This window comes from Musa acuminata, chromosome BXJ1-9, assembly GCF_036884655.1.
Source record: "Musa acuminata AAA Group cultivar baxijiao chromosome BXJ1-9, Cavendish_Baxijiao_AAA, whole genome shotgun sequence".
Classification (NCBI taxonomy): Eukaryota; Viridiplantae; Streptophyta; class Magnoliopsida; order Zingiberales; family Musaceae; genus Musa; species Musa acuminata.
The window spans coordinates 8,332,757-8,442,500 of record NC_088335.1 but is presented as its reverse complement, the minus strand read 5'-3'; the positions used below and the strand labels follow the sequence as shown (position 1 = coordinate 8,442,500).

Here is a 109,744-nt window from a genome sequence, read left to right as displayed (position 1 = left end):
AGGAGCAAAAGGAGAGGATGATGGCTAAAATCCGGGAGACAACTCTTGCTGCAGATGATGAGATTTCAAAGAACATTGTCGGGCTTGCACGAACTCGTCCTGATATTTTTGGCACCACAGAAGAAGAAGTCTCCAATGCTGTGAAAGCAGAAATTGAGAAGAAGAAAGATGAACAACCAAAGCAGGTCATATGGGATGGGCACTCTGGAAGTATTGGACGTACCGCGACTCAAGCATTATCACAGAGTGCTTCTGGTGAGGAACAAACTGAAGCTAATAATAATGATTCGTGGATTCTTCCAGGTCCTGCGCCACAACCAAGGCCTGGGGTGCCATTAGTCCGCTCCCTCCCTCCACCTCCTGGATTGGCATTGAATATTCCTCGATTCCCACCAAACACAGTTCCGTATTCTGTTCCTGCTGCTGGTGGGGGTCTTTTTCCACATCCAAGGCCTGGAATGATTTCAATGATTCCATCTGTGAGGCCTGCTCCTTCACCTATTCCTATGCCTTCGTCACAGCAGCCTGTTATGATGAACCAGCAGCCATTGCCTCAAGCAATTTTGGTAAACCCACCTCCACCTCCTGGATCCCAGTTCACACCATTGGTACTTTCCCGAACTTTTGTTCCACTGCCTATGCCACCACCTAACATGCCAATGGTTCCCCCACCACCTCCCCCACAAGGAATGCCACCGCCTCCTCCCCCTGAGGAAGCTCCACCACTGCCAGATGAACCTGAACCAAAACGGCAAAGAGTCGATGATGTCTCACTCATTCCAGAGGATCAGTTCCTTGCTCGGCATCCGGTAAAGTGAACTTTTGGCTTCATCTCTCCTTTTAATCATATTCTATTGGTTCATCACTGTCTGAACAACTATTTATTATATATCACATCACTAGTCCTACCTATATTCTTCTCAGGGGTCTTGTCGGATTTCTGTATCTGTTCCAAGTGTGGATGAAGGAAACTTGAAAGGACAGCTTCTGGAGATTGCAGTCCAATCTTTATCTGAGACTGTTGGCAGTCTTAAGGAGAAGATTGCAGCGGAGGTTCAGCTTCCTGCTAATAAACAGAAACTGAGTGGTCGGGCCGGTTTTCTTAAGGACAATCTTACGCTTGCTTATTACAACATTGGCCCTGGAGAAACACTAACCCTTGCGCTGAGGGAGCGTGGTGGGAGAAAGAGATGATCATTACGTCAAACAGAAAGGTTGCTGCAGAAATTTTCTGCATCTAGTTATTCATATATGCTAGTTTGAGATGATAAAAACTGTTGGATTGTATTTGATAATCTTTTAGACATGTTTTTGCTAGTTTGACACTTGAAACTTATCTCCGCTGATGAACTTGATGGTTTGTAATGCAGATTCACAATTCGGATGATATTGTTTCCTTAAGTCACTGAAATGAACGTGTTCCTCCAAGGGAGCAAGCTTACCAACATATCATGGCTTATTATATTGCTTTTTTAAAACCTTGTTTCATGTACAATCTCAATTTACCACTTCTTTTGCTTAAATCTTACTTTCTCATCTGCTAGGTACCTGATGCAGGTTTCCTATTCCAGTGAATTTGATTCTTCACATCTCTTGGTACCATCATCTGCCCTTCTTCTGTCAGCAAGGAACCTTTGGTTTCTTTTTCATGCCTTTGCGGAGTTTTTCAACACTGTTGATCGAGTATGATCTGAAGGAAGATGAATCTCCATAGAGGCTAATTCAATTAGGTTAATGCAATTAGACATTATTTACCATGCTAATGATGTTATATATTCATTGATTGTTAAGTTCACTGAAATCTCTGGAAGTTATATTACTTGTGAACCAATTGATGATGACTCAATTTCTTATTCTTGCATATGCTATATGGCGATTGTCCAAAGTCTCAACTTTCTTTAGATTGTTGCCAGCTTAAGTGTGCGGAACAGAGTTGAAATGCTATCATAGGCTAAGGTACAGTTTTTTCTGGCTTGCTGTCTTGGAATTTCAGGTACTTGTGTGTTCCTTTTTCCTCTCTCCTGTAGGTGAGATATATTTACCATCCTTTAATTGTGAACCCTTTTTTCATCTTAGACTTATTTGAAAGGTCTAACTATGTGACATTGTTTGACATAATAGTTTATGATATACACGAAGGGTTAGTTCTCAGCGTAATCATGCCTCCATTTTATACAGCGGGGAAAGGGAAGCAACTGCAAGGTAAACTGTTTTACCTGTTTCTGGTAATCGTAATTCTCTGAGTTATGTTCGATTTGGTTCTTGGCTATTTTATTGTATGGATCCAAACTATCTGTAGCTATTTTTGCATTATGGATATTGTTGCTCTGATCTTTAGCTGCAATGACCTGCTCCTTGGATTCCATTGCTAGGTAGGATTCATGCTCTGTGGTAGATGTGCGAAAGAAAACCTGTCTTTCTGTGACTCGAGCATACCCCTGGATGTCAACCCACTTTTCTTCTTCCAGGAGACCTCAGTGTCAAGTTTCTGCTGTAGTTTGAACTTTGAATGCATTTTAGAGTCCAAGAATTGTGAGGATCATAGTTCTTTCTTCTTGTTGCTTTGTTGGTGTAATGCTTTTTTGTTTTCTTCTGCGATGTTTCGACAACAGTTAATTCCTGGATTTTTGTAGCATAAATCCTTGGTGGTTGTCAAATTCTCGGGTCAGCTTCGCGGGCGTGCAGCAGAAGAACAGACGCATATTGACCTTCTGAGGGTGGGACTTGGGTAAGATTCTATCATGTATATCGAATCTATTTTAACTGTGTAGATGTTTGACTATTGTATTTAGTTAGTGATAAGCATATAAACCATCTTTTCATTCTGACATTATTTCCACACATTCTCTTTATGAGACAGGGTTTAATTTTCAGTTGAGTTTAGTAATTAACCTGAAATCTCAGAGTCAACGGCTTGAAATAGTCATTCAACAACTATAAATTTATGATGAGAAATTAGAATACAATTTAAAATTGTTGTTAGGTTCTGAGTTTGAGGGATACATATGCTGCTGATGGCGGGAGAAATTTTAAAACAAAATCAAATGAGAAAGAAATCCCGAAGATTCAAAAGTAAATTAAAATTTTACATTGGACAGCTACCATACAAAGAAACCCTTTGACTGTAGAGAGAGAGAGAGAGAGAGAGATGCTATTTCTGGTGATAGAACTCGACATGGTACAAAAAGTAGAGCAACTTGTTCTTCTTCGAAGGATCCATTACTGTTACATTAGTATTAGGAATTAAAGTCCTACTTTAAACTCAAAACAAAAGAAAAGTAGATGAATAATTCAAAGATCTGACCAGCATACCTGAACGAAGTAGAGAAAGATGCAATCGGATATCTGGGCTTACCCATGTTTTCCCACAACTTTCTTGAGCTTAGTTTATGCTTCTGTTCCTATCTCAAGTTCAAGAAAGCTGTGGAAAAAAATGAGGCAACCCATCTTCTACCATATCTCCTCACAAACCTCATGACTGTGATCGTGTTGCAGTAAAGCTTCTGGAGCCACTGCAGCCTTGCTTACAAGAAACCCTAAGCTAAATATTAACTCATCTCCATGAGATCAACACGTCCACCATGGGCGGATCTATAACAAGTTACTTCTTGACGATCTGCACCCAACACTTGTTAAACCCTAACCCTGGACATGCATGGGAATGGTGGTGTCCACAAGCCTCCAGAATCTCTGTGAAACCCTAAGACTCTTCCACATGTATGGGTCTTCAGACTCGGAAGACCAACCATGAATCCACATATGTAGCCATATTTACCTCGAAACCCCTGGAGTCTTTTGAAGACACCATCAACGAACTGATCAGTGGTCTGGGAAGGATGCAGAATGAAACCCTAGAAATAGATGAGAGTTATGGAAGGGAAGGAGAGCAGTAGCAGCAGTACTACTCCACGCACCGAGAACAGTGAGTTGGAGGGGATATAACAACACAAAAGGCTGACACGCACCATGTCGTTGGATCAACCATGGTATGGGTCTCCATGTGGCACGGAGGCCACTGCTATCTGTGTCTTCCGCTCTAATCCTCCTATGTGAGAGAGGAGACATGGAGATCCCTTTGGGGCCTTCAGACGGGATTGGTTTCATTGTTTGCAAAAAATTTCTTTCAACATATTTTTCCCTTCAAATATTACTAATTCAGATTTTGCAAGGGGAGGAAAAATAACAATATCAGGAAAAATGCAGTCTGTCTCATGACAATGCGATATGTGTTATACAAAATATACAGATTATATATATCTATATGGGTAATTAAATTTATACCCAAAAAATGAGAAAAAGGAAATAAATAGGAAGTATATTATATTTGAGTTCGAAAAAAGAAGATGGCACATCAATTTCAGGGCCTAATATTTATTTTGGGCCCTATGGCCCATTGGGCCTTCATATTACTATGAATCGAACCCAAGACGAACATGAGACATCTCCACCTCCTCCGGTGGGTTTGTTGGTGTTTGGGAGCACATAGGTGGTCGCGATAGGTGCGACGCGAGCCGGCGGCGGAGCTGGGCGATCCGGACCTCGACCCTGAGGACGTGCAGCCCTCTGTGCCCCTCAAGAAGCCGGCGCCTGCTGACCTTGCTGCCACTACGCCGCTCTCGACCTCCCGCCTCCGCTCGCAAGCCGATGCTGGCGGGCGCGCCGACCGCAGGTCGGTTGCAATTTTCTCTTCCCAAGCTCGATCCTTTTTACCCATCTGGTTTCATCGATGAATTTGAAGACGTAATTGTTCTTCTTTAATCTTGTCAGGAGCCTAGAAATATGGGAAACATGGCAGACAAATAAGCTTAGGGTTAACCCTTTCCTGGGGAGAAACGAGTGTTGGCCAAGGTGATTGGTCCTTCAAAGTTTAAGCTTGAAGAAGTAGGTGAATGAGTCTCGAGCAAATTTGGAATCTGATTCATGAGTAAGTTTTTAGTGCTTCAGTGTCTCTAAGCCTATCTCAGATATCGAGAGTTCATCACGAAAATTCCGTTCCTTATGGTGGATTCTGTCTATTAGAACTCGTACTACAAGTGGCAAACTTAGATTGACAGAGCCACATCCTTTGCCATAACTTTGATTCAAACTCGAATACATGATAATACACCCACTGCCCCCTGCAGATTAAGATGGGACTAAATTGAGAATGTTACAATCTCCTCTTTTCTGAAACTGATCACTGATGATGAACTTGTCGCCTCAAAAAGCATCAGACTTTTCTCTATGGAACTGATCTTATATTCAGCTAATCGGTTGCCATTCCCTACGGATGTCGAAGGAGTAGTTCATCTCCAGGTAGCACTTTCCATCATCATCGATGAACTGATACAAGAAAACAATCGCATCAGCAAATAAATGGAGGATATAGCCACATCAATGTGCTGAGTTCGTTCTTGCAGAACACAACAGAGAACATGAACTTGATTCCAATAGTTTTGGGAGCCTCTTGGCATTGAAAATTTACCTTGGTCCTTGCAGCATATGATCCTCTTGCAAATATACCCGAGGGAGTGGTCTCCTCTGGTGTCTCGTATGTGTATGATTCAAGCCGAGGACCGAAGGTGCCCAGCATCTCTTTTGTTCGGTCCACTAAAATGGAAATCGACTTTGTCGGCATCATGCAGCAGAGGAATGGATTTCCAGAACTCGAAGCTGGCGGACTTGGGAGTAGAAAGCTAACCTTTGACGCCGGTCTTCCATACCGTGTTAGTGTATCTGAGACCAGAGACGATGTTGTTGCTGACGGAGAAGGTAAACTTCAACCTGTAATGGCTACCTTCCTTCAAGGTAAACCACACGCCCTTGGAGTTCGGAGCCACAGGAAGTGGGAGGACAACGTCAGGCCTTCCGGGAGAGATGATCGAAAGGCTCAGAATGTTAACCTCGGGCTCCAAGGTTTCTACGAGAAGGAGAAGTGAACGATGAGATGGAGAGTGCTACTTTGAGGAACAAAATTAGGCTTTTATGTATGTACCTCCGACACAGTTCACATCGACGCTTCCCAGAAGCTGTTCCTTCCACCTTCTCAGGCTCTCATCATCCTGCACCAAACGCCATGAAACTGAAAGGAAAACATGGGATTTGGAAGTTCTAAGAGGAGGCGGTTTAAGTCAGACCTTGTCTTTCTCCATCTGGTCTTTGAGGCTGACTTGAGGTCCCAGATCAATCCCTGTGCCATCCTTCCCATCATCATCTTCCTCTTCCTCCTCGGTAGCATAAAGGGAGGTCTCGCTCATCTGCCTGTTGATCTCCTCCTCCTTACCAGCATGCTTACGCTCGCTGTTCCCCTCCGTTTCACCTTCCCTAGCCATCAAGATCCCATTTTTCTCAGCATTCCCCATCTTGTGCTCCAAACCCATGTTCTTCGAGCAGGAGAGAGCTCCGGTGGCAAAAGACATGTCAGCCAGGAAGCCGAAAGCAGGGGAAAAGAACCCCAGCCACCTACTAACGGTCAGAAGCACAGCAGTCTCATCAGAAACCAAAAGGAAATAGGACCAGAGAAAGAGAGAGGATAACGGCAATAAACACGAAAAGGTGGCAACTTGGAAGGTACCTTGCGATGATGTGCAGACTAAGATACCAAGGTTAGCAGGTGAATCCGGCTAAACAGAGAGATGATGCCGCCAAAGGAAATGATGGAATCTAAGAACAAATAGCCGTGATGAAGAAATGCAGGGGATTCAGCTTCCTGCTTCCGTTGTGATAGCTCGGAACCCAAGAAGAGACAAGAGGAACATGATGAAACAACATGGATTTATCGAGAGCAGTATCGGAGAGAACGTGAGAGTCACTTCCCAGAAGAAGACTAAAGATTAAAGAGAGAATACCAGCTCTCTGACCCATTCTTTGGACTGGCATTTGGGTCGGGGGATGGAAGCATGGCTCTGCTTCTATTATTCTTTTTCTCTTTTCAGTGATTGCCAATAGAAATTGGACATCATTATGGGATCGGATTGTGGAGCACCAAAGATGTTGTCAGACAGGCGCTGATACTGATTGCTATCTTTTTGTCATAAATCCACCATGCTGCTGCTTGCCTCCCAACCTCCTGCTTCTGTATTCATCCTTTTCATGTTATGTAGGACATCAAGTTTCTCGAACCTAACAACACTGTTCGTCGATGGGGTTGGCAGATAAGGTGGTGTGTTGGGGCCTCCAGATTCCCAGATGCTGCAAGCCTTGCATGCATATTCTTAAGGTGGATGAATGATTCCGCTGTAGCAGAGCTCACATCTTCACTTGGAAAGCTCGAAATGGGCTGTAACGACGCCTTTGTTGGGCTGGGCTATCAATGGGCTCGAGGCCTTCTAGTCGTCCCCGCCTCAACTGGAAGGTCAACGAAGTCAACACGGGGGTAGTGAACAACGCATGGTTTCTGACCGTTTGACGTCGTAGTGCTTTGACTGCAGCGGCGACGGTCGAAAACAACACGCTTGCGGCCCACAGTAACCATGGAGTCACAGTTCGATCGTGTGGAGAGTCTCCGCCTCTGCTCGTGTATATAACCCACAGCAGCTCCCACTCATTCTCCAAAGCATTCCGAGTTCTTCCTCTCGTACTCTCGAGTGCTTCTTCGACCGCTAAGTGCGTGTTTGCTTAGGTAAAGCGAAGATGAGCGTGGAAATGTTGGACGGGTCGACCATTCGCGAGTTCGTGGAGGACGAAGGCGCCTTCAACGGGTCGGTGGAGGAACGGTTCGCGAGCCTCGACATGGACCACGACGGCCGGCTCACGTACGCAGAGATGGCGAAGGAGCTGATGAGCCTGCGGGTGCGGGAGACCCATTTCGGCGTGGACGAAACGGGGCCGAGCCGCGACGAGCTCCTGCAACTCCACCTCGGCCTCTTCGGTCGGTTCGATCGCGACGGCAATGGGACGGTGGAGTTGGAGGAGTTCCGGGCTGAGATGAGGGAGGTGCTGATGGCGGTGGCGAGCGGGCTGGGGTTCCTGCCGGTGCAGATGGTGGTGGAGGAAGGCAGCTTCCTCAAGCGGGCGGTGGAGAGGGAGACGGCAAAGCTTGTGGCATGAATCAATCCCCTACCAACCTCCTCATACTCGAGAGTTCGAAACCAAGTCTTGCAGTGTCGGTGTCCTTTTTTTGTTTCTATCATCCGGAATCATGTCTTCGGATGATCCAATAAATCGTTGATTCATGCAGGTAACAGTGACAGTCGCTTAAAAGGGAACAAATACAACTGAGTTCTTGTTGTTTCCGTAAGGAAATTGGCCTTCATTTTTTAGTGATAATTATAAGAAAGTTGGCTTTACATCCACCAAAATGCCATATACTTTGACAGAGCTTTGCCTTGGAACAGTTCGCCTCCCCTGCACCTGCATGCATGCATGTTTGCAACACTCTTCTTCGACCTTTTGCTTCCGTAGATTACTTTTCCTGATCAGCACCAACATCTTGGTTTGAATCTGATGAGGCTCTCAAGTGCTCCAGTAAAAGATAAGCTAACCTCGATCTGGATGTCTCAGAGAGCCCGAGACGTCCGTAAACACCGATACAATACTTTGAGGAGAAGCAGCAGCGGCTTCTAACATGATTCGAGAGAGGACACCACGCACAACATGGACTGTGACAGATGACCAGTGATGGCACGATCACTATTTCTTGTTCCTGTTTCACAGGACACCCTGTTTTCTATGATCTCTCTTGCTTCTGCTGCGTAGCGGCCATAGTTTCTAAATATTCATTGCAATAGAATGGAGTATCCCGAATCACAAATTGGATATCATCGCCGGCCATGGTTTAATAGATTCGAGCAGTCGGCGTATCAGTGGACTCTGTCGCAGCAAAAGCCATTATTGCTTATTTCTCAAGCATAGAGACGTTCCACCACTGCCGCCGCGATTGACCACCAAGCTTCCATCTACCCACAGAAAACAAACAGATGGAGAAAGAAATATATTACGAAAACGACTTGATTCTATAGTCCGGAAGCTAACGCATAACAGCTTGCAAAGTTTTGACTGCATTTTGAATCAATACGACAGCTGAGCTCGATGTAGATATTGTCCCGCCTCAATACCATTCGATCTCCTCTTCGTCTTGGGTGCCCTCGTCGATGATTCTGGCAGCCGCGTCATCTCCATCCCCATCTTCATCGTCATGCTCTGCCTTTGCATCGTCATGGAGTGCTTTCTGATAAAAGAACAGATGGATCAACGAGGACTACATCGCCATTGTAATCGTAAGCCCCAATCACCCGAACTAACTATCAAGTTCAATATGCAAAATAAAGTTGAAACTCAAATTTCCAGTTGTGGAAAGACTTCTTTACTCTCGTCGATGAAGTGTTGCAGAAAGATGAAGAAGTGAGATTGGCCATTTGCATGTATCTGTCTGGTGTTGATGAGTGAGATTTGGGTGTAGGTTTAGGTATGTATGACACATGGCAATTACGTGCTGTCGTGACTATTAAAATTATGAGAGAAAAAAAAAGGCACGAAATTATATTAAATTATAATTTAAATTTAAATTTTATTATATATAATTCGATAAATAATATTTGTTATTTGTGATATGATTACATTTACATTTATTTTATGTTAGATTATTATCAAAATTGTCTGTGAGATCTCTTTGCGAATAAATAAATATTTTAAAGAATGAAACAAAAAATCTATTCAACTTACTTTTTACTCCATTAAATCAAGAATTGTAACCATAAGGATTTTCAATTTTTATTTTATAAATATTACAAATCTATTTGTTTTTTTAGGTTTCATCCTAAATTCCATGTAGACTTAAGAAATTTAATGAGATTAAGCTTGTCAAGTGGCTTGAACAATTAACTATAGGCCTGATTTGGAAATTACTCCTCCTTCTAAATCCATGAAATGCATAAATTTTTAACAATCTAATAAATTTATGAAAATTATAGTAAATATGAAATTGCTAAGAAAATTTGATAAACTTGAGAAGATACATCTTTTAGATATTCCAAATGTATCCATTGCTTCATTGTTTTTTTTTATTTTAACAACTTCAAAATAATGGATCATTTAGCCTTCATACATTTCAAAAGTTGATCCATCAAATATTTATAGAATTAGAACTATCTTTTCTAAATTATATTAGATCTCTTGTCTATTTAGATAAACTTCCTTCTTTTTGGTCCAAATTTGATCAAGAGATTATGAGATCTCAAACTACTTAAGCTCCTAAATCTATTATTTAAGGTATTAAAATATTATATCAATATCGACCAAAAAAAAGTTTTAAGAAAATCAAATATGAGCTAAGTCAATGGCTGATTCCCAAAACCATTTTCAAAATCATAGAAACTCAAACCAGAATCAATATCATAACTTTAATCTTAAAGGTAAAAACTTCAAACCTAAAGGTAAAGGGTTTAAACCAAGGTCTATTATATCGAATCATACCGTACGGGCGGTACGTACCGGTCCGACAGGCCAGCGGTACGCGGACCGTCCTGTATCAGTACGCACTGTAACACTGTAGCAATGCTACAATGCTCGGTATACCTGGGCGTATCAAGCGGTATACCGTACCGTATCGGTACCGAGCCCGGGTCGAAACATCGATACGGTACGATACGACTGACCTTGGTTTAAACTAAGGTATTCAAATCTTAATCTAAATTATATCCCTAACCCTAAATCCAACTAAGGTATTCCTTCAAACTCAAAGGGAATAAGAAGCCAAGAAAACATAACTTCTTCTACATTTACAATTGAGACGATCTTCTTACTCCATCCTACTTCTACTGAAAGAAGAAAAAGATGATTTACACAAATAATGACTCTCTTTAAGCCTAAAACTTAAGTAAATGTGACTGACGCTAAACCATCAAATTCCTCTTTCAGATATATTTCCTTTATCCTAATTGTGAATCTAACTATGATGATTCTGAATAGTGACTAGATTCATGTGTAAATATTTATATTTGTACTAATCAAGAATGATTTTTCTCTTACTAGATCTTAAATGGAGGATATGTAACCATGGGGAATGGTGGTGCATCTGCGAATGTATTGGGAACTGGATGTATTACCCTCAAGCTTACTTTAAGGAAAGACACTTATACTTCAAAATGTATTAGATATTAGACAAAATCTAATCAGTAGATCTCTCTTTATATAGTTAGGATATAGAATAGTTTTGAAAGCAAAAAAATTGTAATCTCGAAAGGAGATATGTTTGTAGAAAAATATTTTATATCCCAAGGACTTTTTAATCACTCCTTTAATCAACAAATATGAATTATCATCCTCTATTGTCTTAAATTTTGAATCTCGTGATATTTGTCATAGGAGACTTATCGTCTCAACTTTAGATCAATTCAAATAATGTCTTATCTTGATTTGATTCTAAAATTTAACTCTAAATTTGAATCTAAACGTGAGATTTGTGTTTAATCTAAATAACTTAGAAAACCCTTTAAACATATTTAATTTAGAGACACTCAAAAACTTGAATTAATCTATAGTGATATTTATGATTCTAATAGGGTATAAGCTAGAGGTAGAAGTTATTACTTTGTGACATGAAGATTTCTCCAAATTCTACTATACTTATCTTTTAAGAACTAAAGATGAAGTTTTTAACCGATTTAAGATCTGAATGAAGTTGAAAATCATCAATACTTAAGGAGTATGTAAGTTCGTCGAATCTTTCTTATCCGTAAAAGATATATTTTAGAGTATACATTTATTACTCCTTTTTATATTTATGACATGTAGATGGTGCCTTGTGAGAAGGTATTTATTCTCGATACAGAGCACCCTCTTTGATGTGCATCCATATTATCTTTTATCGGGATGTTTCAATGTCATGTTGCCATTTCTCTTCTCCCATTTTGTTTCTTTCTGTGGCATGCAAGGTGTTCGACAGAACGCTTGTGTATACCATGACACGCAGACACATGGTGTGAAACAGCTCGAAGAATGGTTGCCCGAAACCTCGCCACCATTTCGTCGAGCGCCAGCGTCTTCTTCCCACGCCAACCCGCATCGCGAGGACAGGAGGCCAGCTAAGCCTTCCGGGTTGGGACCCACACGGAGCTGCCCACTTGGACGACAGAGGGAGGCTGCTCCATGTGACGCCAGCCACCCAACCCACCGTCTTCTTCCTTTCTCACACCCCCTCGGTGCACCGGTAGGTGCAACTTTGGATATGGTGAACATTATTATTATTATGCAGTGGGGACCACTCCTTCTTCCTAATGGGATACGGAAGACTGTGGCGTTGTTCACGCACTTGAATCATGTCAGACCCCAAAAGGTTATGGGTTTGAGCGACATGGAAACTCCACGGTCTCCTTTCATCCTCCTGGAATCTATCTAATGCCTCGTCATGTTCCAGTGCTGCACAGCTGGGCGCAAGCGGACTGATGTTGATCTCTAAGACACCATCGGACTCTCACGCGGATGAGCAACTTCACGAAGGGTTCTTCCTCCTGCACTGCTTGCTCGTTCAGAGGAATTAAAAGAAAAGGGAAGATAACACGTACAAGAAAGAGAGGTCTCAGTGCCATATAGCTGGTACAGCTGAAGAAGGTTCCCGATGGCCCGTCCATCATGCCGATGCTTGGATGTATCTGTTGACACGCCATGTGCATCCACCAAGGATTAAACTGAGGAAATTAATGTCACCACTGGGCAACCAGTTTCCGTGGGTCCCATCTGTCCGGAGAACAACCCATGCGATCCATGTACACAACACCGTGCTATTATTGTGAGTTCCCATTCGAAGAGTGCCATTGTCGAGAGAGAAGAAAGCGAGAGAGAGTGTTGCGCTCGCGTACGCACACCAGTGAGCGGCGCATGGTGGCATGTGATGCGCCGCGAGAAAGAGAGAGCGTCGCGTCAGAGATGTCTGTGGGGCATTTAGTGCGCCGTCGCCGTCAGTGTTTCGTCTGAGGCTCCCTCCCTCCACTCGCGTCCCGACACGTGTACCGTTCAGCCCAACGGTGACGGAAGGGGTATATAAGACATTTCAGTACGCGTCCCCTCGCTCGTGACTGGCGCAGAGGTTACGGTCCCACGCCGATCCCGCAACACGGCTCGGCTCGCCGAGTATTCGTTAGCGTCACCGATCCGTGGCCTTACCTTCGACCCGCTTTTGTATACTTACCCACTTGCCGAGCGGGACACCCGAGCCCATGATGGGACCGGTACCGCGTGGGCCCCACTGTCCATGAGAGAGCGAAGGCGATGGATGACGCGGTGAACGGTGGGGAAGGCTTTTTCGTGATCCTGAGATGGCTTTCCATGGGACCGACCCATGTGGGGGACCTCTTTGCCATCGTATCGAGCGCATGGCGATCCATACGATCACCGCGTAACCTTGGATGCGTTACAGCCTTGCTTGCGCTGCCCCGCTATTCATAATTAGGAAAATAGAATAATTCTTTAATCTCAAAATCGACTCACTCGTATTTGATATTTATTTATTTATTTTTATTTATTATTATTATTATCCACCTGAGAGTCGTTGGTTGACATTTATTATATAATTGGGGGTGTTTAATTAACTTAAGAAGACAGATCAGTATCTTCTTTTCCTGAGTCAACGGCCATAAAAAGCAGTGACAATCCACCCCGTAGCTAAAAAAAGTGGTTGATAGTTACTGTTCTTTTGAGGGCGAGACACCTCCTTTTTTGCAATCCTTAATTATGGGATGCACGAGTTCTACTGCTCGTGACAAATCTAGAGAAACAAGTTCTGGTCAAGGAAGATGCATGGATCCAATCAACAACACTCTCCAGACAGGAATAGATCAACTACATGAAGTTTCTGTAGAAATCAGTGCTGCAAACAACTGGCTGGCTCAAATAAAGGTGAATCTCCAAAGCAACGGAGTTTAGATATACTCCATAGATTGTGCAGGTTGATTGCTGCCTCTTTTATCGAACAGTGGTTGACCTCGAATTAGTCTAATTCAACCAAGAACAGTAGCTGATCGTACAGCAATTATACATTGAAGTAAATTTATGAGACAAGTAGCTGAATGCAGTGCCAAATACACACTTGCACTGTTTCAAATCTTGCTCGGAAGCTACAGGCTGCCCACAGAAAATGAACAGGCGGGCATAAAACCTGCATCTCTCTCCTTTCATCAGAGGACTTCATTAGACTTGGCCGTGTTTGCGGAAGCATCATCAACAATATAAATCTTGTGCTGCACAACACACTACAGTGTCGATGGTTACCACAACCCTATACCAACAATGAGATGGTTTCAGCCGCCGCAGAAGCCGCTCAAGAGCTCAACAAGGAGCCGTAAACTCACCATCAAAACATTTATGGGTCGATATATATAATAAGGGAAGAAAAAGGTTTCGACTGTGGTCAAGAAATGGAGATTAGCTAATATATACAAGTTAGAAAATAGGGAAAAGGTTGAAACTTTCTTCGAGAACCGAGATTCTCTTAGCCTACAATGATATACATTACAAAACTCGCTCTGCGGGCATAGGCTGCCGCTGCTCGGTCTCTGGTTCCTCCTTCCACCTTGCGCGTTGTTCCAGTTCTTGGTTCTTGTGTTGCGGAGCAGAGGACAGCTTGAGCTCGATCTCTTCAGGCTCCGTCGAGGGCGCGTGGGTGCGATCTGGAGTTATATTTTTTCTTGCTGAGGGCAATGGGGAGGAGCAGCTCTGGAGGGGGCATCTCCTCCTTCTTCGTGGCCTGCCTCTTGTTGCAGTTGGGCCTCACCACCGCTCAAAAATGGCTGACCTTGAGTGGTACTCTATCTTCCTCTTTCTTTCTCCTTGGTTCTTGGTAAATAAAGGAGGGTTTTTTGTGATGAGGTTCTCTCGAGTGGTGATCTTTACTCCTCTTTCTTTCTTGGTTCTTCTATGCTAAAAAGGTGGGGTTTTTGTGATCTGGTTTCTTGAGTTCCTCGGTGTACTTGATTCCAGTGGGCAGATTTCAGGGAGGATTTTTGTTGCCATCCATGTCAAATATCCTTTCCTAGAAAAAGAAAATTAAAGCTCTGTTTTTGCTTCAATGTCTTTCTTGAAACGTATTCATCTTTTTCTTTTTTAATTGAAACAAGGCGGATCCTCTCGCTTTTCTTCTTGTAGGCAGCTACTGGTAGCTTGGATTTACATCTTTTGTCGTTGTTGAGTTCCGTTCACGATGTCTACTTGGTTTTGCTCTCAGAAGTATCGATTTCATGTGAATCTTGTGATCTGTTTTTATATATATATGTAGCGAGTTCAATCCGAGGTTTCTTTTAGAAATTTAAGGGAGATCTAAAAATTTGGATTCCTTCGGAGATCTAAAAACTTGTGGACAGCCTGATGCTGTTTTTGGACTTGAAAACATTGTTTAATAATGTGCAATTATTCTGGGTTATTTTCATTTTTCAAGTTGTTAATCAAGATTTTAGAAGGTTATGTTATTAGCTTAAGATCTATGGACATATTTATGACTTCTTGAGGTAAATTATTGTGGCATTTCAATTGATAACCACCTGACTGCTGGTAAGTGTGCTGCTTTATGGCATCTTGGCTGCTAATAGTTCTTTCATTGTTGTATTATGGACAAGCATGATCTCCATATTAAAGTAAAGAAAGATGTATGCTCATGTGCTTTGATGAGAAATCGGTCCATATGTTGTGTGTTTGGGAGGTTGGATCTGAAGAGATTTTCACTCAGCATGAAATTATTTTGAAGAAACAGCATTATGCAGCTACCAAATTTCTTGATACCTTTTTTTACATAAGCTGGTTAAACAGTTGGCTGTGAGCCTAAGATTTTTTGTAGTGTGATGGAGATGTGTGCCTGGATTGTTTGGAGAAGTTATCAGTTTTAAATGTGAATACATTCAAGCCCATTACACTTACCATAAAGCATAATGACGAGGTCTGCATTTGAAATTTATTCCCTTATGCAAAAGATTTACTTCAGAAAGATTTAGAAAACTCAGCACAATCTTTACTAGGACTCTGCAGGGTCTGAACCAACAAAAAGACATTTTATAGATAAATCGTTTCATTCGCATGCTTTGGCAATTTGAAGACATTGTACATATAATATGCACCATTATCAACAACCTCCTGATCTCCGTGATTCCGCAAGTTTAATATGGGAATCTAATAAATTTCTGCTGATTTGTCTAATTTGTAACATTTGGTTGCATATGGTTGGCATGATTATTTAATCGTATTGAAAAGTGTATGAGATAATGCATGGATACTAAGGAATTAAGTTTGGAAGACCAAAATAATGAGGATGTTGCCTTCAGTCTGGAGTCAATGGTTAAAAAAGAAGAGGGTCGAGTACATTATGAAATAGGAAATGCACCTGCCGAAAGTTGAAACCCAAGACACTATTTTGGAGAAAATGACTTTGGCTAGGAATTCGAGGAGGGTCCATAGGGCTGAACATGGGTGCATAAGTATGATGTCTTTCTTGGACTGTTCTGCATCATTCCCTTTGAAATTAACTTTTGGAAGTTAATTGTTTTTATATGACAAGGTGCATTCCGAAAAAACTGCTTATGGTATCAGGTTTAGTTTTAGATTTTTTGTTTACTCAGCTTTCTTGCTTTCATGGCTGATGATGGAATTATGTTATCTGTGATTTGTTTACCTTGCTTATTTTCTCCAAGTATACAACCTACAGTTCTTTTATTAGAAGACATTGACTTACAATTTTATCTATCATGCTCTACACGTTTAAATTCTCTGCATTGTGCTGAAAGCTACAATTCTTTTTGATATTACAGGCAATGCCCCTGCAATAATAGCTAAAGGAGGCTTTTCAGGATTGTTTGCTGATTCCAGTTACAATGCCTATAGATCTGTATCATTATTCAGTTCAAGTGATACAACTTTATGGTGTGATGTGCGATTGACAAAAGATCTTGTTGGGATTTGTCTTCCAGACATAGATTTAAACAACTGCACTAATATCCAATATTACTATCCTCAAGGGAAGAAATCCTACATGGTTAATGGTGTTCCTACATCTGGCTGGTTCTCCGTGGACTACGACAAAAATGAATTAGCACAGGTTATCGGTAAGTAAAAAATATGCTGCTTTTAGCACTTGATATCCTGACAATTGTGCAGTGCAATGAAAAGCTTGCAAAATTGCTATCTTGCCTTATCTTAACAATAATTACATTCTGTTTTCCTGGTTGGCTCCATTCCAGTACCAGTAATTAATACTTGTAATAGTATAAATAGGGTTCTGGGTTCTGACAACAGGACATGCTGCAGAGCTTCATTAAATATTGCCAAACAGGTAAATTTTAATGTCAATAAAAACAAACAATCTAAAACTTGTGTAACAGATTATATAAGAACTAAGAGGGAGATAGGAGTTTAAGAGTAGATAGTAAAGTATAAAAGGAAGCATCATATTAGAGGAGATGGAAAGAATAACATTATAAATAGGAAACTAAACTCTGCCTTTTCTTTTTCTTTCAATCTTGAAATATAGACTTTTAACAAGACTATTTGGGCGACCCTTCATTCTGTTGGGAATCTTATATACTGCCATGGGAAGAGAAATGGATCCTTGCACCAAGAGGAATTTAATGGAAAAACAACATAAGCAAAGATGAAAATCATGTTCGCATGTAATTTCTTGTTAATATTTTTTCGCAATGTTCAATCTACATTGTGATATGATGAAAAAATCAACTGCTTACAGTAACTAGTTTTGCCAATCACCAAATTCTCATATGCAACTTAATCAGTGTGCCCTTTAATGTTCATCACTATATCATCTTGGTCTGATCAACAAGGAATCTATCTTCAAACTCATATAAGTTGTATTAATAGTGTGCTGCCTGTGTTGTGGTTTTCCATTGATACCTTGTTCATCTTTCTTGTGCTATAAATCTTTTTTAGTCTCCCTGTATGTTTTTAGTGATTTTTTTTCCCTTCTTGTATTTGAATTTACATTTCTCTTATGAATTGTTAACCAACCAACTTTTCTTTAGGTTTATAGGAGCAAGAGAAGTGCAGCACTTGAAAAGTGATGGGGAATATGTAACTTTGTCTGTAATATTAAACTAAAATTTAACCAACTTATTTATTAATATTACAGTGATCTCCATCTAAATATACCTAGTGGATCAATTACTCCATTTCCCTATTACGCAATAGATTGTAGCATCTAATGTGATCCAGCAAGAGTATATGCTGCAGAATTGAGTAAGTGTTGTCAACAGATCTGATTTAATGTACAAAGAACCTTGGATTAAGAGCACATAATATAAAAGTGAAGGAGAGATTGGCAAATAAGAGAATACAGGGAAGAAACCCAAGGAGAAAAGCACCATACTGCAATCTCTTATTCTCTTAAACTCCATTCACACACAAAACCATCTGGCCATCATTTTATAAGACCATTCCACTTCGACTACAACTCTGGAACACAAATTGAACCCAATATATACCTACAGTGTATACATCCTGAACAGGTTTGAGTGGTTATTAGTTGCTTCATTCATCTTTGACGTGCCAAATGATGTGTCTTCTCAACTTTTGGCCTTTGTATTTTGTCCCGATGAAATCTTGTGCACTTCAATCGCCATCCAGGACCGCCTTACAGCCCATGAGCTTTAGATTCTGTGTTTGTGAGGCATTGGGTGCACATGTAAATTTGCTACTGTAGTAATTTAGAGAACAATAAAAAGATATGAGATAGCTAGATCATGCATTTAAACTTGGACTTTTTAACCACCCTAAGGAGCTGAGTCACATATAAAATTGATGATGAATTTTTTGTTTAGCCAGTGCCACCAAATGTATCACTCACTTGAGCATAGGGAACCATGTCGAGGAGCTCATGGGAGAAGTTCAAAAAATTCTGATTGTCCCCCTGAATTCCATGGAGACATCTTCAAAGAATCAAAGCCTGGGTTAATTTAAAATGTGTGATTCTCATTCCATAAAGAACAGTATTAAATATCCATGTGCCCTTAACTCTTTTGCATTTCAATAAAATTTATGGAAAGTTTGGAATCTGGGTATAAATTATCTACTTCTGAATTTTTGTGTAAACACCCTTCAGGTTTTGTAAACAATATTCAGAAGAAAAAGTTTATTTTATTAAACTGTTATACTCTGTTTTCCCAAAAATCTGTACGTGTCGATAAACATGCACACATGCTTATTAGATAATACAGGTACTTGCAGATGTATACCTTTATATAAATGTGCTTTTGTATATACATAATATATAATATATATATTTTTTCTTTCCATCTTGAGCAGTAACACAAGCAATTTATTCTCGAACAAGCGCATTTGACTCCAGTGAATCTCCCATACTCTCTGTTGATGATGTGAAGACACAAATTAAGCCTGGTGCTCTTTGGTTGAATATACAGGTAAACCTACTTAAACGTGGGTTGCATATGTTTGCCCTTTCAATACTTATTGATCTCAAAATTTCCTATTAGTTATCTCCATCTAACTTCTTTGATCATTACTCTTCCTTTTGCAGCATGATATTTTCTATAGGCAGCATAATTTGAGCATGAGAAACTATGTACTTTCTGTATCAAAGCGTGTCATTGTGAACTATCTGTCCTCCCCAGAGTTGGCTTTCCTTAGTGGCATAGCACCAAGATTTAGGAACACGAAGACAAAGCTCATTTTTCGGTTTCTCGGCAAGGACACTACAGATCCATCTACGAACCAAACATATGGTTTGCTGTTGAATAATCTCACATTTATTAAGACGTTTGCTTCAGGAATTCTTGTTCCAAAGAATTACATTTGGCCAACTAAATCTGACAATTATCTGCTGCCCTACACATCTATTGTCACCGATGCTCAAAAAGCTGGGCTGGAGGTTTATGCAGCGGATTTTGCAAATGATTACCCTTTTAGCTACAACTATAGCTATGATCCACTGGCTGAGTGTCTCTCTTTTATTGATAATGGTTTCTTCTCAGTTGATGGGGTAGTGACGGACTTTCCTGTAACTCCATCGGTGGCAATAGGTAAATTTTCTCTTGCCTTTCACCTGAGGATATAATCAATTTGGCATTGCCTTACAGATAATCAGCTGCTTTCTCCCCACTGGAATAGATACACAAACTACTTACGGATGAGAATTTCTTGTATCTATTTATTGGCATGGTTATTTCTTGTTGCAGGTTGTTTTTCTCAGTTAAACAAAAGCAGCATTGATCATGGTATGCTGACTTACCTCTGGGCTATATTTGCCTTAGATACAGTTGGCAATTAAAATGGGTCTTCTTGATCTTCTTATTTTCCGTTTGTGCTTCAGGAAAACCATTAATCATCTCACACAATGGAGCCAGTGGAGATTATGCGGACTGTACTGATCTGGCTTATCAGAAAGCAGTTGATGATGGTGCAGATGTTATTGATTGTCCTGTTCAAGTTACACGAGATGGATTTCTCATATGCATGAGTTCTATCGACCTTATAGAAGACACTACAGTCACAAACTCACCCTTTAGATCCCAAATTTCTGTTGTACCTCAAATTAAGAAAACTGCTGGCATATTCACCTTCAATCTCACATTGGATGAAATTCAGAAAAATCTGAAGCGTAAGTTGATATCTCTTCCTGCTTTATCTGTATATTAACTGTAACTTTAAATTTTAAGAGTTCAAATAATATGATAACTTAAATTTTTTAGGAAAACCAGCATTACAGGTGACCTTGATGCGAATCAAATATTTGGAAAAGAAAATGTCTCTCTTACATTTATGGACTGCATAATATCCCAAAGGATAAAGGGGAAGAAACAAGGAAAAAGAACATGCAGTTACTAGTAATTCGTTCTGTATATGTTAATTTTATAAGGAGAGTGATTAAGTGAGAGTGGAAGTTTATATCCAGACAATAAAGGCAGTGCAAGATTAGAAGTCAACTTTAAGTGGAATAGCAGCTAAAAAATTTCCATGATACTGACCTGTCAGTTTCAAAGCCTTAATAACACCATCAAGTTCACTTAACATTAGCTTGAACAAATTGTTATGAATTTCATGCACCTGATATTTTGGTTGTTCATCTTTCATGATATGCAAGTGTTGTATCTAAAGTTCATTGTTACTTCAATTTAAGAATCAAGCAAACCTGATGACACAAATGCTGTTCTAAGTTGCAAGTTGCAACTGTTTTCCGGCTTAGCCTTTGTGTTCTTTGAATGCATTATCGAAAACAAAATCCAAAATTGTTTTTGTTTTTTGACCATGTCTGCAGTTGCTGCTCAGCATTCAAAAAATATGCTCAATTATCAAAAAGAATATATCAAAAGATTTTGCTTCATAATTGGTGCAATAGTTTACAGCAATTATGTTCAAATTTTTATTATATGAATTATCGAAACATGCCTACTTTGTTATTTTTATAGTTTAGGGTTGCACCAATCCCCAAGAAGTCAAAAATATTACCTAGAAGAACTTAAATTCAATGGAATGAGCATCCAGAAATAAATCTTATTTTATGGTATATTTTCCATGGACCAAATTAAGAATATATATTTTTTAAAAAAATTAAATTCTTGAGCTTCGGTGTGCATGAAGCTGAAATTAAGAATCTATTTTCCATTGTTCTGATAATTCTCTTCGTATTCAAATTTTCATCTTGAAGCAAGAGTGCAAATTCAATAATTATGAATTCATGTACGTAAAACATGCTTTCATGTTTCCCATCTTTACTAATGTGTAATTTTATCAAGAGCAACATGATTCACAACCCTTAACTTGAATTTTGTTTCTTCCCCCAATTGAGCGCAAGTTCCGGATTGAACTAGAATTATGCAAGACCTATTTTCTTTTAGGGTTAAGATGACTTTTTACACCAAACAACTAATTCATATATCCATAATTATGTGCAGTGTAGTTTTTTTTAGTATTGTATACACATCCATGATAAGGGTGTGTCACCTGTAGAGCCATCTTTTATAGAGTGGATATTAAAATGCCTTGAATCAGGGGTGGACAACCCTTTTATCAAACCTATGTCTCTCTATGAAATGGAAACCAAAGCTCATATTTAAAACTTTGTAACAGAGAATTATAGCTATATAGTTTATTAATGGTTTGCTAGATGCAATAATATAATACTCATTAATTGCAGAAAACAGCAAAATCAGGATTGATTTTCATTTAAATGCTCAACCTTCATTTTGATATCCTGTAAAAGATCCTTGTAGTAGTTTGGGTTTGTTGTTCTGATCCATATGTTCATTAGTTTCTCAAGTTATGCCAGTTTTGTCATTTCAATTGTGGTCAAGCTTTCCATAAACATTTCTTAGGTGATATTTGAATAGGGGAACAAGAGACTTTTAAAGCAAGAAACGTTGGTAAATCCATCTTCTCTGATCTGTTCAGTCAACAAAAAATATTGTGATGGACTATATTTTCATTATTTGTTGTATCTTATCTGCTTCTTCTGAATTATAAAATGCCATGAACATCTGCTTGGCTGCTCATTGCTTTGAGATCTACACCAGTTTTTCAATAAAAAGAATACAAAGAGGTGCTAGCTGTCAATTTCCAATATTTAGCTTGTCCAAGATATTTTTATGGACTTGTATGTGGCAATAAAGTTGAATATATGATTAATCTATATATTGTCTTCTTGGAAAAATAATGAAGAAAAAAAAAATGAATGTATGAGCTTGTACCATCCAAACACTTAGTATAAGGCTAAACTTTCTACTGTTCATCAAGTAGCCTGATTAATCTATATATTGTCTTGTAAAAATAATGAAGAAAAAAAAAATTAATGTATGAGCTTGTACCATCCAAACACTTAGTATAAGGCTAAACTTTCTACTGTCTTGATCCAAGTAGCCTCATTGGTAAGAGATGTGCTCTTTTATGTCGTCAAAGATGTATTCTAGTGGAGCTAGGACTTTGAACCTTATTTCTGAAAGCCATTATAGTTTATCTAAGGTGAGAAGCATAGTTTTTCGTGAGAAGTATGTTCAAGTTTTTTCAGCCTTTTGAATTTCTCCTTTCTTTTTCCTTGTGCTTTTACCTCTGGCTGTAGCATGGTTCATATGGCTGCCTGTATCTTTCCATTTGAGGCTCCTGTTTCCTTCTTTTAATTATTACTATAATTTCTTTTTGTAAGATGAAGCACAACATTGTTCCTTTGTTTCTTCCAGAACTGTAACATGAAATAACTTGCCTTTTGCATGTTGCAGCAACAATTTCACAGCCAGAGTCACTGTATGGTTTGGTGCGGAACCCACTATATAAAAATAGTGGAAGCTTTATGCGATTATCTGATTTTTTATTGTTTGCAAAAGGCAAGCCTCTGTCCGGAGTCTTGATTAGTGTAGAGGTGAGTATTACAGTAGTCATAGATAAATACTGTCAAGGTTTCAGCTAATATCTGAATATATAAGACATCACTGCAAGGTACGTAACATCTTAATTGCCCACAAAGAATGCTATTAGCTTTTATTTGTCAGTGCTTGATTAAGGCAGATCTCAGGGTTGATAACTACAATTCCCCACAAAGAATGCTATTAGCTTTTATTTGTCAGTGCTTGATAACAATAGTACTTTAGATGGAATTAGTGTCTATGTCAACCACAGACTGACTATGCACTTATCAAGCATTTGTTGCTTTCTTTGGGTACAGAATGCAGCATTTATGGCGGAGCAATTAGGATTTAGTGTAGTGGATTCTGTCATTTCTGCCGTAAATGATGCAGGTTACAACAAGACTGCTTTAGAAGTTATGATTCAATCCACAGACAGCTCTGTTCTGGTGAAGTTCAAGCAGCTAACGAAATACAAGCTTGTCTACAAAATTGAACAGCACATCCGTGACGCTGTTGCTTCATCAGTAGAGGATATCAAAACGTTTGCTAATGCTGTGGCCCTTGACAAAGAATCCATTTATCCTGCAACTCGTCTGTTCACTACAGGCGAAACGGATCTGGTCTCCAAGTTTCATGATGCTGGTATTGATGTGTATGTCTATGTGTTTCAGAATGAGTTTGTATCCCAACCATGGGACTTCTTCTCAGATGCAACTGTCGAGATCAATGCACATGTTCTTGGAGCTGGAGTGGATGGGATCATTACAGACTTCCCAGAGACAGCTCGTCGTTACAAAAGTATGGATCCAGTATCCCTTTTGCTCATGTTCATCCCTTGTTCTTTATCATGACGTGATGATCATATATACACTAACCTAACCTTGATGATTTCACTCTCAGCTGGCCTGTTATGCCTTAAGTGTCATTTAGTATTGAATCTTGATGGTGCTCTGTATGGTGCAGGGAACTCATGTAGAAATTTGGGAAACAGCATGCCAAACTATATGCAAGCTGTTCCAGCCGGTGGGCTGATATCGCTAATGACCTCAGACTCATTGCCACCCGCCCTAGCTCCGATACCACCCCTGGATGTCTCCGATGTAGTAGAGCCTCCCTTGCCACCTGCTACGCCGAAGGCTGTGGCCCCTGCTTCCGGGGGAACTGCATCACCTTCTGCGAAGCCTTCAAGCGGGCAGCGATCCCCTGCTTCAATTTTAGTTCCACTGATGATGATATGTGGATTTCTCCTGCTTGTCTGAGTCAACTTCAGGTGATTGAAATGGAAATCTATGTTGGAGGATAAGCCATCGCCGAGCGAGCATGCTGCTACTAATATGATTATTCCGGTTCCTTTGCTATTATTCTTTTTGACTTGATTCTGTTCATTCTACTCTATTTTTCTGTGCAGCATCAGATCCGTGTAATCATTTCAAGTGTGGTAGTGTTGTACACAGTCGATTATAAACTCTTTTGTTGCAGTTGCTGCTGCTGTTCTTTTTTATCTCATGTTACTTGTCATTTGTGCGATGAGATATGTTTTGTTTGGGATTTTGTGTGGTGATTTGAGGCAAAGGTTAGGAAGAGTCCAGATACTTGACAAACCTCCACACAAGACTGCAGGGAGAGAGCTCCCTATTTGTCGTCGAAACCATCAAGCACACAGCAACCAGCGATCTCATTCGTCGAAGTCCAATCGGAAGCCCAGCGCCATTGGTGCATCGATCAAGCTAAAGCAAAGCTTGCAAAGATTCAGAACTGGCATTACAAGTTTCTCCTACCATATATGAATCAGAACCAGCGCACCTGCTCATTCTGCACCCTCCTCTTTTTGTTTCCATTCCCACTCTTGCTCAAATGAAAGAAAAGGGTTATGAAGAAGGATTCCATCTTGCAGAAGCTTGAAGGCCCAGGGGTCTCATGTAGTGTGGCACCTTGTGACGAGAGTTCAAGCATTGCATGGACATGGAGGACTCCTTAAGGAAATAACTTCTAAGTTATTGCAGGTACATGGAGTCTTTGATACGAGTATCCACAAGCAGTTTCCAGTTCCAGCATCATCTTGGTGCCAAGAACAAGCCATTTGGCAAAGAAAAGCACTTTGAACTGTGATTGAAGCAAGCAGTCGCAAGGCGACATCCACTGAGATCCAGTCCCGTGTCTCAAGGATTGATTCCCCCTCCCCCAAAACAACCAAATCCAGCTACATCACGCCGCCGTGGTTACACTTGGCTTCACGACGATACACCCCAGTCGTATAGCTCCCTCATGATCAATGAAAGAACTCCATGGTGGACTTTGTCCATCCAAGAATAAGCCGGATACGTCAAGCCCATCCCTGGGTGTGCTCCTGCAGTAATGTCAGATGAAGCTTTCTCGGGTTCTTCATGGTCGTTGACACAGACGTTTTAAGGAATAAATGACTGTAAGCAACAGTGAGTTGTGAATAGTCATCGGTATTTAGTAACTCCTAAACATGCTACGTGTTAGGGTGACAATGATCCATTAATATGACATGTCAGCACTCTCGCTCTATGGTCTGACACCTCATCTCCACAGTCACCTAGCTGTAATAGGAGAGCCATTTAAGTGACCTCAACATCAGCAAAGGACTGTTATAATCGGTTCTTAGGCTTCTGTTACTGTACAAGTTGTGTAACAACCTCCTAGGCGGTTCTAACTAGATTACTTCGGAGAAATATTATTGTAAATACTCTTGACGTAATTTTTGTAGGATTCATATATCAAGCTCGGAGAGTTTCACTTTGAAGTTGGCTCAAAAAAGAACCAAGTTATTTCTCAGTTAATTTCCAACTTGAATAATCAAAATTTATTATAATAGATTAACGTTAGAAAGAGAATAAGAAAATCTCGTAAGTCCATCTCGAATAAATCTTGAGGATCACAATCCTTCAAACCCAAACGAACTGAGTCTGACAATCTCGAATGATCCCTTGCCAAATCTCTCAATTTTAATAATCCTAAACCAAGGGCAATTAGAGTTGTCGATCGGTCCGAATCCTCTCCCCATATCCGACCCTAAGATTTTTTGATGGTATTTCCAAAACTTGACCTTTACCTAGTTGTCTCTCATAGCTCTTGCAATCATGATTATTCATGCAGAGACATTTTATACCCTAGTCCAACAAATGTATGTTTTAACTATAATAGCCTAAATTGTTGCTCTCTACCTTCCTCAACTTACCGAACAAGCACCACTAGCAACATCTGCTTCGTCAATCCTAGCCTCCATTTGACCACCAATTCTCGTTTTTAGCCTAGCAATTGATTCTTGCTCGGCTCAGGCTCAAGTATTACCGAATGTGCACTCCGGTATATTGGCCCAAAACCCAATTCCTTCATTGAAACTATAATTTTTGTATGGGTCGATCGTTTATTTAATCGACCACCCAACCAAGGTCGGAGACTACTTTAATAAAATGGATCATTGGAGGATATTCATAAAGAAATAAAGTAAGAAAAGTAGCCAATGGTAAATTCATAATTACGATCACTAAAAATATAAGCAAAGAATCGATTCTTTAGGCTTCATACTTTGTATGTTAGATGTCTATAATAGAACCATAATAAAAAAGGGTTCATCCCAATAAAGATCATCCTATCATATTAAGAAAAGAGGGGGCTAAGCATCTAAACCATAAACATGATGATATACTTGTAAAGAGGATCTTGATTGATACGAGAAGCTCCATAAACATACTCTACTATATTATTTTTAAAAAAATTGACCTATCAGCTAAGGATCTGCAACTCATTTCCTCCACCCTCACTAAGTTTACTGAGGACTCAAACACCCTAATAGGGATCACAAATTTGTATATGACCTTAGGATCTAACTGTTGTTCAAAGATGGTGAATACTAAATTTTTTATGATTGATATTTAATCAGCTTACAATGCCATCATCAAGCGACCTATCCTCAACTGTATATGGTCCATTGTGTCAACCTATTATATGATCCTGAAGTTATTGACTAACTTAAGAGTGGGGGAGATAAAGAACGACTCTAAGAAATCAAGATAGTGTTATTTGACATCAGTTATTTTGCCAAAGAAAGTAGCAAGGGGCCATTACTGGTGAACTCACACCCAGTGGCCGAAGAACCTTTTGAAGAAATCCCATTGAATCCTAAATAATTAGATCATATAATTAAAGTATGATCTACATGAACTTGAGAGAAGAAATAACTAATCAACTTCTTGCACTTGAATTTAGAAGTATTTGCATTGTCTTCTAGTGATATGCCCGGGATCGATATAGATGTAACACAACATCAACTCAACATTAGCATGGAACATAAGGCAATCTATCATAAGCCCCGTAGATTTGCTTTAAATCAATAGATTGTAGTTGAGGAGAAAGTTAATAAACTCTTGTACATCAACTTTATCCATGAGATTCACTATCGAAAATGGCTTGCTAATATGGTTATTATCAAGAAAAATAATAAAAAATGAAGAATGTGCGATAATTACTGATCTCAACAATGTATGTTTGAAAGATAGTTTCCCTCTTCTTCCTTGAATCAACCAATTAGTTAATTGGTTGATTTGATCTTCGATCATGAATTGCTAACCTTCATGGATGTTTTCTTCATATATAGTCAAATAAAAATTATAGAAAAATCTAGGGGCAACATCACATACGTAGTGAAAAAACATAAAATAAAATCTTAAATTTTTTAAGAAGGTGTTCGTTGTCGTGCAAAGACCCACGAAACTGAAAATCAGGTGTGAGATAGTTGTATTACCTAGGGATATCATATATCCCTGAAATCCTGTAGATCTATAGGAGAGGATGAAGGAGGTCAAATGTCCTCATCTTCAACAAGGATCCACATAGCAGGAGCTACGAAGATGCTCCTCAAATCGCTACCCAAATCTCCACACCTACTATCTAAGGAGAATAGGAGGTGGCAACCAAGAAGCCTAGCCTATGACCCTTTGATTCTCTCATATTTATAGAGGCTCATTGTCAACTTAACATATATAGATACTATCATATTAGGTATTAGATCTCCATCCAACTACCCAAACCTCTTAGATTAGTGGATCTCTATCCAATAATATCTTGTTGGCTCTTATTGAATATCATGCATATGATCCAATAATTTATGGGCTTATTTGGATATCCAATAAAATAGGAGCTCTAGCGGATATCTCATATCCGAACCTTCACTTGTTGCAACATCTACCATATGTGTGTGACTCTCTAGACTCAATATCAAGCTGGTCGTGAGTTATTCCCATCATCTTTCTGGCTAAGTGAATTATTGTTGGGAAATCATAGGGGGGGCGACATCATATGCGCATCGGAAGAACAAGAAAACAAAAATCCCCGATTCCCAAAAAGATGTTCATCGTCGTGCGAAGATTGGTGCGCAAAAATCCGCAAAACACAAAACTGCGTATAGAGATTGTGTTACCTAGGGAGATCGTATATCCCTGTTTCCTTGCAGATCCTTAGGAGAGGGTGAAGGAGGTCAAGCGTCCTCCTCTCTAGCGGTGATCCACACAGCAGGGTTGCGACGATGCTCCTCAAAACTCCAGGCCTACTCTGAGATGGAGAGGGAGAGGAGAATAGGAAAGGCAAGCAAAGACTCTAGCCTATGAGGCTGTGAATCCCTCCTATTTATAGAGATCCCGTGTCAAAACCCTAATGGGTCCTTTCCCTAGTGGGTATTGGATCTGCATCCAATAAGACAAGGGCTCCGTCGGATATCTCATATCCGAACCTCTACTCATCGCAATGCCTACCATATGTGTGTGACCCTCTAGGCCCAATATCGAGCTGGCCGTGAGTCATACCTGTCAGAACTCCTTCTAACTAAGTGAATTATTATCTCTGTAATAATTCACTCGACTCATCGACTACGGAAGTACTAGGCCACTACGCCGTAGTCCCCAGACGATACAGGGGAATCCAATCCATTGGACCTATCTGTCCTCAGTTACCATGTACCTATAGTCCCTCATCCATCTAATATCCCAGAGACCGTATATCGAGCATGGTGCTGTCAGACCCATACGGTTTCTACTCGAGTCTCGCTCTAATCGGATTCTCCCGGAGAACTCTTTCTCTCTCAACCCGAATGACCCTGGCCAGGGATTTGTCTGAGCAAGAACACATGGGATATTCCTCTCATGATACCGAGAGTGGATGATCCTCTATCGACACTCAATAGCCCTCGTAAGGTCGACTACCACTCCCAATGACCAGCTGTACTAGATCTGGGAACAGCCAAACCTATAAGTCTGGTATCAAAGAGTGGAGCACTCATACAGGACATCCTTGGTGTCTCAAGTCTAAGAACCAGATACACCACTAGGACTACGGAATTGTTGTCTGACAATAAGGCATCATCAACCATCCAGCATTCCGTAAGCGGATCAATCAGTGAACTCATTCTCCAATGAGCACCTGTACTGTATCCCTAGTGTCCCTACACGAGCAGCTATGAGACCAGCTGCATCCATCATATGGACGGGTATACAGCACACCAGTCTATCCGGTTATCACGATGTCCCTCTCGAGTAACCTATGACCGGGATTATTTAGGATATGTGTTTAAAGGTGAATCGATCTCATTATCGTGATCTCATCACGATCCGATTCCCATTGCACAAATCCAAGGACATCACAATATATATGCATTTATGCAATAGTTATAAAGTGATATACGCCAAAATATAATAAGCAAAAAGATTCTGTATCAAGTCACATGTGTCATCACTCACGTGATTGGCTTGCTGGGCACTTATGACTAGCAATCTCCCACTTGTCCTAAAGCCAATCACCTATGTGTCTGATCCCCATCAGACCCCTGTGACGCTCAAAGACAATCTGAGACAATGGCTTTGTTAGTGGATCTGCAATGTTATCTTCGGATGGAACTCTTTCCACTGCTACATCTCCTCGGGTCACGATCTCTCTAATAAGGTGGAACCTCCTCAGAACATGCTTAGATTTCTGATGAGACCTAGGTTCCTTCGCTTGAGCAATTGCCCCGTTGTTGTCGCAATATAGGGAAATCGGCTCCTCACTATCCGGCACGACTCCCAAATCTGTGATGAACTTCTTCAACCAGACTCCCTCCTTTGCTGCATCTGATGCAGCAATGTACTCCGCCTCTGTGGTCGAGTCAGCAGTGGTATCTTGCTTGGAACTCTTCCAGCACACTGCTCCTCCATTCAAGGTGTACACATACCCTGAATTCGACTTGCTATCATCGACATCAGACTGAAAACTTGAGTCAGTGTAGCCTTCAACCTTAAGGCTATTACCTCCATATACTAGTAAAAGATCCTTAGTCCTTCTCAAGTACTTAAGGATACACTTTACTGCTTTCCAGTGCTCCAAGCCTGGATCCGCCTGATACCTGCTCGTGACACTCAGAGCATGCGCTATATCAGGCCTAGTACATAGCATTGCATACATGATAGACCCTATTGCTGAGGCATAAGGTATCATATCCATGTTCGCCCTTTCTTCTGGAGTCTTTGGGGACATACTCGTAGAAAGCGATATCCCATGTCTCATCGGTATGAGACCTCTTTTGGAATTTTCCATGCCAAACCTTTTGACAATAGTTTCTATGTACCTGGACTGGGACAAGCCAAGCATCCTTTTGGATCTATCTCTATAGATTCTAATCCCCAAGATATAAGATGCTTCTCCTAAGTCCTTCATGGAGAAGTGTCTAGATAACCAAGCCTTTATTGTGGATAGCATTCCTATGTCATTCCCAATGATGAGGATGTCATCCACATATAATACCAAAAAGCTAATAGCGCTCCCACTTACCTTTCTGTATACACAAGGCTCATCTTCGTTCTTAACGAAGTCATAAGATCTGATTGCCTCATCAAATCTTATGTTCCAACTTCGGGAAGCTTGCTTTAGTCCATAAATGGATCTAAGCAACCTACACACCTTATCTGGGCAGTTCTTGGACACGAATCCCTCAGGTTGCATCATATACACCTCCTCCTCCAGGTTCCCGTTGAGGAATGCGGTTTTCACATCCATCTGCCAGATCTCATAATCATAGTGTGCTGCAATAGCCAATAGAATTCTGATGGATTTTAGCATTGCTACGGGTGAGAAAGTTTCGTCGTAGTCAACACCTTGCCTTTGACGATACCCCTTAGCCACTAGCCTTGCTTTATAGGTCTCTACCTTTCCATCTACTCCGATCTTTTTCTTAAAGATCCACTTGCAACCGATGGGTACAATACCTTCGGGTGCATCAACTAGGTTCCAAACCTTATTGGAGTACATAGAATCCATCTCAGAATTCATGGCTTCTTTCCACTTCCCGGAGTCTATACTCATAATAGCCTCCTCGTAGGTCTGAGGATCAATATCCTCTACATCCTCTGCTCTAATATGTCCCACATATCTCTCAGGAGGATGGGATACTCTATCAGACCTGCGTAAAGTTGAAACTTGTGTATTAGATACCTAAACAGACTCGGGCTGTAGAGTGGTGCTTGAGCTTGGTTCTCCAACCTCGCTCAATTCTATCATTCTCCCACTGTCTCCGTCAAGAATGTGTTCCTTCTCAAGGAACACTGCTCTCTTAGCTACAAAGACCTTTTGGTCCTCGAGATGATAGAAGTAATACCCACAAGTTTCCTTGGGGTATCCCACAAATTTACATCGCCCTGTCCTTGATTCTAACTTATCGGGGTTGTGTCTTTTAACATGGGCAGAGCAGCCCCAAATCTTAACTACTTTAAGATCAGGCTTCTTTCCTTTCCATATCTCATATGGTGTAGACACCACCGACTTAGTTGGAACTCTGTTCAGAAGGTAAGCTGCGGTTTCTAGGGCATATCCCCAGAATGAGATGGGTAGGTCAGCGAAACTCATCATGGACCGTACCATATCTAATAATGTACGATTTCTCCTTTCAGAGACACCATTGAGCTGAGGTGTATAAGGAGGTGTCCATTGGGATAATATCCCATGGTCCTTGAGGAAGTGAGTAAACTCTGTACTTAAGTACTCACCTCCTCGATCTGATCGAAGAGTTTTGATACTCTTTCCAGTCTGGTTCTCCACCTCATTCTTATACTCTCTGAATTTCTCAAAGGCCTCGGACTTGTACTTCATTAAGTACACATATCCATACCTTGAGAAATCATCAGTAAATGTAATGAAGTAGGAGTAACCTCCAATGGCATGAGTTGACATGGGTCCACATACATCACTATGTATGAGTTCCATCAACTCAGTGGCTCTCTCTCCAGTTCCACTAAATGGAGAGTTGGTCAGTTTTCCACGAATGCAAGGCTCACAAGTTGCATATGACACATAGTCGAATGGATCTAGATATCCATCATTTAGCAACTTTTGAATCCTTCTTTCATGGATGTGACCTAGCCTACAATGCCACAGGTATGCACTGTTCAACTCATCTCGTTTCCTTTTGGACACATTTATATTCATGATATGTGGAGTGGTGTCTAACATAAATAAACCATTATGCAATGTTCCTTTCGTGATGATCTTATCATCTAATAATATCGAACAACCATTGTTCTCAAAAACAAATTTATATCCACTAACTGTTAAACATGAAATGGAGATAATGTTTTTGATAATAGAAGGAACAAAATAACATGCATCTAATGCAATAAAAGCTCCACTAGGCAGATGTAGGGCGACCTCGCCAACAGCTAATACAGCAACTTTTGCTCCATTACCCATCTTGAGGTCCATCTCGCCTCTCTCTAGTCTCCTAGGCCTTGCCAGAACCTGCAACGAATTACATATATGATAAGCACTACCGGTATCTAATACCCATGTGTTATCATAAGAGTCTGACAAATGGAGACTGATCATGAATGTACCTGAAGCTTCATCAAGCTTTTGTTTCGCCCTTTCTGCAAGGTACTCTTTGCAGTTTCTCTTCCAGTGCCCATCTTTACCACAGTGGAAGCACTGGCCTTTGTCCTTTATTGGGTCTTTCTTAGCAACCTTTGCTTTACCTTGTTTGCCCTTGCCCTTTCCCTTCTTAAGGGACCTTTCTGCTTTCCTTTTCTTTCTGGTCTCACCAGTGTAGAGAACTGGCTTCTCTTTCGTAATAGTACTCTCTGCCTCCCTCAACATATTGAGGAGCTCTGGGAGAGTCACCTCAAGCTTGTTCATATTAAAATTCATTATGAACTGTGAAAAGAAATCTGGTAGGGACTGAAGCACAATGTCCACACACAAGTTATCCTCTAGGACTATTCCTAGACCTGTGAGTTTCTCTATCCACTCAATCATCTTTAGGACATGGTTCTGAACCGGTGTCCCCTCAGTCATCCTAGCGCGGAAAAGGCTCTTGGATATCTCATATCGTTGAGTCCTTCCCTGTTCCTCAAACAATTTACGGACATGTAGGAGAATGGATCTGGCATCCATCTTTTCATGTTGTCTCTGTAACTCTGGAGTCATAGAGCCCAACATATAGCACTGAGCAAGAGTGGAGTCATCAATGTACTTCACGTAGCGAGCGATCTCATCCTCGCTTGCCCCTTCTTCGGGCGTAGGCATCACTGTATCAAGGACGTACACGATTTTCTCCGCTGTGAGAACAATTCTCAAGTTACGGAGCCAATCCGTATAATTTGGACCAGTGAGGCGGTTGACATCAAGTATGCCACGTAAGGGATTTGAAAGCGACATTTTCTGAAAATAAAGATGTAGCAAAAATGAATAACATGCAGATTTTGCAAGAAATAAACTATCAAGATATGGACTTCTATCTTAATATGCTCCCACTATTTTACTAACGAGTCACGCGACACCCTCAGCACGTGAAACGGAAGTCTCCGGCAGACTTCTAGTGGGGATCAGGATCCAATCAGCGTCTTAGTGTAACCTCGAGGGACTCGACCAATCACACTAAGCCTAAAAGGTAGACAACTCTTGCCGATCACAACTCCTTGTGATTCCCGTCCTGTTCGGCCTCCGAATCACCATGGCCTCGAGGGACTCGACCAACCATGATGCTCGGTTAAGTCAACACCTTCGTTACAAGATGAGTCTGATTTGATGATATACCCTCGAGGGACTCGACCAAGCATATCATGCCCTCAGGTCACCGGTGACATCTCTATGTCGTAAGCAAGATAGCGAATCGCGATATAGGTGAGTCTCGAGGGACTCGACCAACTCAACCTACACCGGGATTCGGTTCCTACTCATAACGATGGAAGGCCACGTGGGTCAATCTAATTGCCTCACGTTTACCGACTTAATATTATCGAGAGATGTTTCTATGATTTGGTCTCCTAATATGACATGTCACACATATACATATTTAATATATATCTACATCGCATGCAAATATATATATACATATCTAGTATGTGTATAAGCAATCACACCAGATGATCATGGACCACAACCTAATATGATTAGGCCCGAGCCAGTAGGCCTAATCACTCACATCAAGATCTATGTGTGCAACGGTGCATCTCCATGCCTTGTGATCGTCCATCTCGTCCTCGTCGGTTCCGTCGACATCTTGATGCATCTCCATGCATCACGATCGTCCGTCTCGTGGGTCCCGCTATGGCTTCCACGCTCCCGCTGCGCCTCCTCATGTGATTACAACTTAATCATAGGCACGCAGGCCCGACAATAAACGAGAAATATAATGGAGGTTCGCAGACCTCAATAATAATAATCACAAGTACACACATCACACGGTCCATGATCATCCGTCCACTCATCATACATCACATGTATAAATAATCATCATCATGTAGGACTACTAGATAATAATAAAAATAATAATCAACTAAACCTTTTAATTAATTAATATTTTCTGAAATCAGGGATATATAGGGAATTTCTCAATTCCTAAGGGTATTTTCGTAATTTGGACAAAAGACAGAAACTGGAATTTCTCAAATTCCGAGGGGCAAAACTGTCTTTTGCGCAGAAAACCCTAATACCCTTTCCCCTTTTCGCTGCTGCGCCGCCGCCGCCACCCTGCCGGCGGCGGCCTGTGCGGCGGGGTGAGGGCACTGCCCTCGCCTGCAGGCGGCACGCTCGCTGGCGGCGATGCCGCTGCGGGTGGGCGCCCTCTTCGGGCGCCGCCGCCTCCGCGGGCGGTTTTGCCCGCGAGTCAGCGCCCGCAGGTGGTGCTGCCTCGCTGGCGGCCGCCCCTGCGGGGTTTTTGCCCGTGGGAGCAGCGGCCACAGGCGCCGCTGCCCTGCGGTGCCTCAGCCCGCGCTGCTCAATGGCCGCAGGCGCTTCTACCGAGCGGGCTCCCAGCCCCGCCGGCCGCAAGTCTGCTGCAAGCAGACCGCCGGCCGGCTGCTGCAGGCACAGCGCTTGCGCATGCGCCGGCGCTGTGCTGCCTGGCTGCGGTTGCGGCTGGCTGCAGGCATGCAGATCGAGGGCAGCAACTGTTGCTGCCCTTCCTTGCTTTTGCGTCAACAATTTTGACGTCAATATTCTTCCTAAACACAACACACGCAGTTCAAAAACCAATCATTCGCACGAACAACCTGGCTCTGATACCACTGTTGGGAAATCATAAGGGGGGGCGACATCATATGCGCAGCGGAAGAACAAGAAAACAAAAATCCCCGATTCCCAAAAAGATGTTCATCGTCGTGCGAAGATTGGTGCGCAAAATCCGCAAAAACACAAAACTGCGTATAGAGATTGTGTTACCTAGGGAGATCGTATATCCCTGTTTCCTTGCAGATCCTTAGGAGAGGGTGAAGGAGGTCAAGCGTCCTCCTCTCTAGCGGTGATCCACACAGTAGGGTTGCGACGACGCTCCTCAAAACTCCAGGCCTACTCTGAGGTGGAGAGGGAGAGGAGAATAGGAAGGGCTAGCAAAGACTCTAGCCTATGAGGCTGTGAATCCCTCCTATTTATAGAGATCCCGTGTCAAAACCCTAATGGGTCCTTTCCCTAGTGGGTATTGGATCTGCATCCAATAAGACAAGGGCTCCATCGGATATCTCATATCCGAACCTCTACTCATCGCAATGCCCACCATATGTGTGTGACCCTCTAGGCCCAATATCGAGCTGGCCGTGAGTCATACCTGTCAGAACTCCTTCTAACTAAGTGAATTATTATCTCTGTAATAATTCACTCGACTCATCGACTACGGAAGTACTAGGCCACTACGCCGTAGTCCCCAGACAATACAGGGGAATCCAATCCATTGGACCTGTCTGTCCTCAGTTACCATGTACCTATAGTCCCTCATCCATCTAATATCCCAGAGACCGTATATCGAGCATGGTGCTGTCAGACCCATACGGTTTCTACTCGAGTCTCGCTCTAATCGGATTCTCCCGGAGAACTCTTTCTCTCTCAACCCGAATGACCCTGGCCAGGGATTTGTCTGAGCAAGAACACATGGGATATTCCTCTCATGATACCGAGAGTGGATGATCCTCTATCGACACTCAATAGCCCTCGTAAGGTCGACTACCACTCCCAATGACCAGCTGTACTAGATCTGGGAACAGCCAAACCTATAAGTCTGGTATCAAAGAGTGGAGCACTCATACAGGACATCCTTGGTGTCTCAAGTCTAAGAACCAGATACACCACTAGGACTACGGAATCGTTGTCTGACAATAAGGCATCATCAACCATCCAGCATTCCGTAAGCGGATCAATCAGTGAACTCATTCTCCAATGAGCACCTGTACTGTATCCCTAGTGTCCCTACACGAGCAGCTATGAGACCAGCTGCATCCATCATATGGACGGGTATACAGCACACCAGTCTATCCGGTTATCACGATGTCCCTCTCGAGTAACCTATGACCGGGATTATTTAGGATATGTGTTTAAAGGTGAATCGATCTCATTATCGTGATCTCATCACGATCCGATTTCCATTGCACAAATCCAAGGACATCACAATATATATGCATTTATGCAATAGTTATAAAGTGATATACCCCAAAATATAATAAGCAAAAAGATTCTGTATCAAGTCACACGTGCCATCACTCACGTGATTGGCTTGCTGGGCACTTATGACTAGCACCTGTGTCAATCACCCACTCAAGATCCAGACACACATAAGAAAAAATATCATCAGAAGGAGACAAAATCAAATAATCACCACCCTGCACTATAGTTGTAGTATTATCCTTTCACTCTGTAGACTCCACTTCTTTTCCCTTTTTCTTGTTTTTCTTAGGTTGCTTACATTGGTTTTTATAATGTCCTTTCTCACCACAGTTATAGCAAACAATATATTTTCTTGATCTTGACTTACTCCTTACCCATACGTGAACTGCTTCTAGACTTTGACCTTCCTCTGTTCTCTGAGATAAGTGCCTGTGAATCATTCTGAGATGTTGCCGAACTCTTTCTTCTCAACTCCTCATTCAACAAACTGCTTGTTACTTGACTCATAGTGACAATATCATCTGGCGCAGAATTACTAAGGGAAACCACCAGTGTCTCCCAACTTTCTGGTAATGAACTAAGAAGTAACAATGCCTGCAACTCATCATCAAGAGACATTCTCATAGAGGATAACTGGTTAGTAATACTCTGCATTTCATTCAAATGCTCAGCAATAGAAGCACCCTCTCCATATTTTAGGTTCACAAGTTTTCTGATAAAAAAAGCTTTGTTGCCAGCTATTTTTCTTTCATAGAGACTTTCCAATTTTTTTCAAAGAGAATATGCAGAAATTTCAGTAGAAACATGGTGAAAGATACTATCATCAAACCATTGTCTAATAAACCCAATTGTTTTTCGATCTAACCTCTTCCACTCATCATCTGTCATAGTTGTAGGTTTTGTACTATCCCGTTGCAAAGATCCATACAAATCTTTGCAATACAAGAGATCTTCCATTCTCGGTTTCCATATCATCCAATTATTTCCATTCAAACTAATCATGCGAGAAATATTACTGGCCTCCATGTTCAAAAACAAAAATTAAATCACCAAAACCCTGCTCTGATACCAGTTGATGGGGATATAAACAGGAATAACCTTTGTATATGAACAAATACTAGAAGACCATAATACGCAGTGGAATAAAATGGAAACACAATCAAACATAATACCAAGGTATACATGGAAAACCCCTTCAATGTGAAGGATAAAAACCACGGGGCAAACTAGAGATAATCCACTATGAGAATAATGAATATACAAATCTCAATCTCTTGCCCAAAACCCTAGCAACAACCACAAGAGAATAATTGGGATACAAGGATCACGTCACTGCCCACAATATCTAAAACCTCCCCAAGTAATCACAGTAAGAGTCTACTGTAGATTTGATCTAACCTAAGATGAGAACACTGCTAGATGATTGTGAATAGTCTCTCTGCGTTGTCCTTGTCTTCTTCCCTTTCTTTCTCTTCCTTTTCTGCCTTGTTCTCCTTCTTCTCTTTGGAATCTCGTCGCTCTAAAGATCTGCCTCGTTGTTGCCTTTTTATAGCTTTAATCTGCCTCTAAAACACAGTCACCACACCCCCCTAATCTTAATTAGGGTTAGGTTAAGAGGGGGTGTGGGCTGTGGGCTGATAAAGCCCACATGGGCTGAATATGGGTCATCAGCCCAACAAAAGGTTGTGCTCCTAATTGAATTACAATACTATCTAGCTTACGAGACAAAGGTTACGCTTCTAATTGAACTGATATTGTTGATTGCTTGAACTTTACACTTTTCCAAAAAGAAGTCGAAGGTTGAACTGAGAGCAAATATGGACTTAGTTGATGAAATCAAAGCTCCAACATATCTCAAACACTTGACTTACAAAAGGACAACTATAAAGACCTTTAATACTAAAGTTCACCCTCGTCGGTTGAAAAAAGAAGGTTTAGTTTTGACCAAAGCTATAGTTAGTGACCCGACTCACACTAGGAGTAAGTTGGCACCAACTTGCGAGGAACTATATTAAATAATAGAATATGTCTGACTTAGAACTTACCAACTCCAAACTCTCAATGGGTCGGACATCCCCAAAACTTAGCACATTTTGCACCTCAAGAAATGCTATCCTTAATTTTGTAACTTTTTTTATAGTTGCAACAAAAGCTTGTAGAAACATTTTTGACTTAAAAAATATTATTAAGAAAAAAGTATTTACATTATCTACGGGAGTCCTTACATTCCAAAAAAAAATCTTTGACCATAAAAAAAAAGATAAAAAGGACAAGCTAACCCGATTATCCTTCCAAAATTTTAATAATGTCCTCCTCAAGAACCAAGTCTGGAGTCAAAGTGTTCGCTAGCTAGATGGGCTCATTAGCAATTGATGTCTTGATGGCTTCTTGGGTTGGCTCTTGGACATCTGGCAAAGCCCCCTTTGTTGACTGTCCAACTGCTGGTGCCCCCTCAACTTTGTCGTTGGTGCCTCTTTCCTCAATGTAGATAGTTGTCTCCCTTTAGTCATTGATGTCATCAAACCCAACCATGATGAATTTGTTATCAATAGGATGCCCAACAATATAATCTTCTAAAACAGTCAGGGTGGGGTGTTTATACCTAGCTCAAGCGATTGCTAGTTCATAACTAAAGGCAAAATAATTATTTCCTAGCTTGGTTAATTGCTTTTTGAACCACCGAGAGATTTTATACTTGGCCACCGCACACACCTCTACCTCGGCCTCATGCTCCTCAGCATACTTTTGCTATAAGAGCAACACCTCATTTTCGCATCGGAGTTTGCTAGCCTCTGTCCTTAGAGCCAACCTTTCAGTCCTAAAGCGATTAGCATCGACTTCAACTTCTGGGGCTCTATAATATTCCCTATCCCTTTCCACCTTTACTACCTCGACCAATCCCCTCAATGACTTAGTCTGTCATCAGAGCACCATAGTCATTTCCTTTATTGTTGAAGCTGCTCCCTCTAGCTTGTCAACCCAGGTTTAGAGCCAAGCTGACTTGTCCTCTTAGTGAGATCTCTCGACTACTACATTATCTTATTCCTTTGTAAGAGCTTCAACATCTCGAAGGAAATGACCGACGATAGTCAAGGAATCTTAGGCTCGATCAAAGACTGACATCATAAGCTGTTGGTGCTGCAAAACAAAGCTGCAAGTTAGAAAATAGTTGAAACTTAAAAATTATTAAAAGCAACAAAGTTCAACACTAACCATAACCAAATCATCTATGGGTCTTAAATAGAGGTCCTTGGTTAGTGTAGGGTGTAGGAGACACTAGTTCCAAGATGTGGCCCCCCTTGGAACCTCCCATGATCGACTAGAACCTATTAAGTTCTAGTTGGGGACATATATGTCCCCTTCTCCCAATGATCATTATGTCGTTGATTCACAACGATAAGAATTCCATCAGATTAGCAAGATCCCCATCACTAATGCAGGCAGTGGGTTATGATGTATGTTTGATGGTCTTACCCTTTAAGTTTTTGAAGAAAAAAAATGGGGAGTGGAATGTTGTTGTTGTTGCTGCTCGATCTAGTCCACCTCCACCCATTGATCCCCTGAATGAGAGGAATTAGATCTCCTAAAGGGATTAGTCGGTGGGGTCACTTCCTCCTAACGTCTCTACTAGTTGGGTGGGGGTGGCAGTGGAGGGAGCCCTAACTAGTGCTTCTACCTGCCACAAGGGTCTAACGACGCCCTCTCCTTAGTGATAGGTCGATAGTGCTCTCTATTGACCTCCTCCTCTTTACAAGTCCAAACTGACCTTGTTCGAGAGATAACTCTTTTTGTTCACCTATTTTGACATCATACATTGTATTCCAAAATACTCCCATGAAAATCCATGTGTGCAAAGAAAAAGTTAATAATTAGTCAATTTGAATGAGTTCCTTAAAAACAAAACTGTAATTTCTTACCATCAAGGAGCTAAGCTTAGACTCACATTAATTAGCCACTAGTCACTCATCTGAAAGAGAATGATGGAGGCTAAAGATAGTTGGCATAATTACTCTTTATTTTATTCGCGCAGACTTGGGGCAGCATTGGAAAACTTTTGATTAGACTAATCCAAATAAGCCGACAACATATTCCTCAAAAAAATAAAAAAAAATCTCATATTTCAACCCTTATAGGAGATGAAAGAACTCCTAACCAAATAGTCAGGTTGGATAGAGAGGAAATATATCAACCCCTTGAAGCATAAATTATAGTAAGCTAACATGAGGGTTAGCATAAGGGAGATACAAGTCCTTGGGCACTACTTGATGAATGCTGCATGAAAGTGCTAAAAATTTGGCACCATCCAGGTGGATAAGAACTTTCAAATTTTAAAAGTCTTATACAGAACATATGACATGATATATAAGGCCAATTATTTGGCCGAGCAACCACTAACTCGAACTCAACTAATATATGATATGCCTCCCAGAGCATCTCTAGTTGGAGACTGACACCACTACGTCATAGTTGAATGACTCTACCATAGTGGCTAAGCCACACCGTAGGATGTATTCACCTATATAAGAGAGGGTGGGGGGGTAAGCCTCCATTAGTGCAACTGACTTGGCCCCTTCAGAGGTTGAAATTTTCGTTGTCAATATCAAGAGTGGTGACAGGATCAGTGACCTATCTAAGTCCAAAGTATTAGAAGAGGAGGTTGAAGACGACATCATAGACCTTTTGTTATGTGAGTGGTTCCGAGAGTATTATATGAAAATATTCAAGTTGCAAACTAAGGTGAAGAGCAACTATGGTAGCTAACCACTATTTATAGGGGCTGAGAGTGGCACCTTCTCTACCTTGCCGCCCGTTCAGCTCATGAACACCTTGAAAAATGTGAGACATGATATTATTTAGTGCTCCCTAGGACACATGGTGCAATCCTAATGATACAATGATCATTTAGATCATTAAGGAGATCATGCTGAATTTGTCATGATCCATGTAATGGTTATGCGATAAGTGATAATTATGCCACATCCCCCTTCATCGCACCCGACGATACATTGCCCTCTGCGCCATTGCATTTGGCCTACCAATGCTTGGTGCACCACCACTTCTAGCCTCATTGGCCCTTTGTACAACCACACCTGACCTATTGCCCCTTTGTGAATGATCATGCTCGACCCCACTAACCCTCTATACCATTGCACTTAACTTACCAAACCTTTGTGTACTATCACACTTGGCTTTGCTAGCCCACTATGCCATCGTACTTGACTACATAATCCTATCGTGCTATCGCACCATGTCGTTGTATCCATTTATATCATCCCACCATGCTATAACGTCTAATCAAAGTACTGGCCTATAATATACTGAGTTAGTATACTGAGTCAGGCATCCTATTATCTGTAACGTCGATAATAAATACCAATTGAATAGTACTTCTCGATTAGTTTCCAAGACATGTGTTATGGTAAAAATGATATAGTTGATCCATCAATACTATATATCAATACTACCACTTTGTGTTTGACACCTCATCTCTATATCGACAAGCCACCTAGTTGGTACATGGGAGCCATTTAAGCGAATTCCTATCACCACCTCAATCTTATATAAATGTACCATATAATTGTCGGATGAAAATTGAGTATGAACAATCTTCACACATCCATTATTGCACGAACAACATTGTGAACGAGCGTAATGGTCTAGCATTGGTTGATGACAATTTTTATTAGCGTAATAGATGGATATAATAATTCAACATTAGCAAAGGGTAATTATAATTACTTATTATGCTTCTGTTATCATACGAAATACGTAATGGTGAAATATGTAATGACCTCCCTGGCACTCATTATAAAATGAGTCATACAGATACATCCAAGACACAATAATCTTAGTTCGACTAGTTCGATTAAATTACTAACTTAAGTATCAAAGGAATATTATCGGGAACACCCTCGACATAGTTTTTGTAAGGTCCGAACATTTGACTTAGAAAATTACAAGGTTGTCTAAAAGAAGAATTAGGTTAGATTCAAGATAGCTTCTCAACAACAAAAATATACTCTAACATAAATATATATATATGTATATATACATATATATATACATATATATATATACATATATACATATATATATATATATACATATACATATATATATACATATATATTAGAGTATCATTTAGTTTGTACTATTGGATCCCAGCTCGGTAGACAGAGTACTTTATGCAAACAAGCAAGTCATAAAACCTTCACACAATCAATTGAGCATGAAAATTCTTTTGCGCCACGGGATAAGCAATTCTTTCATGTAATGGAAAGCAAGAAAAAAAGATGCTTTCATCACTGGTTGATCATAACCAAAGTGAGCCACTTATCTCAGTGATGTGAGCCCCCAACTAAAGTAAAGCCTAGAATCGTTGGTAGAGGAAAGCAAAAGAAGAGAGAAAAAGCAAATGAAGGATTGGAACTTTGCTTTCTTCCTTTCCACCAGATAAAAATGCCTCTGTGCATTGATAAACCTTCCTTTCCATTTTTTTTCTTCTTTTGGACATATTACTTTCATATTGTCCGCCATAAATAATTTGTTGTATTGATTTTGAGTATCAAACTTCTTACCACCATTTAGTAGGGTTATTTATGAATCTACATTGTTGTTTAGAATAATGAATTCTACTTTTTCGGGATTATCCTTTTTGTAATATGATTTTGTTACTACTAATCAATGACACTATAGTTTAAATGCTATTATTATTATGCTTTTGTTGTTGTTACTAAAGCTAGTATTATTACATGAGCACCTTCTAGATCATGTATTATTTTCTTTGTATTTTATTTCAGATCTACAATCCCATTGACTTGGTTGTCAATACTTAATTAGTCAGTTTGTGATGAAAGTACAAAAAAAAAAAGAAAAAAGAGAGAGCTGGTTTTCCAATAACTCTTTATAGCTCATATGGTCTAACATTGCTGAATAATATGAGAGGGAAAGGGCTTACCTGGCTGCAGACACATTCCTTTTCCATGGACATCTCTCTCTCTCTCTCTCTCACTCTCTCTCTCTCTCTCTCTCTCTCTCTCTCTCTCAATTATGTGTATGTCTCCGTGCACGTCGTTGTTCCTGATAGCTCATTATGCATCCAATCATAGAAGTTTGGCGCCCCCACTGTCCATCAGCTACAGAACTAGCTGTTTGTAACTTGACCATGATTTGTCTTTGAGAAAGAATGAATGTGGTGGAGGATCCAAAAATCTGCCTTCTGTCACGAAGCACACAAGCTTTGTCATTTGTGCAGATCCAGTTGCATGCCATGGACTGGCACTTTAGACTTCAGAGTTGGGAAACCAGAGGAAGAGGGGAATAATTTGCACCCTTGAGGGTTTCTGGCTATTGCTACCCCACACATCTGTGAGACTCTTTGCCACCCGTGAATGAGCTTACACCTTTTTTCGGAGCAGTGATGCACATGATTCCTCCATAGCATCTCCAGTGAAACCTACACCACTATCTTCTTCTCTCTTCATGCTGCAGGAATGGAGAATTATTATCAACCTCAGCATCTCTGCTAACTCATACCTTGGACCTTGTGTGACTGTCTGAAATATTACCCTAAAAAACTCTGCCTTCTTCTCCAGACGCCTACGGCACAACTGTTGGCATTTGTCTAGATTTGTCATCTGATGCAGCACCCACTTTGGAGTACCAGGGCTCCGTTTGGATGCTCAAGGAGCAGGCCTCACTGCCAGGGGAAGAACCAAGACGGGTTCAGCTAGCTCACTAACTGTAGACAACGAGAGTCTCTTCAAAGCTTAAGGCATACGAGGTGTGAGAGAGGACCGGACTTGTGCATATGTGTAGGCCATGTCTATGAGCTGCAACTCTAGCCGCGAGATCTGGCTGCCATTTTCTTCTGTACTACACTCACATATTCTCTTCCTTCAGGGAAGATGATTTACTACTTAGGAGATACATGTAACAACAGATTGATCTGTAATATTCTCTTTGTTCTGTACTGGAAAAAGGGTTTCAGAGTTTTAGGAGGTGCAACGATCCAAATCTTTATCTGCATCTGACCAGAGTTGGCTCAGTTCAGTTTGCTGAAACTTTCATCTCGACAACATATATGTGTTGATAGTCATTGCTTGTCTGTTCATGATCTTTAAGAGAGATGTATCAACACCATCTAGATAGGATGTGATGCCATCATCACAGCAGAAAGCTGGAAACAGGGCAGTGGATGACATCTCTCTTTCACAGTTCGATCATATGATCATCATGCCGAGTCTTCTCTTCCACCAACTTCATCAAACTGATCACAATTATAACTGAGCGGAGTCGAGCCGAAATCGGCTCAAGGCCAAGCCAGCCGATCTCTCCTAGGACGTAAGACTGCATGAAGCTACTGGGAGAGAAGGCTTGATGGATAGGCTCGTAGAAAGCTGAGCCAGCTCGGCTGTTTACGTCATGGCATGTTTGTATGTGAATATAGTTGTGTTTACTTAATCTATCCATCTACGTTTTTATCATCACTGGTCTCTTTTTATCCGTCTTTTTCCTTCTTTGCTTTTCCTTCGTGTTTTTTTTTTTTCTTCTTTCTCTTCTAACTTTCCCCTTCTTTGTGTTCTTGGCAGTCAGGTAGTTCCTCTCTCTCTCTAGATCTCTTTCAAATGAATTATTTAGTCATCCTTGCAGTCTTGATAGTCTATTTATTTTGGTGATCGAGGCCTCTCTCTCTCTCTCTCTCTCTCTCTCTCTCTCTCTCTGCTACTTCTGTCTACCTTTATACAGATCCATCAGTCTCCTCTATTTTCTCCCATATTCTGTCATGGCAGATCCCTACACTAATTTCTTCATAGGAATCCACCAGCACTACGCTTTCACCTCCAAGCCACCTCCACCATCAATTGCTCCTCAATTCTACAACTTGAGCACGCAAAGCTACACCAACGCGTTCATCCCAGGGCATCCACCCTCTCCTCCACTTAGAGAGCCTCTTCCTCTCCTCAGCCTCAGCCCCACGAGGCACCAAGAGGAGGACGAGGACACCTCGTGCAGTGCCTCCACCGAAGTGGCCAAGAACAAGGCCTCAGGTGTCGATGATGAAGCGGATGATGTGGTGACTGTGGCTCTCCACATCGGTCCCCCAAGCCCTGGTGCAGTTGATCTGATATCAAGACTCCCCTCCACCTCAGAAGATCGTAATGGAGAAAAGGGAGCAGAAGGTGGCGACGAGGTGGTTCCTTTAGGCTACCCTTCCAATCCCATAGGAAAGCTCAACAAAGGCCAGTATTGGATTCCAACTCCTTCTCAAATCCTTATCGGACCTACCCAGTTCTCTTGTCCTGTATGCTACAAGACTTTCAATAGATACAACAACATGCAGGTAATGCATTTCTTCCTCTATTTCTCGGACTCGTTAGCATGTTCTTTTGCTTCTCATCTCAGATCTTGATGATGAGAACTGTATTCTGCAACATAAAGGTCTGTTGGAGCTATGTAGCATTTGGCTTCCCCTCCTTTTTATGTGATTGAACCTGACATAGGCTATATTCCTCACAAATTTGGTGCTTTTTTGGAGCTTTTGATATGTGAAGCATCGGTAGTTGTGAAGAATCCTGAACAAACTTCTTGCTTTCATGAATTAAAATAAAAAGTTCTGAAAATTCTGAAAATAATTTAGTTCTCAGGGTGACTCAGATGATCCGCGAGGCAAATCAGGATCTTCAGCACTCAGGCCACTGGCTCAAGAACTCGAGTCCATATAAAGCCTTACAAATGAGCTAGCTGCTTTCCCCAGAATAGTGAGAGACAGTCACCTCTCTCTCTCTCTCTCTCTCTGGATCTTCACGCAAAAGACTGAAATTCTTGTGACGCCTACTCAAGTCTTTTGAGTGACAGACCAACTAGCGAGGTGTTTCAGATTTAACAGCAGATAAAAAAAAAGAACCGATGCAATCATATATTAGTATAAATCTTGAACATGTATGAAATGGACATGATATAACTTTTCTGACTCCTAGTTAGAAACAGCATATTGTTTTTCTCTTATGCTTTGAAATTCTCATGTGGAATCATTCCTTTTCATAATCTTCCTAGATTTCAACATGTTATGTGCATGACATACATTACTTCGGATGATAATATGTGACACCTGTCTCAAAAATAAGTTGATCTCTTATACTTTATGATCTCATTACGACGGGGGTCTTTAATTGTGCTGAATGATAGATGCATATGTGGGGACATGGATCGCAGTATCGGAAGGGACCAAAGTCTCTGAGGGGCATTCAACCTACGGCAATGCTGAGGCTTCCATGCTACTGCTGTGCTCCTGGTTGCAGGAACAACATAGACCATCCGAGATCAAAGCCACTGAAGGACTTCAGAACCCTCCAAACGCACTATAAAAGGAAGCATGGAATCAAACCCTTCATGTGCCGCAAGTGCGGTAAGGCCTTTGCAGTGAAAGGAGATTGGAGAACCCATGAGAAGAACTGCGGTAAACTGTGGTACTGCGTCTGCGGCTCCGACTTCAAGCACAAGAGATCACTGAAGGACCACATCAAGGCCTTTGGGGGCGAGCACGCTGCATACGACATCAACTGCTTCGAGGAGGAAGACGATCCATCATCGGAGATCGAACAAGATTGTCAACAACGAAATGAGCAAAGGTGACATGATTTTTAGCTAGCAGGTGCCCTCCGTTATCGAGTTAACTAGCTCATAATAATATTGCTTCTTCGAGTGTCTTGGTTTCGGTAGTATCATGCCAAGTTAGAAGATCAATCTATGTGGGCTAAGGTCTTGTACATGAAGTCATACTATTATCTTTACTTTGTTCGTGCTAGCCCTAATAATTTGCTAATGTAATGGAGTGATCGGCTGTTAAATTGTTATGTTTCGAGGAACCGATGAACAGCCTCTTTTGTTTTCCTTGTTTTCACTAGCATGTATTCCATTTGTATCGATCTATCTATTGTTCTGTTTTAGTTTTGTGTATTTTCCTGGTTTTCCTCTCGCTCGAAAACTCACTGCCTACAGGAAACAAAGCAATGTGTTCATGTTCTGATGCTGCTTTTTCTCCTCTCATTAAGAATCAATTTTCCTCATTAATAAACAAAGCAATGCTTTCTCTTTCCGATCGGGCTTAGGGAAGGAGATTTCAGTAGTAAATGCTATCTGCTTTTGGTTCATGGCAATTGATATGTGATAAATGTCCTTTTCTTCTTTCTTCACGTCTTTTGTTGAGATGAATCACATACACATACACATGCACACAAGAGAGGCTATAGATCACGAGGATGGTTATTGCTTTATTAGACAGTTTAGATCCTCTACGAAAAGGCTTTTCTTGCTCTCGAAAGAGTTTGGATCCTCTACGTACCAATAATTGACACTCTTAAATCCCAGGCCTTAAGCTTGTCTACTATTAACCATATCGATTTATATATACCCCAGCAAAAAATATACATATATACCACCTTTCTTTTCTTAAAGCCCCTTTCGATGAACTTCTCGCGCACAACTGGATGCCGTCTTCCTTCCTTTCCTTGCCTTGGATATGGCTGCCTATAAAGGAAAGACAACTACCAAAAGTAAGCTTCTCAAACAGGAGATTTCGAAGGGTTGCATGGATCCGTCATATCACTATCCAACTTTTTCTTCTTCGTGTTGTATTGTCGTCCGTCATGTTTTTCGAAGCATACGAGCGCAGTTCGATACGCATTGGAAACTCCTTAGGGAGCACATATAATGCATCCTCTCATGTTCTATGCCTCGGAACAGTACTGGACATATCTGTCAGAATGATTGGCATACCTACACAACATCCACCCTCAAGAGAGAGCGAGAGAGAAGGAATATTAAACGACAATGATGCCACAACCGGAACAACAGTTAGCAGAATGGGTTGCATGATCAATGGATATCGTTGGTGCAAATTTATTATGTGCAGAGAGAGAGAGAGAGAGAGAGAGAGAGAGAGAGTAGTCAATACGAGGCATATCGACGGGTCATATCAATCAGACTACAACCGGTCCATCAGAAGATCTGCGTGTAGTGTAGTGTAGTGTAGTATATAGGGGGAAGTGAACAGTCTGTCTTGGAGTAGTAGTAGGCCTTCCCCAACGTGAGCGAGGCTCCACATTTCCCTGACCTTCCCCATACTTGATCCTTACGCTGTGTCCTCTTGTCCTTTTCAATGGCCTGTCATCTATATATTCTCTGTTCTCTGCACATTGTCTGTCTTCCGGCGAAGCATGATACAGATAGAGGGGGTGTAGCTGATGAAAACCTACCCGAATCCAATCCTCATTTTAGATCCGAAAACCATAGCTTATTAGATGGATCTACATCGATCCCCATCGAACATAACAAAACGAACGTGTCTGCAACCCAACAATGACAGGTCAGATCACTGGAAACGATTGACAAGATGGACGGGAGCATGGAGAATTGCCGACCTGAGGCCTGAGAATTCATTGTCTTCCTTACCAAAACCTTCTTTTCTGCAGAATCTCCCATGTACTGTTACATGTTTCGTGACAGTGCAACCTACTGTTCTTAGCCTTGAAAAGGAGACACTGGACCGACTCCCTCATAAATAAATCTGTTAATTGCTTTTGCTGCTTGCTTTGCACTGGAGATTACAAGGGTGGTTGATATTAGTTTTCTCAGACAAATATTAGAGTTCAAAAGATCTTATCAAAACTCGGTTGTCATGGAAATGGCCGATTGCTACAACATCAAATGCCTCTCATCACTGGACTTTACAGATAAATAGAGCTTTGTTTACTTTCCGACGACATTTTTGTACATATGTTAGTGGCTAAGATATGACGTTAGTTAAAGAAATAAAGAGGAAAAAAAGAGAAATAATCATTAAAAATATTCATGCGTGTGAGATTAAAAGAGGTTGACTGAGAGGATAGTTTGGCATCGTCAAGGATTCAAAGAGTAAGTTTGGCTCGTAATCTATACTTTTAGGTTGAATCGATATCTAACTCAATTCTCTCACAATCTGATAATGGCGATAATCTCATTCTATCGAGTTATAACATAATTCAATATGATATGGGACATCATTGAGAGCATGAGATACAGCTCCAAACGCTGATACATTGTATTTCATGGATCATATTCACAAGGAAAAAGTCAAAACTCTTTTTCTTTGGTTGGCTTTTTGGAGAAAGAAACCCAATTCTTCCGATTTGATCGATCCATAAAAACAAATCTACTACGACTTTTGTTTGTATTCCATGTGTTCTTTTGTTTTAGCTGTTTCTTTCACTGCGTTCATCCTTTTTGAGATCTTTCCGTTTTACAGAAACATGTGTGGGCCAGGGTCCCCTTCGTCCATATATCACCATGGACCCCACAACCTGCAAGTGAAGAGCGACGGAACGCTGCTGCAACAGTGTCTCTCTGTCTCAGCCACATGATGATGATGAGATTGCTGGTTCATTGATTGATCAAACACAACCGTCTGATTTCACTTGTCATTGACCCCCACCTAAGGCGAGAGGTAAAACTTACGACGGTGAGCAGTAAAATATATAGTTGATGTGAAAGGTAGATTTGTGGGCACAAGGAATCGGTGGCGTCCGTACACACTGTGAATCTTTATAGGGTACTGCGAAGTTCATGTCGTGAGTGATGAACTGCGGTGCGAGAGCATAAAGATCATGGCCTTCAACAAAATCTAACTTTGATCAGGAAGAACCAAAGGCCTACAAGAAAAGCAAAGGTCCTAAAGATGACAAGAAGGCCTGCATCGGCTCATTCTAGACTGAGGCAGCCTTCCTTTTCTTCTTCTTCTTCTTCTTGCCCATGACTAACTGTTACATCTCACTTTGTCTGGGTGTTGGTGCAGGGGGAGTTCTTTCTCTTTCTTGGGGCCTAGCTAGATGCATCTAAGTTTGGTGTGATGCAACGAAACAACTCTCCTTTCCAGTAAAGCAGACAAGATCTAGTGGTCTTTCCTTTATTTGATGAGGACTGTTTGCTTTCCTTTTTCACTTTTGAGTGGTGGCACCTTTGTCCGACGCTCATCGAGATATGAGCTGCTCCGTGAAGGGAAGAGTGCCATGAAGTATCATTGAAAGGTTTGTTCGATGCTCTCTTACTACAGCAAAAGCTCTTTGTCTGCAAATTAAGTTACAGAAATATATTTAGCAGCATTTCCCATGTCGTTTACTGTATCCGGTGAAGTGAAGGAGAAGGAAACATGAGTCGAAGAACAGTCTAACGCAAAGCATTTCTAGTTTTGCCCACTGGGTCGGGCCTGAAGCAGAACAATTCATATCGAGTGCCCAACCGAGCTACAGACAGAAGCCAAGATACTATAGATCATGGAAGAAGAACTCTCCGAGAAAGCAGTAGGCAGCAGATGTCCAACTAGGTCAGTGGGGATTGACAAACCGTGAGGTATTTGCCTCGTGAGCAGGCAGACACGTCGGTGTGATGAATGCTCGATCACAAAAGCTTTTTTTTTTAATGTCATTAATAGATAACAAGGTAATAAAATTTATTTTAGAAAAATAAATGCAAAAGACAGGAGGAGGGTACTATTTTATGTCAATTTATTATATTCCAGAATTGATATATTTTATGTCAAATGTATCTATTTTCGGTAAGAAAATAAAATGTATTATGCATTTCAAAGTATTTGATTTACATGATGCATTCATTTTTGATGCGCATGATGTATTTATTTATGTCTATACGATGCAACTAAAACATCTCATTTATATCCAACAAAATTTTCTTTAAAAGAAAAACATAAGAGCACTCCCAAAATTACAAAAAAGAAAAGCCATCCAAATCACCGAACCCATCACGTCCACGGTCCAGTTTTAGGCCACACCCACCGTCCGATGCCTAAGGTACAGGCGATTCAAGCCGTTCCACGGCCCCTTCTTTGTCTGTGATTACATCGGTGCCAACCACCACCCCACTCCGTTGCCACATGAGCGAGGCGCGTTTCTGTATATTAAGGGAAACGCAAAGACCGCTTCGCTCCGCCTCCATGGTCTCGATGAATGATAGGTGAGGTGAGGTCGTGCCGCACCGAGCCCTAAGACAAAGGATTACTTTTTTTCCTCCCCGATCTCTTCTCTCTCTCTCTCTCTCCTTTACCAACCATTCTCATCGTAAAGTCCGATCTCCTCGTCGCCTCTCGTCCTCTCTCTGTCGGCGATGTCTAAGAGGTCGGTGCTCCCTGCCATCCCTTCTTCCAATTTCTTACTGTCGATTGCCCGCGAATTCTTTGATCTGCTTTGCTTAATTCCATGGAATTTTTTTATCGTCGCTTCTTTTCCCTTATGTATAAGTGACTTTTCTTCTGTTATCGGCATTTCTTCTTGGGTTGATGTGACAAACGGGAAATGTGTGCTGGATTAGGGCATGGAGCCGTGGTCTAAAGTGGTTAGATTATATGTGCTCTTTGGTGCCTTTATGTACAGCCACTTGCTGTCTTGCATATGGTTGATGGGATTTGGGTGCTAGTTGGTTGTTAGAGTCCTCACCGCTTGCGATTATGGATTCTTATCGTTCTTTCCTTGTGGAACCATCTTTGATTGTGTGCTTTCTTCCAAAAAACATCAAATTTGATGGCTCCTTTAATGAAGGATGAGTGCATAAAGTGAGAGGCCGTTGATGGTTATTTGTTAACTATTTACGTATATAATAGACGTTTGAACCACAAGATTGTCAGATTTGAGACACAACCATGCGGTAGATGAACTGCTTGGGTAATCGTATCAGGGATAAGGTGGTGTAAGAAAAAAATTGCGGGAAACTTGAGTTGATTTTTTAATGTCTGAATACAAGATACTAGATGAAGTTCTGAATTCCAAGATGTTTCTGATGATACAGTTTGCTAAGAGCCCCAAACTTATGATGGTTCCTAAGGACCCCAAAGTAGAGAGGGTATAGTCTTGCAGCTGGCTAGAGACACTTTCGAGGAAGTTTGTTGCCCGACTTGGGTTCCTATGATGACTAGGAGGATAAGGGTCAGTATATTAACATTTAATTGGAATGATATTTGATTTCCCTAGATGAAGGGATGCATTCAGTCAAGAACTTTTCATTTGATTGGCCATGGTGGCAGCATTTTTATGAACAGGCATGCATTACCTCTCAATATATTTTTATTTTGGTAATATGTTGAAACTATGAAAGTGTTTAGGATTCAGATGCTGAGATATGAGCATTCACATGCTGTTCAATGTGATGTTCCATATTTACAAACTGGTGTTGTTTAAAACTAATTACAGGAATCGTTTGTGTGTGCATCATCCTCAGATGTAGGTAAATTTAGGTTGTTTTGTAAAGTGTCATGCTTGCTTTCCTAATTTCTTGTTAGATTTGGTGTATGATGGATGCCTTTCACAAAAATGTATCAAAGTACTTTCTTGGCATCAATTTTATATTTTTTTATTGCGGAGTAAGTTGAAAACATGCATACTCCAAAAGGAGTTTACCTCTGGATTTTGGCTTTCTGATTTTTATGAGGGGACGATAGGAAGACTTGGTGTATGTAGTGTCGAGTGATTGATCGATCAACACTCTCTTTTATCTTCTCTTTCCACTTTTGGTCTATAATCTCTTTGAGTTTGGGGTTTTACCTATTACGTGTAAATTCATCAATGTCAATTTTGTGGAGAACTCAAATGAATCATATCTCATTCATAAATTTAGATCTGAATATTCATCTGAAATTATGATATGGTTTTCTGATTAAGATATGTCAGTTTATTTTGTTTTGGGTGATCCAGTTGACAGTGAGATGGATATTTTTGTAGTCCCATTCTGCTTCTTATTGGAACATCAAATGATAACAAAGATTTTTTGAAATTCTACAAGTCTAATCCACATTTTGTAGATTGTTGTCCTTGGTTATTCTTTATGAATTTTAGATACACAAGAAAACATGAAGTTTAGATCTTCATATCTAGAATATTGGCTCTTTTATTCTTTTATTGTGACTCTCAACTACTAAGGAATTATGAATTTTTGGCTGATCCAGGATTCTTTGCAAGTTCTTTCTGCATGGAGCATGCTTAAAGGGGGAGTACTGTGAGTTTTCCCATGATTGGCAAGATCAGCCCAATAATGTAACACAACTTCTATTTGATATTGTTGTTTTTCTTAGGGTGCATACAGCATTGCTGTAACTTCTTTTGTGCTTATTCTTCATTACAGATATGCACCTTCTACCAAAAAGGAGTGTGCTCTTATGGTAATCGATGCAGATATGACCATGTTAAAGTTTCTCGACAACAAACATCGCGACCATCATCGTTAAACACTGCTTCTCATGTAACATCAGATTTTCATCAAGTTACTCTCCCTGCTGTAGTTTCTTTGACAAGAGAATATAATCCAGAACCAAGCACATCTGTAGATGTGTCAGCAATGAGCCTGGCTCATACATTGCCGTGTAAACCTGCCTGGACAAAAGCTTTTGAAGTTGATACTTCTTTAAACGATGAGAGTGGCCCTTGTCCTACATATGTTAGCCCTGCTGACCAACCAATCTGCGGTCCTACATATGTTAGCCCTGCTGACCAACCAATCTGCTCTTTTGCTGCTTCTGGTAAATGTCCTCGTGGAGATAGATGTCCTCACATTCATGGTGATTTGTGCTCCATTTGTGGAAAGCATTGCTTACACCCATTCCGTCCTGATGAAAGAGAGGAACATATAAAGATGTGTCATAAAAATAACAAGCACCTTGAAGCTTTGAAATGCAGTCAGGAGATAGAATGCAGTGTTTGTCTTGAACATGTACTTTCTAAACCCACCGCAGCTGAACGGAAGTTTGGGTTGCTTTCAGAGTGTGATCACCCATTCTGCATTTCTTGTATTCGAAATTGGCGTAGCAATTCTCCAGCATCGGGCATGGATGTCAACAGTGCATTAAGGGCCTGCCCAATATGTCGAAAGCTATCATACTTCGTCATCCCCAGTGTCATTTGGTATTCCACAAAGGAGGAGAAACAAGAGATAGTTGATAGCTACAAAATCAAGCTCAAGTATGTCATTATTTGACCTTCTGCTACATTCACCCAATAATTGTCAAATTTCATTGTGTTCTAATTTCCATAAACCATGTAAAATATGTGATGCCTAGTTGCCTACACAAACATTGTGACATAATTAGTCTGATCGCTTGTGATGTATATGGAACTAATTTGTTTCTGGTCTAACTTGTTAAGTTCCAATCCTTTAGAAACTAACTTCCAGAAAAGAAAAATTAAAACAAAAAGGACGAGTGAACCTGTGTAACTGTAGAGCTGTTAACTTACTGTTTATTCTGCTTTCTCTGTGTCAAATAACTTTGCCTTTTATTTTTATGAAAACAAGCAGTGTACATTTCAGGGTAGGAGGACCAAGAGATCATTACAAGGTTGGACTTGTTTAAATCAATGAGCTAGTCAGGTTTTGAAAATTCTTGTCCAAGATCTGTTATGATCAACCAAGATCCTTGATCTCTAGTAGGAGGGTAAACTGTTCCCAATTCTGTCTGCAACTACATGTTGCCTGGATGTTCAAGAAAAAAACTCTGCCATTTTTCAGTTCTGCAAAAATTTTAATAAACACTTTTCTTTATGGTTTGGACTGTGGATCATGCGGCGGTTGAAGCTATTATGGCTTTGAAATTGAATATCTTTCTTCTCCCTATGGTATGTCAAGTGCAAATTTTCTTGCAAACATCTAAATGTAGGCTCAATATGCCTTTATTTTGCTTAATCAGGATTTTGGGACTAATATGTGGTTATGAGGGAAAGGAGTTTGATGGAAAAGATATTATCACAAGTTAAAGCTAGAAACTTTCCTTCTTCGTTATGGTCTAGAATGGAGCCCATAGGTCTACAGATGTAACTTATTTCTGAATCATGTTTATTGAAGCTATTCATACATCCTATTGCCATCTCAGTTTGATAATAGTAGCTGATTTTGTTTATATAAGCATGTTTCCAGTGTTAGGTAAATCCTGATAGCTACAGTATATTTTGATTATGGTCAGCTTTCCTTCATGTGTGGCTGAACATGTTACTTAGAAAAAAATAATTTGCTCTGGATTAATAGCTTTTGTTTTTCGGCAGGTCAATTGATTGCAAATATTTTGACTTTGGAAATGGGACTTGCCCATTTGGGACTAGTTGTTTCTACAAGGTATATTTGATTTGGAATTCCTCTTCATGTCACCTAGTGGGCGGAAGTTTACATTTCACACTTCTACTAATCTAATATTGTACCTACCGTCAAAGTTGATAGCCTCCTTTTCTTTTCTTTTACTGAAATAAGACAAACAAAAGCATTCATGCTCTTGCATCTTGTCTTATAAAATCACATTTTGTCATGCTTTCAGCAATATTTTCCACTATAAGATAATACTAGGAAAACATCTCACAAGATTACGAGGCTGAGTAAGTTTAATTAGTGATATAATACTTTGATAGGGAATCAAAGATACTAGAAATGCAGGATAATATTTAATAAAAAAACTTATTTGAAAAAACTAATCGTGTTGGACCATGCCTACGGTCAACCATGAGCCATCCTCTTCAACTATTTTGTAAAAAAGTAAGTTTTCCTGTGATGAGAGTTTGATTTGCTGTGGATGAGATTTTTGAAAGTCGAAACCTGAAGACGGCCAATGAGTCAATTTGATCCTATTTCTGTTTTATACCTGATGTTCTTTTCTTGTGGTTACTTTAAAACCTTAAAGAAAATTTATGAAATTTAGGTTTGAGTTTGTCTCCAAGTGTCTAGCTCACATTTTGATCGACTCGTTAGCTTTTGTCTTGTTAGAGATTATCCTCTATAGAAAATACAGAGAGACACTAATTATAATCAGTTTAGTAAAAGAAAGTATATTGTGTTTTTTAGGCCAGCATAACCTTTGGCAGGTGCAGTTCGTCACTGGAACTTTTTCTCAAGGATGTGACATTGTTCATAAACCTGTTCAAACTATTAAGAAATTATTATGATGCAAGATCTCGATCTCTATCATTTTTTTTTGGGGTGTTTTGCTGATTTGTTTACAATATCAGCAGTGTCTTATATTTTATTATGTTTAAATAATTCACGATCTACTTTTGATATTTGTGTTGTTTCATTATTCGTTTGCTTCAAATTCATTGATGAAACTCATTTACCATTTTGATATTCGTAGTATCAGTTTCTGATGAAACAAACAACATTAATCTTTCCAGCATGCTTATAGAGATGGTCGTCTAGAAGAAGTGGTACTACGCCATCTAGATACTGAAGATGGAAGCACCGTTATTGCCAAAGATATTAGGTTTTGCAATGATTTTTGTAGCTTGTTCAACAATGTAGTAACCTTAAAGGAATATATTTGTGACTGACTTTCTTTGCTTGCTTGTTGTCTCAGGCTTTCCGACTTTTTCAATGGATTGCATCTCTAGGATTATATTGCTTGTCTCTAATAAAATGTAAGTGTGGAGCAAGATGCTTATACAACTTTTCCTCAGCTGGTAATTTTAGATTGAATTGCAATTATCCGTCTTTTTGATCTTTCTAGTACATCACAGTTATGTTTCTACGATCACTATGCAAGATAATCATCTTGGTTTTATTTTGATAATTTCCCTCATGCTTCCTATGCTGATATCATCTTGGTTTTGTTCATGTTCTTGGTACTCACCTTTATCTGCAGGAAATATTTATGGCCAAGCAAGGTCATTTTACTGCCCCGGTCCCTCCCTCTGCGCTGAAATAGATGTCAAAATGCTATCAGAGAAAACTTTCAAGGTAAAATGTTTCTCTAGCGTCTTATTTTGGTATTTCTTGGAGTGGCGTATTTTCTTGGTCAGTTTACATAGTGTTTTGTCTAGGTGCAGATTTGTCTCTGGTTTTGAAGGAGGATGATACTAGTATGAGGAACGTCATTTTGCTTGGCCTAAATGTCGGTTGGAATTTGTGTTTGCACAAGTACGAACATTAAGTACAATACAGAAAAGGAAAAGACTTGTATCATCGTCATCATATTTGTTTCTGACAGAATAGTGCATATTGAAAATTTGCCGTTCTGTAATTACATTCAACATTGTTGGCAATCGGAATGGCTGTGTTTAGAAAAGGAAGGTCTGAATGTTACAAAGTTCACATTGGTCAACCTGTGTTAATTGTTTCTTAATCTCCTCCTGCCCCCTTCTTTAGATCTTCCGACGATGATGTGAAACCAGAGGACCTCATTGACAATTCACCCGCTTTTTACTCCACGATGTTGGAATGGCGTGCCATTGAGCTTCTAACGTTCACCTACATGTTGATCGATGTGATGTGGGCATATCCTCTACTTTGTCACGCGGCATCAAGATCTGTGCACCCACAAATCACCCATCTCATGTGCGGATTCGATCCCATCATCATTCGCAAATTAAAACAAATTAATCCTTTCACGTAACCCCACGGTCACATCAATTTTGCTTAGCGATACATTGTGATCACCTGCTCGTGATAATCATATCTGTAATGTTTCCCTGTGTATTTTCCCATAAAAAACAAAATCCCAAGTGCTTTGCTCTTCTTATAAATCACTGAGCTTCCATCTATCATCATCATCATCATCATCATCATCATCATCATCATCATCATCATTCTAGTGAAATGTCACACCTGACACCGGGCAAACAAGTAATATATATACATATAATCAACACAAACCACCGCCACATGCATGAGGCATAATTGTAGTGCATATGTAACGTATGAACGAAGGATTCGGTCAACCGTCAACGGAGCGTTCCCCGAACCCCCATTTTTCACGAACATGCGTGCACATAATCCCCCCACCACCGCAACGCACGGCTGTCACCGCCAGCCACAAACGAAGGCCACACCCGCCCATACGTCTATAAAACCCCATCCCACCTTCCCTTGTTTCCTCAGGCCTGCAAAGGAGAAGAAGAAGAAGAAGAACTCACCAACCCATCTTCTTCATCTCAGCTTCCAAGCTCAGGAGGCGGTGCTGCTCCGGCCAGACTCTCTCGCCGTCCACCGCCAACAATGGAGATGAAGAAGATCGCCTGCGCCGTCCTCGTCGCCGCCGCTTCGGCAACTGCAGCCTTCGCTGCTGAAGCCCCCGCCCCTTCCCCCACCAGCGCCTCCTTCGCGGTTGCGCCCGCTGTCGGAGCCGTGCTTGGGGCCTCCGTCCTCTCCTTCTTCGCCTTCTACTTGCAGTAGCCTCTCGCAAGGAGAAAGAAATGGATCCTCTCTCTTTCTCTCTCTCTCTCTCTACATATATATGCATATTGCATACACATGTTTGTATGCGAATAGCTGAATAATTAATTGAACGCATTTGTTGACATCCTTCGATATCTGTTGTTCATTTCATTGAATGCAACGCACTTGATGATGATCAGATATATAGTAGCGCCATTATCAATCACTTGATTCTTCGATGAGAATTTGCCTATAGATTCTTCCTTTTTATTGGAGCATCTATCGCATGCCATACACACGGAGGCACTTGTAGTGCAAGTGAATCTGATTCCAAGATTGGGAATGAGATCCTAACCCAATGTTGCTTGGTTGGGCTGACAATGACTGATCTGATCGCAACGTGGTGTTCTAATTGGGCTTGAAATGGGCCACGAAGCCTTAGCGCAGCGAAAGACGTGTGGAACGAGGGAGAGGTTGACTGCGTCAAACCCCGACGCCCTAGCGCAGGTCTTGCCGGTCCTCTGCGATACTGCTCTCCGCCGCGAGGTCCTTTACACCGCCAAGCTCGCTCTCTTCCCCAGAACGGCTTCGTGAGCTTCCTCTTCGAACTGTTGCGAACGCGAAGTTTGCGTCTCTTTTGGCGAATCGGTGGAGACGAATCGGAGTGGGGAAGTCCGGTTGTCGCAAGATGAAGATGGTTCGTTCTATATATGCACCTCATTCCCATGTATTAAACCTGCTATCACCTGATAAATTCTTGACCAGATGCAAATGTAGGGTTTCGCTTAATCGTTCCAAGGTCGCATCTTGAATGGTTTTTTGGTCGCCGAGGAACGTACATGTATGGATTTAGAGGTAGTCCCTTTCTTTGTTTTATCGACAGGAAAAGTTGGTTAAAGTCGAATTTATTGTTCGATCTTACTTGTTAATGTTACGCAGTACGTGTTACGTTAGATCGAACCCAAGTCATATGTATTAATCCTCTATCCTGCACTCGTTCTGCTGTTGATTGGATTGTGCTACTCTTGTTCTTCTGTTAATGTTATATATGGCCCTGTCTCTTAATTTGGTTGTGCTGCTTTTGTTCTTCTGTTGGCATCAAATATGGCCGTATCGTAATTTGTTTGTGCTTAGAATTGTATGCTTCAATGCAATCATTATTTTTGCCTCTGTTCTCAGTCTAATACATGTATATTATCATACCTCTAAGATTCTTAGTCTGATACCCGGGCTCATCAGGTGGCTTAATCACTTACTACCTTGTCCTTGTAAACATTGAGCAATCTGCACACTGTTTGTAAGGGAAATGTGGTTTTAAGTTTGCCGGAGTTGCATGTACTCTTTCATGAATATACAGCATGAATAACGTGTAATTTTTCTTTATTCCTTAGAATTCCATAAATGGATTTCGTACATGCACCGCGAATTGGGCATGAGACCTTAAATGACCGTATATGTTGTTGGTTTAGTCGATGCAGTCAAAGACAAATCCCTAAGTCAAGGGGTATAAAAGCAGGAATACTTATTTAATTTTTATTTACTTCCTAAGACTTTGTTCCTCCTCTCCCTAAATTCATACATCAATTAGTGCATATCAGCTTCATTTAGAGAGTCATGTCTGACTGTTGTATTATTCTTCTCAGGCCATGGATTCTAGGTTTGATATATCAGGTGATGAATCCAAAGTCTTTGAGCTGATTGAAGATTTGAAGAGTAATTCTACAGATGTGCAGAGAGCTGCTACAGCTGAGCTGCGTCTTCTTGCTAGACACATGGAAAATAGGATGGTGATTGCAAACTGTGGAGCTATAAGCTTGTTGGTTGGTCTGCTTCATTCAACAGATCCAAAGACTCAAGAGAATGCCGTGACAGCCCTTCTAAACTTGTCACTAAGTGACAATAAGATTGCCATTGCAAATGCCAATGCCATTGACCCTCTCATTCATGTGCTTAAGACAGGCAACCCTGAAGCACAAGAGAACTCAGCGGCAACATTACTTAGCCTTTCAGTAACTGAAGAAAACAAGCTTCAGATTGGACGGTCTGGTGCTATCGGACCTTTGGTAGAACTTTTAGCAAATGGAACTCTTCGAGGAAAGAAAGATGCAGTATCAGCATTATATAATTTGTCAACCTTGCGTGACAACAAGCTACGGATTGTGCAGGCTGGAGCCATGAGTCACTTGGTAGAGCTGATGGACCCAGCAACTGGTATGGTTGACAAGGCTGTGGCTGTTTTAGCAAACCTTGCAACTATACCAGAAGGAAGAAATGCAATTGGTCAAGATGGTGGTATCTTTGTACTCGTGGAGGTTGTTGAATTGGGGTCTGCAAGAGCAAAAGAAAATGCTGCTGCAGCTTTGCTTCAGCTGTGTAAGAATAGTGGTAGATTTTGTAGTCTAGTTCTTCAGGAAGGTGCTGTGCCTCCATTGGTAGCATTGTCACAGTTTGGTACACCACGTGCTAAAGAGAAGGTATTGTCAATTATATCTTGTTTCTTTTGCTGCAGTTATATTATCATCTTACTGCAAGGCTTCTCTTGTTTTACCAGTGACAAATTTTAAATAATTTAAATTTGTAGCTCAGAGATCAATACTAGAGTTTTTGGTTCGTGTTATTTCTGCTTGTGGGCAAAGCTGACTATTATACTCTTAATACTAAATTTACTGTTCGAAAAATGCCAATGTTTACTAGTTCGTGCCATTTTCCTTGCTCTTAAATTTCTTATCTTTAGATTATTCTAATTTTTGTAGTTTCTTTCATTATATATGCATATGCATGTTTTAGATCATTAAGAATAGAATAAGCTAAACGGCATGTTGGCATATATGAGTTTGGCTAGAATGGTTTTATAAGATAAATAAGGATGGTATGTTGGAATTTGGATATCATGCCTATGCAGGTCCAGGACCAGCATGGGACATGTCATTGCTGTTCTCTTCGAAGTGAGTGAGATTATGATGCTGCAATAGTCATTAAATTAGTATGTAGAGTTAGATGGATCTACTACTGAGAGATTAAGCTCAAGCATTTTAGATTATATGGTCCTTGGCCTATCATATCCAAGTTATTAAATCAATTGAGATAGGTTGCGACCATACTAGTTCAAACCTTGTCGGTTCCAGCTTTTAAGCTGGATGTGGTACTTAGGAAAATATCTGTTTATTGTGCTGAAGTTCTGATGATAACCGGAACATGGTAGGAATGAGTGGCCCATAAGTGGCTTCATCCAAGAAACTTCATGGTAGTTTAGGTTCCAAGTTCAAATGATGTACACTAGAGTAGATCATCAATAAAGAGGAATGAAGATTTACAAGTGATCTAGAAGTCTGAGTTAATTAACACTTGAAAAGTGATGCTCGTATCTTTTCAAAATTAGTTTTGCCAGTTATGGACAATATCATAGATGTCAGGAACCAACAAGAGATATAGATTAAACATTTTATTTTAGAAAATATATAAAACTTGGTAAGTGATATAAAGATGCCAAATTATCTGTTCTTTCTTCTTCAAAAACAGTGTTAAGCATGGTTGCTAATGCTGGGTATCCCTGTGACACTCTAGTGATATGCTGGTGTTACATCTTGAAAAAAGAGGATACATGTCATGGATATTGTTTTAGAAGTATTTTAAATAAATAGGATTATATATGATAAACCATATATAACCCTTATTTAGAGTATTAGATTATGTTGTTAAATCATTATATGGTACCAATATTTAACAAGCATCCCCAATCCATTCATCAAAAATACTCCAAAAATTATAGAACAGATATAACAATATAAGCAAGACAACAACGTGAAATTTTTTTTTACAACCATAATTTGATTCTCTAAATATACATGCCTTCAAAGACACATGGATCAAGAAAAAGAAACTCCTAATTTAAAGTTCATGAAAAAGGAAAATATTCCAGTGTATCCTATTTCTAAATAATTATTTTATCTTAGACCATTCAAGGAAATATACAGCACATATATAAGAAGTATCCAAATGTATGAGTACTGATATCTTACATATACTACATATAAATAAGTCAAGCACTCAGTGTCTTTTCACAATAATATTTAAAGAGCTAGTATCGGAATATCTTGATCTGAACTTCGGGTATAATTAGAAGTGATGCTTATTTTAATATTGACAGCGAGATTATTGTAACTTCGTTCTATAAATCTGGAAAAGAATATGGATAATAGATGAATGTGATACAAGGGATGAGAGTGGAATATATGACTTTGTTGTTTAACCTTAGAAGTTTTGAACAATTGAACATGACAAGCAGTTTGTGGAAATTCATCTGGGCTAGGCTTTTTGTTGAAAAGCTTGAAAATGTGATCATTATGGCTGAACACATAAGCATCGGAATATGGAGGATTGGGATGGAACAGATGAAATTAACTTTAATATTGGAAGTTTAAATATTAAAGAGTCTTGAATATTTGTGGGGGAACTTCCTATTTTGGGCTAGAGTATGATCAAGATGGTTAGACGTAGCATCGGTGATCTTGTCTTGGATTGTCACTTTTTTTTGTCTTTTGGATCGTCACATTTTGAAAGAGCAATAGGAACACATTCCAGATTCTTATGAATCAGCTGATTAAGTAGATGGCAGAGAGTTGATGGAGGTCATGAGGGCACGTCAGATAGTGGTTCTGAAGAGTTAACAGGGAGATTTTGGGTAGTCAGACTTTGGTTATAGGATGCTCCTGAAATGTTAAGAATGTATGTACGGTTTCCAATGTAGTTGTTATATGATTTTCTTGCATTGTTGTGTGGCTCTTAGATAATCACATCATTGATTGACATTGTTATATAAACAAAACCACTGAAAGGTTTATGATAGGTTCCTGATCTATGGATGAATTGATCTTGACTTGTGGCAATTGCAAGCTCATTGGTTTCTAAAGAATGGTTTCTACTTTCAAATAAAACTTTATAATCGTGGTTTCAATCTTAGATAAGAATGCATTTGCCATCTTGTTTTATTGTTCTATTTCTCAACCTCTCTTGACTTATTCCTATGGTTAAACACCCACCCTCATGGTTCCTTGAACAAAGAGGAAGCGATAGAACATGACATGTTTTTGCCGAGTCAAATTATATTATTTAACTGGCGATGTTACTAACATGATTATGTGCTTTTTCATCCTTTTTGTTTCTAAGGCTCGGGCTCTTCTAAACTGCTTCCAAAATCAAGGTTATCTCCACTCTGGGAGGAGGTGATTCATATCTTCAGGTTTCTCAGCTTCGTGTAACAACAATTCAAATGCAATGGATTGCCCTGACTGTAACTAGCTGTCTATCTTGGAAGTTTCAAAGCATTTCAATCCAGATTTGCATGGGATGCTGCCTTGTGGAAGAAACACACTAATCTGTTTTGCCGTGTTTACTGGTGTCTGTTGATTCTTTTCTCGTTGTAGTCTTATTGTGTATGTTTGTAGCTGATCAAGTTATGGTCATCTTTTATTTCTGTAACTTGTGACTTCCATCCTTAAGGAACTTCCATGTTAAATTGTTGATAGCCTATGATGTTCATCAGACTCCCTCTCTGAACCCATTTCTCGAGGAGTCCTTTTCGTTAAGAACAACATGAAAACAAAAATTCAAGAAAAAAGGAATTTTTTTAGTTCTATACTCTGCATTGAATCTTTTCTCCATCACGTCTTTGTCACAACTATTTATGATTGATAGTAATGTTCCTTTTTCATCGTTTAACTCTGTATCATATAATATCTTTAGTTAAATTAAGAATATTTTAATTGTTTTATGGTTTCAACATCATAACTCTTCTTCTTTCTTTCTTTCTTTCTTAACCTTAATATTAATTTTTTGTTCATAGTATTAATGAGTCTCATCTAACCCTCATAATTAAATTCCAAACAGGCGTGGCCTTGGACATTCGTAGTTGGGTTGATCGGTTCGGTCCAAGTTGTAGAGCACAAACGATCGGACCGAACCGGCCTGATCGCTAGGCCGGGTTAAGTCATTAGAGGGCGATCTCGTAATTTTAGGGCACGTGAGAGTGCACTACGCTCTATATATTACCACTCGGTTCGACCGACCGTGGGTTTCGTTATACTCGCCGCGAAGGGTTCGAGCTCGGTTTCTTTCCAGGGAGAGCGGCGGCAGGGAAGATGGTGGAGAAGGGCACCAAATGGAGGAAGGAGGTGATCACGAGGGAGTACACGATCAATCTCCATAAACGTTTACATGGATGGTATTCTTTCCGCGTATCACTCTGTCTTCTTGGTTCTTTTCTTTACAGTGGTAGACAACATGTTTTCAAGGGATTTTGTCAAGATCGTAGTAGTTCGTTTCTCATTAGTAAGCCGAAGTGGCTAATGCATGTCGAGATGCAGCCTTGGTCATCCTCTTGCATCCGATGTTTCTGCATCTATAAGTAAATCGAACCTTTCGTATTTGTGTTGCTTAGGAACATCATAATAGCATTTCTGTGTTTATTATATGCTCCGCCAATTAATTTGAACTTTCATACTCATCTCTCTGCTTTCTTTATGTGGTTATTTGTATAGCAAAGCTGGGAGATCCAATTACACTTTCTATAGATTTGAATTTTGATTCATTTATGAGAATGCCGTAGATTTATATAGGAAGTGGAAATTTATTTATTTAGTAAAGTTAGATTCATAGCCAAAGATGATGCGATCAAAATGGAGAGGACGAATGTTACGTCTAAAGGGTTATGTTTATGTTACTATCGTTGCTCAAACGTTAAAAGAATGTACATCATTATATATTGTCATTAGAGGACTCTATGTGGCAATGCATTAGGCTTCTCTGAATAGCTATTTATTGTTCTAGTGGAGATATTGCAACCGTTTACTGCTCGTGAACTCGGTTGGTATGAACTTCGAGGTCATGAAAGCATTTTGCAACTGTCATAAGTCAGGTAACTCATGCGGACTTGTATGCCTGTGCTGAGGCATGCCAGGCATGCAATATGTATCAAATGCATCAAACATATAGCTTTCTTATTCCTCCAAACAAGGGATTGGCATATCTCTCTGAAGAGTCCAGCAAGCTGAAAAATCTTGGTTTCAGTAAGTGTTTGATTATAGGATTGCATCAATGGATTCAGTTTGCAGACATGTGATCATTAAGGACTGTAATCAACCATCGATTTTCATCAGTTGATGATTAAATTGTATATCCTTTTCCGCACATCCAAGCATGGTTTCCTTATTATGGACTGTTTGATTGTCCGTTATGCAGTTGTTAATTGTGCATCATATTGCCGCAACTTTGACCCAATGATTGAATTAGCTTTTAGGCTTTACCTTGTAGCTGGAATCTCAGAATGTCCCCTCAAGAACTCATTAAGGATTCATATTCCTTCATATTCTTAATATTTACAAGAGATTTTACAGATTTTTTAGTGTGCATTGGCATGCTGCAACACACTGCCTTTTTGTAAACAATTCAATCTTGATTTTGGGTTTTGTTAATATTTTTCATCTTATTTCTTCGTTGCAAACTACAATATTGTTCTCATATGGATGCAAGGCCTTCGATCAGTCCAACATGATGATATTTTAGTAGGTTCCTCTTTCACCATGTGACTGCCAGCATTGTGCAAGTATCTTGAAGCATGTGTTCTTTGAACTTGCTATCATGCAAGTTAAAAACAAGGGTGTTTGTGTTTGTTAAGAACATACAAGTTCGGAGGAAAGCTGTGTGCTTGTGATTACAAGGTTTTTGTGGGTATCATCTACACTATAAGGCAACGGCTGCAATTATATATTATTCATTTTTTTTTCTTTTTGCTGATGCTCATATTCCTGTTCTGTTAACGGGCAGCACATTCAAGAAGAAGGCTCCCAAGGCAATCAAGGAGATCAAAAAGTTTGCACAGAAGGCCATGGGCACCACAGATGTCAGGGTTGATGTGAAGCTCAACAAGCACATATGGAGCAGAGGGATCCGAAGCGTGCCAAGGCGAGTCCGGGTGAGAATTGCTCGGAAAAGGAACGATGAGGAGGATGCCAAAGAAGAGCTATTTTCTTTGGTCACAGTTGCCGAGGTCTCACAAGAGGGTTTCAAGGGATTGGGCACCAAGGTTGTCGATGAAGCAGACTAAGTTCCGAGTCAGCCATCATCCTTGTTTGCAATAGACACACTAGTAAGTTTCTATAGGATTTCTGGTGCGTCATATTCCTTTTGTATTGTTTCCGATGAATGTTTGAGAACTGTCATTTCCCGTGTTTACTTGCCTTAATTGCAGCATCTATTTTTAACCTTAGAATACACACTGATGGTTAAAATTGCTTTCTAGGACTGATTTTTCCAAGAAAAAAAGAAATAATTTGTGGATTTATTAGTAGCTAACTTGAATGGGTTCTTACGAATGTTGGTAGCTGACAATCTTGCTCTTATAAATAGAATGTACCTTGAATTTTTAATGGATTACATACAATATTAGAGCTCCTTGATTGTTGTTCCATTGGTTTTAACACAATTGAATTGACATGGTATAACTTGATGCTGTTTACCTTATTTAATTATTTCATAAATTGGTTTCTCTAAACAGCTTTGCATCATAAGGTGTTCTTGTTTATTCTATCAACTGAATGTTTGAAATGTTTGTATGGGTTGATGAAGTACGACTCAGTTCAACGTCATACGACAGATACATAATCCATTTTATTGTGCTAAGATCAAAACTTTGTGCTCATTTAAATGTGCATGCATGCAAGCCACGATGAACTTAGCACTAGAATCCTAAGAAATCTTGTTTGATCTTGCAAACCAGCAGAGCAGATCTACTACTCGTTGCAAACAAACTAAGCCAGTCTATGCCTACAGGAAATCATTGTGCTCATGCATTCAATTTCTTGAATGCTGAAAATGATAAGGCATGATTTCAATTAGATGAGATATAATCTTCATATTTGTATTATTATCACTTCCATTGTATATATATATATATGTATCTATATAATATTTTTTTTTATTTTTTAAAAGATAAGATTATGCATTCTCTCTCTATGCCCTCCCCTCTCATCTTTCTCCATTGTCCTGTGCCCTCCCCTCCCATCTTTCTCTGTTGTCGCTGTTGTCACTTGTGACTGCATCCTCCCCTTCCGTTAACGTCTCGACACGGAGTTGATGGTGTCAAGAAGATTGACAATACAGGGATCATAGGTGCTCTTAGTCTTTGAGAAAATAAAGAGCACTAGATGAGAATTAAAAAAATACCTCTAAGAAAGAATTTATACTCAAGACATCATTACATCTAAAACTTAAATAAGACACGACTCTTATTATATTATTAACAATCGATGATGCTGAAGGAAGAGATGATGTAGCAAGGCAGCTCCAAGTCAAAGTCATCCCAACCCCTTCATTAAAAAAGGCATGATTTCATTCATTGAGATAATACATATTTATATAGATTGTGAGGAAGTGACTTTCCTCAATCATATGCTCAAATCATATACTTAAATTTATAACTGATCCTCAAATCACATATTGATTAGGGATTAAAACACGTAAGGAATGTAAAATTATCATTTCATATTTGCCTATATATGATCTTTTATCATGTCCCCGCAAGATTGAGCTTCCATCAATGATATCAATCTTGGACCGATGCAATTGAAATATTCTATGGGCGAGAGACTTTGTGAAAGAGTTTACTAGTTTGTCAGAAATATAGATGTGAGAAACATATAGTTGATGCTTGACAACTTGATCTCTAACAAAATGGAAGTCGATGACAATGTGTTCCATGCATGAATGGAACATCGGGTTGGCGCCTAAATAGGTGGCACTGACATTCTCATAGTATATTATAGGAGTGGATTGAGAGATGATGTCAAATTCATATAGCAGATTGGTGACCTAATTGAGTTATGTAGCGATAGTAGTGATGACTCGGTATTCAACTTCAGTGGTATATATTGCAATTGTGTTTTGTTTCTTGAAACTCTAACCGATCAAATTTGCTCCAAGAAAGAATGTAGGCTATTGTAGATATTATGTCATAAATATTTATTGTCCAATCAATATTGACGAAGACATGGAGATGAAGTGATGAGTGTTTACGAAGGAGAAGGCATGGAGATTAAGATATCACGGAATATGTTTTAGTGTAGACCAATGCACAGTGGAGGGTCGATGCATTAATTATGATAATTTATTGACTACAAATGAAATATCTAGTCGTATATAAAATAAATACTATAAAGAACTAAGTACTTGTCGATACTATGTGGGATCCATAATAGGGCTGATATCCTATAATTTGAGTAACTCAATTGTGGAGAGTAGGGTGATGATTTCTTTGGCATTCCATATATTCGTTTTTAATAATAGATTTTGAATGTATGTCTTTTGAGATAAAAACAATTCAGAAATGATTATTGCTTCCACTCCTAGAAAGTAATTTAAGGTTCCCACGTCTTTGATGGAGAATCAATCTACCAATTGCTTAAGAAATTATTTGATCTCCATGAAATTATTATCTGTGATGATAATGTCATTCATATAAACTAGTAGATACATAATATATCTCTTTTGTTATCATAGGAATAAAGAGGCATTTTGGAGTTGACAAAATCGATTGACATAAAAAAATGAGCCAAGTTTGGTATACCATACTCGTAGAGCTTGACGAAGTCTGTAAATAACTTTTCGTAGTTTACAAATATAGTTTGGATACTAAGGGTGGATGAACCCAAGGAGTTGCTGCATAAAAATATCTTCAGTTAAGATCTTTTGTAAGAAAGCATTATTAATATTTAATTATCGTATATGCTAATCTTGAGTGATTGCCAAGCTCTGGATGAGTCAAATTATTATTTGTTTAATAACTGGACTGAAGATCTATATGGAATTAACACTTTAGCCACTAGATGTATTTTGTATTTAGCAGTGGATCCATCTGGGTTTCACTTAATTTAAAAGATCTACTTATGCCCGATGACATATTGTGTGGGATGAGATGACACAAGGGTCCATGTAACATTATGGAGTAGAATATCATATTCCTCACACATGGCTTTGCGCCATTGTAGAGATTTTTGGGCTTCGGTGATGGTTGTGGGTTTAGTAGACTCAAGTGGAGAGTTTATAATAGCATAAAGATTAAAGATTTGATGTAGTTGAATATGTCATTTTTGGAGCATGTAGTCACATGATGTCTAGGCTCAGTGGTATTATTGGGTTGTATTGAAGGTATTACAATTGATGAAGAGTTAGTGACACATATCTGATTAGGTTTATGCACTTTGGTGTCACTTTGTGTCAGAGTGTTGCTTCATTAGGCATTGTAGACTCAGTTAGTAGAGAGGTAGATGGTGAAATTATAGAGGCGACAAGGTCCTGTTGAATTGGAGTAATAAGAGAGTACAGGTCTAACGGAAAATTATTGGTTAATGTGGTGAGAGGTGTGCCTAAGGGGGTTTGATGTGTACTTATATGAACCCAGTAATTGATCATTATTGTACTTACTCGCATTACTAAATAAGCAAGATTTTGAAAGAAAAATATAGACTAAACAAAAAGAATCTAATATGATATAAAGATCTTTTAAGTTTAAGGATCATAGCACTGAAAAACATTATGTTCAAGGGAGTACGCAATAAAGATGCAAGACTTAGATTTTGGTGTTACCTTGTGTGAAACATAGGGGCGTAGTTAGATAGAACATAAATAACTAAATACTTTGAGTTTCTAAATGTTTGAGGTTTTGTGAAATAACTTTTTAAATGATAATTAATGTTGTTATGATTTGGTTGAGCATGTGGTTAATGAGGTAGAATACAATTTGAAAGGTTGTTAACCAAAAGGTTTGTAGCATAAAGGCTTAGTATATGAGGGTGAGACCAGTATCAACTATATATAGATAAGTTATTGTATATCACATATTGAGAGATAAGTTGTTAGATCTTCATATTCACCTCGTCCATCAGAGTAATCTATTTTAATGATAAACTAAAAGGAGTTTTCGATCACATTTCTAAAATGAGTAAAAACTATGATGACTTCGTATTTATGTTTGAGAGGATATAGTAATTGTATATTTAGTGAAGTAATCTATAAAAATGATAAAATATAAAATTATCAAAGGAATGATTGGGTAGGACCCTAGACATCACTGTAAATGATTTCAAGTGGTTTGGGACAAGATATGAAAGATGTTTCAAAAAGTAGTTTATAACTTTTATTACTTAGGTAAGTATCATGATGAGCTATAATTCTACTTGATTTAGAAGTTGGAATGGAGTAATGAGAAATTAGTTATTATTAAATGAATGATAATGAGTGACCAAGGCGACGATGTCACACATCGATTAAAGCAACAACTAAAGCATGAGCGATTGACTTAGTGTTTTATGAAGCTGACAATCACTCATAGATATTGTCTTTATTCTGAGAACCAAGAGCACCCCTGTGCTCAAATCTTTTATAAGAAACGGTTAAGAAAAAACTTAATATATGTGTTATTTTGTTTGTAGAATTAAGAAACAAAAATAATGTTTCTTTTGATGTGATATACACACAAAATATCATCGAGTGTATAAATGTTTATGTGTGAATTAAGTGTTATGGAACTAGTGTGAGTAATAGGGATTCCATATTGTTACCAATGATAATGTATTTATTGCCTCCATATTAGGTACAAATAGATAAACTCTATAAATCAGAAGTGATATAATAAACACCAAAGTCAATAATCCAAATGCTTGGAATAAGTAGTTAAAGTAGTCATTATGTTTGCTTGTGACTAGTTGAGTATAGTAGTAGGCTTGGGTCGAGATCGATAGACCTTTATTATGTGGCTAATTTTATCGTAGAGTTGACAGATGACTTTTTGCTGATTATTATTATTGAGACACTAGAACTACTAGTAGTTGTAGTTGAAGTTATTTCCTGAATTATTTGGGTTGAAGTTGCCACCATAGTTGGAGAGTTGATAGTGTAATAGAGGATGATGGTCTTTTATTGAAGTTTTTGTTGCTTTGATTATCTTTTTCTTTAGATTTTTGATTAAATCGAGGTGTGATAGTTGTCCAATCTTCCTCTCTTCTCATTTCGGATATGTTTTGTGATCAATCAGCTTGTCAAATAGTTCTTCGAATGACATTTGGTGAGTCATGTGCTCGAATTGCTACCACTAATTCTTTATATTCGTCTCGTAGGCTATTAAGATTATAAATAATGATTTTTTCATCACTTAGGAGATGATTTATTAAAGTCAAATCATTTATAATATTATTTAGATTTTATATATAATCAATAATAATACTTCCCTCTTATATTATTTTTATCAAAATAGATAAAAGACTTAGGATGTATGTGCGAGAACGATTGGCAAGTGTGGTTTGTAACTTGGACCATGCTTCTGCTATAGTACTATATGAAGATATTAATAATGCTATGGAATCAACGACTAAGGCTTGAATGATTTGTAGAATAAGACGATCTTGTTGTAGCCATAACTTGTGATCATGATTTGTCATTGAGATGAATTCTTCTAATATTTGAATTTTTTCTAGTGGACAACTAAGAGAGTCATTGATGTAGCCTAATAGATCATATCCAAATAGAAGATTGGTAATGTGCTTGCTAAGATGTATAGTTGCCACCTTTGGAGAGCTTGAAAAGGATTAAAGTTGCTACATTGATAGATATAAGTCTTGTAGGTTGAGATGAACTATTATTTCTAGAGAAAATAATAATTGAAGCATCATATATAGAGAGAAGGAAGATATGCTAAGAAGTTGTTGTAATCTAATAAGAAAAATTCAGAGCCAATTAATGGTCTAATTTGGATGCATAGATGATGGAGATATGATCTATTGTTGGAAATCAGATTTGAGAAGTGCATAGGGGCGGATCTGAACTGACAAAGGAGATCAGATCTGAGAAATGCATAAGGGAGGATCTGATTTGAAATGTGCAGAAGAAGACGATCTCTTCCTTCCTCTCCTTAATCCTCTTGATTGCGAGGGCTGATAACAGAGTCAAAATGATGGTGGTAAGTAATCGACTATCGTTGAGAGATTGACTATATATCTGAGGTGCTATTGAGTTTGGCAGTTGACGAGAAGAGGACGAGGATGCTGATGAAAATGTTGAGTAGTAGATAGGAGCGTAAGGAATGCCCATTAAACAAAACAACACGACGATGAAGGATCATCGAAGAAGCTGGTCGATCATTAGATGAGGCTAATCGTATTAGCAAAGTGGAGTAGATATGTTGCAAAGCAAATCTCCCTAAGAGATTGGTACGAAGGAGTTGTGTGTATTCGTCTTAGGTGCAATACTAGAATATGAAAGTAGGAAGAGTTATAAAGCAAAATATAGCTAAGCGAGGAAGATAAATAATAGTTGCTAACAAATTAGCAAAGTAGAGGAAGAGAGACCGAGTAAAGGATGATTTCATTCATTGTAATAATAAGTATTTATATAGGTTGTGAGAAAATGATCTTCCTCAATTATGTGCTCAAATCATGCACTTAAATCTGTAATTGATACTCAATTAAATGATCCTCAAAGATTGAGTATCAAAACATATAAAAAAATATATAAAATTATAATTTTATATTTATTTATATCATCATCTTCTATCATTCACTTCCCCACGAGCGACGGTAGCAACTGCTGGTCGGAGTTGGGTCGATCTTCTATGACTCGGCTACCACCCTGCCATCTCTCTCCTCTGCGGCCTCAAATAGTCAGATCGATCGCCGTGAACAGCGGAGCCATCGGTCGTCTCTGATGAGCAAGCGAGAGCAGTCGGGATAACGTTGTCCGTCTTCATGTCCAACAAAAAGAAGAAATCATTCAGTGATGATCGTACGCAAAGATTCGCGATGACCATCTCCCTTGCAGAAAGGGTTTGTCCGCGTCTGCACTGAGACATATATTTGCTGCGACAAGGATTTGGAACAACTTCCGCTTTCATGTCTGATCCATTCCAATATCTCAAGGACAGAGACACCACCATTGCCTGCTACACCTCGCACATCTCCGATCTCATTCGGGTAGCCTTTCGCCCAGTGAATCACTATGAATGGCTCTTGACGCTTAATTGGAGAACCATCACACCTAACCCACCGGTAATTTCACATCAAACACACTTCTAAACGGAACAACAAACATCCGAATGATTCCTTGATGTCAATTAGTCCGTAGAGAGAGAGAGAGAGAGAGAGAGAGAGAGAGAGAGAGAGAGAGAGATATATATATATATATATATATATATATATATATATATATATATATATATATATATATATATATATATATATAGAGAGAGAGAGAGAGAGAGAGAGAGAGAGAGAGAGAGAGAGAGAGAGTTATTTATTTACTCATTTTCTATAAAAAGAGTCGTTTTTGTCCCCATCACTTCTTAACTACGGTCGACAAGGTAGAAATTCGCACCGACAGTAGTTGGTGAAGGCAGTAACGATACTAATTAGTTGTTGATGTCGTTATCTTTTGTCCGGTCCACCGACACTTACTTTGTTAGACCATCCAATTGGGCGAGGAAAGCACCAGCTGTTCTCTCTCTCTCTCACTCTCTCTCTCTCTCTCTCTATATATATATATATATATATATATATATATATATATATATATATATATACCGTTCACACGTCGGATTGCAGGAGATACATATCAGCAAATGTTAAAAACATTTGCTTCGATATTATCATATGGCATGTGAGACCGGCATGAACAGCACATACTGCTCGTACGACCGTACCGAGGCGATGATGACTGCTCGTGTACGCAGCGAGATCGCGGGATTAGAAGCTTCTTTGAATTAACATCATGCAAGCAATTACATTCCCCTACCCCTGTTTATTCACTCTCAGTGCACCAGTAGCAATCACCAGTCTGAGAGAGAGAGAGAGAGAGAGAGAGAGAGAGAGAGATCACGTTACCATCGCTGGGATCTTTGTACCGTGCGCCTCACTTACAAGCTGGCAGCGGGCCACCGCAGAGGCAGTGGTTGTCGGCGAAGGACGCGGGCTGGAGGTGGTCCAAGGGGGAGCCGACGGGGAGGGCGCCGCAGAGGCGGTTGTGGCTGAGGTCCAAGTGGCCCACGTAGGCCGCCATCACTAGCGTCTTCGGCACCGGGCCGCTCAACCGGTTGTACGACAGGTCCAGCGCAGTGTAGTACGAGTGGGAGCCGAACGCGTCCGGCATCTCCCCCTCGATGGCGTTCCGGCTCAGGTTCAGGATCCCCAGCCCCCGGCTGGAGAACAGCTCCACCGGGATCTGGCCGCTGAGCCGGTTCGAATCGAGGTATAGAGACGACAGAACCGGCGTGGACCCGAGGCTGTCCGGGATCTCCCCGGAGATGCGGTTCTGGGCGAGGTCGAGGTCGGCGAGCCGGGTCATGTGACCGACGGAGGAGGGGATGACACCGGAGATGCGGTTGCGGGCGAGGAGGGCGCGGCTGAGCATGCGCAGCTCGCCGAAGTCGCCGGGGATGGGGCCAGCGATCTGGTTGTTGCTGAGGTCGAGGTGCATGAGGGAGGAGAGGGCGGAGAGGGAGGCGGGGATGGAGCCGGATATCTGGTTGTCGGCCACGTTGAGGACGGCGAGGCGGGAAAGGTTGCCGATGTCGTCGGGGATGGGGCCGGAGAGGCGGTTGCCGATGAGGTCGAGGATGCGGAGGAGGGGGAGGGAGGTGAGGCAGGGGGGAATGGGCCCGGAGATGTGCTTCCAGTCGGCGAGGACGAGGGTGGTGAGGCGGTCCAGGCGGCAGATCTCCGGCGAGATACGGCCGTACATGAGGCCGCCGGAGCGGTCCTTCGATTCGCCACGGAGGGAAATGTCGGCTACGCGCCCGGTGGTTGGGTCGCAGCTCACGCCATACCACTGGGAGCAGCAGTCGTCGCCGGTCCACGAGGAGAAGATCCCCAGGTGCGGCTCAGACAGGGCCGACCGGAAGGCCAGAAGCGCTTCGCGATCGGATGCCGGGCATCCGGCGCCGCCGCCAGCCAATACAGCGACGACGAGGAGGACGAAGGAGAGCCTACGAGGCGGCATGGAGGGATGGGCGAGCCTTTCCTCGCTCTGTGCCCTGGGTTATGTGCTCCTTTGAAGGACGAGGGAAGCCCCGTGTCGAGAAGGGTGAGTTGTAAAGCAACGCAGATGAGATAAGATGGGCCGGATCCACATAGGCGGTGGGGGGCATTAGGGCCCATCTCATTTGATGCAAATAAATATAGTCGGCAAAGCATTCCGAATCAACTGTGCATTGCCAAGTAAGGAGCACAGGAAACAGAGATAAAAGGGATTGGATGTGCCGAGAGCACACAACAGGTCTGGAACCAATTAACATAAATCCAGCAGCTAAGAAAACAACTGTCTCTACCAAACCAATGCTAACATTAGATTCAAATCAGAGAATAAGAGGTGGAAACTACAACCAGGGGGCAGTACCAAAGAGTGAAGCAAACTAATCGAGACTGAAGATTCAAACTGATTTAAGTAGGCAAATATACTAATATTGAAAGACTATGATGTGAATATTTAAGATTCAAATTGATTATATTTTAGTTTCAGCTAAGATGATCTTCACATACAAACACGTATTCTGATCAATGAAAAGCCACCCTGTTCAAGTTCCTTCCTCATCAACAATCAAATCCCAAAAGACTTTTGGTGAAAAGAGTGACTAAGATTTAAGAGGAGATTGGTTTCCAGAATTCAAGAAACAGGCAACAAATAGAATCCATGGGTGACCTCCATTGTGGTCTATTTCATTCTGTCTCGATGTCGATCTATTGTGGGTGGAGTTATAGGTCATCCTGGTTTTCGTCTAATACATCAGAAGCAGCAAGATCCTTCAGTTGATGCTTATCTTTGTAATTGTGGATCATTGTTGGCAGGGGTTCTTTTCATTGAATAGCTGCATGGCTAGGCAACACATATCTAGAAAATGTAAGTTAACCTCTTGGTTCTGCACATATGATGACTTAATGTAACAATCCATTTTTCGTTAAAATCAAGAAAGATGCAAGACTACTATGTGATCCTTAGACAACATTTCAGTCTTATAGTTTCTTTCCATTTCCAATTTGATGTCAAAATGCTACAGCAATTAGGTGCAGATTGTTATATGAGGATGCAAGTCTTCCATTCAATCGAAAAACTACTTTTGTAAGTCTAGTGAAACCAAAGTAGAACGAAAGATATCAATCTCGGAAAGATGACTTGGTGAAACGAAGAGGAATAGAGTAAGAACCAGATTACGAATTTTAGCTTCAATGAAACAATCAGTGGCTAGTGAAGAAATCACAATTTATTTATTATCTGCTAGGAATTAAACTAAAGCACTTAATGGGTACCAATGCTTGTTTCTCTAGAAAGGTAGTATGTACCAGATATTTTGTGGGATCATGTATGTATCTCACGATCCACATCAGATTGTTCTACCAACAAGTTAATAGAGACAAGGAATTCTAACAAAAAAAATTACTTTCTCTAATCTCTATAGTATACCACAGTAAGGAAAATGCTTTACCGTATCATAGCACACCCCTTAAACTAATTTTGGTTTGGTATATAATAAGCATTGAGGAGAACAGACTTCAATGAAGTACATAGGCAAAGCAGGCATCTCACATCCACAAATGCAAAGTAAGTTTCGTTTTCTTTCCCTCAGCGAAAGATAGACATCAGAAATAATAAAAAAATAAATGACAATGGATTTTTCATGTATTCCCTGTTGTATATATCTGATAAGAAGGAAACTGCTAGACTAATATTGTATAATAACCACCACAAGTGAAAGACATCGGTGGGGTTAAACTAGTTCACTAATTAAACTAACTAAATCTTGTTTTATGATTAATTAAACTAATATTGTATAATAATTTATCCACGTCATAAATTTTGTTTATGAGGTGGTGTACATACTTCGAATTGGCAAATTAAACAACTAGTTATTACTAAGAGAACAACAGGACACTGAAGTGGAGAATAAGGCATGAAATTTTTGTAATTTGTTGCACTATATGATCGCAAGGCCTTATTGAATCTACAATTCATTTTTGTAATTCGTAGAGTCAGCAACATGATTAAATGTCTATCAATTTTTTCTCTAACCCCCTATTTCACTGAACATACTCACATAGAGCATTTATGATGTTCTATTGGTTACTATGCATGTGTTCCTTGTAGAATACATCCTCATTAAGATTGCACCTCATCTGCACCCCATAGTATAATCGTGCAATTTGACAAGATATAATTACTGATCCTAGAGAATTTGTAGCTTGAGCAACAGAAGAATTCACTAAACAACTGGTGTGGTCATCATCACACCAATGGCAGGATGTGAACCGGACAGATATACATCTCAAAGTTCCAGTACTATTTGTCTTCGACATATGCATATATTCATATTATCCTGTGCAATTCAATTCAATTCAATTGGACAGTTCCCTTGATCTTCTTTCTCCTCCCAATGACAAATAAAAGACAATGAAACAAAAACAAGTATTATTTTTTCTTCATCCGAAGTCTATATTTTGCTTATTATCAATTCCATTGGACAAAATGTCCAAGATGATTCTGTTTATTGCTTGAAGAACAAAGATCTACCCACACACTCAGTGGCAAGATTATGTGGTTCTGCATCTGATTTCACACCTCATTTTGCATATTTATCTGAATCAAATTAGTTCATCGAGCTACATTTCAAATTATACCAACATGTCAACAAAATCTAACAGGCACATCCAAAATCATACACCCAAAAGAGAAATGGGAGCAGCACAGTTCAAATAAATAGCAAAGCAAATAAATTTCAGATTACCCGAGCAATGAATCAAGTAGACGACGGGCCATTCTGTGATCAGAAGTAGAGGGCCATCTGGATGTTCTTCTCCGTGAACCCACACTTCTCGTAGAACGACCTCAGATCGGGCGTGCAGTCGAGTATGACCTTGTAGCAGCCAGCGGCCTTGGCGTGGTCCGCGAGGTAGCGGACCACCCGCTGCCCCAGATGTTGGCCGCGGGCGGCGGCGTCGACGACGACGTCCTCGATGTGGCCGACCTTGCTGCCGCCGCGGAGGAACTTGCGCTCGAGGAAGACGCTGCCAGTGGCGACGATCCGGCCTGAGCGTTGGTCATCGGCTACGACGATTAGGTGGTCGTCTCCGAGGGCAGCTAGGTCAGCGAATCGGGCAAGGAAGTCGGCGTCGGAGAGGGGTGAGGTGGCGGGGCTGAGCTGGGAGAGGAGCTCGACGAAGCCCTTGGCGTTGTCGGAGATCTCGAGGCGGCGTAGCGGGAGGAGCAGATCGTCTTCCTCACCATCGACAGCCATCGTGTCCGATCGCCCTTCCTTTTCCCCCTTCGAAACTAGCCGGAACTTCGATGGATCGAGTTCCACTTGGTGCCACCAATTACTACTGAGCCGATCATCCAGCGATCGCCACGTGGGAATCACGTGACTCTCTTAACGGGCTTTTCGGCTCGTTCGGATCGTGACACAAGAATCCGATAAGAAGACCATAGCGTGCGAGCCTGCTTGTAACACAAACATGGTTTCAGAATCTGCAGCTACGATAACACCATGACTTCCATCACAATAACCCCATGCCATCAATATTATTAGTTCCTCGTTTCTTTTCAGTCTCACTTCATCTGTAAGACAATACATTTACCTTGTTAGACGGAAAGAAATTACAGTTGTTTTATCAAGCCTGTACTCATAGAACAATACAGTTTCAGGATGGAGAATCGATTTCGACAGCTCCTGCAAGCACCAAATCCATGAGGAGAGCAAAGGTCAAAGAGAATTGAGTCACTGATATCTGCAAAGAACCCGGCACTTGAGAACAGTATCTTGAATGTAGAATCCTGGCAAGACCATGATCTTAACTCGGCCCGGGATTTGTGCTGTCTTTCTGTCTACAGGAATGTCTTCCATGTAAAGAGGATCGAAGTTCTGATTCTCTTCAACTCGCAGGATCATCAATGGTGGGCCGAACGAGAAAGCGAGCAGGTGAAGCAACCATATGCATTTGGCAGCCACAAAGAAGCAGTGGAGGAGCTGTTCGGGCCATGCTCTTGAAGAATTTAGCAAGGAAACGATGCAGCTCATTTTTTGATCACAGAACCTGCTGAAATCTTCACTGTAGTACTTGGTCCCCTTGCGCAGTACCTCATTCCAACTCAAGTTCCGTAGTGAAATGAATGATGAGAAGTTCTCCTGGCGATCTTGCTGCGGATCTAGAAATTTTGGTGAGCCATTCTTCTGGAACACACAGTTCTCGAAATCCTGATACAAAGATTGGTTTATCAGAGCTTCCACATGGTGTAACAATGCTTTCGAGTGTTTATTACTGGGTGGTGCCATCTGGTGAGGCTGGAGAAGCGATTTCAGCTTCTCCATCAGTTCACAACCAGTCTCTTCGATTTGATGGATCAGCATCTCGCAGAACTGTTTGACGGATAGCCTGGCTTCTGATACCATCTGCAGAAAACCTTCCGCCATTACCTCGTGGCTGACGGTCATCGTGTTGTCTTTTATGCTGCCATTGAATTTTGTTCTCATCGGCAAACTAGGCCGGTCCAAAACCAGGGAATTCTTCGCATGCTTTGCCTGCTTTAAGGCCTTCTTCAACTCTTCACAGTATGTTTCTAAATTGACTAGCTTTTGTTGCAGCTCTCCCAGCGAAGACCTCATTTCTGAGACTTCTGCCAGTGCTGCGTCCCTGTTCTTGTTGGCTTTAAACACTTCCTTCTTCACCGATTCAAGTGAAAGCAATCCCCAGTCCTTCAAAAGCTGAGCCATGTCTTCGGATTCTACAGGGTTTGGCGACATCTCTGGCTTGGGTTTCTTCTTCAATCTGGGGAATAACCATGACAGGATAGGCCCTCTCTGCTTGGTGTGCCCATGTGTTGGTGGCTCTGAGTCATGCAATGATCCTATGCTCGTGACTGCCTTCAAGTTCTTATGCTCGATTTCGTATTCCCGATTGATGGTTGGAGGCTTGCATGCGTTGCATGTAGCGATGGTTTCGTATCCTGGACTGGTTCTACTACTAGAAGAATTGAGGGCATCAGCCACAAGAGAAGCTTGCAAATTGTGATTTACGCATGAGCTTCTCTTGGAGAAATGTTCGGTTGTAAAGCAAATGTTCCGTTCGCTGTAAGGGGAAGAATGTTCATTTCTAACTATGTTTACTGATTCATCTTGCTTGCCTTCTGCTGGCTTCATGGCTCTCCAGGTTCCTGATAAGCTTCGGTTTTCTGGATGGATACTGTGATAAGCTCGTAATGGCTCTTCTTCGTCGTAACTCTGCCAAACATAGATAGACATTTTAAGTTTCAATTACAAAACAGGGGGAAGAACAGAAAATAAATAAAACAGTTTTAATGAAATGTGTTGTTAGATTAGAACATGTTGAGATTTCAGATTCCTCGAGGCCATAATTCTATTCAGATCAGTGAAGAATGTTCCCAATAATTGTTCACACTAAAAACATACATTCATATCTTAGTTTAGCCCTACTACTCTGCTGTGTTTTCGAGTTCATTGGGCATCAGATTCAAGTGAAAGAATGAGCAAACTATAGTCATGGGAAAGAGTAAGCAATATCTTTATGGAGAAAACATCATAAAATGAAATCAACAATAAACCTATATCGAAGAGAACAGAGCCTACAGTAGTCTTTGATTGATGGAAAAAATGAGAAAATTTATGAGACATTAAAACTCATTAGCCTAAGAATGCAATGTGATATGATCCATATTAAAATTATCATTAACTCAAGTGTGGATAATTAAAGTCCTCAACAAGATCCAAGCCTAAAAAGAGGAATCAAGAAGAACATAAGTTCATAGCTAAGATACTCAAAGTTGGAAGTAAATGACACTCAATCAAGTTATCCCTGCTGTAAGATGAGACATGATTAATAATCAGAATAAAAAACAACCAGAGAAATTTACAGAGGAGGATCTTATTATTTTGGTTTTCATACATTTACTTGTTGGTGTAGTTATACTAGTTGGCAGTTCATTCATAATGAGAGTCTTAGCACGACAAGATGTCTCATCTCTAAGACAAATAAAATTTCTGCATGCCAAGGATGATGGATGTTGAGACAAAGAGGGAAGCATTGCTAGACACATCCATCCTTGAAGAAGAAGAATAGCCACCACATATATAGAGTCCCTCCCAAGACAAAAGCATAAGGAAGTGTGAAGACCAAGCAGATTGCTCGTTGCAAGTGTGAAGACCTTCGAGAAAAGAAGTCTAAATTACCTCGCTATATTCCAAGATATCAAACATCAGAATCAACAGAATACAACCCCAGAAAAGAACCTAGTGAGCACGCATAGAGCAACCTGGAAGTAGTTCGCAGCCACGTTCAAGAAACGAACAAGAAGGAACATACCAAGAAGCTCCAAAGGTTTTAATGGAAGTTAACAACGACGGAATCCACTTGAAATCCCCCGAAATATTTGTCGCGATACTAACATCAAGAATCCACCAAGGTCAAACCGAACAAAGAATCGATCGAAAGATTCACACCGAGTTAACGCGTTTATTAGAGACGAACAAGCGAATGAAGCTAAAGGCTGAGGGCAGCAAGAATCCTCACAGGTGCGAAGACGGGGTAGTCTTCGGCCGTGGAGAGCGGATTAGAACGCCGCAAGAGAGAAGGGGAAGCACCGACGTGGGGGCCGAGGACGGCGGGGCTGCCAAGGTTGCTCCTTTGCAGCAGCGCCGCGTGCAGGGACCTCAGCTCCACGGCCTTGGCAATGGCGGCGTGGACATCCTCGTTCTGGGTCCCATGCGGCTGAGAAGAAGCGGTGGAAGAAGCCATGGCACCAAGAAGATATCGGAGAGCGGGGACTGAACTCAAAAGGGCATGGTGGTGTGGTCATAATACTCGAAGAGAAAACTATGGAAGAAGAGAGACAAGATTCGAGGAGGAGGAGGAGGAGGAGACAGCGAAAAGAAGAAATGTAACGTTGGTTTACTCTCAGAGGTCAGAGGTGGTGGAGGATGAGCGCGGGGACCTTATATACATACGGAGGACAGCCTCTGTTCTTCTTCGTTCCTCGTGGAAAGGATGAAGAGAGGTTGTCTGCACGGGTGTCCGCAGCATTCGGTGTGTGTGTTTGCAGTTGAAATATGTCTCCTGCAATAATAATTATTTTTCCACTGACTAGATTGAATGAAGGTGTAAAAGATTTATAGATCAATGTAATCCGAATTCCATCAGATGGAAGAAGTTGATTTGAGGGCAGAACTGTGACAGCTTGTTTTTTCGATTGATTGTTTCGGATAGCAACATGGAGTTACAGGTTAGAACCAGCACAAACATTCAGCACATAGGCCTTCAATCGAGATCGGTTGCTCGATCTTGGCGTGATGTGACCAACAGGTCCATTGGCACCTTCTGCTAATATTACCGCAGCCCGATTTGATGTTTGTGTCTGCAAACGAAATGGGCCAACAGCGCTGGGACTTTCTTTTTGGCAGCAATTGGCTATGGGACAACTCTCCACCCAGGAAAAGCCAACAGGGAAAGGTGGGCGAAGTCCTCTCTCTCTAGCTGTGCTCCTTTGTTTGCTGCTGTGATCAACAAACAAATTAGATGGAATCAAGCACCAGTCTCGAGACGAAAAGGTAGGGCTGAGAGCGTTCGCAGAACATGATCTTGAATCTTAAGCTTCTTGGCATGCCTCAGATGCGTCAATCTCATGATGATTTCTTTATGCTTCAAAGCCACACATATATGAGACCAAGGTACATGAAAAAGATGCTGACGAGCTTCTCCATGGTTCACAGGTCTCAACACTGTATGACCGACCATAGGCTTCTCTATGGTTTTCCTGTCACGGTGTTTCACACCCAATGCAGGCTCAGTTGCAGCCATGATTACAGACCTGACCTTCCTTGCCTAGGGGCTAAACTTGTTCGTTCCTCCAAAGTCGATGGCAACTCGATTCCGGTACAGTCTTCATCATCATAACCTGAAACGGGGGAAGCTTAATGTCATGGCAACATCAATGCATTCTGGCACATGTTCTGCAGCATCTTTTTCCATGTTACTCTCTGGGAAATGACACTGCCATGAAGCTCATCTGGTCGGAGAAAAGCATGGCGGAAGGAAGAAAGGCCACGTGTCTTCCAACCAGGTCCTCACACATACCGGATCATATCTGAAATGACAATAACATGAAGAAGGCTTTCAATCACATCTAACCTCTAGAACAATTTTTTTTTCTTGTTTTCACAGGGTAAGAATGCCTGTTAGCATGTGACCACCGTCCACTGTATACAAAAGATGAGAATGTTCAGAAGGATTGATTGATTGCAAGGAATGGAACTAAATAATAAAATATGGAGCACAGAGGAGGAGATGTGCCGATATCAGCAAGTACAATGCTGTAGTAAATTTCCTTCACATAACTTTCAAGGAGTAGTCTCTTCAGAAACTGCATACCTGCGATAATGGTCGAGTTATTCTTCAGATTCAAGTTGATGGGTGGCTCCAAAGAACGATTGTGGTGAGGCTGGCAACTGATAGCTAGGAGACATCGGCATAGGCATCCAAAACACAAGTCATCCTCTCTCTCTCTCTCTCTCTCTGTCTCTTCAGAAAAACAAATACAACAAGAATAAAGTAGGCCTATTATCTTGATATTATAAACATAACTCCGACCAAGGCAAAAGATGATGGACCTTTGTTTAACTCAACTAGCAGAAGAATGTCACAAGAAATGATGGTTGTCAAGGCACATCCAAATATACAGCTATTTTGTGGAACTAGAGACAATAGTTACACGCAGACGCTTCCTTGCTGCATTGCCATCATGTGCTGCCCTCTTCCTTGGTAATTCCATAAGCAAGTGATAAGAATTGATATTACAGTAGGCCTGCGGTGGTTCCAAGATCATGAGTCACTTTCAAGCATTGTATCAGTTTTCTTCTGATGAAATAAAAAGGATTTGAAGGTGAATAGAAAGTGACAAAGCACCTGCCACCAAGGGTTTGGTTGTCTTCGAGTTCAGAGACCCACTCCTTCCCCTCTCGGTTGAGATAGAAGAACACTGCATCCTGTTGATGGAGAGAAATGAGAAGGTTGCTGCACCCAGTTGTCAGTGCTTAGCATCCATGGCCGTCATACCAAAAACCCACAGGTGACAGGAAAGCTGAAATATGAAATTGGATGCCATTAAGTCTGCAGCCCTGTCGTTCTCTGCAAATGAAAGCAGCACAAGTGATGACCACCCTGAACAAGGCTGAGACCCACCGAAGCCTTGCTTCAATCAAGGAGTGATAGGGGTTAGTGGGGACCAGCATGGCAGGACAAACTATTTTAGAGATCGAAAATTTTTTATTTCCTTTTTTTTTCATTGTTGAATTAAAACATAATACTCATGTCATAAGCTTTGGTTAACAGCAATTACCATCTTTCTTAAACATATTTAGAAGGACGCTGTCACAAGATCAAATCCTACTTGTACACTTCTTAATTAGGCTTTATTTTCTTGTATTTGAGACATTAATATCTTTGACAATGTGGCAGTACAAGAATTCATGTCACTTCACTTCTTTGAGAAATTCAAGATCCTGAAGTTGCTTATAGAAAATCCTAAACCATGTGGAAGTAAAAGACACAATAAGACTGTATGACTTGTATATCTACAAAACAATTAAGTAAATAGCCCTACAAGCTCAAAGAATATACTCATAGTGATAATGATGGTAGAAGACAAACTTGGAGAAACATTATCTTCATCGTAACCAAAAACAAAACCAAGTTTTACATTCAGATGGAACACAGGATGAAAGATCAAGAGGGGATCACAAGCATAAACAAATCAAATTAACATTCATGACAAGATAATAGCACAAACAAGACTTGTTAGTAGATAAGTTGAACATAATAGAAGCAGAAACTAACAACCTATATGGATAAAAATAAACATCAGGATTACTAAAACAAAACTGATAAGATAATCCGGCTCCAGCCACTACCTAGCTCCTCCAGAAAACAACAGATAGTCACTGCTTCTAACAATCCCATCACCATTAGTATGTAAGATGAGATGCTTATGGCTGCCTTTAGTTGTTGTATTCCGTGGCCTACATGGGAATGATTGCATGGTTTTCTAGGAGTTTGGTCCAAGGTTTAGCACAATCTGACATATCCAACAATGTATAATTATTTTCTACATATATGCTGCACACAACACGAATAACCCTAGGATTTTCCAACGGTTATTGGCAATGATGTCTGGGACCATATCGTTTCCTCCCGACCGTTGTCATTTATAACCTAACAAAATTGAAAAAGAGTGTAACTTCTTTTTAAAAGCAGTCGCCTTTTTGGCATTTAAATAAAATGGATTCTCTTTGTATTTGTTCAGAAGCAGCAGTTCAAATTTCAAGCATCCAAGACCAGCAAGCTACAAACATAATGAAAAATAATGTAACAGCTGCTCTGTTTCTAAAAGCATGTAATTTGCTTCTTCTATAAGTAAGTCAACAATACCTGAGATAAGAAATTCCCTGGTTCTTGCACTGCATAGGCCTAATCAATCCACTTGTAAAATCCTCTAAATTCAAAGACCTAGCATGAAGCAAAAAGCCATCTTGTGAAGATTAAAATTCCATTTTTTAAGAATACCGAAAAAAAAAGCCATCAGTTCAATTGCCAGTTTGATGTCTATGGTCCATGGGAAATCAATAATCAATCTAAGGTTTGCGGAATCCATAGAACTCAAGCTTCATTTCAGTTTTGTTGCTTGCTTTACTACCTCCTCCATCGATAGATATCTTAAGGAGTCGTCAGTCCAAGCATCAATTTTCTTTTGTTTGATATGTGCACTTTGTTCAAGAAGCCCAAACGTAACAACCACAAGAAAATTCATATTTTGACGCTTGATGCATTCTAAATTATGTTAGGTAAAACGAGTATCACATGCAAAGTTTGTTTGGAAGTATGAGAACATTGTCTTCTACTAAGAAATTGAATTAGCAATTCCCATGTGAATTCTACAGGGGGAGAAACTTAGAACAATTCAAAGAAAGGCGACTGGTTGCTTTGACAAACTTAAGAAGGGGAGAAATTTATCACAGCTTTAAGCATGCTGCAGTCGCAAAATTCCTACTTCCTCAAAGCAGGATTCAAATCGGCGGCAAATAGATCTAACGCAAGCAGCAGCGAGGGCTTCGTTAAATCGGCGCAGCAAGCAGAACATTAGACAAGTCCACCAAGAGATTCCCTACAGATCTAACAGACGAGAGGAAAATGAAGAAGAAGAAGAAGAAGCAGCAGCGCAGCAAGGAACAACGACAACAGGTTCGTTAGGCTACCAAAGGGCTTGGCGACGTCCGAATCGCCGCTATCATCGCCGCCAGGCAGCGCGCACTGCTCTGAACCCGTCGGGCTCAAGTAATCGAGGGAAAATTAGGGTTTCTCATTTGCGTAGCGGTCTTCTCGTTCACGTGATTAGCACGCGAGCTGCAGTCAGGGACTCTGTTCTTGTCAGGTAAACTAAAATAGAATAAGAGGGGTTGAGTAACTCATTATATTTACGCTCTCGGCTTCTGAGATGTGAGGCAGCAACAAAAACACCCCTTTGCCAACAATTCACTGCTTGATGGTTCTGTGGAGATACAACTCCACAAAAGGGAAGGAATGAAGCAAAGAGGCTCCATGTATCACAACATCTGTGGATTGAAGACAAAGTTCCGGTCAATATGAACAGTGATCACCATATGAGAAGACACCACATGCATGAGAGATTGCACAAAGACGGGAGTGCCATGGAACGAGCTGGGAGTTGAGGCTCACATCTTTCTGTCGATAACAATGCACTCAACAGCAAGCAGATGTTGTCCAATAAACAACGATTTGAACAAGATTACAAACGAACTGGAAGGATTTATCCTAACCATCACCAAGAAGATAAGAGACCATGAAAGACAAAAAACTCGTTCAGACACAATAGGATTTGAGGCCTTAATCAGTGACTCAACAGCTTCTAATCACGGTAACAATACATCATTAGCGACCAGTTCAAACCATAACTAGATCTCACAAAGCAATAGAAAACAAATAAGAGAAGAAAGAAATGCATAACATGAAGACTGATCGACACAGGTAGAGTTCGAGGAACACCATAGCATGAGTTGACGATCGACCAAAATACTGATCCTCGCTCTTGCTTTCTGATGAAGACTCGGGTTTCAATAGCTTTGCCACTACATTGTCTCAGGGGCGAACAAGTTCACCAAACAAAAAGCTTCTCATAACATGCTATCGGTCCTTGCTGGCAACCTCCTGAAGAAGTTGAGCGGTACTGAGGGAAGCCTGTGCCGGAACCTTGGGTGCCTCAGCACGTAAAAGCCTGTGAGGAGGGCGACAACCTGGAATGGCGTTACATAGAGCACAATGGCAGCAGCAAGGCAAAAGATCAAAAAGAGAGCAGTCGCTCTTGGATCTCGCCAGCTCAACAGGGACTGAAATCTCTCCCCCTGTGTAGCCAGGTCTCCAACCACAGTTTGCACCCTTCCAGCAACGCTCCTTAATCGATCGTACCTCATCCTCACAATTTCAGGTGGTCTGGATGTAGGAAATGTATCGAATTCCTCGTCAAGCTCATCAGGATGGGCAGTGTCTGCATGTGATAGTCGAGTGTCCATGTGAGGAGGCTTCCTTGGCCGCCATCGGTAGTACCATACTCCAATCAGAAACAAGTAGAGGAACATTGTTGGAAGTATCAGTTCCGGATATAGAACCAGTATTACGTAGAGAACATGTATAAGTACGGTCGTTATGGGGTTCTTCCAAAGGCATATCTGGCCAAACCATCTTCCGGTCGCAATCAAACCACTCAAAACATTAATAATTCGAAAGAAATTAGCTTTGCTCCTCCTCATGCTCCACATATGGGAGCCGACATCCAACATATACTCCACAACCTCCTTTCTCAGCGGCGGCTCTGCACGACCCAACCTGGTTGACACTATCTGAGTGGACTGGTGCCTCAAGTAGTCAAGCTGGGTAACAGTCAAAGGATGTAGGTAATGCATCTTTGGCAGCAGTGGCCTAGAATAAGTATGCAGCATATTAAGCAGAGAGGAACAGGAGAATCGAACAGCCAAGTGAACTTCTCCCATCTTCTTAACCCCTGTTGTATGCAAAACCAGAAGGGGGTACGAATGTGTGTAGACTTTATCAGTCTCTAGCGTAGAAAGTCGAATTCGCACCTTGCCAATTCTGTTATCTTTTGCACCATTTGCCTTGTCTCCACCCTGTAAGTGGCAGTTGTCGAACACGCCAACTGTGATTACAGTACATGGGTCATATACCTCCCAAGTGTATTGCTCATTCCATTTCGGACTAAAACTGTCAATGATCGTTCTAGTACGAACCCATTTCTGCCCATATTTAGCTACACAATACGCATCAGTAGTTCCACGCCCATCCTTAGTCTTCATCGGGAGCAATCCCTGAGCAGTCAATATACCTAGCTCTAGGATACCAATGCTTGGCTTCCACAGTTGTTTCGCAGTGGGCCTAAGATCACTGCTATAGTGGGTGGACTCATCCAAAACATGGTATCCACCATCCAAACATAACCTTAGATGAATTCGACTAGCAAATTTCACCTCCTTCTTCTGCTCACCATCAGCTGCCACATGCTTCTCCAGGTGATACCACCTTGAATTGATTATCCTACAGTCAAACCTCCGCTCCACCTTCTGCAGATGAATAACAGCCTTCCCCAACACCTCATCCTTGTTAGGCCCGATTCTCTCTTCTACACTTAGGATCAAATGTTCTTCGAATGGTTCTGCTACAACAAACATCAAATCCTCATTCCACATAGGGTTCGGGCACCTGCTTGGTGAAATCCTGGTCCTAAGTGTTTGATTGCCAATAGTAGCTTTAACAAAGACTTCTGGGAATCCTGGCTTTGCATTGAGCAGCAAATCTTGGGCTTCGATGATGTTAACTCTCACATACCAAAGCTTGGGAGAGAGGTATACCTTCGATCTGATGTTTGCAAGGCCATCACCGGGAACTGTTGCAGCATCAGAGTGCCACGCATCCGGGAACGCCTCATCCGCCTGTGTACCCATCCAAACAGCTAGCATCAGCTCTCCCTTTACCTTCTCCCCCTTGCGATCTTCCAATCTGTACCACTGTGGTGCCAACGGGCTATCTGGCGGAACTCTTTTCGGAATCTCATTTAGATCAAACAAAACCATTCCCATGAAATCATCCTTCACGAAATCCTTGTCCTTGACCACAACCTCCACCACAGAAGCTTGGATCCGATCTTTTGAGAAAGCAAACACTTGGTTCCATTCAGGATTCGTCTTCTTCTCGAAATGGCGAGTGGTGCCTTTGTAGTTACCAAGTTTTACCTCCACATAGGGATCACAGCTTCCCGTAACATCCTTAGCTGGTAGATCCTTGGCTTTCACAACACGAACATAGAGGTACTGCATCTGCTCAACGAGGTCATACGTGTTGGTGAGCTTATCGCCGCCACCAAGTCCTCCGCCACCAAGGCGGGGGGCTGTCTCCTTCAAGGAGAAGTCCTCCTGAGGCAGCGGGAATGGCCTCTGCATCTTCTAAAACTGATGGCAAAAGAAGCAGCGTTAAATCTTTAGATTTGTACAACTTTGTGTGAACATTTTAGATATTAAGAAAACATGATTCCAGCCATGAACTCAAATGGATACGGCCGTTTGGCATCCGAAGGTTAAACCACATCAGAATCCAGGACACCTCCGGGGTATGAGGAAGATCCGAACAGAGGGCAACTACAAAATGTTACAAAAGCAAACTCGAAACCGCGACTTTTGCAGAGGAAAAAACCAGGTGCCTGTCACAAGAAAGCATCTACAAACGGAGGCTTATGTACTGCAAGCTCAAAACTTCAGAAGAGGAAAAGCCCTAACTTTTTTAACTCGGAGAAATTTAGTGCATGACGATCAAAATGTGGAGCCACCGATTTCAAATCTTGGATGGTTTTTGTTCCAGACCCAGGAATGAAGAAGACCCCAGAAAACCACAAACTTTTACATGTGAAAAGAAAAAACAATCTTCATTACTTGGAACTTGGAAGAAACAGCAACAAGCAAATCCATCACATTATAGGGAAAAATCGATCTTTTTGAGTTCTAAACGAAGAAAGTTGACGAGACCAAGATGCGAAGCGAAGAAAGAACCATAGGAAAAGCTACAACCTTTAGCAACGTAAAATGCCGTAACCAGCAGGAGTGATCCAACGTACCTGACGGAAAATACAACGGAGGGGAAGACAGAGGAGGAGGAGGTTGGAGGACCTCAGATGCAACCAGAAGGCGTAGAAGAGACCGACTCGCCGATCCTCCTCATCTCGATGATGTAAATGGAAGGTTCGGCTCCATTACATTTACTGATCACACTCTCTCGCTCACTCCCTCGGTGTCTAATCTCTTTCAGTGGCTCAGTGGGTGAGACCAAGAAAGAGATCTGAATCCACAAGAGAGGGTGGTGGGAGACACGAAAAAGGAAGGGACAAGCGCAGTAGAGGGTGGCGCACCCCACGACACACCACACCACACCACTGTCTCGGCTTACAGCATTATAATAACCATCATTGTTACTGCCACTGTGTGGCTCTTTAAACAAGACTCATGTTCCTCGGGAGAATGATATTTTACTGGTGCGGTGCAGGGAACCCGAGGCGAACGTGGGCGGAGACCGCGATCGGGCGGTTGTCACGTGCCCCTCCCCGCTGGCGTCTCCAACTCCAGCTGCAAACCACCATTTTCCAGCCTCTTCTCCATTTTGTATCATCCTACGTACATCGCATAGATTATGAGAATGTATTAAACTAGTGAACCTAAAAACAAAAAAAGGGAAGCGAAAGAATGCTTTTTGAAGAGCTTAAAATACCTACTGTTATGTCACACTGTACGCTTTTCTTTTCAACAGTCCGTTCCCCATCAATTACCAAAGAGAGTAACTCAATTAAGTCTCATCGTTTTGAAGGGCGGTCCAATGTGGTCCAAACTAAGTAGTAGCACTTTCTCGTGATCATATACAAATGTTGCGTGAACTGCCCATTTTGCAACCCCGCGACGCTTCTTATTACTCCTTTCAACCCGCCTGATGGCGGAAAGTTTCATCAGAAAGAGGGAGAGGTGAGACGTGTCAGGTTGCCAACACGATTGCAGCCTTTTCTCTCCGTCTTGGCACGCACAAAAGCCAGTCCATTAATGCTCCATTGCTAGGCTCGTAGGTTTTTCTACCCTTTTAATTCTCTATCTCTCCCTCTTTCTTTTATTTCTCCCCCTTTTTGTCGAGGGTTATCATAACCAGGCCGCAGCGGGCCGTGGGGCCATCTGCAGTGTCTTTTTGTTGTCCCCCAGTTGTCCTTTTCACCCTTCTTTTGCTACCTTTTGTTTTGCCTTTTGGACATCGTCTCCCTTTACTTCTTCTCTCCAACTTTAATGTCCCTTGTGAACACTGTGTATCATCATAGATGCATCACGAGGGTTACATGCCTTCGTAGTCATCTGCACCTTCACCTTCACCTAAACCCACCGTAAAACATTAGACTGGTCATCCACAGGGGCACGCCTCAGCTGTGGAACACACCATTCTTCTCTCACAGCATGGAGACGAGAGGTCAGGCCACAGCAGCTTCCCTTTAAGATAGCGACTGACTGGGTGCTGAACCATGTAAGCCCACCCAGTGCATTGTTGAGCTACTCATTGGATTCAAAACTGGCCAGTGAAACACCGTAGCTCTCTTGTAATGTCAAGTGTGCACTCTCTCACCAGACCAGAAGATACACCGACCTTCTCTTACCTTTTGGTCAATCACAGCCAAATATTGAAATAATTGTCCATTCGATGTCCATCGGTCATCGTCGACTCTCTGTCTCGACCCTGCTTTGCTCAGACAGTAACTTGCCATTTTCTGCACTCTTCCACATGCCTCTATTTGTAGCTGATGATCAAAGCTTAGGCCTACCACAGATCACCAACATACCAAATTAATTTCCACCCAACCTTTCTCAAAACCTCCAAAATCTAAAAACCTAAACGGCAACTTGGACTGAACAATTGCAGCTGTATCTAAGAGAGTAATTGCATGGCAAGAGAGCTATAGTGAGTACAGTGTGGCTTCTGACCTGAGGCAATAATTTCTGGAAGCCGGTCAACAAGGATGGGACATCTGCGAAGAGGCTCTCTGCAACATAACTCATAGATGATGAGGCTGCGAAATAATTCAGATAAGTAAATCCAGGTTTGCTAAACCAATTGCTAGCCAGAAGGGAGTCAATATTGTCACTGGGATGACAATAGCGCCATTCTCCGATTGATATTTAAGGTCTACTCGCCACCAATGGCTGGGATTTTTCAACATATGCTCTGAGAAGTACCATATTGCTGTGTGTATCACCTGCACACTAGGGACAGAAATTGAGTCTCTTGGTTACAAAGAAAGGGGTCAGATCGGGTAAATTTAAACAAAGTTCTATGATCTCAAAGTAATTTTCCTTGTAGAATCTGACATGACTAAATAATATATAAAAAAGCAACTGTTGTTACACTATGTCGTTTTATAGGCAATCATAGATTCACAAAACTAAAGCTTTCATTAGACAAGACAACCAAACAGTCATAAGGCCATCATACTTTGGTTTTCCCAAATTTTCCTAGAAACTAAGATTAAGGATCTAGGCAGGCATGAAGAAGCAACATTACATCCACAACAAGAGTTGAAGAGAAACAAATGAATTCAATCCTTCATCCATCATGCAAATGGAACAATATGAGGGTCATAAAGGAATCTATAATGAGAAATGCAATTTTTCAACAACGCGCAGCACTGTCAATCAGAGAAGTTTGGTATCAAGAGAAATAAAAAAGTCCTCTGAATAGGATGAAGAACTAAAAGTGGAAACATGTTGCGAATTTATCCAGACATTTCAAGTTCCAAGGCAGTGAAGAACAAAATGGATGAAGATAACGAAGGCATTACCATGCAGTTGATCTTAAATCAATACGATTGTAATCATAACTGATACTTTAGTTTAGAACAACTATTGGTGATTATCCATCAGCCGCAAGGACCACAGTTCTCGTTTATCCCCTCGATCCAATGTGTATCTTCCAAAGAAATGCACGAGGAACTTGATTTTACCCAAGAATATGCCATAGCATAGGCTACACTGCATGAAACCTTGATTCTACACATTAAACTGCACATTCAAATACTTCAGCTCAGGGGAAGAATGATGAGACCCATACGACCTTAGAGACCACCATGACATTCTTCCCCTTCCAATCTGGAACTGTCAGCATGAGTAACAATGCAAACATGCTGTTACATTGAAGTGCCAAATGATACTATGCATGCAACCATCTAAATTTTCATGCAAGGAAAAGAAGGCACAAGTTAGCATCACCTCGTTCAGAAAAACAAAAAAGAAAAGGAATCGGAGTGATATCATAGAAACTATAAAAACAACATGCTGGAATGAAAAAGGCAATTGATTGAAACTTTTCCATAATAGAAGCTAAATATATGAAGTGCTGAAAGGAACATTGATGACGCATTTCTTTAACTAGCATACTTTAGTCATTAGCATTATTATCTGCCACAGATCGGATCAATATCTGTTACAGAACAGAAATGAGTTTATTTCCTATCAGTATATGTAACTTACAAATCATGTAGAAACAAATTAAAGTGATATCTCGACGGAGAGATTATTAACAAAGATTGCCATTAATTAAAGGAATCCACGTTCAAAAATGCTTTTTTTTTTTTCCATCCAGTGGGTTTATCTCTTCCCATGGTTTGCCCGAAACTAAAGCAGATCAAGAAATTTGAACCTCAATTAAAAGTCAGAGTATCGGAAAGATGATAAAGAAACCAAATGTAACAATCAGAACGCATCACCTCACAGTTCCAAACCCATTATCACGTAGATGTGGGAAAGAATACCACTTCAAAACAAAACAATAAAAGAATAATCTTGACGGCATTGGGCACCGTCCACATAAAAATACCAGATCGAACAACAGAGAAAATAATTAGTCGACGTTAAAAAAACCAATCTGCTGATTTAGAGAAAAAGGAGATCAGAAGGGTTTCGCGCCAAGAGAGGACAGTTCTCAATCGGAAGGAAGAGAAAAGGGTCTCCGTCTCTTAATCCTTTCAATTAACGAGAACTGGAACACATCTAATACGAGCGGGAAGAAGTTGCTACTGCTACTAATATACACGTACCAGCGCACCGGCTGCGATTGGTTGAGGGCTCTTTGTCGGCCACGAAGAGGAGCAGCTTCGGCTGATCGGGTGCAAGCGGGGAGCTCTCAGCCGATTCCGAGTTGAGGGATCCCCCAAAACCGGAGACGACAGCGTCCAAGGTCATCCTTCCCTCCCTTGTTTCCTTCTCGATTCTGGGTCTCTCGTCTAGACCGCTGAACCATGGGATCGACGACAAAAAGAAACTAGACGATATGAATATCAATCAAACAAAGCAGGCACGAGAACGAGAGAGAGAGAGAGAGAGCTCCATAAAAAAGACTTTAAGATTGGCGAAGAAGAAACAAGATGATCAGACAGCGGGTGATCGCCACAGTTAATGACGCGTCGTCGCAACTGAGATCACCACCAGGGAAGGTGTAACTAAATATATCAGCTTTTTATGTGTATCCAAAAGTTAATGTGAAGCCTCATAAGAGGATCGAAACAAGAGGAAGAATTACCGTGTCATATGGATTATATGCAGCACACAGTATGTGTGAGCTTACCCTCGAGTCTCCTTCACTGTGGTCGGAACTTAGCATAGACCAAAGACACGGCATGTTGTACCTTCCCATCACTAGGTTGTTGCTACGGATGACGAGTCTGATAATTACTCTAACAGCTTGCTATGTAGATGTGCTACTCTCAAATTTATTCCACGATTTAGTTTAGCAGTGAAACGAGAAATCATCTCCACTGCTCAGCAACAAACACCAGAAAATTGATCTCAAGGAAGTCCAGCATAGTCATCAACCAAAACAACACCAGGACTGGCTTATTTCGCAGTTTCCTCCACTTTGGTTTCACAGACAAAGCGTAGGTACTGAGAACAGCAGCAAGGTAATATTCCTTCGGATAGAACAAATTAAAATTAGTTCAGAACACAAACTAGATGGCAGGAGCCCCATTTTGGTTGCGGTGGTCGCCAGATGCTGAACACCTTTTACGAGAAATTAGCTATCAGCAGGTCTTTTCTCGATAGTAACCGGGGCATACACCTTCCCGTTATCGATTCTTGTCGTGCGCCCTCCGATGTCCAGAACAGCAGAAGTAAATGCAAGAGCTGATCCCCCAGTGAGAGCTGTTTGAATGCTCCTGCCTGAACATCGGATGAAATACACATCAGGTAAACTGGGTTATCTCAAGCAAAATGATGATAAAACATGGATATTACACATCAGAAAAAGACTCGTATTATGCCTTTTCTCCAGGATAGTCCCAAGAAACAGATAACATAGATTCAGTAAACTTTATCTCCTATCGGAGCAAGGACACATTATGGTGATGGTAACAAGTGCGAGTCAAAAGAACAAACTAGAGGAAATTATGTGTAGATATCTTTGCAAATCACCAAGCAACAATCAGATAGCATCTTGACATTACACTCCTACTCACAAAACAGTTATTAATATTGATGCAAAATTCATAAACTACAGCCTGAAAATCTGTTTACATTATTAAATAGCTTTAGCGTGGAAATATTATGATGACAACAACAAGTTTACAATATCCAAACCATTTTGGGTCAGCTATATGGACCTTTTACTCTATAATATTTTAAATCATAGCATAACTCCTAAGTGAAAAAAATTCTTTATGATTTCTTCAACATATACAGTTCATAACACACAAGTTCAAGAACCAATTTTGTGGTCAACTGCCATAACATTCTGGATTAAATAGTATTTTATTAAAGTCACTAGAAACGATACAGAAACAAATGCATGTTAAATATATCTCCAATTAAAACCATCTATAACCAAAAGATGCAGACCTGAGCACAAGTTTGACAACTAAAGCAAAATACATCTACAATCAAAAACCATTAAGCTAGCAAGATGGATAAGCATTGGAGGATCATTATAAGTGATAAATAGTAGGCTAGCTATAACAACTATTTCGGTGGAAAGTGGGCACTAACCAAACAACAGCATGCTGTTTTAATCAAACATGCCACGATATGAATGAAATTCTTCATACTGGTCCTCTAGCAACAAAAGAAGCTAGCCAGCTTGAAAAATCAGATAACCTATAGAAGCTGCATCAATAGATATATATCATATGGTCCTGTACTGAGGTTTTATGTTCAGCTGACACCAATTTATTTAGTCAATCAGGAAGTAAAGTACCTTTGAAGTTTAAATCAACTTTGACTAGTTATGGTCCAGAGTCAAGTCTAAGTTTAGAACTTTGGCCAAAGTTTTGTGTTCCAAGTGAACAAACTAATTAAGGTTAATTTGTCCGTTGGCTTTACTTTTGATGTTTTCTTGATCAGTTATCTCGGCTGGCAAGAGATTAACTCACTATCAAATATTTTTAGAATGGTCAAGACCATGCAAAACAAAACAAGTGATCAGTAGCCATGTTTTGGATACAAATTTCTTTAAAAAACACTAGTATATTACAACATGATACTTCACTTGGCATATACTTTATTGATATATAAGTATATCTGTATATGTACCTCCATATAGAAGAGCATCTATTTCTACATTACATAACCAGATCTTTATTTTCAAGGTATTAAATCTTAATTTAGCAAAAACAAAATTCAGTGCAGATTTTTCACCTGAGTGAGATCTAACTAGTTTAGTTTGTTCATTTTTTAGTCTTCCTGAATCTCAGCTGGAACTACTGTAATTCATCCTAAAAAGGTCACAATTGAAATTCCACAGCTTACATAAATTTGAAACTGATACTTGAAACCATGGTTTGTATTACGCACAAAGCATGTGATATTTTATGTCTCCGGTGGTGCAAGATAGTTCAAACAAAACAACTTAAAAATGTACTCGACGAAAAGGTCATTAAAGAACCTAGTATCAATCCATATATATGGTCTATCAAAATTCAAGTAGGAAAGCATTTAGACAGTTAGCTTAATGGATTCATGGGTGATCAATTGCATAACGTGATAAAATGCTCCAGCACCATGTTAAATAACCTCAAGATTGACAACTAGAGCACTCACTTTTGCAGCCAAGCTTAATAACAACCAAGGTTTCCAAGCAAAGTAACACATTAACACAAATGTCAGAAAAATATGTTCTTCAGGTAGACAACAGATATGCCAACCAAGGTTCAATAACAAGAAATTTCCAAGACCATATTTCCCAGAGAAAATCAAGATGCAGTGTGTGTTACGGATACTATCTACTAACAGAACCATTGTGGAAAATTAAAATTTTCAGTAATGTCATGACAAGAGCCACTCAGACCACAGATATATGAAGGAAGACGGCGAGCTTACGTTCTACATTCTAGTGCTAGATGAAAATAGAGAAAAATGGTACCTCTAAAACCATAAACAGTTGCTCCAGCAACAAAAGCGCCCACAGCACCATTTATGAAATCCCTCTTCATCCTTTGCTTTTGCACCAACTGCTCCACACCGATGTACAGTCCACCGACGGCAGCAAAGGTGAGCCCATAGTTCCCGCACAGCTTCAATGTTCTTATCAACCCCGGAAGAGCAACGTTCCTCTCGACACGAGGCACATCATGCCAAGTAGCAACAATGGTGCCCCAAATGGTCCCTGCCGCTAATCCCGTCGTCGCAGCCTTAAACGTCTTCATGACTGGAGAATCCTCGTCCTCCAGATATCCCATGTCCAATTGATCCATCCTTCTCTTCCACTCGATGAAATGGAACCCTAAAACCCATGATCAAACAATAGATCCAAATAATCATACAAATAAAGAAGGGAGACGAGGAGCCAGAGCCCAGAAAACCAAGATCGCAAATCAAGATTCTTTCTTGAACTAAAATTTGATCGCAGTACCCACGGTATAACGAGAAACCACACCAAGATCCAAGAGATGCAAGGGGATGATCGGAAAATGGTACCGATCAAATCGACAAAAGAAAAGAACGGTGCCCTAAAAGATTCCGAAAATTGAATTGGGCGATTGCTCTATGAGATCAGACACAACCACGATTACGAGAGAGTTATTAAGATCAGGATTGCGACAATTGAAATTTCCTAAGCAACAATTGCGGAATGATTGGGGAAGGTTACCTTGGCTTGCGGCTCTTCTGGACCTTTGCGCGAGGGTGAGTTCTCGCAAACCGCAGGCGGACCTATGGAGTATGGGTGGTAAGATAGTGAAATTACCAGAGCGCCCTCGTCCTTCCGAATCACGATCAGATGGCGATCGGTCTCTGAAGATATCGTGGCCGTTTGATCGAAAAGAACGGCTGCCTGCTTTTTTTATCTTTTATTTTTGTAATTTCGGTCATTTCCTCTTTTTCTATCAATTATAAACAGCACAAATATAATTTCGTTAACGCAAAATGTTGCAAAGTTATCAGAGATCTCGTGATCATGTTTTCAAATTCAACGATATCGTTTTATCCAGATTAATATCATTGAGCTCCCTATACTTAAGTCAGAAGATATTCATTAAGAAATCGAAACTTTGAGTTTTATGAATGAAAAAATTAGAAAAAATTAATTTGTATTTGTTGGTGTTTTAATGATTTTTTTATAATACAAGTAAATAATAATATCAATAGAAAAAGATCGATCCATTCTCTATTATATCATGACATGAGCATGACTTAATATAATCGTAATAATTTAATGAGATTATAATCGGAGGAAGATAATTAACTTATTTTTTAGCTCATCTACTAGGCTGATGAAGTTTATTCATAACAAGAAAGTTGAAATATAAAAACGATATCCATTATGGACTCGATTTTCGTAGTGCTTCCCAACTCATATTTCGTTTGAAACTGGGGTTAATATTCATGTATTGAATGTTATTTTATGGCATGTCAAGATTTTTTAAGATTTATTGATCTGCATGTGTTACTATAGTTTGTTTTAAGTCGAGCTATCAAATATCTTAGATTGGAGAAGGCAACATCGTTTTATCACAAAGAATATGTCGTGCATAAGTGTATAAGAAAGTAGTTATTGTATTCAAAAAAAGAAAAAAAAGATAAACACTTGAAATTGCTTTTGTGGTGATTGGTTCACAATCATCATAAATTAAGGATGTAACGTAAAAGATATCCTCACGTTTGGTGGAAGTCAGTATGGTTTCCATCATGCCACGTAGTTTGTGCCAACAAGTCTAGGCATCGGAGAAACAGTAGCATGCTTGAGGTGGAGACTTTTGAGTTCTCGATATATCTTTACGTAACCTCGCATGGAATTGCTATATATATATATCCGTTTAAGGAAATAGTAACGCGCTCGAAATGGATCATCACATCTACGACGACTCAAACACCAAGGCTGAAGGCTGAAGGCTTTTACACGTGGAACTTGCTTTGTTAGTGAACCGTACGGAGTCCCAACCCAAAAAGAACACTCAGTAGTCTTACACGTTATGATGATTGATCGTTGAAATCACTGGAGCTTCGATAAGATGTGGCACGACAACTCAGCAGTCTCAATAAGTTTGAGAACACGTGACATATGTTGATGGAGGATTTGGATTCCTACCGCCATTTTCGTTTTCCTGTGTTGATGGAGGATTTGGACTTCACGTTTAGGAATAGCAATGGGAACCGAAATCTATCGGTGTCGGTCTGCTTGAAGCCAAATTGTCAACCGTTTACGTGGTTTTTGGGGCAACCATACCAACTATCCAATCTCTATTTGAATTTTCTGTCATTAAATTCCTCCTGCATGATTAGGCTTTTTTTACTATAATGTTGTTATTGATCCACATTACATAGTTGAATAAATCTGACATTTTTTTTCTTTCTTTCCGAAGATCCACGTTAGAAATGATGGGATAAGATGATGATGTTAGGCTCAAAATAAGTTTTAGTGAATATGTAAGTATGAAATGTTTTGAGTGTTCGATAAATAATAGAAATACATATGTAAGTATTATTTGATAAAATTATATTTTAAAAATATATTAAATATAATATGATAAATTTATCCTTCTAATAAATAAATATAATCTTATAAAAAAATTTGTATGGACAAGATATATAATAAATATAAATTAAAATAATATAAATGAATATAAATAATTTAAAATATAAAATAAATAAAATTCTACAAAGACATAAATTTTATTTGTTTCTTACTAAATTTGACAAACTTATAATTTTAGATAATATCATATAATATTTTAAAAATTACATTAACATATCGTAAATATAACATCGAAGCAAGTTTGATTTTTAAAAAAAATTACTAAATATCAATTCATATTTAAAATATATATTAGACGTCGATACACCTTTGAAATGTATTCTCACCGGACAAACCCTCGACACATGTTTCAAATATATTTGCATTTTAAATGTGTTCCCTCACCTTACTTTCGTACGAAATCCCTGTTTGACTTCGGACACGCACATTAGTCGTATGGGTTCAGCTACCCCACTGTTCCACCACGCAAGTTCGTCTTTATATACACCATAAGCCAGTCGTCTTCGACGCAGTTGCGAAACCTTCGCCGCCCTCTCTTCTCTTTAGAATATGCTGACGCCTCAACTCAATCGCCATGCTTCCTCCCTCCTCTTCTGCCATGGCGGCTCCCCTCCTTCCGGCCGTGGAGTACCCCACGGACCGGTGCTGGTGAGGTCGAAGAAGACCTCGAAGAGAAGCGGCGTGCGCAGTATACGCTGCGCGTTGAAGGAATTCCGGTCCTCTCAAGCGGAGACGGATGCCGTCTTGGCCATCAAAGCGGTCGCCACCGTCAAGGTGACGGTGGGCGGCTTACTGAGTAACCTTGGACTGCCGCGCGGGATCGACGACGTCAAGGATTTGCTCGGCAAAACGCTCTTGCTCGAGCTCGTCAGCACCGAGCTGAATCCAAGTAAGCTTTCGTAGTCACATTTGTATGCATTATCCGCCCATGAAACATTCATTGTCACATGCATCTCTTTTCTCTCCCTTTCTTCTTCTCTATTCCGCATCGATAGATAGAAACATTAAACCATGAGGAGTCCTTCTCTTTGATCACATTTCTTTAAACTTGATTATTTTGCATGATGAATTGGAGTCGTTCTAGTTGGGCTTGGCTTGCCAAATGATCTGAGAAACCACGTGAAAATATGATAGAAATAGTTACTCCATTGATCTTCCTTGCCTTTGTTGATTTATTATTATTTTTTGATTATTTTAGAAACTTTCAAGTCTAATTTGATAGAAGAATAGGTTCGGTTCATCTAAATTGTCGATTCAGTGATTCTTTTATTTTTTGTACTGAAAGGAGGAAGATCCCACCATATTTCATTTGTGAAATACAAATAGAAAACATGACCCCCAAACTTGGGAATCTTCTTCCTGAAGATGCATTCTCCGAGGCCAAAGTCCAAGTTTCTCATTCAACATGGTGCCACAAAGATAAACCATCGCAAGAACAATGAACTGCAATTCCCTACCATCGACGAACAAATCAACCTACAATGATTTGGACAGAGTGACGCTAACCAAAAGTCGTCGTATAGTCCAAGAAAAGTCTACGGAGGAATAAGACACGTATGGAAGACGTACGTTGCGCCATTCCCTGTTATTGTAGTGAGCCAAACGTAAGGCTATTAGAGCTCTGGTGGCTAAAGAATATCTTCATCCAAGTGGGAAGAGAAGACGAGCAAAACCACAATACCTTACCAAGCATTAATTCTATGCATGCATGAGTCCGGTGGTCCATATTTTGACTCAATTCACTCGTGTTTGACTATGTGAAAGAGACTGGACGGGAAAAGGAGACCGTCAAGGCTTATGCTAAAAAGGCTAAGCAACATGGGGATGAGATCGAGTACGAGGCTACCTTCAAAGTTCCAAAGGATTTTGGCGACATTGGAGGGGTTTTTGTAGTGAACGAGCACCGCAAGGAGATGTTTCTGGAGGAAATCAAGCTCGACGCCAGCGATCATACTGCTACTGCTACTACGCTCACTATAACATGCAAATCATGGGTACACTCCAAGTCAGACAACACGGACAAGAGATTGTTCTTCGTCAACAAGGTATATGTGTGTGTGTGTCTGTGTGTGCGCGCACATATTTGAATTGCATAGACGACTGATCCTAAATGTGCTTCCTGTGCTTGGAATTAGTCATACCTGCCTGCCCAAACACCAGCTGGGCTTCTCAGATTGAGGGAACTAGAGCTTGAAGTCATCAGAGGAGACGGTCAGGGAGAGAGAAAGGCGTTCGAGAGGATCTACGACTACGATCTGTATAATGATCTAGGTGATCCAGATCATGATGTGAGCAAAACCAGACCGGTTCTTGGTGGTAGCAAGGAGTTCCCGTATCCGAGGCGCTGTAGGACAGGCCGCCCGAGATCAAAGAAAGGTATTCAGATATGTTGACATGAAAGGAAGTACAGTAGAGTTACGGTGCTTTGTAGTACGTGCGTTGAGTATAATTTGTGGCATGCAAACAGATCCAGAATCGGAAACAAGGAGCGGCTTCGTGTACGTTCCAAGAGACGAGGCCTTCTCTGAGGTCAAATCAGCGACCTTCTCGTCCAGGACATTGCGATCGGCGCTTCGTGCGGCTATTCCCTCCATCCAGACCGCTGTCATCGATGCCAAGCTCGGATTCCCGCACTTCACTGCCATTGACTCATTGTTCGGTGATGGCTTGACACTGCCAAAGCGACAAGGAGTGGGTTTCTTCCAAGGCTTGCTTCCTCGTTTGGTAAATGCCATTAGCGGTGGAACTCAGGAACTGCTGCTGTTCGATTCACCTGAAATGATCGAGAGTAACCTCCTGTTATCTTCGACTGCTATCTTTCGCGCATTGGCGTTTGCTGAAGGTCGCTCCGTTGTGTATCTATTGCAGGGGACAAGTTCTCGTGGCTTAGGGACGAAGAGTTTGCTCGCCAAACGTTGGCCGGAGTGAACCCTTATGCCATTGAGCTGATCAAGGTGACGACCAGTTCTTGCTATCGTGTCATCTTTGTGAATCATGATCTAACATCTCCACCATCGTGCAGGAATTTCCTCTGGTAAGCAAACTCGACCCTGAGGTCTATGGACCTCCTGAGTCAGCAATAACGGAGGAGATGATCGAGGAAGAGATAAAAGGAGTCATGACCGTGCATGAGGTATTGACTAAATATCAAAGGGCAACATTAGGTGTTTAAAGGAACCTCATAGGTCTGCTTAATTTCGTCAGGCAATCGAGAATAAGAGGCTGTTCATGTTAGATTACCATGATCTGTTGTTGCCGTACGTGCACAAGGTGCGGGAGCTAGAAGGCACCACGTTGTATGGGTCTCGCACCATCTTCTTCCTCACCAACGATGGCACTCTGAGGCCGCTTGCGATCGAGCTTACTATACCAGCGTCTGCGACGGGGCCCCAATGGAAGCAGGTGTTCCGTCCTCGTCGGGACGCAACCGGGGTTTGGCTATGGAGGCATGCAAAGTCGCATGTGCGTGCTCACGATTCGTGCCACCACGAGCTCATCAGCCATTGGTATGGTTCATCATCTTTCTCCTTCTTTTAGCATTGTCGATTACTGTTCTTGCGGCACCGATCTGAAATGTGACTTGACTCGCAGGCTAAGAACACATTGTTGCGTCGAGCCCTACAGCATCGCGGCGCATCGGCAGCTCAGCGAGATGCACCCGATCTACCGGTTGCTGCACCCCCATTTCCGCTACACCATGGAGATCAATGCGCTTGCAAGGCAGGCCCTCATAAACGGCGGGGGGATCATCGAGATATCGTTCTCCCCGCTCAAGTACTCCATGGAGATCAGCTCCGTCGCCTACGACCAGTTTTGGCGCTTCGACATGGAAGCCCTGCCCGCCGACTTGATTCGAAGGTACTAACCACTACAACAGGCGGATTACTGGAAGTCATCGTTAGCAACCGATGGATTAAACTGGTCGTTCATTTCAGGGGAATGGCTGTTGAGGACCCCACAGCCGAGCACGGCCTGCGGCTGACCGTCGACGACTACCCATTCGCGAACGACGGCCTTCTGATCTGGTCTGCCATCAAGCAGTGGGTTGAGGACTACGTCTCACACTACTACCCAGATACGAGCCACATCACCGACGACTATGAGCTCCAGAGGTGGTGGGACGAGGTCCGGACCGAGGGACACGGCGACAAGAAGGACGAGCCATGGTGGCCGAAACTTAACACGTTAGAGAGCCTCATCCACACCCTGACCACCATCATATGGGTAGCGTCGGCGCACCACGCCGCCGTGAACTTTGGGCAGTACGGCTTCGGAGGCTACTTTCCGAATCGCCCATCTATCGCGCGCACCAACATGCCCACGGAGGATGCGCAGAAGGAGAATTTTGTCAGGTTCTTGAGGAAGCCGGAGGTATCACTTCTTCAATGTCTGCCCAGCCAGATCCAAGCGACGGTGGTGATGGCGGTGCTGGATGTGCTGTCGAGCCATTCGGTGGACGAGGAGTACCTGGGTAGCAAGCTGGAGGCGGCGTGGGTGAAAGATCCGGTAATCCAACGAGCCTATGAGAGATTCAATGGAAGGATAAGGGAGATCGAGGGGATCATCGATTCACGGAATTCTGATCCTAAGCTGAAGAACAGAGTCGGAGCGGGCGTCGTCCCTTACGAGCTCATGAAGCCGTTCTCTAAGCCTGGAATTACAGGCATGGGGATTCCTAACAGTGTCTCTATATAACAATCATTAGATTAACTATTGATGAGAATAATAATTACGATAAGACTCACGTAACATCAGTTGCGTCAGGTGATGCATCTCGCCTCTGTCAACTTGATAAGCCATCCAGTCAACGCGGACCGGAATGCCTGCCGAGGCGCATTAATACCCTGTTCAGGCTCGGCCCCTCACGCCATGTCAATGGCAATGACAGACGTTATCAGAAATACGATCCTGCTCCCTGCAGGCAGGCACGTCAGGCGACGGTAATTCTTCCTATAAAAACCCTTACATTATGAGGAATGGGGGGAAGAAGAAAAGAAGAAAGAGGACTTCTCCATCTGAAATCCCCTTCACATCAACTAACTTGATCGTCGGAGGGGTCGGGCCGAGCACCTCGACCCGACCTTTGTGCAAGAGCGAAGTCGAAGGTCCCCGCGAGACGTGAAGGCGAGAAGTTCTTGCTCGGAGGAGACAACGACACCATCCTGACCACCGCACCCAACCACCCCCGACGGACTCGAAGGTCGTCTCGGGAAGATCCCCATCATTCGGACCCGAACCCAGTCGCGTCGGCCCCGAGGCCACGGTTTAAAGTAGTTTACACTAACATTTTTGGCGCTAGAAGGAGGACCGAAATGTCAAGGGATCCACAGACCGACATCAACGAGCCCCTAGCCGAGGGATCGTTCTTAGTAGGGGCGCCGATCGTGCGCCCCTCACGTGAAGGACCACGGGCAGACGACCTCGTCGTAACCTCGGAATGCTACTGGCGTTTGTTCAATGACCCGGGTTTGCTTCCGCCCGAAGGTGCTCCTAGCGTCCCTTCACCCGTGTCGACCGAGGCCTTCCAGGACCTTGCCCACTAGGTTCGAACCTTGACGGGGATGGTGCAGACCATCTTCCCGCTCATTTCCTAATCAGCAAACCCATCGACGGCCCAACCTGCACATCGACTAGAGCCGTCAGCGCCTACACACATACCCACCCCGGAACTCCCTGGCTCACCCCAGACCTAGGCGTTTCACCTTGGAGATCAAGCAGTGGGGAACCCTACCGGCCAACCCGAGCAGGAGACGCTATCCTCGGGCTCGACGGACTCCCTCCGGGCCTAACTGCGCCTCCATGGTCAACGACTCGATGCAGTACGGAGGGAAGTCCATACCTCAAAGGGAGAGCTAGGAGACGATCCGCACCGGGGGTCGCCGTTCGTAGTTGAAATACGGGACCAGCTGGTGCCTGTCAACTTTCAACTTCCTTCCCTGGACGCTTACGACGCCACCACCGACCCAGCGGACCATGTGTCCGCCTTTCGGGCTCAAATGGCGCTACGTATCAAAGGACCGAAAGTCATGCCCTTTGGGTTGAAGAACACGGGGGCTACGTATCAAAGGACCGTGAACAAGATGTTCGCTCACCAGATTGGGAGAAACATGAAGGTATACGTCGATGATATGATTGTGAAAAGTCACGCGACTGCGGCTCACTTGTCCGACTTGGCCGAGACCTTCGACACGCTACGGAGGTACAACATGTGACTCAACCCCGCCATGTGCGCTTTCGGTGTCAACTCGGGCAAATTCCTTAGGTTTATCATCCATGAAAGGGGAATCGATGTGAACCCGAAAAGGTGCGGGCAATCATCGACATGCAGGCTGAACGGGAGGCTCGACACCATGTCAAGGTTCCTGTCCCAATCGGGCGACCGGTGCCTCCCCTTCTTCCGGGCTCTTAAGGACCCCAAGGACTTCGCATGGACAGTGGAATGCGAGGAGGCTTTCACCCACGTGAAGGTGCATCTTGCATCCCTCCCCCGCCTTGCTTCGGTATCCCCTTGGGAAAAGCTGGGTGTCTACCTGGCCGCCTCTCGGCATGCAGTTAGTTCTGTCCTGATTAAGGAGGCTTCTGGAGAGCAGTTACCGGTCTACTACACTAGCCATGTCCTTAACGGACCCGATGAACGATACCCTCTGATCGAGAAGCTCGCGTTGGCGCTATATTGACCGCCCAAAGGTTGCGCCCCTACTTCCAAGCTCATCCGATTGAGGTAATCACTGACCAACCGCTTTGGAAGATTTTGTCTAAATTTGACCTTGTAGGTCACCTCCTCAAGTGGTCAGTAGAGCTCGGTGAGTTCAACATGGGTGCAGGAGATGTTACAATTCAAATGTCACGGGACGCTTCCTAAGGATGAACCCGCGGCTCGGCACCTACGTCGAACCCACGCCTGGTACTGTGAAATTGGCAGACGGTTATACAGGAGGTCGTATTCACGCCCCCTCATGCGCTGTCTGGAGCCCGAAGAGGCTCAATCGGTTCTCGCCAAAGTCCACGACGATATTTGCGGTGAGCACATAGGTGGGCGCACCCTGGCGTTTAAGGCGCTTCGTCAAGGTTACTACTGGCCCACTATGTGCCGAGACGCGAGATCGTATGTGCAGAAGTGCGGCCCGTGCCAAAGGCACGCCCGAACGCCCAGACAGCCTGCAGTCCCACTCACCCCCATTGACTGCGCGTGGCCATTCACACAATGGGGACTGGACCTCCTTGGTCGTTTCCCTCCGACCTCGGGACAACGGAAATATATCATAGTGGGAGTAGACTACTTCACCAGATGGCCTGAGGCCGAGCCGTTGGCAAGGATCGCAGAACGACAAGTGGAGAATTTGTCTGGAGAAATATCGTGACTCGGTTCGGCTTACTCGGAGCCATTGTCACGGACAACGGGACCCAGTTCGCCGGCGCAAAGTTCCGGGAGTTCTGTGCGAACTATGGGATTCAGTTGAGATTCAGCTCGGTGGCCCACCCTCAGACGAACGGGTTGGCCGAGGTAACCAATCGATCTATTTTGGACGGACTCGGGAGGAGGGTGATCGCAGCTCGATCGGCCTGGGTGGAAGAGCTTCCCAGTATCCTATGGTCCCTGCAGACCACCCCCAAAACCGCAATCGGAGAATCTCCCTACAGCCTCTCATATGGGACCGAGGCCGTCCTACCCCCCGAAGTGGCTTTCCCCACCCCTCAGGTGGAGAAATACGACGAATAGACATCAGCTCAAGGACTACGAGTCGACCTCGACCTGATCGAAGAGCGACGCGCAGACGCACATGTGAAAGACCTCTCTTACAAGAGGGTTGTCGCGAGGATCTATAATTGCAAGGTACACCCTCAACCGATTAGATTGGGCGACCTGGTCCTACTCATGACCGAAATCAATAACCCGACCCAAACGCGCGGCAAGCTCGCCCCTAGCTGGGAAGGACCTTATCGAGTTATCGACGTCGTCCAGGTCGGCACCTATCGACTCGCCACCATGCATGGCCACCCCTTGCCGAGGACATGAAACGTGCAAAATCTCAAGAAGTTCTTCACATAAAGGAAGGGTGAAGCAGACAAGGGAGAAGCTGAAAAAAGGATTTTTATTGAAGTCAAAACCCAGTTACAGGACTAGACAAGGAGCAAGTCATTAAAAAGTTCTACCCTATTATTCAGGGACTTTGGCACTATCGTCAAAAGGGACTTCATCTGGCATGTCGACGC

The 109,744-nt window shown here is 41.2% G+C and overlaps 15 protein-coding genes and 1 long non-coding RNA gene across 31 annotated transcripts in view; 9 read left to right on the top strand and 7 right to left on the bottom strand.

The window, feature by feature from the left end:
* Positions 1 to 2,828, top strand: part of LOC135592989 (probable splicing factor 3A subunit 1) — a 6,534-nt gene extending 3,706 nt beyond the window's left edge. For 5 of the 8 annotated variants that reach the window (XM_065082760.1, XM_065082757.1, XM_065082758.1 and 2 more), the window contains exons 2-6: positions 1 to 809; positions 925 to 1,214; positions 1,371 to 2,202; positions 2,373 to 2,532; positions 2,634 to 2,828. The exon at positions 1 to 809 is cut by the window's left edge. In XM_065082760.1, the coding sequence (XP_064938832.1) occupies positions 1 to 809; positions 925 to 1,194 (1,079 nt within the window). In that variant the 3' untranslated portion in view covers positions 1,195 to 1,214; positions 1,371 to 2,202; positions 2,373 to 2,532; positions 2,634 to 2,828. The remainder of the gene's footprint in view (positions 810 to 924; positions 1,215 to 1,370; positions 2,203 to 2,372; positions 2,533 to 2,633) is intronic. The other 3 variants (XM_065082756.1, XM_065082754.1, XM_065082755.1) reach the window with 3 other exon arrangements.
* A 1,918-nt stretch (positions 2,829 to 4,746) lies between these two features.
* LOC135583231 (rho GDP-dissociation inhibitor 1-like) lies at positions 4,747 to 6,692 on the bottom strand. Of its 3 annotated transcripts, none has more exons than XM_065082762.1 (5): positions 6,554 to 6,692; positions 6,117 to 6,444; positions 5,975 to 6,041; positions 5,681 to 5,899; positions 4,747 to 5,589 (listed from the first exon to the last, which is right to left on the bottom strand). In XM_065082762.1, the coding sequence occupies exons 2-5, from the start codon at positions 6,396 to 6,398 to the stop codon at positions 5,345 to 5,347; spliced, it is 813 nt and encodes a 270-aa protein (XP_064938834.1). In that variant the 5' UTR covers positions 6,399 to 6,444; positions 6,554 to 6,692; the 3' UTR covers positions 4,747 to 5,344. The 3 variants fall into 3 exon arrangements, with proteins under 3 accessions (XP_064938834.1, XP_064938833.1, XP_064938835.1); XM_065082763.1 differs by having other exon boundaries at positions 4,748 to 5,322; positions 5,465 to 5,589; positions 6,117 to 6,683; XM_065082761.1 differs by having other exon boundaries at positions 6,117 to 6,685.
* Positions 6,693 to 6,702: 10 nt separating this feature from the next.
* LOC103997737 (uncharacterized) lies at positions 6,703 to 8,296 on the top strand. Its single transcript, XM_009419044.3, has one exon. It carries the CDS (start codon positions 7,612 to 7,614, stop codon positions 8,026 to 8,028), a length of 417 nt encoding a protein of 138 aa, XP_009417319.1. The 5' UTR covers positions 6,703 to 7,611; the 3' UTR covers positions 8,029 to 8,296.
* Positions 8,297 to 14,303: 6,007 nt separating this feature from the next.
* Positions 14,304 to 24,759, top strand: LOC135592988 (glycerophosphodiester phosphodiesterase GDPDL4-like). The gene is made up of 9 exons (XM_065082752.1): positions 14,304 to 14,715; positions 16,707 to 17,000; positions 19,210 to 19,325; positions 19,442 to 19,943; positions 20,100 to 20,138; positions 20,234 to 20,521; positions 23,133 to 23,272; positions 23,576 to 24,056; positions 24,222 to 24,759. The coding sequence occupies exons 1-9, from the start codon at positions 14,613 to 14,615 to the stop codon at positions 24,515 to 24,517; spliced, it is 2,259 nt and encodes a 752-aa protein (XP_064938824.1). The 5' UTR covers positions 14,304 to 14,612; the 3' UTR covers positions 24,518 to 24,759.
* A 21,015-nt stretch (positions 24,760 to 45,774) lies between these two features.
* LOC135592987 (zinc finger protein WIP2-like) lies at positions 45,775 to 48,128 on the top strand. Its single transcript, XM_065082751.1, has 2 exons — positions 45,775 to 46,512; positions 47,358 to 48,128. Exons 1-2 carry the CDS (start codon positions 45,955 to 45,957, stop codon positions 47,802 to 47,804), a joined length of 1,005 nt encoding a protein of 334 aa, XP_064938823.1. The 5' UTR covers positions 45,775 to 45,954; the 3' UTR covers positions 47,805 to 48,128.
* A 4,008-nt stretch (positions 48,129 to 52,136) lies between these two features.
* LOC135583219 (E3 ubiquitin-protein ligase makorin-like) lies at positions 52,137 to 58,278 on the top strand. Of its 4 annotated transcripts, none has more exons than XM_065082746.1 (8): positions 52,137 to 52,336; positions 54,157 to 54,244; positions 54,333 to 55,165; positions 56,240 to 56,309; positions 57,353 to 57,441; positions 57,535 to 57,637; positions 57,820 to 57,914; positions 58,004 to 58,278. In XM_065082746.1, the coding sequence occupies exons 1-6, from the start codon at positions 52,326 to 52,328 to the stop codon at positions 57,566 to 57,568; spliced, it is 1,125 nt and encodes a 374-aa protein (XP_064938818.1). In that variant the 5' UTR covers positions 52,137 to 52,325; the 3' UTR covers positions 57,569 to 57,637; positions 57,820 to 57,914; positions 58,004 to 58,278. The 4 variants fall into 4 exon arrangements, with proteins under 4 accessions (XP_064938818.1, XP_064938817.1, XP_064938816.1 ...); XM_065082745.1 differs by having other exon boundaries at positions 57,998 to 58,278; XM_065082744.1 differs by having other exon boundaries at positions 52,138 to 52,336; positions 57,535 to 57,595.
* Positions 58,279 to 59,038: 760 nt separating this feature from the next.
* Positions 59,039 to 59,483, top strand: LOC135592985 (arabinogalactan protein 23-like). Its single transcript, XM_065082750.1, has one exon. It carries the CDS (start codon positions 59,172 to 59,174, stop codon positions 59,346 to 59,348), a length of 177 nt encoding a protein of 58 aa, XP_064938822.1. The 5' UTR covers positions 59,039 to 59,171; the 3' UTR covers positions 59,349 to 59,483.
* Positions 59,484 to 59,633: 150 nt separating this feature from the next.
* On the top strand, positions 59,634 to 64,854 carry LOC135592984 (U-box domain-containing protein 4-like). Of its 3 annotated transcripts, none has more exons than XM_065082748.1 (4): positions 59,634 to 60,027; positions 60,108 to 60,185; positions 60,974 to 61,804; positions 64,497 to 64,854. In XM_065082748.1, exons 2-4 carry the CDS (start codon positions 60,174 to 60,176, stop codon positions 64,554 to 64,556), a joined length of 903 nt encoding a protein of 300 aa, XP_064938820.1. In that variant the 5' UTR covers positions 59,634 to 60,027; positions 60,108 to 60,173; the 3' UTR covers positions 64,557 to 64,854. The 3 variants fall into 3 exon arrangements, with proteins under 3 accessions (XP_064938820.1, XP_064938819.1, XP_064938821.1); XM_065082747.1 differs by having other exon boundaries at positions 60,096 to 60,185; XM_065082749.1 differs by lacking the exon at positions 60,108 to 60,185.
* Positions 64,855 to 65,401: 547 nt separating this feature from the next.
* LOC135592983 (large ribosomal subunit protein eL31-like) lies at positions 65,402 to 67,598 on the top strand. Its single transcript, XM_065082742.1, has 2 exons — positions 65,402 to 65,550; positions 67,152 to 67,598. The coding sequence occupies exons 1-2, from the start codon at positions 65,468 to 65,470 to the stop codon at positions 67,429 to 67,431; spliced, it is 363 nt and encodes a 120-aa protein (XP_064938814.1). The 5' UTR covers positions 65,402 to 65,467; the 3' UTR covers positions 67,432 to 67,598.
* Positions 67,599 to 75,104: 7,506 nt separating this feature from the next.
* LOC135592980 (DNA damage-repair/toleration protein DRT100-like) lies at positions 75,105 to 76,692 on the bottom strand. Its single transcript, XM_065082741.1, has one exon. The coding sequence runs from the start codon at positions 76,362 to 76,364 to the stop codon at positions 75,279 to 75,281; it is 1,086 nt and encodes a 361-aa protein (XP_064938813.1). The 5' UTR covers positions 76,365 to 76,692; the 3' UTR covers positions 75,105 to 75,278.
* A 151-nt stretch (positions 76,693 to 76,843) lies between these two features.
* On the bottom strand, positions 76,844 to 79,728 carry LOC103997728 (probable glucosamine 6-phosphate N-acetyltransferase 2). Of its 2 annotated transcripts, none has more exons than XM_009419032.3 (2): positions 79,141 to 79,728; positions 76,844 to 77,252 (listed from the first exon to the last, which is right to left on the bottom strand). In XM_009419032.3, exon 1 carries the CDS (start codon positions 79,648 to 79,650, stop codon positions 79,180 to 79,182), a length of 471 nt encoding a protein of 156 aa, XP_009417307.2. In that variant the 5' UTR covers positions 79,651 to 79,728; the 3' UTR covers positions 76,844 to 77,252; positions 79,141 to 79,179. The 2 variants fall into 2 exon arrangements, with proteins under 2 accessions (XP_009417307.2, XP_009417306.2); XM_009419031.3 differs by having other exon boundaries at positions 76,844 to 77,237; positions 79,141 to 79,727.
* Positions 79,729 to 79,870: 142 nt separating this feature from the next.
* On the bottom strand, positions 79,871 to 83,465 carry LOC135592979 (IRK-interacting protein-like). Its single transcript, XM_065082740.1, has 2 exons — positions 82,937 to 83,465; positions 79,871 to 81,630 (listed from the first exon to the last, which is right to left on the bottom strand). Exons 1-2 carry the CDS (start codon positions 83,159 to 83,161, stop codon positions 80,131 to 80,133), a joined length of 1,725 nt encoding a protein of 574 aa, XP_064938812.1. The 5' UTR covers positions 83,162 to 83,465; the 3' UTR covers positions 79,871 to 80,130.
* A 3,829-nt stretch (positions 83,466 to 87,294) lies between these two features.
* On the bottom strand, positions 87,295 to 87,965 carry LOC135592981 (uncharacterized). Its single transcript, XR_010479315.1, has 2 exons — positions 87,670 to 87,965; positions 87,295 to 87,586 (listed from the first exon to the last, which is right to left on the bottom strand). It is a non-coding gene; the product is annotated as an uncharacterized LOC135592981 (long non-coding RNA).
* A 305-nt stretch (positions 87,966 to 88,270) lies between these two features.
* On the bottom strand, positions 88,271 to 92,373 carry LOC135592977 (FT-interacting protein 7-like). The gene is made up of 3 exons (XM_065082738.1): positions 92,259 to 92,373; positions 91,608 to 92,156; positions 88,271 to 90,948 (listed from the first exon to the last, which is right to left on the bottom strand). The coding sequence occupies exon 3, from the start codon at positions 90,937 to 90,939 to the stop codon at positions 88,606 to 88,608; it is 2,334 nt and encodes a 777-aa protein (XP_064938810.1). The 5' UTR covers positions 90,940 to 90,948; positions 91,608 to 92,156; positions 92,259 to 92,373; the 3' UTR covers positions 88,271 to 88,605.
* Positions 92,374 to 96,348: 3,975 nt separating this feature from the next.
* On the bottom strand, positions 96,349 to 99,752 carry LOC135592978 (outer envelope pore protein 16-3, chloroplastic/mitochondrial-like). The gene is made up of 3 exons (XM_065082739.1): positions 99,647 to 99,752; positions 98,921 to 99,280; positions 96,349 to 96,726 (listed from the first exon to the last, which is right to left on the bottom strand). Exons 2-3 carry the CDS (start codon positions 99,249 to 99,251, stop codon positions 96,581 to 96,583), a joined length of 477 nt encoding a protein of 158 aa, XP_064938811.1. The 5' UTR covers positions 99,252 to 99,280; positions 99,647 to 99,752; the 3' UTR covers positions 96,349 to 96,580.
* Positions 99,753 to 102,046: 2,294 nt separating this feature from the next.
* LOC135592975 (probable lipoxygenase 8, chloroplastic) lies at positions 102,047 to 106,279 on the top strand. Its single transcript, XM_065082737.1, has 9 exons — positions 102,047 to 102,419; positions 103,295 to 103,575; positions 103,666 to 103,906; positions 103,998 to 104,318; positions 104,399 to 104,484; positions 104,553 to 104,663; positions 104,735 to 105,036; positions 105,122 to 105,388; positions 105,466 to 106,279. The coding sequence occupies exons 1-9, from the start codon at positions 102,080 to 102,082 to the stop codon at positions 106,223 to 106,225; spliced, it is 2,709 nt and encodes a 902-aa protein (XP_064938809.1). The 5' UTR covers positions 102,047 to 102,079; the 3' UTR covers positions 106,226 to 106,279.
* Positions 106,280 to 109,744: the final 3,465 nt, after the last annotated feature.

What these genes read in the sequence shown, in the direction of transcription:
- LOC135583231 (XM_065082762.1), bottom strand. Translation starts at nt 6,398, where the DNA reads ATGTCTTTTGCCACCGGAGCTCTCTCCTGCTCGAAGAACATGGGTTTG. An exon ending in ACCAGATGGAGAAAGACAAG is followed by an intron (nt 6,042 to 6,116) that starts GTCTGACTTAAA and finishes CGTTTGGTGCAG; the next exon opens with GATGATGAGAGCCTGAGAAG. An exon ending in CGATGTGAACTGTGTCGGAG is followed by an intron (nt 5,900 to 5,974) that starts GTACATACATAA and finishes TCCTTCTCGTAG; the next exon opens with AAACCTTGGAGCCCGAGGTT.
- LOC103997737 (XM_009419044.3), top strand. Translation starts at nt 7,612, where the DNA reads ATGAGCGTGGAAATGTTGGACGGGTCGACCATTCGCGAGTTCGTGGAG.
- LOC135592988 (XM_065082752.1), top strand. Translation starts at nt 14,613, where the DNA reads ATGGGGAGGAGCAGCTCTGGAGGGGGCATCTCCTCCTTCTTCGTGGCC. An exon ending in AAAATGGCTGACCTTGAGTG is followed by an intron (nt 14,716 to 16,706) that starts GTACTCTATCTT and finishes TTGATATTACAG; the next exon opens with GCAATGCCCCTGCAATAATA. An exon ending in TGAATTAGCACAGGTTATCG is followed by an intron (nt 17,001 to 19,209) that starts GTAAGTAAAAAA and finishes CATCTTGAGCAG; the next exon opens with TAACACAAGCAATTTATTCT.
- LOC135592987 (XM_065082751.1), top strand. Translation starts at nt 45,955, where the DNA reads ATGGCAGATCCCTACACTAATTTCTTCATAGGAATCCACCAGCACTAC. An exon ending in ATAGATACAACAACATGCAG is followed by an intron (nt 46,513 to 47,357) that starts GTAATGCATTTC and finishes GCTGAATGATAG; the next exon opens with ATGCATATGTGGGGACATGG.
- LOC135583219 (XM_065082746.1), top strand. An exon ending in GGACTAGTTGTTTCTACAAG is followed by an intron (nt 56,310 to 57,352) that starts GTATATTTGATT and finishes TAATCTTTCCAG; the next exon opens with CATGCTTATAGAGATGGTCG. An exon ending in GTTATTGCCAAAGATATTAG is followed by an intron (nt 57,442 to 57,534) that starts GTTTTGCAATGA and finishes TTGTTGTCTCAG; the next exon opens with GCTTTCCGACTTTTTCAATG.
- LOC135592985 (XM_065082750.1), top strand. Translation starts at nt 59,172, where the DNA reads ATGGAGATGAAGAAGATCGCCTGCGCCGTCCTCGTCGCCGCCGCTTCG.
- LOC135592984 (XM_065082748.1), top strand. An exon ending in CACCACGTGCTAAAGAGAAG is followed by an intron (nt 61,805 to 64,496) that starts GTATTGTCAATT and finishes TTTGTTTCTAAG; the next exon opens with GCTCGGGCTCTTCTAAACTG.
- LOC135592983 (XM_065082742.1), top strand. Translation starts at nt 65,468, where the DNA reads ATGGTGGAGAAGGGCACCAAATGGAGGAAGGAGGTGATCACGAGGGAG. An exon ending in CATAAACGTTTACATGGATG is followed by an intron (nt 65,551 to 67,151) that starts GTATTCTTTCCG and finishes GTTAACGGGCAG; the next exon opens with CACATTCAAGAAGAAGGCTC.
- LOC135592980 (XM_065082741.1), bottom strand. Translation starts at nt 76,364, where the DNA reads ATGCCGCCTCGTAGGCTCTCCTTCGTCCTCCTCGTCGTCGCTGTATTG.
- LOC103997728 (XM_009419032.3), bottom strand. Translation starts at nt 79,650, where the DNA reads ATGGCTGTCGATGGTGAGGAAGACGATCTGCTCCTCCCGCTACGCCGC.
- LOC135592979 (XM_065082740.1), bottom strand. Translation starts at nt 83,161, where the DNA reads ATGGCTTCTTCCACCGCTTCTTCTCAGCCGCATGGGACCCAGAACGAG. An exon ending in ACTACCCCGTCTTCGCACCT is followed by an intron (nt 81,631 to 82,936) that starts GTGAGGATTCTT and finishes TATGTTTGGCAG; the next exon opens with AGTTACGACGAAGAAGAGCC.
- LOC135592977 (XM_065082738.1), bottom strand. Translation starts at nt 90,939, where the DNA reads ATGCAGAGGCCATTCCCGCTGCCTCAGGAGGACTTCTCCTTGAAGGAG.
- LOC135592978 (XM_065082739.1), bottom strand. Translation starts at nt 99,251, where the DNA reads ATGGATCAATTGGACATGGGATATCTGGAGGACGAGGATTCTCCAGTC. An exon ending in AACTGTTTATGGTTTTAGAG is followed by an intron (nt 96,727 to 98,920) that starts GTACCATTTTTC and finishes TCCGATGTTCAG; the next exon opens with GCAGGAGCATTCAAACAGCT.
- LOC135592975 (XM_065082737.1), top strand. Translation starts at nt 102,080, where the DNA reads ATGCTGACGCCTCAACTCAATCGCCATGCTTCCTCCCTCCTCTTCTGC. An exon ending in GATTGTTCTTCGTCAACAAG is followed by an intron (nt 103,576 to 103,665) that starts GTATATGTGTGT and finishes GCTTGGAATTAG; the next exon opens with TCATACCTGCCTGCCCAAAC. An exon ending in CACGAGCTCATCAGCCATTG is followed by an intron (nt 105,037 to 105,121) that starts GTATGGTTCATC and finishes CTTGACTCGCAG; the next exon opens with GCTAAGAACACATTGTTGCG.